This window comes from Dunckerocampus dactyliophorus, chromosome 6 (genome assembly GCF_027744805.1).
Source record: "Dunckerocampus dactyliophorus isolate RoL2022-P2 chromosome 6, RoL_Ddac_1.1, whole genome shotgun sequence".
In the NCBI taxonomy this organism is placed as follows: Eukaryota; Metazoa; Chordata; class Actinopteri; order Syngnathiformes; family Syngnathidae; genus Dunckerocampus; species Dunckerocampus dactyliophorus.
The window spans coordinates 32,499,895-32,639,013 of record NC_072824.1 but is presented as its reverse complement, the minus strand read 5'-3'; the positions used below and the strand labels follow the sequence as shown (position 1 = coordinate 32,639,013).

General features: G+C 42.9%; 10 protein-coding genes and 1 non-coding gene across 34 annotated transcripts in view; 5 read left to right on the top strand and 6 right to left on the bottom strand.

Annotated features, from left to right (window-relative positions):
* The window catches only part of maml3 (mastermind-like transcriptional coactivator 3), a 142,656-nt gene extending 138,647 nt beyond the window's left edge, over positions 1-4,009 (top strand). The window contains exon 6 of the mRNA XM_054778272.1: positions 1-4,009. This exon is cut by the window's left edge and continues 3,962 nt beyond it. The gene's annotated coding sequence lies outside the window, so the exon portion shown is untranslated.
* An 11,504-nt stretch (positions 4,010-15,513) lies between these two features.
* LOC129182320 (short coiled-coil protein A) lies at positions 15,514-22,320 on the top strand. Of its 3 annotated transcripts, none has more exons than XM_054778281.1 (5): positions 15,514-15,722; positions 18,039-18,110; positions 18,179-18,259; positions 18,340-18,483; positions 21,608-22,320. In XM_054778281.1, exons 1-4 carry the CDS (start codon positions 15,584-15,586, stop codon positions 18,480-18,482), a joined length of 435 nt encoding a protein of 144 aa, XP_054634256.1. In that variant the 5' UTR covers positions 15,514-15,583; the 3' UTR covers position 18,483; positions 21,608-22,320. The 3 variants fall into 3 exon arrangements, with proteins under 3 accessions (XP_054634256.1, XP_054634258.1, XP_054634257.1); XM_054778283.1 differs by lacking the exon at positions 15,514-15,722 and adding an exon at positions 16,717-16,884; XM_054778282.1 differs by lacking the exon at positions 15,514-15,722 and adding an exon at positions 17,422-17,579.
* Positions 22,321-22,384: 64 nt separating this feature from the next.
* On the bottom strand, positions 22,385-32,483 carry clgn (calmegin). Of its 3 annotated transcripts, none has more exons than XM_054778273.1 (15): positions 32,258-32,483; positions 31,052-31,291; positions 30,889-30,962; positions 29,303-29,361; positions 28,999-29,140; positions 28,227-28,308; positions 27,918-28,110; positions 26,610-26,799; positions 26,400-26,513; positions 26,148-26,304; positions 24,860-25,075; positions 24,675-24,791; positions 24,426-24,600; positions 24,195-24,346; positions 22,385-23,849 (listed from the first exon to the last, which is right to left on the bottom strand). In XM_054778273.1, exons 2-15 carry the CDS (start codon positions 31,286-31,288, stop codon positions 23,784-23,786), a joined length of 1,974 nt encoding a protein of 657 aa, XP_054634248.1. In that variant the 5' UTR covers positions 31,289-31,291; positions 32,258-32,483; the 3' UTR covers positions 22,385-23,783. The 3 variants fall into 3 exon arrangements, with proteins under 3 accessions (XP_054634248.1, XP_054634250.1, XP_054634249.1); XM_054778275.1 differs by having other exon boundaries at positions 24,195-24,340; XM_054778274.1 differs by having other exon boundaries at positions 31,052-31,288.
* Positions 32,484-33,437: 954 nt separating this feature from the next.
* Positions 33,438-47,985, top strand: exosc9 (exosome component 9). Of its 4 annotated transcripts, none has more exons than XM_054778278.1 (12): positions 33,438-33,587; positions 36,284-36,386; positions 36,919-37,038; positions 37,212-37,314; positions 37,396-37,533; positions 40,367-40,449; positions 40,721-40,853; positions 41,727-41,815; positions 41,902-42,048; positions 44,989-45,161; positions 45,225-45,398; positions 46,678-47,985. In XM_054778278.1, exons 2-11 carry the CDS (start codon positions 36,349-36,351, stop codon positions 45,392-45,394), a joined length of 1,194 nt encoding a protein of 397 aa, XP_054634253.1. In that variant the 5' UTR covers positions 33,438-33,587; positions 36,284-36,348; the 3' UTR covers positions 45,395-45,398; positions 46,678-47,985. The 4 variants fall into 4 exon arrangements, with proteins under 4 accessions (XP_054634253.1, XP_054634251.1, XP_054634252.1 ...); XM_054778276.1 differs by having other exon boundaries at positions 33,439-33,587; positions 36,284-36,378; positions 46,678-47,984; XM_054778277.1 differs by having other exon boundaries at positions 33,439-33,587; positions 36,284-36,378; positions 45,225-45,318; positions 46,678-47,982.
* A 123-nt stretch (positions 47,986-48,108) lies between these two features.
* trnaq-cug (transfer RNA glutamine (anticodon CUG)) lies at positions 48,109-48,180 on the bottom strand. The gene has a single exon. It is a non-coding gene; the product is annotated as a tRNA-Gln (tRNA).
* A 2,432-nt stretch (positions 48,181-50,612) lies between these two features.
* On the top strand, positions 50,613-63,289 carry LOC129182725 (high affinity choline transporter 1-like). Its single transcript, XM_054779173.1, has 8 exons — positions 50,613-50,796; positions 51,416-51,529; positions 52,985-53,140; positions 56,845-56,993; positions 58,522-58,665; positions 62,011-62,164; positions 62,262-62,479; positions 62,614-63,289. The coding sequence occupies exons 1-8, from the start codon at positions 50,613-50,615 to the stop codon at positions 63,136-63,138; spliced, it is 1,644 nt and encodes a 547-aa protein (XP_054635148.1). The 3' UTR covers positions 63,139-63,289.
* Positions 63,290-66,402: 3,113 nt separating this feature from the next.
* On the bottom strand, positions 66,403-85,560 carry LOC129182260 (oxysterol-binding protein 1-like). Of its 8 annotated transcripts, XM_054778124.1 has the most exons (21): positions 85,462-85,560; positions 84,854-85,036; positions 84,436-84,632; positions 84,199-84,358; positions 83,278-83,389; positions 83,005-83,203; positions 82,823-82,937; positions 81,450-81,513; positions 81,203-81,364; positions 80,889-81,134; positions 78,851-78,971; positions 78,662-78,765; positions 78,477-78,572; positions 77,203-77,387; positions 76,905-77,134; positions 76,770-76,808; positions 76,618-76,665; positions 74,260-74,292; positions 74,138-74,176; positions 71,647-71,818; positions 66,407-71,557 (listed from the first exon to the last, which is right to left on the bottom strand). In XM_054778124.1, the coding sequence occupies exons 2-20, from the start codon at positions 84,997-84,999 to the stop codon at positions 71,676-71,678; spliced, it is 2,439 nt and encodes an 812-aa protein (XP_054634099.1). In that variant the 5' UTR covers positions 85,000-85,036; positions 85,462-85,560; the 3' UTR covers positions 66,407-71,557; positions 71,647-71,675. The 8 variants fall into 8 exon arrangements, with proteins under 8 accessions (XP_054634105.1, XP_054634100.1, XP_054634099.1 ...); XM_054778125.1 differs by lacking the exon at positions 85,462-85,560 and adding an exon at positions 85,292-85,449 and having other exon boundaries at positions 66,406-71,818; XM_054778123.1 differs by having other exon boundaries at positions 66,407-71,818.
* Positions 85,561-86,295: 735 nt separating this feature from the next.
* sart1 (spliceosome associated factor 1, recruiter of U4/U6.U5 tri-snRNP) lies at positions 86,296-89,053 on the bottom strand. The gene has a single exon (XM_054778131.1). It carries the CDS (start codon positions 88,737-88,739, stop codon positions 86,436-86,438), a length of 2,304 nt encoding a protein of 767 aa, XP_054634106.1. The 5' UTR covers positions 88,740-89,053; the 3' UTR covers positions 86,296-86,435.
* A 214-nt stretch (positions 89,054-89,267) lies between these two features.
* Positions 89,268-111,189, top strand: pcm1 (pericentriolar material 1). 5 transcript variants are annotated; one of them, XM_054778121.1, is made up of 40 exons: positions 89,268-89,423; positions 90,251-90,361; positions 91,121-91,357; positions 91,430-91,747; positions 93,605-93,775; positions 94,951-95,070; positions 95,542-95,731; positions 95,813-95,922; positions 95,986-96,259; positions 96,341-96,479; positions 97,125-97,328; positions 97,466-97,632; positions 97,722-97,924; positions 98,006-98,154; positions 98,241-98,370; positions 99,765-99,929; positions 100,008-100,180; positions 100,789-100,956; positions 101,026-101,302; positions 101,383-101,528; positions 101,591-101,664; positions 102,397-102,571; positions 102,652-102,929; positions 103,143-103,298; positions 103,437-103,493; positions 103,662-103,834; positions 105,052-105,180; positions 105,710-105,815; positions 106,834-106,968; positions 107,077-107,171; positions 108,656-108,790; positions 108,856-109,059; positions 109,157-109,207; positions 109,270-109,393; positions 109,500-109,654; positions 109,732-109,774; positions 109,850-110,073; positions 110,463-110,558; positions 110,630-110,753; positions 110,848-111,189. In XM_054778121.1, the coding sequence occupies exons 2-40, from the start codon at positions 90,266-90,268 to the stop codon at positions 110,895-110,897; spliced, it is 6,021 nt and encodes a 2,006-aa protein (XP_054634096.1). In that variant the 5' UTR covers positions 89,268-89,423; positions 90,251-90,265; the 3' UTR covers positions 110,898-111,189. The 5 variants fall into 5 exon arrangements, with proteins under 5 accessions (XP_054634096.1, XP_054634095.1, XP_054634094.1 ...); XM_054778120.1 differs by having other exon boundaries at positions 100,005-100,180; XM_054778119.1 differs by having other exon boundaries at positions 100,005-100,180; positions 107,074-107,171.
* On the bottom strand, positions 108,031-118,483 carry asah1b (N-acylsphingosine amidohydrolase (acid ceramidase) 1b). 2 transcript variants are annotated; one of them, XM_054778133.1, is made up of 14 exons: positions 118,253-118,471; positions 118,097-118,143; positions 116,841-116,931; positions 116,679-116,765; positions 116,518-116,596; positions 116,344-116,418; positions 116,224-116,269; positions 114,493-114,637; positions 114,351-114,405; positions 114,194-114,275; positions 113,976-114,107; positions 112,867-112,990; positions 112,723-112,779; positions 108,033-112,642 (listed from the first exon to the last, which is right to left on the bottom strand). In XM_054778133.1, the coding sequence occupies exons 1-14, from the start codon at positions 118,319-118,321 to the stop codon at positions 112,553-112,555; spliced, it is 1,179 nt and encodes a 392-aa protein (XP_054634108.1). In that variant the 5' UTR covers positions 118,322-118,471; the 3' UTR covers positions 108,033-112,552. The 2 variants fall into 2 exon arrangements, with proteins under 2 accessions (XP_054634107.1, XP_054634108.1); XM_054778132.1 differs by having other exon boundaries at positions 108,031-112,642; positions 116,344-116,596; positions 118,253-118,483.
* Positions 118,484-120,199: 1,716 nt separating this feature from the next.
* frg1 (FSHD region gene 1) lies at positions 120,200-132,636 on the bottom strand. 5 transcript variants are annotated; one of them, XM_054779888.1, is made up of 9 exons: positions 131,843-132,636; positions 129,924-129,991; positions 128,975-129,097; positions 123,617-123,674; positions 123,431-123,545; positions 122,713-122,817; positions 122,462-122,553; positions 120,782-120,892; positions 120,200-120,332 (listed from the first exon to the last, which is right to left on the bottom strand). In XM_054779888.1, exons 1-9 carry the CDS (start codon positions 131,938-131,940, stop codon positions 120,296-120,298), a joined length of 807 nt encoding a protein of 268 aa, XP_054635863.1. In that variant the 5' UTR covers positions 131,941-132,636; the 3' UTR covers positions 120,200-120,295. The 5 variants fall into 5 exon arrangements, with proteins under 5 accessions (XP_054635863.1, XP_054635864.1, XP_054635867.1 ...); XM_054779889.1 differs by lacking the exon at positions 131,843-132,636 and adding an exon at positions 130,402-130,540; XM_054779892.1 differs by lacking the exon at positions 131,843-132,636 and adding an exon at positions 124,239-124,359 and having other exon boundaries at positions 124,438-129,097; positions 129,924-129,958.
* Positions 132,637-139,119: the final 6,483 nt, after the last annotated feature.

Sequence of the window (139,119 nt, the reverse complement as noted above, 5' to 3'; positions counted from 1 at the left end):
TCTAAATGAAATCATGATTAAATGAACAAAAACATCTCCTTCCTTTTATCCCTGTGGTTGTCTTGTGGTTGCGCACGTTAAGGGCTGTTGCAAGTGTCAGGAACGAGACCACTACGCTGCTTAGTTATCACTGTCCCTTTCATAGGAGCAGGTCCTTGCACGTGTTGAAAGATGCCATATTCGTATTTCAGGATGGTCGCGACTTCTTAGGCCAAGCGTGCGGCCAATGTTGGTCTGCGTGTCTCCGCTTTCTGATCATTTTTGCGATGTCTAATTTCACTTTACTTTTCACTTATCTTTCCTTTGACGAGCTGTCGTCAGAAGAGCCTGCCTCAAGCGCCTGGGGGACATTACGGAGGTTGAAGTTAAAAAGTTCCATAAAAAGTCATAAATAAAAATAACTCGTCCTCTCTTCTTTTTCGCACCGTAACAACAATTGAATCTTCAAGGATACCATCGTTATCCTTCAGGACGGCCATGACAGTCGAGCGGGTTAGACCAAGCATGCGGCTGATGTCGGTCGGCGTTTCTCTCCTTTGAGAAAAGGAAAACAAGTCCACCAAAAAGAACAAAAGCAACGCGTGGCTGCAGGTTATTCCACCTGCATGTTCTTTCGCCGCGTGCACGGAACTAGTTCTCTTTTTTAATCATTCGTAACCACAGAACGTCGTAAAGTGAGGCAGGGGTATGTTTATTTTTTATTTGAGTTGGGGGTTTTTTTCATGCCGATTTATCTGCCAGCTGTTTTTTGTTCTTAATGTTTTATTTTAAAGTCATTAACTTTTTACACAAAAGCTAAGCAGTTTCACGTGTGCTTTTCTAGATACAAAACAACTTTCAAACCGAGTTACGTGCCGGGACGTGATTATGGTGTATCTTTTCACCCCCAATATGTAGAGCAGGGGTGTCCAAAGTGCGGCCCTGGGGCCATTTGCAGCCCGCGGCTGTGATTTTATCGGCCCGCAGCACAGTCTAAAAATGTAACGTAACAACAGCAGCAAAAATGGGAAAAACAATCAAAAGTCAAAATATGAAGAGAAGAGTTGTAATCTAGCAAGGACAAAAAGCCACACTTTCACAAGAATAAAGTCATCGTATGAGCAAAAATGGCATTTTTTTTTTTAAACGTCAAAAACAATGACTAAAGTTGTCATTTTTGAAACTTTGGCTGGGTGCAAATTTATAACATAAGAATAAAGTCAGAATATCAGGAGAAGAAAAATATACAAGAAGAAAGTTGAAATATTTGGAAAATTATCCCAAAAACATTTTACCAGAATGAAGTCAAAATATTAAGAGAAAAAAATAGAAAAAATATTTGCAATTTTATGAGAATAAACTTGTAAAATGAGGAAAAATATCATTTCAGCAGCAATGTTGAAGTAAGAAAAGCTAAAATGAAATATTTGGAAAATTTAAAAAAACAGCTGTAAGTTTATGGGAATAAAGTCAAAATATTAAGAAAAATAGTCATCATCAAATGAAGAACAACAGTTGCAATTTGACAAGAATAAACCCGCATTATTATGGAAAAAAACATCATTTTTAGTCGCATTTCACCTTTATTCCAAAGGTGAAATGCAGTGTATTCTTGAGCTGCTTAGCATATGTGTGTGGTCCATGTGTGCTTTACTAAATATCCAAGTGGCCCTTTGGACACCCCTGCTGTGGCGTGTAGATGCTGTGTGCATCAAGTAATTGGGCTGTTTTGTAGTTGAAAATGAACTATTATTAGTCAAAACGTATGCACATGAAAGAAAATTGTATGAAATGAAGCATTGTCATGCATAAACATTGCTAATTGAAGTAAAATGCAAATATAAGGCATTGCGAGGGCGCACTGAGAGGCGGTGTGATGATGTGTAGTATTCATGCTGGTCACTAGGTGTCAGTAATGTTCCTGTACTGTTGGGTGTCAGCAGGCTTTTATTTGCAGTTTCAATGATCTCACAACGGGCACAGTAATCCCTACACGGGCTGCTGTTGCGGCCGTAACCCGCGCCAAGCTAAAACTCGACCCTGAAGTCACTTCCTGTCCGTCCCCACTCAGCACCCCAAGAACACGTTTACAGAACAACGCATGAGCACGAGTCTTATTATGTCTGATTTTCTTCAATCATGTCTACCATGTTGAGTAATACGAGCGTAAAGGCGACTGTAGGGGTGTTATTTCATGTCTAAAGGGCTCTAATCACGGCAAAGACCGTATCTGGTAGGTCGTGAACACGTTTTCTATGCCATAACTACGAAAATGTTCCATTTGTAAATCGGGAATCCTACTTTGCTGGAATTCGCTTACCACGGTCGGGTCTGGGACCAGTGAACCGTGGTAACCGAGGGATTACACACACGCACCAACAAGCAGCAGAGCTGGCTGGCTGGTGAGTCTGCGTGGCACAAACGGCATCACGTCCATCACACCGACTGACGGCTAAATGACGACTGGGCACTGAATGTATCTAAGCACCACAAGTGACTTCTTCTTTTCGGAATACCCTCCTCAAGCCCACTCTTGTTCGTTGCGGTGTTTTACCTCCTGCAAGTACTGCTGGTTGTGTCTCGTGTCCGTTGGAAAAACAAACATTAGCCTTATTTGGATTTTGTTGTTGTCTGTTTGAAAACCCGTGTGTTGCGGCACGGCCTTCCCACATGCGCTTGTTACGTGGCGGCGTTGAGAGACGGCGCCCTCGCTGCGGCCGGCTGCGTCACACATTATCAGAAGTACTGTGAAGAAGGACGAGTCGTCCCCGCTCTCCAGCAGCACTGCTAAGTCTTCACTCGGCCTCAGTCGACTTGAAAGAGACAAGTCAAGTCAGTGTCAACGTCCAAAAGGTTTCATACTTTGAAAGTCGCCTCCTGTCACGGTATCGTTTTGTTTGTTCTCACCTTCTTCCCCGTAAAGTTGCTCAGTCTTTCGCCACTGCTTGCTGGTATGTATCAAACTTCTAACAGTACGAGGTTGAGCTTTATCGTTTTCATGCTTGAGGAGTTGAAGTTAGGGCTGCGCGATACTGCAAATTTTGATCCAATACCAAGTAAACCCAGGACCGGTATCGGACCGATATCGATGCTGAAGATCATTGAATGATTTTGTGATTTTGCCTTTAATTTGCTCATCAGCATTATAATCACAATAAAAGGTAGTATCAGTCCAATACGGATACTGATAGCACCTTTGGTATCTGTACTACTGATATTCGGCTGGCGCCGCCCGCCCCTAGTTGAAGTCCTCCATGTCTCCCTGTGTTTGTAGCACTTTTATCAGGGCAGGACGGTGAAGACAAACCCACAGTTTGAGACCGACTCCCTGGTTTACGTGTCCAAAAACTTAGCAGAGTACTCCAGGCAGGTTCCGTCGAGTAGTCACCAATGAAACGCGTCAGGCCAGTCAAAGCGGAAAAACAACCTTGTAGGTTTGTCGTGTTGGGGGTTAGTCTCGTCTTCTTCAACGTTTGTCATCTCCCCGGGAAGACAAACGCTGTCTTCCTCCAGATATCATCACCGTGTACCGGGACCAAGTCTGTAGACGACATTTGAACAAGAAGTATATTGTTGTTAATGTTCATCGTTTTATGTTATTTGTTTTGGTTTTTTACTGGTGCTGACATATGTGATTATAAGAACAAAATATATAAAAGATAATGGCTATTTGTAAATATGTTTTTACAGGTTTAAATACATCAGATGATACAGTCTCTACTCTGTAAAAAAAGAAAAATAAATACTGTTTGTTGGGAAAATAGAGAAGTATTTTTATTTAGGATTGTTTTGGTTTGACTTTGAACCCATCTGAGCGATGCCATTGCACTTCAGACAATGTCTTACTACTAATTAGTATCGTAACGCTCCTGTTTTCTTTGTGTTTTTCTAGTTTGGAGAGTTGACTGTTCTTATTTCTTTTGATCCTGTACAGAACTCTGAAACACTAACAAAAGAGAATTACAAGAAAAAGTTTTTTGTTCTGATTTTTCAAACATAAACAATAAAGAGAATGTTCTCGCTGATCATATCCAATCATGTTTGCCGTTTGTGTACTGCCGGGATGGGGGATTAAACACCCGGGGTGTCGCAAGAGCTCTCGGGACTAAAACGTGTCAAGGTGTCGGGACGATAATAAATAAATGTAATAATCACACAAGAAATGAAAATGAACTGGATCATTTTGCCGGTCTCGATATATCGCCATGCGCATGCGTGTCTGTTTTCCTCGTCTCCCGCCTCCAAACAGGCAGGAAGAGGGTTCACTCTGTGCATTGCTCTCAGCACCTTGGCACATTTGTACCATAGGACAAAGGCATGCACGGAGCGAGCCCTTTTTGTCAGTCATACAGTCTCTTGGTCTCTGTGGGTGGAGGCGGGGCCGCTAGCATACACACAGAGTGCAGAAGAGTGCCTGTGAATATTGTCATTGATCCGGGTCATTGTATTCTCAGGGCAGTCGATCGATCGCAACCGGCCTGCTCAGGTTGTCTCAGCAGACGTTTAGCCTCTCATCCGAGCTAGCTCAAAGACTAGGTGGGACACACACCAGACTAGATAGGACAGCCCTAGTCTTGAGTGCAGAAGAGTGTAACATAGAAGAAATTCAATTACCAGATTGCAAAATATTGTCATTTTTTAAATTGTATTTTTCTTAGAAGTAACATTAAAATCTAGACCCGATCTTGCGTATCGTCTCACCTCGTCTCGTGACACCCCTGTCACATGCTCACCAGGAGGTGATCAGACTCTTACAACAAAGTATCAGAACTTTTCCTGGAGAAGAATGGGCTGCATTAACTTCATGCAGATAAAAGATACACACGTTATTGTTCCGTATGCACCGTGTGCACAATATGAGGCGAGTCAGCATTTTAACCATATTCTCATTTGTATGCATATTTCCAACCCCGAGCTGAATAAACGTGTGCAGAGGGAGGGTGTGGCCTTAGGACAGGGGTGTCCAAAGTGCGGCCCGGGGGCCATTTACAGCCGGCGACTGCTTTTTTATTGGCCCTCGGCACATTCTAAAAATACGATTAAACAATAACATTTTAAAAAAACAACAGCAAAAATGGAAAAATTTTCCAAGAATAAAGACAAAATATTAAGGGAATAAAGTCACTATATTAACATAAAACACATAGGAAATATTACAGGAAAAAAGTTGTAATATAAGAAACAAACCAAACAAAGAATTAAGTTGGAATTTTAGGAAAATGAGGTTGGGTGAATGTGATAATGTTATGATCATAAAGTCAAAATAGTATGAAAATAAGTCATACGAGTATGAGAAAAGAAGAACGTTATAATATTAATATAATATTAAATATCCCGAAGTCAGCTGGGATAGGCTCCATGCTGTCACGTTCCAGACCTGTCATCTACCTGGGGGGTCCAGAAGTAGTGTAAGAAGGGCTGGAACCCCACCACCACTGAACAAGTCACACAAGTTGAAAGGCTACGACTCGGCCAAGAAACGTGAGACGACAGAAGTTTATGGACGGCTGAGAGGAGAGTGACTGCATGGCAGCGGTGGGAAGATGCCAGCAAGGTAGGGTGGGCGCTGGCAAGGGCTGCCATTATTAAAAGATGAACTTTTCAGGTTGAAGATGGCCCCAAACTCAACTCCCAAACCTACTGCCACTTTATTCAGGCGGTGGTTCAGGTAGAAGTGTGCACCTTTTATGTTATTTATGCAGGACGCATCTCCATGCTCCATCTCATGCGTCCATCACTCCACCGCATGGCTCGCTAGTCAAGGTCTAAAAAAATAGTGACACCTGACCTAAGCCCTGCTGAGTACTCGTGGGCCCTTAAACGTAAGATTTACCTCTGAACAGCGTCTGGGAGGCTTTGGTTGCTGCTGCACAGCAAGTTGATGGTGAAATGAATGAAACTGACAGACTTTCTGTGTTATTGAGAAGAAGGGTGCCTCTCTTGGTCACGGATTTCTTTTTGGAAATGTCCGAAATATTTATTTGGAAAGTTTGTGTTGTTTGTTTATCATTCTGACTTTCAAAAAATGAAAATAAAGTAGTGAGATGGGAATATTTTGGGGGGTTTTGAGTCGCCTAATAATTCCGCACAGATATTCTCAACAAAAGCCAAAACCTCACTTTCACTTCCTTAATTGCGCGTTTAAGAGGCGGGGCCTGGGAAATGGCGTGTACGACGCCAGCTGGCTCCTGTAGAGTTGCTGAGTGTTAGCATTGTTAGCAGTGTGGAGAGTGCCAGTGACTGGCCTGAGTTGTGGCTGACAGCAGCTCCTGTGTGAATGTTCACTTCCCCACTGTAGTAGTACTCTAGTACTGTAGTAGTACTCTACTACTGTAGTAGTACTCTACTACAGTGGCCCCCTGGTGTCAGGAACGTGACATGAATGAGACAATAATCACCAAGTATGCTGTCAATGCTAACGTTGAGTCTATTTAAAGTCTTGTTTATGTCTAAGACGTCTTATTTTTTTATTTCATGTATAGAGGGCTCTGATAATGCTACAAAGCATATTTAGAAGGCCTTAAACGGGTTTCCTATACGGTAACTATGAAAATATTCCATTTCTAAATAAGGAAAATTCACGTATCACGGTCGGGTCTGGAACCAATTAACTGTGATAAACGAGGAAGGGCCGTATCGACAAAACCTAACAAATCCGATTAGGCTAAGAAAATCCTCATCTGAAGGCAGCCCCGCTTTACACCCCACGTTTCATAAGGCCTGGTTTTTCTATGATACGGTTTCTGACAAAAATGTTTGCCAAAAGTTTGCCCGTTTTTGTCAACCATCTGTTATCGCACAGTATTGCGACTAGTCCGTTTATCTTGTTCAGTATCATTCTATCATTCCGCGGAATCGAGTGCCCAAACAAAGCACCCTATGTGTTGCTGGCTCGCTGCCTGTGCATTTTTTGTTGAGTGCAACTGCTAAATAACCCGCCATGGGGCCAAAGAACGTTGCGAGTGCCAGCAATCTGATAGAGACAGTGAGAGACACCATTCAATCCAAGAAAGAAGGAAGATGGCGCCCGTGCGGGGCATCTTGCCAGGATGTACGGGAGGCGCCAGCGATCATTTCTAACCGGTGAAGGTGAAATCGAGGAAGCTAATGTTGTGAACGAGGCAAAGGCGTTAGCAAAACATAGATCACAGTCATCCGAAGGCAATCGTTTGTGGAGGCAGTTCCTCCTCCATGCTTTGTCTCCATGGCCGCCTTCTTTCTCCGGCACTCGCTGGCGTATCCGCCGTGCTCCTGCCTTCCTGTCTGACGTCGATGAATTGAGACGTACGGTGATGACAGCGATGGCGTCAATAGCGACGCCATCGAGGAGGGTCGGATGAAGAAGGAGGATGAAGACTAATCTTTCTCTTGGCAGGTTCCATGTTTGTATGCTGCAGCCATTGAACACAATAATGTGTGTGCCTTGAAAGATCAGTCAAAATCGTCCAAAAATGGTCGTAACTGAGGGGGTTGCCTTTGGAAAAATGGCCGGCATTGAACGAGTTCCTGTTGTTAATTACATTTCCAATTTGTCAAGTCAAAATATGAAGAGAAAAAAATGGTTTTCTAATGAGAAAGCAGGCTGCAATTTTACGAGACTAAACTTGTAAAACTTGTAAAATATAACAATGATGAAAGAAAGGAAAAAAAGACATCATTTTTTTTAAAAGATCCAAAATCTTTTGGGAATAAAGTTCTAATGACGACAGGAACATTTACAAGAGGAAAGCTGAAATGAAATAGTTGGAAAATCAATTTTAAAAATCATCAGAAATGGAAAAAAACAGCTTTCATTTTATGGGAATGAAGTCAAAATATTAAGCAAAAAAATCATCATTGAATGAAGAGCAAAAGTGGCAATTTTCCACGAATAAACTTTTATTTTATTTTAATAAACTACTGTATTATTGTGGGATGGAGGCCATTTTAGCAGCATTTCACCTGCATTGCACTTTTTCTTGAGCTCCATCTCGCTTCTTAGCTTCTTATCTCTTCGTGTTGCTTTAGAAAATATCAGCATGGCCCCCCCACCCCTTCATTTCTCACGATGTGGCCCTCGCTGGGAAAAGTTTGGACACCCCTGGTCTACATAAACGGGAGCAAACGACAGCGGTTAGGGTTAGCATTAGGGTTAGGGTTAGCATTAGGGTTAGCGTTAGGGTTAGAGTTAGCCTTAGGGTTAGGGTTAGCATTAGGGTTAGCGTTAGGGTTAGCATTAGGGTTAGGGTTAGCATTAGGGTTAGGGTTAGCATTAGGGTTAGCATTAGGGTTAGGGTTAGCATTAGGGTTAGTGTTAGGGTTAGCCTTAGGGTTAGGGTTAGCATTAGGGTTAGCATTATGGTTAGGGTTAGCATTAGGGTTAGGGTTAGGGTTAGCATTAGGGTTAGGATTAGCATTACGATTAGGGTTAGCATTACGGTTAGGGTTAGCATTAGGGTTAGGGTTAGCATTATGGTTAGGGTTAGCATTACGGTTAGGGTTAGCATTAGGGTTAGGGTTAGCGTTAGGGTTAGGGTTAGGGGTAGGCTCCACTGTAAACTAAACATCCGCAAGGGGTGAGAAAAACTACGATGCAGATGTGAACGAAAGGCACCCCTTTGGCTCTCGTGTTTTATGTCAACTTCAGTTGGCCCTTTTTCGTTAGCTGGTCAACTCCACCGCTCTATAAGCCGGCTGAACATCTCTTTCAGTGGTCGTCCAACCAAGTGTCTGTGAAGGTAATTAGGTTCCGCCTGCAGTGACAAATGACCGCACAACAAAACCTCCGGAGGACCTCGCTTCTCCACACGCAGATTCATTCATCAGGCTGAGGTTTTTCATCCAAGTCATTTTCGGAAGTGTGGATGGTAAAAGACGTCGTGAACAGAGACGACAACGGCAACCGACGTCACGTCCTGTAGGCAAGGCTTTCTAGAAACAGGCCATCAGATCAGAGATCAGCCCCCCCCCCGTGGGCGTTACCGTGGTGACTGCTAACCAGAGGGACAAATGATGCGTTCAGAGCTCGCACCCTAATACGGTGAGGAAGAGCACCTGTGTGGCGCGGCACACGCAGATGCTGGGGGTGTCACACTGCAGAGATGCTGCGTGTGGAGGTGATGAATGTGGCAGCAGGAGCCGTGGAGGAGGTGGTGGTGGAGGAGGTGGAGGAGGCCAGCAGATAAGAGCAGAACAAGACCCAAGCTGTCTGCCACGCGTGAATAAAACAACACAAAGACTCTCTCGCCCTGCTAGACCCGACACGCTGCATCCTTGCTGTCATCACGTGACCCCCCTCTTCATGGATCTACTTCATCCAAATCTATGATGCTGGAAAATGAAAGGATGCAGGGGCCACTTTGATATTTTCATATTACTGCATCTCAGCATTCTGATATCAGTGGAAAAGCGCATCATTAGTATCAACTGCCTTGATACTGCCTTCTTTTCCCTCATAAATGTTCTTCTTGCAATATGACTTTTCCCTCAATTGAATTGTCCAAAAATGACAACTTTATTTTGTTTTATTTGTTTCATGTTTAATATTGAGACTTGAAAAAATGTCCTATTTTTTCTGCAGCATTTCAACTCTATGCTACTAAAATGATGTTATGATATGTTATGATATGTTGCAGGTGTACTCCAGTCCAGGGGTCGCAACCGTTAGCATCCAAATTTTGCCATTTTGCCTCATCTTGCAATAAAAAAAAAGTCCAGAGCTGCAAAACGTGACTAAAATGTTCATCTTTTTGAGATGTTCCCTTTTACAACAAACAGAAGCAAACCGTGCGCGTTGTTGGAGATGAAATTCTCTGCCCCACAGTAAGACCACAAGGACCGCTTTAGTCAATGAATTCCACCCCCCCGACGTGTTTGCTAATCTCCAATTATGAGAAGGAACGAAGACTCACAGTCCGGTTGAAGACGTACAAAATGTATTGAAAACAGAATCGTTTCACGTTCTTCACACATCCAGGCTAACCGTCTCTCCTCATGTCCTCCTGCGGCTTCCTGACCAGAAGGGGAGAGTCGGCCTTGATCGCCAGTCCCCTCTGCCTTTTTCGAATTGTTCCTCGGACCATCGGCGCCGGGGTTTCCCAAGATAGCTTATCCTTTGCATTCTCTGACGAGGTGTGTGTGACCACAGCAGGCGAAAGCTGGGTTTTTCTTCTCCCAGACGGACGTCGTATATTTTGGCGACACTCTGTGACCGTACCCGGCTGCTGAGGCCGGCTGCTGCCAGCTGGTTCTGCATGTTAGTCTTTGTGTTGCGTCTCCCCTCGCACCTCCTTAAAGCAATGGTCATCCATCCAGCAAACAGTTTACTAAAGCAGCAAACTCATTTCCAACAATGTGAACCTTAGTGTGTATTTTGTTTGTTTTTCATCGTATTGCGACTCTAGTGTGCGTCCCATCTCGTCCTTGAGTGTGAACCGATGAAGCGTGTGCGGATGAGAGACCTAAAATATCATCTTAATTCTTTAATACTTGATGCTACTAAAATGAGGTTATTTTTCTGAATAATATTACGTTATTCTCGTAAAATTACGACAGTTTGTCATTCTTAATGTTTCGATGTTATTGTTGTAAATGAATACTGGTTTGCTGCTGATGACCAATACTCTCTCCTCCTTTACAAGGGAGGGACGGGCTACATCACGTGTCAAACTGGTGCCCTGGGGGGCCGAGACGCTGCAGGTTTTCTCTCCCACCAGTTTCTCCAGCAGGTGATTTCATTGATGAGCTCCTTCCCTCAAACTGAAGGTGTTGATCATTAAAATCACCTGCTTTAGTGCCTGGCTGGAAAGAAAACCTGCAGCGTCTCAGCCCTCCATGGCACCAGTTTGACACCCCTGGGTTACACTAACCAAGGCGTCACGGTAAACAATAAACATTTGATGTGCAATGTTCCCTCGCTTCATCACAGTTCACCTTTCACGGACTTCCTGTTTGTGTGCAATGTTAGTGCTTTTACAGGCCAAGCCTGGCTCTTTAAGACCAATTGCATTGTGGGAAGTTGAGTGGTAACGTAGTTCTGCGTCTCTCTCTCTCTTCCCTCTCTTCTGTCCGCACCGCCCATCGTCTTTTGCGTCCTGATTGGCTGTAGACCATTGTCAATCACTCCCCCGCATGCTGTTTCCTGTCTTTCGCTAGCAAGCAAGCTGCTGGCTAACTGCCAATAAACAACAGAAGAAGAAAATCAGAAATGAGTCTTTGGTTCAAGGAGGGGGAAAAGACGACGACAGGAGGTTTTAACAAGGATACAAAAACGCAAGACTTGGGAGGGGTTGTGCATTTCATGAAAGGACATTTTATTTACAAAAGTACACCCTCTGCTGGTCACATAAGTGTAAAAATCAGTAAATATTTTAATGTATAAAAAATGTTTTTACAATATAAAAAATGGAATATTTCAAACATATTTTTACAATAATTTAATAAGCATTTACCGTTACATTTACAATAAATAATAAAATAATATTTTAAAGTAAAAACAAAATATTACTAACAAAAACAACATTTTTTTTTTTAATCAAAAAGACAATCTTTCTTGCTAAACGTATTTGTTGTCAATATTGACAGAAAACCTCATATTTTTTTGTTGTCAAATCCAATTTAAAAAGACTATTTTTTAAATGAGTTTATTAACTGCGATGTGGCCCACGGTGACAACCAGTTTGACGCCCCTGCTCTAAGACAACCCCAACGGTCCAGTTGCACTGACCTGCACTGACCTGGATGACAATATCCACCCGCCACTTAATAGCTCATTTAAAATGTAAATATTGGGCTTTTCCCTGTCAGGTTGACTTTGTAATTGAAGAACACCAACCCTGACACCTGCAGTACGACAACAGCAGGGACGTGATGACCTGAAACACTCAGTTCAAGCGTCTCAAGACCGTCTTTGTGACGCCTATTCAATTAAAGCTAAACGATACCGTCACTGTTTTATTTCGTATCCATTGTGGTGAGTTTTAAAGGTTTTTTTAAGCACTTTCACTTGTGCTTCACTAACAGCCTTTGTTTTGCTGCTCTGGTCTGCAGTATTCGCTTACGTCACTAGAGGGCAGTAGCACCCGGTTTATCTTACTAGACTATCCTGTCAATATGGCTTTAACACAGTTGGCGCATTTTTGTACTTACCCGGATGTTGCATTCAGCTAAGCGTGTGATTAGGGGTGGGCGGATCTATCCGAATGTCGATACAAAGGACAGTGTGATTATTAGGTTGATATTTTTCAGTTCTCTTCTGTTTATTTTCACGAATAAAAGGGGTGTGGAGGTAAAATTAGAATGTTTTGTAGTTCTGTTTTTGTTCTTGTTTTCCATAAATTTGACTTGGCAACTATGTTTACAATGTATGTAAAGGAATACAAGTGTATGATCTTGCTGATATTGTTACATTGTCTTATATTGTTGTATTTCTATAAAGTATTGTTCAAGTGTCCACAGGTAAGTTCATTATTAATGAATATGAATCAACAAAAATATATATATGTTGTTTACCTCCAATGTTTGTCCTGTCTTTAGCCTGATTAAAAACAAATCATTCAATGATCTTGAACATTTCCAAGTGTATCAGCAAGAGTGGCCTGATGTTTCCTTGGTGTTGGATCAGTGCCTTGTGAATTTGCAGTATCGCCCACTGCAGTAGCAGAGACAGCTCCTGATCGCCCTCAGTCGTCGCCATTTTGGCTGCGTAGCCGAAGAGAAGCGACTGAAGGCTTCATTATGCTACAGAGTCACACCCCGCCGCCTCGCTCCAAGAAAACCTAACTTGGCGTCAACGGCAACATTCCGCAGAGCTGTGATTGGTCAGGTTTTTTTTCGTACAGTTATCCCTCACCGCTTTGTGCTTCAAATTCACCATTGTTTTTTCCAAAATATACGAATAAATCATGCTGTTTCATGGTTGAGTACAACCTATTGTCATATAAATATGCACATTTAAATTATTAGATGTATTTTTGGCCCAAATTAAGCATTTCCAAGCATAAAAAATGGCTAAATAAAGTAAAATAGAAACATAAGGCATTCAGAAGACGCATTCAAAGGCACCATGTAGTATTCTACACTGGTCACTAGGTGTCAGTAATGTTCCTGTAATGTAGGTGTGATGATATGTAGTATTCTACACTGGTCACTAGGTGGCAGTAATGTTCCTGTAATGTAGGTGTGATGATATGTAGTATTCTACACTGGTCACTAGATGTCAGTAATGTTACTGTAATGTAGGTGTGATGATATGTAGTATTCTACACTGGTCACTAGGTGTCAGTAATGTTGGTGTGATGATATGTAGTATTCTACACTGGTCACTAGGTGTCAGTAATGTTCATGTAATGTAGGTGTGATGATATGTAGTATTCTACACTGGTCACTAGGTGTCAGTAATGTTCCTGTAATGTAGGTGTGATGATATGTAGTATTCTACACTGGTCACTAGGTGTCAGTAATGTTCCTGTAATGTAGGTGTGATGATATGTAGTATTCTACACTGGTCACTAGGTGGCAGTAATGTTCCTGTAATGTAGGTGTGATGATATGTAGTATTCTACACTGGTCACTAGGTGTCAGTAATGTTACTGTAATGTAGGTGTGATGATATGTAGTATTCTACACTGGTCACTAGGTGGCAGTAATGTTCCTGTAATGTAGGTGTGATGATATGTAGTATTCTACACTGGTCACTAGGTGTCAGTAATGTTCCTGTAATGTAGGTGTGATGATATGTAGTATTCTACACTGGTCACTAGGTGTCAGTAATGTTATATTGATGAGACATGACATTACAGTATATTACATTCCCTTCACACTGCATGTCGTCAGTCATGGAATGTCTATCATCATACGAGTGGCAAAAAGTTCTCCTATTCCATGTGGAAGTGGTACGTTTTTGGCTTCTTACTTTGTCCTTTAAATTTTGAACAAATACATTGTACTAGTTATCTCACATAGTTAGCTATATGCTATGAACGGCGGCCGTCTCATGTCCCTGCAGGGATCTCGTAGCCTGTGCATTAGTGCTGTGGTGTAAACGAAGAATAGGTGTGTAAAAGTGACTATAGGGATGTTATTTCATGTCTACAGGGCTCTAATAATGGTTACAAAAATGCATTTAGAAAGTCATAAACATGTTTTCTATGCTCTAACCATGAAAATATTCCGTTTATTATTATTGAATCGTACTTGGCGGAAATTCAATTTTTCGCGGTTGGCCCTGGACCCTATTAACCATGATAAACGAAGGACGACTGTATAGCCTTCCTGTTTCTCCCTCCTGCGAATGTCTTCTTCTCTGGTTTTGGAGCAACACGTACAATAAAAGCGTATCGATGAGTTCCAGCGCCAACAACAATCTGCTACGACTACACAGGATGCTAAATATGTAGCAGGGGTGTCACAACACCTCGCCAGATTTAAACATGACAGAAGAAAAAAATGTCTCATGGGCACTACGCCGAGGCCAGGGGTGTCCAAAGTGCGGCCTGGGGGCAGCACAGTCTAAAAATGTAACTTAACAAGGAAACAACAACAAAAGAAAACAACAAGAACAGTGGCAAAAATGGGAAAAACAAAAGTCAAAATATGAAGAGAAGAGTTGTAATCTAGCAAGGACAAAAAGCCACACTTTCACAAGAATAAAGTCATCGTATGAGCAAAAATGGCATTTTTAGTAGCATGACGTTGAAATATTAAAGAAAAAAGTTTTTTTTTTAAATGTCAAAAACAATGACTAAAGTTGTCATTTTTTAAACTTAGGTTGGGTGCAAATTTATAACATAAGAATAAAGTCAAAATATCAGGAGGTGAAAAATATACAAGAAGAAAGTTGAAATATTTGGAAAATTAAACCAAAAAAACCCACAGCATAAATTTTACCAGAATAAAGTCAAAATATGAAGAGAAAAAAGTAGAGTAAACATTTGCAATTTTATGAGAAGAAACTTGTAAAATGAGGAAAAATATCATTTCAGTAGCAATGTTGAAGTAAGGAAAGCTGAAATGAAATATTTGGAAAATTTAAAAACAACAGCAGAAATGGAAAAAACAGCTGTAATTTTATGGGAATAAAGTCAAAATATTAAGAAAAAAGTAATCATCAAATGAAGAACAAAAGTTGCAATTTTACAAGAATAAACCCGCATTATTATGGAAAAAAACATCATTTTTAGTCGCATTTCACCTTTATTCCAAAGGTGAAATGCAGTTTTTCTTGAGCTACGTGTACAGTAGCTTCTTAGCATATCAAAATATCAAAGTGGCCCTTGCGTCCTTTCATTTTTCACTATGTGGCCCTCGCTGGAAAAAGTCAGGACACCCCTGGCTGAACTCAAGTGGTTGCAATTCACAATTAAAAAGGAGAGATAAATATTGCGATCGTCATTTCCAAAAATAACAAAAAACAGTAATGGATTTTGGACCGTGCTACAGTCAAGAGTGGCGCTAAAACTTCTCCCAGGCACTCCTGCTGGCATGGTGATTCATTTCCACGGCGACGCTGTAACCGGAGTCACCATTCAGGTCGGGCAGGTAGCCGTGACGTTGTAAAGCGTGCGCGGAGGCAGGGTCAGCTTTCACAAGGACCAAAGACAATCAGGTTAAAGAAAAACACTCTCAGATGTTGTTTGCTTTTCTGGGGACAAAAATAAGAAAGGACGTCAACCTGAAGGAGGAAAAGGAAAGCGAGGCCATGCAGGCTGACATCGGGGGCGAGGAAGATGAGACGTTCACTGACATCTCGCTGGCAGACGACACAGGTAAAGCTCCACATAACATGGCTGCTAGATCCCAATGTTCCAACCTTCTACGAAATCATTTCTGTGACATCCATGAGGAATGTTAGCACTTAACTGTGACACACAACAAGGCAGTAAATGTGGCTTGTAAAGGCAGAATGGAGGTTGGACTTTGTAAGGCAAAGACAACACAGCATTGCTTAGCTTCTGGAATGAAGCACCAAAGTTACTTGGACAACTTTCTTCAGGTTTGGTTCTGGAATCGTTCTGAAGCAGTTTACATGGAGACCAAGCAGCCACTACAAAATAAAACACTCGCAGTGCCGTGTAGACAGAAATGCTTCACTGGGGTGGCAACAAGTTCATACCTGAATTGTCTAGATGGCCGGCGGGGTGGCCAGAGAGTGACCAAGAGTTGGTCACTAGTGATGTGTCACTTGCCAACAAATCAGCTCTAAGAGTCGGCTCTTTGAAATGAACGACAGGAGCCTGTTTCTCGTAGGTGGGAGCCAATTACTTTTTTACTCGTCTTTTTTTCTGTTAAAGGTGAATGTCATTGGTCAAGACGTGCGGCGGTGTCCACACGGGGCTAAACACACGCTGTGGTGCTCTTGAGCCGATTCATTTGTGAGAAATTTGCATGAAGAGATTTGACCCATTTTGACTTAAATTGTCCATTGAGATGGGTCTTTCTTTTTGTATTTTATAACATTAAAATATATATTTTGTAGCTGCTCATTGAGGTTTAAATAAATCCATTTCAACAATAAACATTTGACATCATGTATTTTTTACATTGGTAATTCATTTTAGACAATACACATCATTTGGTAATAATTTAATTTAAGACAACAAAAATCGGAGGAGCCACTTGGGAGCCGAAGGAGTCGGCTCTTTTTAGTCTGTCGAGCCAAAAGAACCGGCTCTCTAAAAAAAGGCGAAATTTCCATCACTGCTAGCCACCCCATAACTCCGCCACCTCACATAAGAGTATTTATGTCAACAACTGCAGCAAAAGCTTTGTGGATTGATATTGGCGCCCCCTTTTGTTCGGCATAGGGACTGACACTCTTGAGGTCAATTACAGGAATCCTCATCACATTCTTCTGTCGTCATCGGCACTCAGCCACTGTGTGTTTACAACAGCACTCCGTTTTTCGGAGAGTACGCAGTCTTGATTCGGGTGAGTGTGAACTTGATGCGATCACTTTTTATGCGCCGCCATTTGTGCCCCGTCCCGTTAGCTCGTGACGCTACAGCTGCTAAGTGCGTAAGCTAGCTTGTCAAGTTAGCAGCATCCCTGGTGTCGCAAAGCATTCGAGATGGCTAATTGTCAACAGTGCATTTACAAGACAGACAGTGCTGAGAATGGCAACGGCAGGACTTTGTTGATTTTGTTGAGAAGCTTACGCTCGTTTAACAGAATTAGTTGGCGTCGCGTTGGCATAGTTCGCCCCAAAGCTAGTTAGCTAGCAATGCTAATGTAAGGCGTCTATTATCGGACACGCCCCATGCGTGGCTTGTTTGACACTGCTATATTTTGTACCGTTACAACATGTTCTTATTAGGTGTGTGGACCACGTTTGTTTGGCTTTGTTAACACACACACACACACACCGGCCTCCCTGACCAATTAGGAGTGTGCGACTAGCAATGGGCGAATCGAGTATCGACGATGTGAGATTGCTATTTTTCCGGTTATTTTCTGTTTTTCACAACTAGCTTTACTTATCTTGACTTGGTTCCGGATTGATACCAAACTGTGCGGCATTGTAAGTAGTCGGGGCGACAACCGTACCTGTCCACATTTCCATTTGAAAGGAAGGCACAAAATAAGGGGCGTGGAAAAGCCCAACATGCAACTAATTTGCCATGATGGTAAATTCAGTGTTTTTCACATAGAATGGTTCAGTGTTGCTGTGTGCTAACTTACCTGTTATGTGCTGTGCTGTTTATTTCATGGTTTGTACCGCAAGTAAGACTGTTGATCCTGTCCGTTTGCAGCGTTTCCACTTAATTCTAACCACAAGCCACAAGTTTCATGTGTTTGAGATAGCGCCAAATCTAAAAAATATTTTTTTAAAAAGGGTACCAACAAAACTTTCTGTGGTTTTCCAAATGTAATGAATGTACGGAGAAATCCTGGTTAACCTACCAACAATGGTGTGTTTTACACGCTAAATATGTTCACGCTCAGTCAGTTCCCTGCGTATTTGTGGATTTGATATTACCATGTAACAGTATACTTGTTTGAGCCACATCTTTTAAAATGGGATGTGAACAAGTGTACCTGACGTGGTCGTCTTGGGTTAACGTGCGTGTAACGTTCCTCCACAGTGGACAGCAGACCTGCAGCCCTGTATACTAAGCCGGAGAACGAGCTCTTCATCATGAACTGTGATATAGACGGTAAGTGTGCTCAGGAGTTAACGTCGTGTGCATGATGACGTGGAGGTCATTGTACGCGTCTCTTCAAGGGGATATGGAAAACCAGGTGGAGATGGAGGAGAAGACTCGGCTTATAAATCAGGTGTTGGAACTTCAGCATACTCTGGAAGGTAATCCATGCTAACTCACAACTAAGGCTGTACTACAGTACTGTACTTTACGTATTGGTAACCCCCACTGTTTGCCGCAGACCTGTCAGCGCGGGTGGATGCAGTGAAGGAGGAGAACTTGAAGTTAAAGTCTGAGAACCAGGTTCTCGGGCAGTATATTGAGAACCTCATGTCCGCGTCCAGTGTCTTTCAGACCACCGACACCAAGAGCAAACGGAAGTGAGGTGAGCTCAGGAGAAATGCTGGACGTGGGTCCAAATTAGGACGTGTTGCCATCTGTTCTTGCTCTGAAACATCTAATTAGAATTTCTTAGTGTGAAATCATGTTTGCCATTAGAAACCTTAGTTCTTGTAGTAGATTGTATAAACATTCATATTGTGCACAAATTTAACTACACCGAGGCCACATTTCCACAACAGGCACCCAAATCCCACGCAGTGCTCATCTTCTAGTGTTCTCAAACGTTATACGGTGGTGGTGACGTGTTTGCCCCCTTCCTGATTTCTTATTTTTTTGCACCAACACAACTGAACAGAAAATGCAGTTTTTAGATCAAACTTTATTAAGGGAGAAAAAAAATCCAAACCTACATGTCCTGTGTGAAAAAGTGATTGTCCCTCCTGTTAAAACATAACTGAGATGAATTGAGATCTATCAGTGTGGAAAAGGTTATAAAGCCATTTCTAAAGCTTTGGGACTCCAGCCAACCACAGTGAGAGCCATTATCCACAAATGGCCAAAATATGGAACAGCGGTGAACCTTCCCAGGAGTGGCCGGCCAACCAAAATGACTCCAAGAGCGCAGCAACGACTCATCCAAGAGGTCACAAAAGACTCCACAACATCATCCAAAGAAATGCAGGCCTCAGTTAAGGTCAGTGTTCATGACTCCATAAGAAAGACACTGGAGAAAAAACGGCCTGCATGGCAGAGTTCCAAGACCAAAACCACTGCTGAACTAAAAGAACATAAATTTTGCCAGAAAACATCTTGATGATCCCGAAGACATTTGTGAAAATACTCTGTGGTCTGACGAGACAAAAGCTGAACTTTTTGGAAGGTGTGTGTCCCATTACATCTGATGTAAAAGTAACGCCACATTTCAGAAAAAGAACATCATAGCAACAGTACAATATGGTGGTGGTAGTGTGATGGTCTGGGGCTGTTTTGCTGCTTCAGGACCTGGAAGACTTGCTGTGATAAATGGAAGCATGAATTCTGCTGTCTACCAAAAAACCCTGAAGGAGAATGTCCGTCCATCTGTTGGTGACCTCAAGTTGAAAGCAACTTGGGTTCTGCAGCAGGACAATGATCCAAAACACACCAGCAAGTCCACCTCTGAATGGATGAGGTCCAAGTCCTGACCTGAATCCTATTGAGATGCTGTGGCATGACCTTCAAAAGGAAAAGCCTCCAATGTGGCTGAATGACAACAATTCTGCTAAATTCCTCCCCAGCGCTGGAAGAGACTCATTGCAAGTTATCACAAACACTTGATTGCAGTTGTTGCTGCTAAGGGGGGCCCAACCACTTATTAGCTTTTCCACACAGGGCCATGTAGCTTTGCATTTTTTCCCCTCCCTTAATAATAAAACGCTTCATTTAAAAACTGCATTTTGTATTCAGTTGTGTTGTCTTTGACTAATATTTACATTTGTGTGATGACATTTAAGTGTGACAATCGTGCAAAAAAAAAAAATCAGGAAGGGAACAAACACTTTTTCACACCCCTTTATTTTAAGGTTCAAATATGAATGTTTATCACGTCTGATCTGACATTAGAACACACGTTTATAACAAACATGCTTATACTTGAGATGGGTCGTACATTTGCAATAAAAGTGACTGGATTTGGATTACATTCAGCTCCTGCACCCTCCCCTTCTCTCTCCAACATGCCTCACACACGTATTCAGCATGCATAAAATCAAATGTACCTGTATCAGCACTCACCCCTAGTGAATGATAACATAAGGAGATCCATGAACACATGAAATTGGTGTATAAGTTATATAAATATATAAGTTTCACTTTTGCATCTCCCAGCAACTAAGATACGTTCAAGAACCGCTGAACAGACTGCGAAATCTCAACACTTGATTAGTGAAACATAAAAGACCTAAATGTGTAAAAAGTGTTTTTTTGTAGCGGTGGTACATGCATGCTGTACATTTGACCTGCGTTATCATGTCTTTGTAAGTCATCACTGACTTAGGCTGAATGACATGCATTTTCCTTAATACAAACAAATATTTCGGGCCAAAACTGCTCATTTGCGAGGCCGTGAGCATGCAGGGACCCACTCTACTTTGTTTAATAGACATATTTCAAACATGCTAAAACCACGCAACAAATATTCTTCTCCCTGAAGGAAGTCATTAAAATGCCCGCTGTGTGACTTTTCCCAATATCCGATCCAATGAATTGGGTCAGTATCATACTGATACTTAGGATGCAAACGGACGTGTAGTATTCTTCAAAATACAGGCGTAAAAGTCCCGATGAAATGCGTGTAGATTCTGTTATGAACATTAAAACACAACATACTAGGTGAAAAGTAAAAGTGCCCTGTTGCAAAATCCAAAGTTTGTGTCTCATTGCAAATGACACAGAAGGGATCTGTGCTGGATTGGCCCAAAAATCAACTTGTACTTCTCCGAATATGCCTATCCAAGCCGCCTGTATTCGCACATTTGGAGCAGGCGCTTGTGGGCCGACTGATGTCAGACGCTCACTGAATGTCATGGCAACACTCAAACACGACCAGTTGGTCCAAGAATCCTGTGAATCGCCACATTTTTCACGATCCAGCATTTGCATCGACACAAATGTGCAGATGCATCCATCTTCTACGCCGCGTGTCCTCACTAGGGTCGAGGGGGTATGCCGGAGCCCATCCCAGCTGACTTTGGGCGAGAGGCAGGGTACACCCTGGCCTGGTGTCCAGTCAACGGCAGGGCACATAGACAAACAAGCATTCACTCACATTCATACCTGTCAACCGTTAACCTAACATGCATGTTTTTGGAATGTGGGAGAAAACCCACCCACGCACGCACGGGGAGAACATGCAGACTCCACACAAAGATGAGAGAACCACACAGAGATTTGAACCCAGATCTTCCCCATCTCCCGACTGTGTGGCCCACTAGGCCACCGCGCGGCGCCAAATTAGCAGATTTTCTCGTTAAAACAATATTTTATTTGTGGGAACACTCGCCCATTCCTCCTTTTTTTTCCCAGGCCTTTTTGTTTGGTTGGTAATAATTTAGCAAAAAAACTAGATGCCTGCATGCAAACCATAGCGAAGCCGACTTGTTTTTCACCAATTTCTTTTTCTGTTGAAGGACTTCCTGTCTCAGTCTCCAACCAGTGGGCCGCTGAAGCAAACAAGAATCTGGAATGAATACTATTGGATCTATAACAAATACCATTGTGACCATTAAGCTTCTTTTCAATACATGTTTTTTTATTTATTTTATGTATTGTCCCAAGTGGAAGTCACCACGTCCACGCGTTGCATGTTCGTTCTTGGTTTTTTTCCACTGCCCGGCACAACATTGTGGAAAATGTATTAGAGTGGCATGTGCACCTTATTGCAGCATTTGTTAGTCCAGCTTATCAGTCATAAAATAAAACAGTTGAGTTTTTAACAACAGTGAATACTAAAAAAATAAAATAGGTTAGCGTAGCTCTATCATTGGTTTGTAAATGAGGACGGGTTGGACAGGAAGTAAAGATGCTTTCTACTGTAGGGCCGCCAAAACAAAAGCATCAAAGTGGTTTAGAGTGCTATTGATCTGCTGTGGCAGGCCAGGACAAAGCTGCAAACGACTGAAGCATCAAGTAAAGGGCGTGTCCATTAACAAGGAACAACACTGCAAAATTGTACTTACTGCCAAAATCTTTATTTTTTTTGGCAAAGTTTTACCTCGTGTGTTAACAATGGGTGAAAAGGGAAAGATCGCTCTAAGTTATTTATTTTGATATTTTCAAGTTGTATTCTATGAGTAGATACCCAGCACTGTTCCTTTTGTTTTTAATAAAAGCTTAAGCTCAACGGCCACTCTCGATTCTTGTGTCAACAGTAAGACGATGACAAACGTGAGAAGACCTTTTAGAGCTTTCATATTCAATAGTTTTATTTTCAAAAGCAATGCAAATGAGCAAATAAACATAAATGGGGATGATATATGCCAGAAGAACCTAAACCATAAAAGCTTTGAGACAATAGAAAGAAAACTGAAACGATCGTCTGGGCAACAGCAAGACCGCAACCTTGTGGGGTTTTCATTTTGCAGTAAATGTCCTAAAACACATCCTGTCCTGTTCAAACAGCTGGGGCTATGATCACACACACACACACACACACACACACTCCAAAGCGCCATACACATGATGACTGCCCTCCAGCTCCATCGCCACGTGTCTACAGCATGTCTGCTGGGTCGTCTGCAAGCACAGTTCAACATGTTGTCGTGGTCGCTTTTAGGAATGTACCAAAGAGAAGAAGAGATTTTGGGTTTATCAGTGGGGATTTTTGTAAAAACTAGAACGAGTACAAGCTCTACAGTGTGTCCTTCAAATACACCATTAAAATCATATACCATTTTCAACAATAGTTGATAAGTGTCAGTTGTAATCTCCAAATCTGTGGTTTCCAAACATGTGCCACATGAAAATGATAAAAAATTTAATTTAATTACCGAAAATTATTTATTTACTACAAATACTAATGTATCATCAATCTACACCAGTGAGGTATGACAGGCACAACAATTCAATGTTCTTCCACTAGATGGCAGTAATACCTGTAATGAACCTGTCGCCATTCATATAACAGAGTATGTCGTGGCTTGCCATTTCTAATAAAAAAAACATGTGCCTTCGCTCAATAAAGGTTGAGAACCACTGGTCTAAATTATTACACGTAAAAACACTATAAAATGTAAATAAAGGACCTTTGCAAACTAAGAATTTAGCAAATGTGCACAGGTTGCTTAGACAATGTGGTGTCTGCTCCACCTAGCCTCTTAGAAACAGTAAAAACTCGCCAAGGAAGTTAACGTAAGTCACGACATGTCTTTAGACGTGTTCTTGAAAGCAAAAGCTGACAGTCCGGATGCCGTACACTGCCTTCGCTCCAGGGCACACAGATGGAGCCGGGATTTGATGACGAAAAGGAGCATAGATGACGTACAATTGTTGGAAAGGATGAAGAGAAGACGGCATGAGCGGTGGAAACAAAACAAAACAAAACAAAACAAAAAGCATAAAATCCTTGGGTGGTGCATCTGAAAGGCAAACGAGCAGAAAGCAGCGGAGACTGCAGGGCGGTGCCGTCGCAGAAGGATGAGGGAGACGTGGCAGGGCAGCCGGGGTGACTGCAGGCTTACCGGGCGATTAGAGGAAATGCAAGTTTTCTTCTGCTCGGCTCACTCGGAGAGCAGAAACGGCAGCGGAGACGGCCCTTCCAACTCATCCCTGTCAGCGACGATGGAGACGGCGGGTTCGGACGTGGCCTCAGTCTTTCCGTACTCTCCTCTTTCTCACCGCCAGTTTGTTCTCCATGGTGTCACCTCCTTCAACCTGAACAAAAACACCATTGTGAGCAATGGCGATCCATACTAACTTCACAACAAAATGCAACACTTCATTCAGTGCACTTAACTAAGTACACTGTGCACACTGTACTTGCGCACCGTTTACTACTATCCACCGGCTGCTCCTCAGTTAGTCCCTCCCCTTCCGCTACGTAGACAAGATGCGGACTATCGAGTGTGGTGTGCAGCACTGTGCACTCACCATTTGGACCTTTTTGAGTGCACCATCCGGGTACTGACAGTGCACTGCATTTTGCCGCACTTCTTGGTGTGAACGTTCCAGAGAGCATTAGAGGCCAACAAGACATCTCAGCTCAACAAGTAAACTTACCTGCTCTTCTAATGTTCCCTCAGAAGCTTTCTTTTCCTCCTCCTCTTCTTCCTCCCCGTCTTCCTCATCGCCATCAACCTTCTCATCGCCCACATCTGGATGGTCCCCTTTTAAAAGGGTCGCGTCGACGTCCTCGTCGGCTTCTTCTGTAGCTATTAAATCAGACTGTTTACGCCACTGGGAGGAGCAACACTAGCAGAATAGCAGAGGTGTGGGTTTCTTCTAGCTCACCTGCAGCTGCTTCATCTTCTGCAGGTTCGGCATCTTTGTCATCCTTGTCTGTTGCTGCAGCCTCTTCCTCCTCTTCCTCCACCACCTCCACTTCTTCCTCCTCCTCCTCCTCCTCTTCTTCTTCAACATCAGCCTGCGGCACATCCACTTTCTTGTACACGTAGTCATCTGGTTTCTGTAACATGGACAGGAAGGATGGTTTGGATGGTGAGGCTGCGCAGAGATAGAAAGAAAAATGGTTGAAGGTACCTTTGGCCAGCAGAAGAGCACGACAAGTCCTGCAGGCAGACCGACTGTCAGGATGTAGACCACCCAAAGCCACGGCCGCTCCTCTGCTGCCATCATCAGCTGAGCAAAAATCCCAGGCTGATAGGAAGACAAGCGGAACCACGTTAACGACTCGAGCGTCGAATGAGCCGAGCTTCAAAGCGTACCTCGTTCGCACTGGCCACAAGTTTCTTCAGGCCCCAGCTGTCAGAGGCCCAGCGGTCGGCCACCTCCTTGTGAGAGGTGATAATGAAATTGTCGAAGTAGATATCTGAAGTCATGGACCACAACTCTAAGCCCACGGCTTTGAATGGCGTCATTCTGAACGGCTGCAGGTCCTCAAAGTATTCAGGGTTGTCAATTTTACGAGGCTTCCAGACCCCCTGTGGAGAAAAGACAACTTGGCATGGAAGATCAGCAACACACGAGTGGTCACAACAGGTCAAGTATTCACTGAGGGAGCGGAGATGCAGACATGCCCGTGTAGTACTGTGTGGTAGAGTCCACAGACTGGCCCGCATGAGGTTGGCCTAAGCTGACAACACAGGAGGTCAACTAAATGCACGACTCTTGATTGTTTGCATTTGAATAGAAAAAATCAACATTTCTCTCACTAAGCAGTTTTCTCCGCGAGGATGACGACGGACAAGGTGGCTGTGCATACTGGTCGTGCCGCCCGTGTGCTGCACTTTCGTGAGACTCCTCGCATACGGCAAAGTCCTCATCCAGCCCAAGTCCCAGCCACGCTATAAAAGCCAAAGTGAGTCCACACTTGTGATTAGAACATTTATCTTCACTGCACTAGTCCATCACAGCGCACCGTTTGGGTTCTCTTTCCTTTTCTTCTTCTTCTGTGACTTCTGCCCAATTTTCTGCGACTGACAAGTAAAAAATGGCGACTCACTGAGGAGGAACGCTGGACGAGGTTTTTAGCGGCTATATTTGAATCTAAATTATTTTAAAACAACACAGAGCGCGAGCGTATCAAAAATCCATTGTAGGGTTAAATATCACGATCGTTCGATATATCGATATTTTGTCACGCTCCTACTGGAGATACTCTCCATTATTTAGTAACGCTTCACCTTCCACGTGAAATACAGTATGTACACCACGGGTGTCCCAAGTGCGGCTATTTGTGGCCCGTGCCTTTATTTTTATGCACCTGTGATACATTGTAGAAATAAAAAAAGCATAAATGGAAAAGAAAAAAATGCTTAATGTAATGAAAAAAAGCTGAAATGTCACTATATTTTTTTTAAAGCACAAATTAGACAATGATGTCATCTAGCGCCCCCACAATTTTTCATAGCAATGACCCCTTTGGGTGTGTACGGCTACTTTTAGTAATAAGAAAACTGTGGAACAGGACGTGATGAGTTGGTCCACATACATGTGTTGACTCAAAAAGGGTTCCAATGTGCTCTGCCGAGTCCAGCAGAAGCTTATGGTTACCTGATAGTTGGGGTTGTCCACCAGTGGGGCTTTCCACTTGCCCTTGTACTGAGGGTTATTGATCATGGGGCGCTTCCATGGCCCGCAGCCGGGCGCGCTCTCACAGGCTGGGTTGGGTATCTGTGCAGCCTCCCATTCTCCATCCATCTCAACATCCCTGCACACACAGAAGAGCAGTCAGGCCAGATGGTTCATCTGTATACATGTCAGGACTGGTTGTGTTTGTTGGAAATGCGGTCATGGTTTATTTACCAGTCTTCTGGTATCTCAGAATCCGGGTCAGAGATAAATTCGGGTTCCTCGTCCAGCCAGCCCTCTGGCTTCGCTGCGTCTGGGTCTTCAATCTTTGCAGGCGCGTCCTCATCCCTGACACAAAGCTTTCCATTACAAATCTGCAGTAAGCTGCCAACATTTCAATGGAAGTTGTTCCTGTCTGCGAGTATGGAGGTGGCATGCAATCACCAGTCATCAGGCTTGACAGCCTCAGGATCAGGGATCTTAGCCCTCTCGTCCCAGTCCTCCGGCTTGGAGTCATTGGGATCATCAATCTCCTTGGGTGGGTTGACTGGCGGGACCACGTCGTGCAGCAGGGTGCCACGATTCACGCTGGATTGGTCGATGAACATCTCATAGCTGTTGTCTGGTTTGAGGACTACCAGCAGTGGGAACACACGTGTGAGGCATTATTCACACACGTGCTTGCGGGCTATACACGCCTTTTTGGGGGTGGGTTGATCCATGTACTGACTGCATCAGTCGTATCAGTATTGAATTAGAAAACGGATAGATGGAACAGATTAAATGGATTTACATTATTTCTTATTGGGAAAATTGATTCACTTTTGTCATTTTTCTCAAATTATTTGTATTTCTTCTGCAGATTATGCAAATTCGACAATTACGTCTCACTCACACCCCGTAACCCACCAGCGCCACAAATACGTTCACGTCCTGTACGTCCTGTTGCTTTGTAAGACAGGGGTGTCCAAAGTTCAGCCCCAGGGGCCACTTACAGCCCTTGGCGGTTGTTTTATTGGCTCGCAGCAAATTTAAAAAATGTAATTAAAAAAAGAAAGCTAAAAAGCAACAGCAGGAATGGTAAAATCAGCAGTAATTAAACAAGTATAAAGTCAAAATATAAAGACAAAAAAATGTCATTTGACAAGAATAACATGGTAATATTATGAAGAAAATAACATCATTTAATTAAGTTGAATTTGTAATTTTATGAGAATAAAGTCAAAATATTACCATACAAAAAGTTGCATTCTAGCGAGAAAAAAGTTGCAATTTTACAAAAAAAAACTCGTAATATTATGAGGAAAAATATCATTTTAGTAGCGCGGAGTTCAAGTATTAAAGAAAAAATGTTTGGTTTTTTTTTAAGCCAGAATAGAATGAAAACAAAATAAAGTTTAAATTTTTGGAAAACTTGGTTGAGGAAAAATGCACAATATTATGGGAATTAATCCAAAGTCATTATATTACGAGGAGATATTTTTCAAAGATAATTTAAGAACAAAGTGAAAATATTTGGAAAATTAAACAAAAAACTCGGGGGGGCAGAGCAAAGAGTGAAGTTCATACTAATACTCATTTTTACCTATAAAAATCTAACTTGTTAGCACATCTATATGTGTTGGTATACTAACTATCACGTGTCCCTGGCACCCTTTACTTTTTCAGTGGAAAAGGTTTGGACACCCCTGGTGTAAGGGGCGTTTTTACACAATGGCACCACATTTGCAAAGGAGGACACTGCCACCATACCCAAAGTGTAGAGGTGAGTCTTCTTATCCGTGTAGAACTTCTTGAGGTCCACATCAGCCCGCTTGGCGTGCTTTTCTTCCGTATCTTTATTTAAGGGATTCCGATGATGGAAGATAAAGTGCAGCTTGTAGGCCTCGCCACACTTGTCAGGTCCAAACATGATGGTGTAGGGTGTGCGATCATTGAATTGCTCCTAAAAGGCCGCAAGTATCATCCTTTAAGATCTATCAACCTGTCCTAATGTGACACTTTGTAGCACTTGGCTCATAGATACAAATCTGACAGTCGTGTAATGTGTTATGTACACACCAGATTGACATCCCCAGTGTCCGAAAGCAGTTTAATGTACGCGCCACCACAGTCAATTCCATCCTGGAAATTAACTTCATATCTACAAAAAAAAAACAAAAAAAAAACAAATGTATTATTTTCCATGCATTTTGCTGTGTAGGAATAATGGAATGTGTTCATAAACACAATGCCATTCCATTGTTTCCCCACAGGAATAACAACATTTTTCCGATGCCCACTGCAGGACACACTGGTCGTTGAGAAGAGCAACACGTGCTTTCATGTAAGTCTCCAAAAGTGTCCAATAAGACCAGAAAAACAAGTCATTAAATTTGTCGCCTTTAAAAGAATCTCTACAGTATAGGGGTTTGAATATTCTATAAATATAGTGTCGCGTGTTTGGGGCACATTACCCAGCATGCCTTGCAGTGTGTGGCTCAGGGTGTAATTGTGCGTGTACGTTCATGTGTGGACATTTATTTTACGTGTAGTGCAGTAGATAAGGTTGCATGGTATGTTCCACGTGTTAGCTTTCTGTTGTTATTGTTGTTGTGCAGTGTCGCTGCAAATGAAGAGCACTTCCTTATGCAAGTCCAAATTTGCCACTGACAAGTTCCTACACAACTCAAGCTCGCAAAATAGCAAAAAAAAAAAACCAAAACAAAAAAAATGGCCAAGTTGGCAACCCCAAGCCCTCCTGCTACATGTTCTTACTCTCTGGCAAGATGGGAGTTATGATCCATGCCACCACCTACATTGTTAACAGCAGTATGCAGGAGTGTGTACTCACTGTACAACCAGCGGTTCATCCTCAAAGATGAAGGGCTTGTCAAGCATGGCGGCAATGGCATGGTGCCTCGCCCGGGACTTGAGCACGAGGCCTTGGTCTCCTGGAACCTTGTTCTCCTTCAGCTGCTCCACTGTCCACCTTCCTGCATGAACCACACAGAGGAAGAGTCATCTTTTCAGGGCGTAACGACTGCATATGCTTAAAGCATTTTTTTTTTTAAATGACTGATAACTAAGATCCACAGATTCCTGGTATAGCTCAAATGTACACACGCATCTTTGTCGACAAGAGGAACCAAACAAACCATCATATTTGGCGATGTCATCATCTGCATCTCCCTTCACTGTTTTTGAGAGCAGCCATCTATAGAAAGAAAACACCACAAATAACTCACACTTTGCCCGTTTCATTGCTTTAATTAGGTAGACTTGAACCCACAGGTTTACATACACTGTGTAAAAAGACGCATTATCCATTTTTTCTAACTATCTGAAATAAAATCACACTGAACTTTTCCTTTAGGTTCGTTAGGATTACCGAAATTATTTCTATTCCCAAATTCTGCAATTATGAGCTATAATAGTTTTTTTTTACTCCAAATTACATTTAGCGATCCCCTTAGCAACCCACCATTGCCACAAATACATTGCAGTCCTGCTGGAAACACTGCAACGTACCTACTGTCTAGTTACACAGCATTATAACATACGCAGTGACTTCCTGTTCAGTGCAAAGTAAGCTTCAAAATAAAATCTTGACAGTAATAAACCTACCAGAGCAACTAACAAACTGCACAGAGTGATCTATTTATTTATTTTTTTAGATTGGTAGCCACTGGAAGAAAGATGTGCACGAAAATTGTAACATTGCCATCGGTGTAAAAAAATAAAAATATAAAAATCTGTTAAAAAAAATGTATTAGCTCCCATTCTCTTTGTTCCTTGTTCCTGGCCAAAGTTGCAAGCAATAGCTAACTTCAGTTTCAGTTATGACGACATAAACGGGCTCCACTGCACTGAATTTAAAAGGACTTTTTTGGGGGCGGATTTCGCCCATCATCCACAATCCTGATGCAAGACACGAACACGGCTTTCTCTTTTCTGTGTTCTAAAGATATAAAAACAGCTAAAATCACAAAGCAGAGAATGAATGTAATGGGAAACCCTTATTCTGCCTATAAAGCCTTCTGAAAAAAAGGCGCCAACAACGCTCCGTTCACATAAAATGTGACGTGAATATTAACCAAGCTACAGCGACATTTTTATTATTACTCACAACATTGTTACGGCAATTGAACTACGTGACTGGCGCACTGACACCTTGCCACACACCGGCTAGCTAGTAGCCGGCTAGCAACTAGCTTCACCACACACTCGCCTGCAGCGAGTCAGCGCCGCGCTCTCAATGCCTGAGGCCACTCCCAAAATTTTGGATCTGCCGCTGCTGTTTGTTTTTGAGTTCGGAAAAGTTAACAATACTGTAGGTGTCGGCGTTGGTTTCTATGTTGCTATGTGAAATCAATGCGCCCAGGAAAGACGTTCTGGTAATGCTTAGAAGTACCAAAACACAGAAAAGTACTGTAAGTACTCCATAGTATCATGACTTTACCTGTTGCTACATGGTCAGAGCACGGCTGTAAAACCATAAAACCTTGTTTGAGGTTTTTGGAGGTGTTTTATTAGCGGTCTTTGCAGGCGGCATAGGTGTGTCCCATTACATGGAGAAATGAGCTGTCTCTTTTTATCTCTTTTTATATCTTTAGAACGCCCAGAAAATAGAAAGACATATGTTGATGTCTCACGTAAGGATTGTGGATGATGGGCAAAATTCCCCCCCAAAAAAAGTGCAGTTTTCCTTGAAGTTTCTTACTTTTCAGCATCACAAAACTACCTGTCGAGTGAGCCATCATCAAAGGTCTCTACAAAGTGAACATCTCCAGTGGGCACAGGTGTCCTGTATGTTACCTAGGAAGCCAACAAAAAGACAAGTTCAAAGCAAATTCCCTTCCCAAGTAGAGTCAATTCCACTCCCACTCAGGGAATTCTTTACTCACTTCGAAAGAGACCTTGTCGCTGGCTGGGCTTTTCTGCTCTATTTCATCAAAATCTGTTGCCGCCTTCTCCTCTTCCTCCTCCTCCTCCTCCTCCTCAGTGATGAGCGCCTCCATTTCCTCTTCGTCTAAGCCAATTTCTTCATCCACGTCAACCTTGGACTGCTCGTGGGCCATTACTACTGCCATAGCCAGGGCAGAGAGGAGCAGCATCCGCCACATCCAGCGCCTGTCCAGCATCTTCTTCAATGGGTGAGAGTGGTGGCGTGTGAGAAGGGAGAACTATGTTTTACTCTAAACTATGTTTAGAGATGTGTGAGTGTGTGGGTGCAAATAATATAGATAGAACAAGCGCGTATGGAAGAATGCTCGCTCAGACAAAAGGCAGTATGGCATCGCATGAGCTTATCAAACAACCTGTGATTTCCTTGATGAAGGACGGGCTTTGATCATGATGAATCCACCGGATAACACAGCACAATCATCATAGTGACCTTCCTTTCCCTCTACCACCTATATGCTGTTTAATTATAACATTCAAAGATCTTGATGTCATTTGTCATTTTGCATTATTTTTAAACACTTAGTGGTCATGATACTTGAAATGGTCATCCGGAACTGCTATACAGTTCTGAAACCTTCAAATAGTCTATTAAAATTTGTAAATATTAAGAAAATGAACATTTGGCAAGCATTTAGTGTAAATGCTCGACTCTCATTATTTCCCTGGTATTTTGTAGCACGTGTTTGTATGACGCTTTCCAGTTTTCAACAGCAGTGCAATGGATGTACATCAGTGACCAGCAACAATCATTAACCCTGCAGTAAGCTGCGGGCACATCTCCTAACAACCGATGGGTAACCCATTGCAGGGCGAACAAAGGTCATGGGACAGGTCAGAGCTGAGCAAAAGGGGTCATGGGACAGATCTTTGGAACCAACATGGCTGCGACATAAACGGACTCTTGCTGCAGCACCTGCTCTTCTCGCTAATGCTAGCTGCTGGGCAAGCGCGCTACGAACGGCGCTTTGCTTATAGACACGAGTTGGGTACCAAGGGAACCATCACTGGCATTCAAACGGAGCAGCACAAATTGTGAAGCGCCACCAATGGCTTTTAAACAACATACAATAATAGAAGAGAAGGGCTAGCTTGCTATTAGCAGCCATGTCGAAGGAGAGATGGAGAATGAATGAGCGCGCACAAACCTTGAGTCGAGTTGGCGCAAACGAAAATCTACAGGCACCGAACTGCTTCTCCGCAAAGGCAAAAACAGACAGGCTCCCTTGTTTTTGTGCGTCTGTGTGTCCAAATGTATATATAAAAAAAGGTAACAGTGATTGTACACTTTGTACGAACACCACAGTCAACAGCTCTCAGATGACAGCTCGGCCCCAATATGACGTTCAAAGGGTTCCAACAGGACAACACCGCTTTAAAGATGCGCATGCGCATTAAGCGTAGATGGTCAGTGGGGATGGGCGATACTGCACATTTTGATATCACCCCAGCACCAAGTAAATACAGGCCCTTTATTGACGATACGGACAATTTTTAAAACCTTTTTATTCATTGAAAGTTTTTTTTAAGAAAACACGAAAAATATCCTAGGCAAAATTTATGTACTGGATTTTTTTAATCAACAAACGCATTTGTGAATTTTAACAATGAATATAACAAGACAATGTAACCATAACAAAATAATACAATTATTCTGTTATGACCTTTTATTAAATACAGTTGTTTGCGCAAAATAGTGCAGAAACAATTTAAAAAAGAAAAAAACTAATCGTGGCTCTTTGACTTTAGCCCTACTACTGCATGTCCAATGACTTTAGTTTATAAAAAGTACAAAAATATCAACAATGTAACAATAGGACATAAAACATACACAGATATTTGTGAAAGTAAACATCGAAGACAACCGAAAAATATCAATTTAATCACGCGAGTATCGCTTCGATACACGTACAGTTCTGAGCTTGGTATGGATACAATCGCTATGTATATCGACCCGCCCACCTGTAACGGTCAGCGCGGATGGTGCCTTCGAGTACTAACGAAATGTCAGAAGATTTCATGGTCAGCACACATTCGCTCTTTACTCATTAACTTGAGTGACATGCAAGTGATTAACGTGTATGTTTTTCAGTCGTAGGTTATACAGCTCGTGATTTTAGAGCGCCTTATTCGTTTCAGGTGTTGTGGCAGAATTTTAAAAAGAAAATACGTGACAAACCAACATATATGCTTATAAACGGGAATTTTAGGACACCAAAGCACACACATTCCGTAATTATTTGTTATTTTTATTTTTTACGCACATTCCGTAAAGAAAAGGGGACTGCGTTTGGTGTGACGTATGATGCGTTTCCGGGTTAGAGTTCACAAAAATAATAATGGCGGTCGCATGCTTGTCTTAGACATGTTGTAGGAGTTGGAACACACAAAATACGCTGAAAAGCCTGCAGAATGAAGGAGACACCTTTGTCAAATTGCGAGCGGGATTTCTTGCTTAAAGCAATCGAAGAGAAAAAGGTAAACTGTAAGAAAACGTTTGGTTAAAATTATTTCGATAAACGATAAAAAAAACAATACGGATTAATTACCTAGTACTTTTATTGTTCATCGAGGAAAAGGCTTCTTGAGACGTCATCTGTACTTCTGTGTAGAAGGTGTCGGACGTTTCGCTCCTCATCCGAAGAGCTTCGTCAGCAAACTAATAAGTGCTGGTAGCTTAGGCCTTAAATACAGTAAGAGTGGGCGGAATAGGTGTGCCAACACCCTCCTCCTATTGGTTCGTTACACTAAGCCTGGGCGGAGCAGTGGTATAATCCTATCCTGTTATTCACACCTACGATAAAAGGGAAGTGTCGCTCCCTGAATTGGGTATGAACGACTCTGATACTGGCTTGTTAGCATCTATTGTTCTGGCTCGGCCCTGCCTTCACCTCATTTGCAAGACTAAGAGCTGTGGGTTTTGGTCTCAGTAACCTGCTGAACACAGGGTCCAAATTAAACCTCAAACCACCATTCCGATTCAATGATGGGTTCTGTTGTTTGACAAAAATAGCTTCCTTTACTCCTCTTTCAAACCATCTGTTTTCTTTGGCCAAAATCTTTACCTCGCTGTCCTGAAAAGAGTGATTGGTAGCTTTCAGGTGTAGATGTACTGCTGATTGAGGACCACTAGCATTGTCCCTGCGATGTTGATAAAGCCTTTTTTGGAGCATTTGCTTAGTTTCCCCAATGTAGTGCTCTTTGCATTCCTCATCTTTACAGTGGATGGAATAGACCACATTGCTCTGTTTCTGGTTTGGAGCCTTGTCTTTAGGATGCACTAATTTTTGTCTCAGGGTATTTACTGGTTTGAAATAGGTAGGAATTTTGTGTTGCCATAAGATCCTCTGGAGTTTTTCGGAGACCCCCGCTACATAAGGGACTACCACTCCTCTCCTTTTTGCTTCTGTGGGCTTTTGGGTTTCTTTCCCTACTCTCTTCTTTTGACATTTGTTAAAAGCCCACCGTGGGTACCCACAGGTTGAGAGCGCTCTCTGGACATGTTGTGTCTCCTTTTTCCTTCCCTCAGCACTAGTTGGTATTTGTTCCGCTCTATGTTGGAGGGTCCTAATAACCCCTAGTTTATGTTGTAGTGGATGGTTTGATTCAAAAAGCAGGTATTGGTCAGTGTGTGTGGCCTTTCTAAATACCTCTGTAAGTAGCTGTCTGTCCTTTCCTATAATTACCTTGCAGTCTAAGAAGGCTAGTTGGTTTTCTTTAGTGTCCTCGCGAGTAAATTTGATATTGGTGTCCACCGCACATCAATGCGGTGGACACCAAATTTGATATTGGTGTCCACCGCACATCAATGCGGTGGACACCAAATTTGATATTGGTGTCCACCGCACATCAATGCGGTGGACACCAATATCAAATTTACTCGCGAGGACACTAAAGAAAACCAACTAGCCTTCTTAGACTGCAAGGTAATTATAGGAAAGGACAGACAGCTACTTACAGAGGTATTTAGAAAGGCCACACACACTGACCAATACCTGCTTTTTGAATCAAACCATCCACTACAACATAAACTAGGGGTTATTAGGACCCTCCAACATAGAGCGGAACAAATACCAACTAGTGCTGAGGGAAGGAAAAAGGAGACACAACATGTCCAGAGAGCGCCCTCAACCTGTGGGTACCCACGGTGGGCTTTTAACAAATGTCAAAAGAAGAGAGTAGGGAAAGAAACCCAAAAGCCCACAGAAGCAAAAAGGAGAGGAGTGGTAGTCCCTTATGTAGCGGGGGTCTCCGAAAAACTCCAGAGGATCTTATGGCAACACAAAATTCCTACCTATTTCAAACCAGTAAATACCCTGAGACAAAAAATTAGTGCATCCTAAAGACAAGGCTCCAAACCAGAAACAGAGCAATGTGGTCTATTCCATCCACTGTAAAGATGAGGAATGCAAAGAGCACTACATTGGGGAAACTAAGCAAATGCTCCAAAAAAAGGCTTTATCAACATCGCAGGGACAATGCTAGTGGTCCTCAATCAGCAGTACATCTACACCTGAAAGCTACCAATCACTCTTTTCAGGACAGCGAGGTAAAGATTTTGGCCAAAGAAAACAGATGGTTTGAAAGAGGAGTAAAGGAAGCTATTTTTGTCAAACAACAGAACCCATCATTGAATCGGAATGGTGGTTTGAGGTTTAATTTGGACCCTGTGTTCAGCAGGTTACTGAGACCAAAACCCACAGCTCTTAGTCTTGCAAATGAGGTGAAGGCAGGGCCGAGCCAGAACAATAGATGCTAACAAGCCAGTATCAGAGTCGTTCATACCCAATTCAGGGAGCGACACTTCCCTTTTATCGTAGGTGTGAATAACAGGATAGGATTATACCACTGCTCCGCCCAGGCTTAGTGTAACGAACCAATAGGAGGAGGGTGTTGGCACACCTATTCCGCCCACTCTTACTGTATTTAAGGCCTAAGCTACCAGCACTTATTAGTTTGCTGACGAAGCTCTTCGGATGAGGAGCGAAACGTCCGACACCTTCTACACAGAAGTACAGATGACGTCTCAAGAAGCCTTTTCCTCGATGGACAACTCCTGTACGACTGAGAGCCTACACAGACATACTTTTATTGTTGTTACCTATTTAATGACGTCTACATGAAGTTATGCACATGGCTTCAACGGCCTGTTTTCCTACATGCTCCTGCTGCAGCGCCTGGATGGACGGCAGACATATGACTACAGAAAATTAAAGATCGTGTTTGGGACTGACTTTGGATGCTGCTTCGTGGAACTGGGGAAAACCAGGTGAGCTCGTAAGTGAACACGAACAGTGGAACTGATTATATTGCAGCCCTTCAAATGCCAGTCTGGAAGTGTTCGAAAACAAATCAAAATGTTTTGTTTTCATGGAGGAGAGCCCTCCTATTTTAGCATTTTGTCATTCATTCACCCAATTTGGAATGTTACTATTTTATATCCCTTTTCTACGACCCACGTGCAGCAACGTCCAAACGCTACAGGGGTCCCAGACCTGAGGGACAACCGTCTGTAAAGACACGAAATATTTCTCTTTATGTCAAAGGTCGTAAAAATTGGTTTCCCTATAATACTCTAAAATATTATGGTGTGTCAAATAAACAATAATAATAATAAGTAAATCAGATTTTGCACTTTGCTTTGTTGGTGTAAGCCAGGGGTGTTCAAAGTGCAGCCTGGGGGCCATTTTCAGTATTTTTCATTATTACTGTGTGCAAAATCCAGTACATGCTGCTCATTCGGTGTTCTTTCATTCTAAGCCTCAATATTTCATTTTGGAAATGGTTGTCAATGTGGTTCATGATTCAGGGTCATGGCCCAGGTGTCCTGTGAGCTGGTGGCCCCCAAGGAGAACCGACCAAATGAGGGAATCATGTTCTTCAATATTGAGCTGTCACCCATGGCTTCACCAGCATTTGAACAGGGCAGGTGAGTGTTTCCCCCACCATCATTATTTTTGTATTATTATTGTTTGTTATTTTCTATATTAGCGTCAGATGGAGCACCGAAGGATACCCTTTCCTATAGAGCAGTTAATAATATCAATGATATTAAAGTCATATAAGAATATTCATATTAATACTGGTTTTCTTTCTCCGAAGGCAATCGGAGTTGTTAGTGAAGCTAAACCGACAGCTGGAGCGATGCTTAAGGAACTCCAAGTGCATTGATATAGAATCCTTGTGTGTGGTATCCGGAGAAAAGGTACACACCAGCACGTCCGGTAACGTGGGCAATGTGGTCTTTTCCGCTGTGACAGTCGCGGTGCTACATTTGTGTGATCAGGTGTGGCAAATCCGGGTGGACGTTCACATGCTGAATCACGATGGGAACCTGATGGACGCTGCCAGCATCGCCGCCATCGCTGCTCTGTGCCACTTCAAACGCCCTGACGTTGGCATCCAGGGGAATGAAGTCACTGTGGTGAGTGAGCAGAAACACTAGAGCGCTGCTTCTTTCTGCTTTGCTGATGAGACAATGAAATGAAAGAAGAATAAAAAGAGAACGGCTACTTATGGTACTTTTATCCCTGTGGCTGTCTTGCACACTGGGAGGGATGTTGCAAAAGAGGGAGAGACGGGCTTATTGGGAGGAGGGCGTCTCAATAATGAGACCACTACGTTGCTTAGTTATCACTGTCCATTTTATAGTTCTCAAATGGTCTCATCCTGGGACACACATTTTCCACTGTTCATCAGATTGTACCCACGTTTACGGATGTCATTTTTGTTACATTTTTCTTTCCATTTATTTAAGTCAAACCAAGCAAATGTGTTTTTTGAATTACAGTATTGTATGCATTTATATCTATTTATTATCATTTCAATGTATTATACAGCGTGGCAAAAAAGTATTTAGTCAGCCACTAATTGCGCACGTTCTCCCACTTAAAAGATGAGCGAGGTCTCCAATTTTCATCACAGGCGTACCTCAACTACGAGACAAAACGACGGAAAACAAAGTCCAGAAAGTCGCTGTCTGATTTTTAAAGAATTTATTTGCAAATGATGGTGGAAAATAAATATTTGGTCACCTACAAACAAGCAAGAGGCTCCTCTGTCCTCCACTCTTGTAATGGAAAAATTGAAGCCTGATGATCTCACCCCGTGGGGTCAAAATGATCACGAGAACGGTGAGGAAAAATCCCAGAACCATACGGGTGGACCTAGTGAACGACCTGCAGGGAGCTGGGACCAAAGTAAAAAGGCTACCATCAGTAAGACTTTTCAGTCTTTCAGCGTGATGATGATCCCAAACACACCGCCCGGGCCACCGAGGAGTGGCTTCATAAGAACCAGTTCAAGGTCGTGGAGCGGCCGAGCCAGTCTCCAGATCACAACCCCATAGAAAATTTTTGGAGCTAGTTGAAAGTCGGTGTTGCCCAGCGACAGCCCCAAAACATCGCTGCTCTAGAGGAGATCTGCGTGGAGGAATGGGCCACAATACCAGCAACAGTGTGTGAAGACCAGACTTTAAAAAGTAATTGGTTGTATACAGTCGTCCCTGGCAATATTGTGGTTGATCAGAAATGAATGGATAAAGTAATAAATGATGGCTGCTTAGTGGTAGACTATGGTCTATTCTTAGTCAGAACATATTGAAACAGCAGTGATATGTAGCATTGTGGTTGCTAGGCGGCAGTAATGACACTAAACATTGAGACATTACATTACCTTAACACTGCATGAAGGCAGCCATGGCATGTCCCACATGATCAGCCCATTCCGCATGGAAGTAGTAAGTTTTTGACTTCTTAAGTTTAGAAGAAATAAATTTGAGGCTGAGTGGTTAGCTTGCTAGTTCGCGGCCCTCTCGAGCCCCTGTGGCATAAAAGTGCGCAGTGTGTTGTAAACAAAGAATAATAGGAGTGTAAAGGTGACTATAGGGGTGTTATTTCATGTCTACAGGGCTCTAATAATGTTAAAAAATGTATTTAGAACGTCATAAACAGGTTTTCTATGCTGTACCAAAATTCATTCATTGCAGTCGGGTCTGGAACCAGTTAACCACTCTAAACGAGGGACGGCTGTGTTACATATTTTAATGTCATTTTTGACTTTCTGTCTGCGACCCACCCAGAATGGATCCGACCCATCAGTCGAGCATCACTGGCTTACAGCAACCAAGCATGCGACCAACGTTTATTGACATTTCTCCACTTTCTGGGCATGTCTAATTTCACTTGACTTTCCTTTTCCTTGAAGCTGATATGTTAGCAAAAGAGGCGCTTAATATGGCTGTAACGGAAATGAAGATACCCTATACAGACTTAAAACCAAAGACGAATGAATACATAAAAATAAAGTGGCAAACGTCATGGGATTTAAATCCCGGTAACAAACTCTACCAACATCAGCCTATAATCGAACCACGTACTACAATATTACAATATTACAATATTAGCTAAGCGACGGGAAGACGCTGTGCTAACTCGTATTCAAATTGGTCATTCTCGCTTATCACACTCCTATTTACTTGCAGCATAAAACCCTCCCCGTTGTACATCATGTAATACTTGTAGTACACTCTCAGTTAAACATTTCCTTCTTGAATGCATTGAGTTTGCTCACATCCGTGTCCATTTTTATAATGTTCCTGATCTGAAAACCTTGTTCAGCCAAGTTCCGCGATCATGCATCATAGAGTTTCTCAGAAATAAATCTTTTTATTAGGTTTTAGATGATGGAAACAGGCCCTTTGGCAGGCCATTTTATTCAATATCTAGTCTTACAGAGGAGACTTTAAGCCGCCGTCCCGTATAAAGAAAAGCCACACCATTTGAACATTAAAGAACCTACTTCCCTGTTCGAAAAGAGTAGGGAATTTTTCCCGGTAAAGTAGATCACAGTTTCTACAAGCTTACAAGCTCTACTCCCTAATTAAATTGATAGATTACACTCCCGAGAAACAGGTTTTGTCATTAATAACTTCACATATTAAGGTCCAGACACTTAAATGACACTTTGTGTTGATAGTGTCGTTAAACTTTAATCAATCAATCAGTTGATCCTTTTCCTTGATGCACTGCCATCAGAAGAGCCTGCCTTGCGCCTGTGAGAGACAGTGAAGGGCAAAAAGTTAAAAAAACAAAACAAAAGGGACATACGGCTACGGATGTTTGCGCCGCGCACACGTAGGTGACTAGTTCTCTTTTCGCAGTAGCAATAATTTATGTGAATTCATGGGAGTGCGTCATAACACACAAGACACGAGGACCGCCTGTACCCTGCAACTCATTATGTCTCCGCCCCCCCAGTACAGTGCAGAAGAAAGAGATCCCATTCCTCTCAGCATCTACCACATGCCCATCAGCGTCAGCTTCTCCTTCTTCCAACAAGGGTAAGGCCACAGCTTCCCCCCCAGTCGTATGTTTGAATGAATAACAATCATGTCTGCTCAAGGAGCGAGAATGTTAGGATTTTGTTATTTTGGTACTCTGCAACCTTCTCACGGTTGGTGATGCCACTGCAATGTTGGGTTTAGAAATGAATTCCTTGAAAGTCTTCATATCGTCACATCTCCACCCCTGTAGTTCAGTCTTGTCTGCTGTGCTGTGCCAGCATACAGAAATATGATTGTGTACTTACTGCACTTCCTGTTCTCGCCGCAGGACTTATCTGCTCATAGATCCGTGCGAACGGGAGGAGCGTGTGATGGACGGCTTGCTGATGATTGCCATGAACAAACACAGAGAAATCTGCTCCATTCAGTCCAGTGGAGGCATCATGTTGCTCAAGGAGCAGGTTCGTAGACGTCAATTATTGGCCGTTTGCCGTCCGAAATGTTATTTGTCCAATGGTTCCCCCACGATGGCTCCTTATTTTATTTTCCGTAGAGCACCAGATCTCAACGCAAGTCATTAAAGCATACCTAACCTTGTATACTGTATGTCCTTGTCAAGATGGGCACGGTTCAGAACCTTTAAGATCAGATATGGCTTTATTAGTCCCAAAAGGGGAAATTCCAGGTTTCCAGCAGCAAAAGCACACACGAGCACAGGAAGTTACTTACAGCTGTGTACGTGTTGATCAAGCCACAGGTTGATTGCACGGTTATTGGACAGGATTTGTGGAGCGTTTTATGTTCTGTAGTCTGGCAGCTGCAGGAAGGAAAGACCTGCATGCCCCTCCCTCACACACAGTGGCCGTATCATCCTGTCACTCATGGAGCTCCTTAGTGTGTGTTGGAGGAGGCGGGAGTCTTGATGGTCAGTTTATTCTAACAGAGAGATAACATGTAAAGAAATCTGCAGGAAAAAAACATTAAATAAAGGTTACAAATTTAAGGGAGGGAAATAACGATTTGATCCCTTGCTAACCATTCAGCATTGTGACCCCCATAGTGAGGTTACGTGTCCATGAAGTCACAAACAAGTCTTGTCCCTTTAAGAAAGTACTCCTAATATCGTTCAGGTGCATTACGTAACTGTCAGTGTTAAGCGCTAATGATTTTTATTCACGTACCTTCTCCTCACGTACCCGGTTGGGAAGCTAGACCTTTAGCCTTTTATGGAACCAAACTAAAACAGCCGTGTGTAAAACTAGGGAAAGCACCTCGTGATGGAAGTTGTGATGTGAAAAATGGAGGTGTGTTTTTCCTTTTCCATGGTGTTGAAGGTAATGAGGTGCAGTAAAATAGCCAGCGTCAAAGTGTCGGAAATCACAGAGCTCATCAGCAAGGCCCTGGAGAATGACAAAGCAGCCCGGTGAGTTCACCGTCACGTGTGATTCAAGGGTGACGGTCCGGCGGTTGTTCACAGATGGCTAACAACTCCGTCTGGATACTTTCCAGGAAAGCAGGCGGCAGGTGTGGTTTTGCCGAGTCGATGCCTCAAGAGCGCATCACCGCACTGAAAAAGGATGAGACTGCGGTGGGAATGACAGACGTGTCCCAAAGAGCCGACGACATCATCCAGAAAGCAGCGGCAACTCCTCAGACGTATCCTACACAAGCAGATCAATCTATTTTTAACAAACAACAAACTCATTAACTTAACGTATAAATACAAGAATATAAGACAATGCAACAATATCACCTAAATAATACAACAATTGTGGTCTCTGAATAACGGCTCTCTGCATGCTCACCGTCACTCTTTGTGCCTCCTACGTGCCTATGACTCGTCGTACTCTGCCTCGGATTGGCTCTGACCTGGAGACAGTAGGCGTTTAAAGTGACCAATCAGAAAGGAGGGGGCATTGCGGGGCTCTCTATTCAATGCCTCCCCCCTGAGTGCCAAAACTGATTGACACGTTTAAGTTGACCCAATTTATGTCTCACAACTCAACAAGTCCTGGGGCCCGTCGTGCAAAACTGGGATAAGCGATTTTAGCCGGGATATTTTGGTTCTCCTGGTTCAATTTATCCGTGATCCGGGTGCACAAAAATGGGACAACATGATGCGCGCTCAGACAGTGTCACTGGCTACATTGTATGGAGCCCCGGAGGGGACATGGAGAAAAAAATATGATGGGTAAAAAAAAAAGAACAAACTTTTGCATTTTACTCCTCAGTAAGACAAGAATCTATTGGCTGTCCTGGAAGGCCATATATGGCGTCATTGGCTACAAATATATTTACAAAGCAACAACTTTGTGAAAATAGACTTTTACATCATTTAGGGGAATTTTTATTAGGTTGTTAATAAATTCACTTCTGGAACGTGTAGGACCACAAAACTCACCTCACACATCAACGGCCTTCTCCTGTTCACACTACAGCAAAGACTTTGGGAAAATGTGCTTTGAAATCATTTTGGGGAAATGTTATAGTTTAATAAATGCAATTGTGTAACATGTCCGTTCATGGCTTCACTTGGCCATTGATTAGTGAGGTGAATTTTGTGGTCTTACTCTTCACAGAAGTGAAGTGAACGGACATGTGACACAATTGAATTTATTAACGATAATTCTTATGAAAATTCCCAAAAATGATTTAAAAGCACATTTTCCAAACTAATTGCTGTAGTAATACCAGGAAGGAGTCACTGATGTGTGAGGTGAGTTTTGTGGTCCTACATGTTGCAGAAGTCAATTTATTAACAACCTAATAAAAATTGCCCTAAATGATGTAAAAGTCCATTTTCACAAACTTGTTGCTTCTTATATATTTTTGTAGTTCTTAACATAATCAAGGTGTTTTTATTTACTTTGTTAATCTATCATACTTATGTTTTTTTCCTACATCTCTTACAACATTATTTGCAAAAAACATGCTAACTAGCCAACGACGTCACCTATGGCCTTCCTGGACAGCCAATAGATTCTTGTCTTACTGAGGAGTAGGCAACATTGATGCTAACCGCCATAATACAGATGAAGAAGAAGACATTTGTAGACGGTCCCTGTGCTCCGGTCTCGCTGCCGGCTTCTCCTAGAGATCAGTAGAAGTCAGACCGCACAGAACACGGCTGGTTTTGATCAAAACTGGGTTGTAGCTGTTTGTCTGTGTTGCACGGTTGGAAAGAGGTATGGTTTGCTGTGCTAGAACCATTCACTTGGGAGTCATTGATCCTGGAAGTTTGAATATGTGAATATGTTTCCATCTTTACCACAGTCTCTTTTGCGTTCCCTCGCAAAACTGAACGCAAAAGTTCGTTGTTTTTTTTTAACCCATCATATTTTTTTTCTCCATGTCCCTCCGGGGCTTCGTAACATTGCAAAAACATACATACTGTACAGGGAACTTCGGTGTCAAGCTAATGGCTCACAGTGGTGCACTGTACACTACTGTACACTAAACGTGAGTACCATCTAGTGGTTCAAATGTGAATTACACGGTCTAAAAAATGTTGTCGATGAAATAGATTATCAACAATAATTTGTAGCACAATTATGGACCAGCAAAATTTGTTATCGTGACAGGCCTAATTTTATATGAACTATTTGAGATGATGTTTCAATCATTAGATCATTTGCAGTCTCCCACATGCTATACTGTATATAAAATACACATCCCATTTAAATACAAATGCACATCTACAAGATAAGAGTTATACAGTCTGATGGAGTTACATTTGCACAATGTCACTCACGTCTCACCCTCCATAATCAGAGTACGACTATGTTTTTGGAGACGTTAATTACCCAAAGGTCTTAGAGTACATACACTGTTGTTGAAGCTCTGAGCGAGTAAGGATGATGTGATAACAAAGCAACGGGTTCATCCATGTTGCCAGTTGATGATGAATGCGTGTCTGTTTATCTTGGCTCGGTCAGTTAAGCCTAGACGCTCCTGTTTTGGATTGGTTCAACTCAGCGGGGTCATTTATCCTGGTTGTCTGAATGCTACTTTTGTGCAACGGGCCCCTGGTCCACAGTGATGCTGTTACTAAAAAGTGCACGCATAAGTCGACGTCGACAAAAAATGTGAGAGCCAAAGCGGTCGTTTCTATGACAAACAGGGCCCTTCATCGTTATCGCTCGCATGTTTTCACAAAAGCAAAGTTGTGGTTCTGTCAAGGATGGGAGGGGCAACAGGAAAGAAAGTTCCACTGATCTTCAAACCGTTGACATCGAACCAAAGTTGTTTCTTTGGCGGTAGAATGACCCATTCTCCTTTTGTCTTTGGCCAAATTCACAGGTAAATGTGCATTTACTGTTTTGGATTATGTCCACAACCGCTTATGTCAACATGAGCCAAACAATCGGAGGGATGTCGACTTAAACAGGTTCTGCTGGTAAAATAGACAAAAGCAAAAACTACTCTTTGGTTCCTTTGTCCCCAAAGTCCTCCTGAATGTGTTCCCTGCATTTGTAAACAACATCACAATGTACCAAAGTACTACCCCTGGGATGGACCCCATCGATATTTGGATCGATCACCAACGCCTATCGGTAGTTTTTAACCCGTGGAGGAAGCTTAACTAAGCCATGCTAGAAATCAACCGCTGGTGGTGCCCGTCCCAGGTGTGGGTCAGGTAGGGCAGGGGTTGCAGAACAGCTGGGGAATAGAGGAAGACGAACAGGATGCGGAAGAAGAAATCAGCAGCGATGAACAGGACGATAGTAAAGAAACAAAGATGGAAGTGGAGCAAAACAAACGAGAGCAAGGTAGAAAAGGTTATTGAATCAACACTTTTGTGTCTGAACTGAACGGAGTATTTGTGTTTTCAGGAGATGTGGTTGAAATATCAGACAGTGAGGAGGAGGAAGTCGTCATACTTGATCCAGAGACAGCAGACCCAAAGGATAAGGAAGAGACTTTCCAGTATGACCCCTCTCAGATCTTATTGGGACAGTACAAACCTGAAAGTGTAACACCAACGCTGCTTGCTTTCTGTTAAGAAGGCGAGTTAGGAGACCATAGCACATTTCATGACCCGCTAGGTTTAAGACCAGTGGAAAAATTGCAAGAATTTACATTTGGCGCTGTTGGATCTCAAGGAGGTTCTCAGGAGAGCTTAAAAATGCAAAAAGACAAAATGGGGGTGAGACAAAAAAAAAAGTAAAGTAAGCCATTTATTGCAAACAAGCATTAAACTGGAATAGGCTGTTTCTTAGCGGATCAAAAGTTTAAGGTCATAGCTCAAAAAACCCTAACCCCCCCTAAAATAGAAATAAAATGTTCAAGAAAGGAGTCAGGAATGAGTAGCTCTGCCATTCTTGTTAATCATCTGAACAAATTGGTTTGGACATGCTTGATGCCAGGAATGTTGCTCCAGGTGGTGAAGGGGGCTTCATGGAGGGCATCCATTGGCTGGAACTGATGTCCATTTTTGGAAACTTCTCTTGCCATCCATGCCCGAATGTTCCCAAATGGCTGTAGATCAGGGGAACACGCAGGATGGTCCAAAAGAGTGAGGTTATTGGACTGCACTCCGCACCAGAAACAACCTTCATTTGGGCCGAGGATGGTCCCGTGTCATGACAGACAGACAGCCGGATCCTCCGGCTCAGGGCCAGTGACATTTTTTTGGGTCTGCCACTTATGATAACTTTTTTTGTTCCAAAAACCTCAGGATCTTTGAAGAAGTTTCAAATGACTGTCAGCAATGGCGCGCTGCGAGAGGCCTCGCTTATGCAGCTGAGCAATCTGACACTGTTCAAAGAGAGAAAGCTTTTTTGCCTTTGCCATCGAGACATCTTGACAGTGTGGATGCTGGACAGAAAATGACATTGAATCCACATTTTTGCCAAGACTGTGGCCTTTAAAGGCTGTGTTCTTAAACTTTTGATCAGCTGATGAACAATACATTATTATTATTATTATTATTATTATTATTATTAATTTATGAGGAGAACCAATTGAGAAGATGGTTCAGGGACTGAAGTGGTAGTGAACACACCACCTGAGTGTGTCTGCTTCCAGCATCTTAATAATACCAATACACCTCATAAGAACTGATCCGGGACCCATTTGGCATTACCACCTTAAACTGTTTTAAAGAACAGAAATAAAATGTACATTTTGTGTATTCCTGCTGTCAGAATAGCAAAGGCGGTGCTAACATGTGCATGATTACTAGAATGGAAAGCATGATGGAAAATGCTCTGATGAGAGAGAAAGTATTTGAAACATGAGAAGAATATGACCAAAGTGACAGTTGTTCTTTTTCCTCACTTAAAGGAGTACAAGTTCCCACCAGAAGGGGCCAGCAGCATCAAAGAAAGTGCGCCAAAAAATGAAGAGACGCGTTTAAACCCAAAGAAGCCGACCTCTTGGTGACTCCAGCCCTGGTTCGAATGATTCCCACCAACTTGACTCCAACTTGGCTTTATTTACTTCCTGTGTATCTTCTCTTTAGATTGCTTTTAAGCAACACTGAAATGTCCCCACTGTAATTACATTACAAATGCAAAGCAAATCTGAAAGTCACATTTTCTTATCTTGAAGGCAGAAATGCATGTGGAACTGACGAGTTGAAGTAGGTGGGGGTGCTGTTCCAAACCTCAAAGTGAGAACTCGATGCAACGAGGCGGTCTGTTGATTATTTGGTGTTTGTAGGATGCAAGTACTGTACAGGCACTACTTCAACGTCATTGGTGGAAATGTCCCACAGCAAAGTGTTTGTCCTCATCCGTTGTGAGTAACTTGAATTTCTTCAAGCGCCTCTCAACGGCACTACAAAGCTAAATGCAAGTTATTTGACGTACTGTATTTGAAGATTTTCCAAAAAACACAATGACGTTCCCTGGTAACTAAGTATTTTTTTTTTAAATAATTTGCCCACACTGCCTGGGAAAAAAAAAAAAGTTCAATTTTAAGTTTCTGTTCTGATGCTTCTGAATTACAGGATAGTTTCCAGAGTTGCGTGGGATAACCCTAGTGGCATAGCGGCATAGAAAATGGATGGATGGAAAGATGCAATACAGGAAATGTGACAATTAGGTGTTTTAGGAAGGTTTGGGCTACAGTTATTCACATTTTTTTAAGTATTTGAATATGTATTGTTTTATTTGGCGTTTTGCTTGGCTTACCTGTTGCAATAATACCATTCAGCAGGGTTGCCAGATAGTAAATGACAAGTTATTGCGCCAGAATATTACAATTATTGTATTTTGAGGAAATGATTGTACATAAACAATTTGACGTTGCCAGGACCATCTGATACAGTAAAACATTACCACATACTGTGTACAAGTATATCTTAAATTGCAGTTTTACCTTAAAGGGATATATCTGATTTTTTTTTTTAAATGAAGTTATATGACATCCTCATCAGCGGTGTAGTGCATCACCAGTGACTTACCCCTCACTTCGTCCCTTGAGCAGAGTTCTAGTCTGATTTGGGTGATGAGGAACATAGTTCCGGTTAATTGGTGGGGCCACTTACGTAAAGCCATTTGCTTATCTTTATGATGAATGAAACATGAACTATGATGGAGACAACAGATGACTGAATAAAAAGTATCACCTTGTGTTTATAAAGGAGTTTGAAGGCTCAGACCAAACAAAAACACTACTCTCAAGCACATAGTATCGAATATGATTACGGAACAATTAAATTGGCACGTAAGAGTCAATGAGTACGTGACGGATACATTGTGTAAAAACGACAGGTTCCACCGAGATTTGAACTCGGATCGCTGGATTCAGAGTCCAGAGTGCTAACCATTACACCATGGAACCCTTGCGATTGTTGGTGCCTATAATAATATATATAAAGTAGTGCCTCTGCTCTTTCTCTACTCTTTTCTCACACTCGAACCAATCATGAAGAACGCCACTGCCTCCTGCAGCCCACACACCGAACAGCAGCTAAAAAACATTTTTTATAGTGTCTCTTCACGCTAATATCCATCAATCAATCCATCTTCTGGGTCGCCGGGGTATGCTGGAGCCTATCCCAGTTGACTTCGGGCGAGAGGCGGGGTACACCCTTCTATTCCCTGAGTTGTAAAACATCATCATAATATCAACACTTCTTGTATCAATGTGGTTGGCATCGATTTTGGTCATTATCGATACCAATAATTTTTGTATCGCTCGAATCATATTTGTATCGATCCACCCAACTTTCCCATCACTCGTGTGTGGTTGACCACGAACAGAAAACGCACAAATTAGACAAAATAATGACTCGAACAGTGACAAAATGATTGGAATCATATCAGAAAAGCCATTTGTAGCACAGACAATTAGTATTATTATAATTATTATATTGTTATTATTGTGCGTTTCACAACGCCGTCACTGACTGCACGTCACGGAATGATCACGAGCATCTGTTTACAGTCCACACCTACGCACATTTTTTGTACGTTTTTGACATAAAACACATGCGTCATACAAATACGACGGCACAAGCTCACATAATGGTCCCCGTACGTCACATAGAACCGCGTCATTTAGCTTCACAAATGGGGTCGGACTAATAGGCAACAATTTCAACCAGTTAATTCTATTAACGGCTGAACTCAAACGTGAGTATGGCGGGGAAAAAATCATTTCTCAATTAACTGCTGCAATAAGTGTAAGGTCTAAAGCTAATTGAGTGAGGTAGGGTGAAAAAAAATATATATATAGTGTGGCAGTGTGGTTATATATATATATATATATATATATATATATACAGTATATATATATATATATACTGCAAAAAAAAAATTAAAGGAACACTTGGAAAACACATCAGATCTAAACTGGGGGAAAAATGATGTTGAATATGTTTCCTGATAATAAGTGGGTGATGTATTAGTAACAAAATGATGCCACATCATTTGATAGAAATGAAAATGATCACCCTATAGAGGGGGGAAATCAAAGACACCCCAAAAATGAAAGTGAAAAAATGATGCAGCAGACTGGTCCATTTAGCTAAAATGTCATTGTAGCAACTCAAAATGATTCTCAGTAGTTTGTGTGGCCCCCACGTGCTTGTACGCATGCCTGACAACGTGGGGGCATGCTCCTAATGAGACTACGGATGGTGTCCTGGGGGATCTCCTCCCACATCTGGACCAGGGCATCACTGCGGTACCTGGACGCATGGAGGAGATTCCAGGAGACAGGTAGTTACTCCAGGAGAGCTGGACAGGGCCGTAGAAGGTCCACAGCCCGGTGCTTTATTTATTTATTTATTTATTTTTTTTTACAAAATAACATCAACAACATCATGAAAGAATCATCACTGAAAAAAAAACGAAACAAATGAAAAATATGGCTTGACAGCAACAAGTTATCGCAAAATTCAGGTAAGACAAAAATAATAATTGGAAATTATAGAATGAACACACAGTTAAAAATACATGTAAATTTGCACGAGAGCACCAAACATGCGACACTGAAAAGTGGAAAAAAGTTTTATTCTCTGAGGAGAAAAAAGTAACTCTGACGGTCCTGATGGCTTCCAACGTTACTGGCATGACAAGGAGATCCCACCTGAGATGTTCTCCACACGGCACAGTGGAGGGCTGCCATCATGATCTGGGGTGGAACAACGGAGCTTCAGATTGTGCAGGGGTGTCAAACGGCTGATGGCTATGTGGATATTGCAGGGAGCATCCCCAAAGGCCCTCATCTGTGGAGTAATGACTACCCCATTTCTCGCCGTTGCCTCTCTTTCCACTCTCCAAGGAGACCTACGGAATTACTCTTCCACCTCACTCATTGCCAACTCTTTGTTCATTTGTTTTTACCCTCAGCTTTCTTCCACATCATGAATATTTTCACACACGGTCTGAGAATTGAAGCGCAACCTCAACAATTTCCCCGCTGACAGGAAAGTGCCAGGACTGTTGTCACAAAAGACATACAGTATTTCAAATCCAAACTAGAAACGACAAGTTTTCCTCTTGGAAGTAATCCCTTTGGAGTGCTAACACTCTTTCCCAGCCTTCTCTGCCACGCCTTCATGCACTGGTCCTGCGGCAAGAACTCGCAGTGGACGAGGCCCCTCAAATCCAAGAATGGCATCGACACACACAGTACAGTCGTGGAACCTTTCTGACACGCTCCATATCTTACGACATGTCGTACTTTCTAGTTGTTTTCTCCTGCAGTGTGTTCCTGCTTTGTGTATTTATACGCCTTTTCCGTTCGACACAGACAAAGAAATAACAATGGCAGTGAACGTGCCGGGGCTGTTGGCGTTGGTGGCGTTCTACGTGATAGTCCTGGGAACGGGCATTTGTGCATCCATGCGCTCCAGGCAAGAGGAGAAAAAGTGGAGAGGAGATGGAATAGAGATCACTTTACTAGCTGGACGTAAGATCAACTTGCTCGTGGGCGTCTTCACCCTGACAGGTAAAAAGTTGCTTATGACAACACGAAGAAATCAAAGTAATAAGTCGATCAATATAGAAAATCTTAGTATTCATTTGATACTAAGTAAATACGGGGCCCATTTTGTCTATACCAATACTGATACGGGGAAGGATTTGTGATACTGGCATCTTGCATGTATCTCTGACATTTGTGTCAACGTAGACAATTCAAACCACAAGAAATCAGATGGGAGAAAGGTCTGGAGCAGCATACTGATTTCCCACTCCACTCGTCTGGTAGGCAATACTGAAAATGTTGGTATTTTTACAGATACCACCAGTTTTTACTTGACATTTGTCAAGATCCTGCAATGATTTTGTGACTTTATCTTCTAATTTGATCATGGTTATGAGATGATTAAAAGATTTTTGGCAAACCAAAACAATTTAACAATGTATAACATTAGCAAGATCTAAAGATAAATATCAACAATGTACCAATATGACCAACGAAGAGAGATAACGAGAAAAATACCGATCTCGTCACCCAAATGCTGATACTGACACTACCCTGCGTACCTACACCACAGATATTTGGATTGATCCGCCCATCGCTCACAATAACTGACTTGTATTAAGAAAAAACGTGTTTTTTGCAGCCACATGGGTAGGAGGAGGCTTTATCCTCGGGATCGCTGAAGCAGCGTACAACCCGACAATGGGAGCAGTGTGGGCTCTCATGCCTGTGCCGTATGTCCTTACATTTTTCCTGGGTAAGTACTACTACAATTCTGAAGTAATCAACTCAAACCTAAATGATGTGATTGGGTTAGTAAACAAAAAAAATTTGCAAACATGTAAAAAATATATCAAAATAAATATCAACATTCCAGAACCAATAAATGTACCTTGCCATCTACCGGTAATATAGAAAGTAAAAAAAACAAACAAGCGAGTGAACGCAAGCCACGCAAAAATTTTGGTTGTTAACCAAAAAGGTGCTAACCGGGGCGGACGTTAACCGAGGTACTGCTGTATTGGGTAATATGAATGTAAAGGTGACAACATGGGTGTTCTTTCATGTCGAGAGCTCTAATAATGTTAAAATCCATATTTGCAAGAGCCTAAACTGACTTTCAATGCCATAACTATTCAAATATTCCATTGACAATTCACTTATCACAGGCATCGTCTGCAAATCGGGTTTGGAGTCCACTGGACTCCAAACTCGATTTGCAGACGATGTGGTCCTGATGGTGTCATCGGACTGTGACCTACAGTGTTTACTGGGGAGGTTTGCATCTGAGTGAAGCTTCTGGGATGAGACTCAGCACCTCCAAATCCGAGGCCGTGGTTCTCAGTCGGACAAGGGTGCTTTGCACCCTATGGGTTGGGAGTGAAGTCTTGCCCCAGCTGGAGGAGTTCAGGTATCTCGGGGTCTCGTTCACAAATGAGGGAAGGTTGGAGCGTGAGCCCGACAGGTGGCTCGGCGCAGCGTCTGCAGTAATGCGGTTGCTGTACGGACTGTTGTCATGGAGAGAGAGCTGAGCCGGAAGGCAAAGCTCTCAATGTTCCCACCCTCCCCTATGGCCATGAGCTTTGGGTCGACCAAACGAACGAGATCACGGATGCAAGCGGCTGAAATGAGTTTCCCCCGTAGGGTGACTGTACTCACCCTAACAGATAGGAGATAGGAGCTCGGTCATACCGGGAGGGGCTCAGAGTAGAGCTCCGGATGCCTCCCTGGTGAGGTGTTCCGAGCATACCCAGCCGGGAGAAGGCCCCGGGGAAGACCCAGGACTTGCTGGAGGAATTATGTCTCACAGCTGGCCTCGGAACGCCTCAGTGTTCTCCTGGTGGGACTGGAAGAGGTGGCTGGGGACCGGGAAGTCTGGACCATACTGAGACTGCTCCCCCCGCGACACGGACCAGCATAAACGGGAGAAAATGGATGGATGGATTGTTAGGAACCAATTAACCGCCATAAATGAGGGATTACTGTAACGTCCAATTATTTTAGCAAGAACGTCAACGATAACTCTTAATAAAAACAATTCCATTGCGTACATTTCCGATACTGAAGCGTTGTTGACCACTGACACGACACTGGCATCTCTTCTTGTCCTTTGTGCTTTCCTTTGAGGGTCAGTGTTCGGGTAAGCATGCTTACCTTTTTTACTGGTCTAATGCCTTTTTTTGTTCCACCAACACTCAGCCTTTTCCCCCAGGTGGCGTTTTCTTTGCAAAGCCCATGAGGGAGAACAAGTATCTGACAATGATGGACCCTTTCCAAAAGAAGTATGGCAACGTCCTGGCAACTGCTCTGATCATTCCGGCACTGGTCGCTGATGTGCTGTGGGTGGCACGCACGCTCGTCAGCCTGGGTGAGTTCCTTCCCATCGTGGAACTGTTGAGAACAGGCCCACAAGCCTTGTAGTTCATAATCTGTTAGTGGTGAGTCCCTGTCCATTTTGTCCTTTAAGTGCATTTCTAAGTGTGTGAGCCATAATATTGCATCGCAAGTGAACAATAGGAATGTCCCGGATGAAAAATATGACCGGCCAATTGCTATCCTTTGCATGGAGGGAATCTGCAGGGGTGTTTTTACTGCCAGGTCAGCCCTTAGCCAGCACTGTCAAATGGTAACCACTACAGGTGTCACGAGACGATACAAGAGATTGGGTCTACGAGAACAAGATGAGACATTTTTCAGAAAAGTACAATGAAAAAAATATGACAATCTACTAATTTAATTACTATGTTATACCCTTTTGCACTCTGTGTGTATGCTAACAGCCTCCACCCACCGAGACAAAGAGACTGTATGACTGACAAAAGGGCTCACTCCGTTCATGCCGTTGCTCTATGGAACAAATGCGCCAAGGGTGCTGAAACCAATGCAAAGTGAATCCTCTTAGACGCGCACATAAATGGCAATATATTGAGGCGGGCAAAATGATCAGGTTTCTTTTCATTCATTGTGTGAATTAATCGTCCCAGGCCGAGTGACCACGAGACATCTTGTCACCCTTTAATCTGGTGAGATCTTGTGACACCCCGAGTAACCACAAAACTCTGGTCCGAACTTGCAGAGTACAGCATTAGCATCTTGGTGCCACAGAGCTGATCCCGGTGGATATTATTGCAACATCGCTGCATCGCTTAAAAGACACTACAGGAGGTCCTCGGTCTACATACACGTTTTGTTTCTATGATGCCTAAAGTTGAGTTTTAGTGGAAGTCGGAACTTATACCTAAATTCTAGCTATATGAACACCTAAATCACTAACACCGTACACAGAACACATAAGGACGTAGTCAAATCCTGTAATAAAAACATGAAATACAACAATGAAATGAAACGGTTTTAACAAGTGAGTTGTTGTAGTTGTGGTGGTGAACTCATGCATAACAAAGTGGAACCTCGGTGTTATGTCCCAAAGGTGTCTGGGGTAGGGTGGGTCGAACAAAAGTCTTAATAAAAATACCGGGCAGGCAAATTAGCACACTGATAGGTCAAAGAAAATGAAGTATTTAATTCCAGGGCTAACAAAAAACAATCTCCACAAAAATGGGGACGGGACAAAAAAACAATCCTCAAAACAACTAGTGAAGCAAAAATACAAAAACTCACCCGAAAGTGTGAGGGGATACACCTCTCTAGGAAACTGAACACGCCACATGAGGCAAAAATCACACAATTATCAAGCAAAATGGCTGAGCTCACTTTTTTTTGTTTTAATCAGTCTTTGACATTTTGTAGAACCTGTAGAACCCCCACCAAAGTGATCTGACCATTTTTTGTGGAGTTATATTTCGCAATGTTAAAGAATCCTTTAAAAAATTCCTGGCTCTAGTTATCCAGATCACCCCCAAAATTGAATCAGTTCATTTCTGACAGTTCCTGAAATTTTCATCCAAATCCATTCAGAACTTATCATGTTATTTTGAAAACAAATAAATAAATGCTGGCAAAACCTAACCTCGGCACTGCGCTTGGCGGGGGTAATTACTAGCAAAACGTGGCAGGTAGGAACAGCGCATGCACGACGCTGGTGAAGGTTGACAGCAATGTGGCTAAAGAACTGGCTAGACAGCATGGCTTAAGGAGGGCTTGATTGGGCTTCCATGTTTTTGCATGTGTGCTTTAACGCTGTCTTCTTTTCCAGTGCTAGCAGCCTGTTGATTGTGAAAGGTCACCGATTGTTCCCATCAGGTTGTTCACATGATCACACTTTCCTATTCTTGTTCTGACTGGTTCAATGACACATGCCCTTACATGACATCATGTGTAATACAGTGCCCTCCAGAAGTATTGGAGCAGTGAGGCCAATTTCTTTTGTTTTGTTGCGGACGAAAACATTTGGGTTTGACATCAAAAGATGAAAACGAGACAGAGTGCAACATTTTCAGCTTTTTTTCCAATTACTTACATCTGGATCAGATGCACAACTTAGTTTGAACACACCCATTTTTCAAAGTATTGGAACGTGTGACTGACTTGTGGGCAGGTGCGACCTATTATTTATTCAATCAATAAATAGCACTTTTTCACATTGGGTAGGATAGGTTTTGCCTGTGTATACTACATTAAGAGGTGAAAACAACATGAAAACATGAAAACAATCAATGGTGAATCTGAGAGAAGATGGAAAATCAACCAGAGGCATTGCAAACATTGGTCACAGCTACTACAACCGCTGGGAATGTCCTGAAGAAAGAAACAACTGGTGTACTAAGTAGCAGATGTTGAACAAGTAGACCAAGGAAGACATCAGGAGATGACGACATTGCGAGAGCTGTCAAGACAGACCCTGAAACAACTGTTAGCGACATCAGCTACAACCAAATCACCAAGCACTCAAACGCCTTCACCACGATACGGTGGTGATTCACGGAGGAGTCATAGGAGACTTGATGAACAAAAGTACAATGGCCACACCAGAAGATGCAAACCACTCATTAGCCAGAAGAGCAGGAAGGCCAGGCTGGAAGGCCCGCTTGGTCTCCGAAGTCACTTCTGGTCAGATTTTAAATCCAAACTCTCCCTTTAAAGTAAACATACACCAGTTTCGTTCATTTTGGACAATTGCCTGATCCTTACACATGAAAGCGATCTTATCCACTGATCTTATCTACGGCCGCAAAGTCAGCCACTGTCTCCTATTGCTCTGCCACTAGCTAGCAACAGGACCAAGTTGCCACAGAACACAGGAAGTCATGTCTGATTTACAAACTGTATATAATCATATAGTATTGTAAACACTATGACACCATAGCGACAAGCATTCAACAGGTGATAAAACTTACTTTCACAGCGATATGTTGATGGTGGGGGGCGGGGTGGGGCGGAGCGCCGATGAACGAACGCAATAAAAAAGGCTCCAAAGAGACCTTCACTCTCTGTAAGAAGCCCATTTCAAACAATAATCGAAGCATAAGCAACTCCAAGGTCATTTACAGTAACACTTTGTGTTTGAAGCCAACCAGTCTTCATCTCCATGTCACCGAACATCTCAGCGTCAGACATAAAGTCCCATCGCCGGTGGTTCTAACAAATACGACTTAATTCCATGTTCTGCAAGTTCTCTATTCCATCTCCAGATGTTTTCTTCCTCCCCGAAAACGAATGACAAATGGCTCAGACCTGCTGTCGTCCCTGTAAACACCTTCTATCTCGTCCATTCTCTCATGTTTGTTTACTTGTGGAGTTCGACTGCGCTGGCGTCACTTGAGAAACGCCCCTCGTTTCAGAAGACAGTCCCAAAATGGCAAATGAGCACCAGAAAAATGTCATTTTTACTGATTTAACGTTTGCTTTGAAAAAAACGAACGACAAAGAACATCGTTACAGATACATAAAGAACATATTTAAGCAAAGTTGAAAAATCGTGTCAGTGACCCTTTAATTAACCGGGCAATGTAATGACAAAAGCTCCTTCAAGGTGGATGCGTGTGTGTGTGTGTGTGTGTGTGTGTGTGTGTGTGTGTGTGTGTGTAATAATGACATAAACATGTGATAATAAAATATCTCCAGCAGTAAACCACTTGTTGTCCCATCAGTCACCGCTATGCTGTGTTGTTCCAGGTGGAACTATAAGTGTGACTGTGGACCTTTCTTATGTCTACTCCATCATCATCTCCTCAGTGGTGTCCATTATCTACACGCTCCTGGGGGGGTTCTACTCTGTGGCTTACACGGATGTCATTCAGCTCACCCTCATCTTTGTCAGTCTGGTAGGTAGCATCTACACACCCAGAAACCCAATCAGAGAACCTTTACAGTTTCTTGTCTCGACATTCCGATGAATACCCCCCAGGGAAAAACATTAGATTGTAGTGAGTGACCATGTGGGGAAGAAAGCAAATTAGGGATGGCTCAACACCACCTTTTCCCAGTACTGCAATCCTCCATCCCAGTGTCCGTGGCAAGACACTTCACCCACTTTGCCACCAGAGCAGCCATGTTTCTGTCCGTCTACCCCGGGGCAGCTTCTCTGTTGGTCTAATCCCCACCAGCAGCACTCATCCACATTACAATATTCTAGTATTTGCTCCTTGGCATTGTATTCCTTCATTCCCAACATTTACTAGAGCGTCTCTTGGCTGCATTGCTTCCAGTAGTGGATGTTGGATGATTTTTTTTGTCCAATCAGATTTCTGCTTCTGTGAGTTGCCATATCAATGTCATTTTGTTAGTTAGTTCTAGTCCAGGTCGCTTAAACACTGTTAGCAATGTGGCTGTTTCTTGAACAACTGGATTTCAGATTCACCGCGTTGGCACACAACAACAGTAGCATTTTTCCGTCCTCCGGTTGATCGAAGCAAAATGATGGGTTCAGTCTGTAAATAATGAGCATCTCTGGTGGGGAGGATGTACTTTTTTTGGTCACATTAGCAGATAAATAGCGATTCTGAACTGTTGTAGATGATGATCAGTGTAGCGTAGCAGTCGGGCACTTGCTTTATGTGGCAGAGCGCCACGTTGACAGGCAGCCGCCACTGGTGGTTGCCGGTGGGAGTTACTCCAATACACGGAAAGCCTCTCTCTTTCTCTCTCTCTCTCTCTCTAATCCCACGCCTTCGTATATTCCGATCAGACGGATTATATATATTTTTTCGGATGTCCAAACGAGTACTGTAAAGTTCTGCGGAGCACGGCGAGATCGGATCCAAAGATGCAGAGAGGACGAGGTAAGTGCAAATAAGTCCTTACAGGGATAGTTTGACATGAAGTTGTATGACGCAACCGTGACTCACCCCCCCACTTGGTCTGCTAAGTCCAGTTCTGGTCGGATTTTGGTGATGGAGAACATAGTTTCAGGTGGTTGCTGGGGTATCACAAGTAAGGAGTTTGGCTTCTCAAAACGATGTGTTCCAAAGAGTATAATACGTTTACATCCCAAAAATGCAGACCCGAAAAAAAAACAGACCACACAAATGGCTCAGCTTTGGATTTGTCTGCGCACTGTCGCTTCTCCATTCTCGTACATGTGAAATATATTACTATCGCATCATTAGTGAAATGTATTGCTCTTTTGAATGCACATTGTCTCGAGAAGCCAAACTCCTGACTTGTGAAACCCCAGCGACTACCCGGAAATACGTTCTCCGTCACCGAACTGGAATTAGAAGACCAAGTGGGGGGTGAGTCTCTGTTAAGGGAAACTTCAGCTCCAACTGTGGATTTAGATTGGTGGTGTTCCGTGAACGGAACAGCGAGCGTCCTCCTCCGCTTAGTAAGTTTTGCTGTGTTTGTGTACAGTGGGTGTGTGTCCCTTTCATGCTGACCAACCCCCACTCTGTTGACATCTCCTTGACGGCCTACACCAAAAAATTCCAGGACCCGTGGATCGGCAAGGTGGAGCTTAATGAAGCTGGAAAGTGGTTTGACGACTTCATGTTGCTGGTGAGTCCAAAGCGGAGGGTTGGGGTGCGAAATACGGCAAATTCCGGTATCAAATACCAAATACATACACGGCCAGAATCACAGCGGGTTACCTGATTATTGATGATTTTCCTTGTTTTGAATACATATTATCGTTTTAGTCTGAATTTGACATGACTATTTCGTGTACTACGCATGTGCTCATTGATTCCGGAAGACGGGAACAAAACAAACTTGCTGCCACGAATTGGAGGAAAACAGTTTTTACAAGTTTTGATCAAATCTACTGAACGTGTCAACCTTGTTCACATTCACAGCCAAACGCTCTTGAATGCAGCTGTCGGTGTCAGAATGCGCTTCTCATCAGCAAGATGTGAGTGTTAAAGCGCTAAACTGCATATATCAAATGTTGCTTCATGTTCTTATCAATTACAGTGAAAGCGTTGAGATGATTTCAACCCCCCAGGAGGATTTTAAGGACTTTGGCTAGCTCAGGAAAAGGGCTAAATCTCTTTAAGATGGATGATTGGAATGTGGATACACGGTGACGATGCAATTCACAAATGATATATTTTAAAAACAGAACAATTCGATGCAGTGTACGAACGATATGATTCGATTTGAGTCTACGGTACGTTGATCTTACGTTATGAAATAAAGAAGCCAATTCTATAAAAGTGGCATTCGTACAGTATTTGTAATACAGTATTTGTGCAAAAGAGCACATCGTATCCCCGGGCATGCCGTAAAGCAGGGGCGTCAAACTGGCTGTAACGGTGGGCCACACGGCAGTTCTGGTTATTCTCACTGGGCCACGTTTTATCATTCTATTGATTACATTATTGATTCTATTGATACAAATGATTACATTCATTTTTCATTAATAACTAATTTCAAAAATTGTCATTATAAATTGGATTTGACAACAAAAAAATACAAGGTTTTCTGTCAATATTGACAACCAATACATTTAGCAAGAAAGATTGTCTTTTTGATTTAAAAAAATACATTTTTATGTTTTTGTTAGTAATATTTTGTTTTTACTTTAATATATTATTTTATTTATTGTAAATGTAACGGTAAGTGTTTATTAAATTATTGTAAAAATATGTTTGAAATATTACATTTTTTTATACTATTGTAAAAATATTTTTTAATATATTAAAATGTTCACTTATTTAAATATATTTATATTAAGTAAAAAAATATATATTACAGCATACATATAAAAATACAATAATATAAATATAATTTTACAATAGTATAAAAGTAAAACAATGAAAAGTAAAGCTTTAAAAGTAAAGACAAAATTAATATTCATAACAAAATTACAATATATATATATGCACATATTTTATAAATAACATTAAAGTAAGTGTCCTTTGGACATGCATTATCTCAAGGCTTTCGCCGGCCACATCAAATGATATGTTGGGCCAAATCCGGCCCGCAGGCCTTGAGTTTGACACCTGTGCTGTAAAGGAAAACAAATAGTAAATAACTACATCAAATTTGATGTAAATGAGTTTCAATTTTGGAAATATGTGCCATTATTTTATTCAAAAAATAATAAAGAACAAGAATTTCATTGCATAGCAGAACTTCCTGTTTTACTGTGCATATGACAATAAAACTCTTGAATCTTGAATCAGAAAATAATATACAGTTACAAATCCCCCAGTTTTGCATATGTTTGTTGTGAGCGGCGACCTGCCCCACTTTGTTCGGCGGTCCTTGAATGCACCATTTCACTTTCTCCCACGCTGCAAAGATACCAGATGGACTACTATACTGTATTTTCCCCCTTTTTCTTTCACCTCATATTTGGTCCCAAACGCTGATCGTTTGTGGGAATGAATGAATGAAAGGTGAGATCTGATGACGTTATTGAGTGCTAATGTGAATATTTGTTTGTTGGATTTGGGCACAACCTCAAGTTTAGCCAACATGCTAGATGTATACTGTAATCTTCTCTCTGAAAAACAAACCCCGTGCTCGTACTGGTGGGTGATGGCTCTGTATTCATTGAGTGCTTTTAATTTGACGTTGTTCCTGTCATAGTTTTACATAATACCTAATACTATTTACGTCCATTCTCATCTGCAGTCAGGCTAAGCTATGGCAAAGACGCGGCAAACCTTTCACCAGCGGCCCAGGCTTTTGCGTTGTTTAAGGGACTGTCAGCCATGATGTAAAACGATAGTTCCCGAAAGTGTATTGACAAGAAAAAACAGATGAGTAGAAAATGGGATCGCAACGTGTATCGTGGACACTAGACTTGAATCTGTCATGTGAATTGTTATTTTCAGAATATTGATGAAAAAAAACGGGAGAAATAACCCAGAAATACAAGTGAGTGTCAATGCGGAGGTCAACTCATTTGCATATAGTCTTCCTCAATTCAATTTTAGCTACATTGACCGCTGTTTACATTAACGAGGTGTAACGTCTTGTATGGTCAATGTGCATAGCTTCAAATCACTGTAGTCTATGTGTTATGCCCCTCAATGTGGTACCCCTTTCAGGAAAATCACCCAATACCATCGCTCATGAACTTTTTACACTTGTCATTCGGTGCATCAAAGAAAAGGAAAGCCATCACCCTCGTCATTCGGTGCGCCAGAGAAAAGGAAAGCCATCACCCTCGTCATTCAGTACGCCAGAGAAAAGGAAAGCCATCACCCTCGTCATTCAGTGCGCTAAAGAAAAGGAAAGCCATCACACTAGAAGTGAAAATGAACCTCAAATAGTGCTCGCTCTTTGGGTCCAAACCGCTCATCTGTCGCAAGCATCATTAAGGACAAAGATGATTGAATGCTAATGAATGCTATAGGGGTCATGGATTCCGTGCGTGTTATCCTCCCAGACTAGCCTGGGAGGTTGAAAGGCCTCCTAAGACAACCACGGGGATACAAGTAAAGAGTTCTCTTTTTAGCTTTCATTTCATTCTTGTATTTCACCTTTTTATGACCATTTTATTCATCCTTCATGTGTTCGGTGTACAGTGTGAGTGACTTCATTTGGGAATGGTTTTAAGTATAAGATCCAACCTACACTAAAACTGCACTAGCATCACTGTCTAAGAATGGAACTAGTTTGTAACCCGAGGACCTCAATCTCATGCCAGGATTGATCCGATACTGATTTTACCGTTGCTATTGATGCTGTAGATATTTGCCTGTCCACATGGACAGTGAAAATACCTCATGAGACACAACTTGGGCCAGGTTTTATGTCCCTTACCTCGCAGGAGCTTCAAATGAAACGGACCTATGGTTATTTACTTCTGAAGAAGGAGCGTGATCACGTTGGCAAAGCAAGTCATTGACTATTCTTGTGCATCCTAATTTCAACTGTTTCTTCGAGGCTTTGGGTGGTTTGGCCTACCAAGCGTTCTACCAAAGGATCCTGGCCGCCTCTTCTCACACCCAGGCTCAAGTGACCTGCGCTGTGTCCGCTGCCTTCTGCCTGGTGTTGGGTATCCCTTCTGTATTGATCGGAGCCATCGCTGCGTCTACTGGTACACATGAACTGTTTTAACTTCAGTTCTGCAAGCCTTTTTTATTTGTAACCTTTCCTTATTTGTGATGACTCGTCTTTTATACAAAATTCCATAGACTGGAACTCAACGACCTATGGACTGCCAACTCCATATCAGCGTGGCAATGCGGGTTCCATCCTCCCCATTGCCTTGCAGCACCTCACACCCACCTTTGTGTCCATCATTGGCACTGGAGCTGTAGCTGGTGCTGTCATGTCCTCCCTGGACTCGGCCCTGCTGTCGTCTGCCTCATTGTTCTCCTCCAACATCTACAAGAACATCATCAGAAAGCAGGTGAGCATGTCAGTGATGTTAATAAACTCCCAAGAACGTTCCATGGTACTGTTCTGGCTTCCAGTCCTTGTGTTGTCTTTGTTGACCATAAGCCTGGATGATTCATATTTCAACATGTCTCTCTCTCGTCTCAGGCATCAGACTTTGAGGTGCAGTTGGTGATTCGTATCTCAGTGGTCGTTGTGGGTCTGGTCGGTACTGGCCTCTGTTTCCTCGACAGCAGTGTCCTGGTCTTCTGGCTCGTGGGTGTGGACATGTCCTTCACCATCATGTTCCCTCAGCTAGTTTGCGTCCTCTTCTTCAAGGTGTCCAATGGCTATGGGGCCACTATGGGCTTCATAGTGGGGATGCTCATGAGAGCCTTGAGCGGAGAGCCCCTCATTGGACTGAAGCCTGTCATCCACTATCCTGGCCTGCGGAGGAACCGTGAGAACACGCTCACCCAGTACTTCCCCTTCCGCACCACCATCATGCTCACGTCGCTGCTGTCCATTCTGCTGTTCTCCTGGTTGGCGGCTATCATTTTCGACAAAGGCGTGTTGTCTGAGAAGTGGGACGTATACAAGATCAACTCCAAGCAGACAACCCCTGAAGAGGAGAGGGCAAGCCGGGAACAAAATGCCCTCCTGTCCATGCGGCTAATGGAAACCAGATGCTGAGTGGCCTCCCGTGGAACAAAAAGATGGCTCGTGAAAAGGAGACAACAGGAGATCATCAGCAGAGCCTTGACACGAGAATAGAATTTGTACAGAATCAGTGGATTTGTGTCACATACTGTAGATCGGCATCAACATGTCCTCAACATGTCCTCTGAACACCTGGGCATCAGTTAACTTAACAAAGAAAACAAAACGTGACAAAGAAATCTGTCAAAATCATCAACTTAGTGTATGACAGTGAACGCTCCATGAACACGTGTTGCGTATTTTCTGTAATCTCATTGCTTTATTGTCAACTATTGATTTCATTGGGTTTTCACCAAACCACTTCTAAATCAAATGTATTGTGTGACTGATTAAAAACACATTCAGTAATTATGATGAGCCTTGATACAGTATAATATCACACATCTCTCAAATGGATGAACTGTGGCCAGCCATTAAAATTCCTTTCTGTTTGGAAAATAATGTACTGATAGTTTTAGGAAATGAAATGAGTTGACTCAATGAATGGTGTAGGTGCCATATAGTCTTTGCCATGTATGAATGGTGTAGGCGCTATATAGTATAGTATATAATGTATTTGGATGTTTTTATGAATATTTGCATATATTGGGTAATTTACTGCTAGGGTGTATGTTTTTGCTTACCTTAATAGTGACGCAGCTAGAGTTCCAAATGGGTGCCTGGCTGCCCCACCGGTGCCGAAGGAGGAACATTTGACGTGTTGAGCACAACAGTGTCGAGTGTTTTCTGCCCGTCCTACGTGTACTAGTGAAGCATATGTACTTCAGGAACAGACTCCTAATTAGAAAAAAAACATGTTTTTTTTTCCAGGAAACTTGTAATCCACTCAAAGGAAGATTGAAAAGGTTTATTGGGACAAAAAGTGGTCAGCGAGGCAAGACGTTGAAGATAAACGTGCCTAAACTGTCAACTTCATCTGCCAGTATGGAAGAGTATGATGAGCTAAATCAGTCTACAAATCTACATGACGTCATTAGCTCATTTGCATGTTATTTGCATGTATGATGTAAGATGCCGGAGGAAGATAGTAGGTGGGTGAATGCACCACAATCTGTACCTGTTCACCCATCTAAATTATCTTATGTGTGCTCGGAGTGACCGGGGCATAAACCGGAACCGCAAGTGGGCATGGCTTAAACGGAAATGGGTGGGGATTACGTTGGTACATTATTCTAAAAGTATAAAATTGACAAGGCTTGATCAGAAGTGGCTGTATTTATTATTCAGCTATATGTGTACTGTCTATCTGTAGAACTCATTCTTTTTAATGATCTGCGCGAAGTTGGTGATTCATGCAAACCGTGACTGCAACCGGGAAATAATCTCAGCCTTGTTCACCGTCGTTTTCTTAGAAGAACCACGTCCAGTACTACAAGTGAAGTTTCTGGTCACACTTTACAATAAGGTACACAAAAATACAGCAATTACTGAGTAACTAATGACTAAGGCACATACATTTAGAGGAACTAATGAATAACTAATGAGTAGTGGTTAGGGTTAGGTAGGTTCGTTCCTCATTAATTACTCTCATTTTGTGTACTTTATTGTAAAGTGTTACCAAGTTTTCCAACTGAGTTAATATCACTAGCCAAACTAGAAGCAAAACAGAGGCAGTGACCGACACAACACGAGCCGTTTACGGCTTTGTCTTGTCAAATGCACGGCGTACGTTACGAATCCAGTTTACCAAGGAACTTTAGATACGAACCGAAATAGAGGCGAGCTGAGCAAAACCCGTCCGGAGCGGAGGCAGTGACCGTTTTCAACTCTGTCTTGCCAATTGCACGGTGTACGTTACGAAGCAAGTTTACCAACTAACTTTAAACGTCATACAAACCGAAATAGAGACGAGCTGAGGGAAACTACTTGGAGCAATGTGAGGTGGAGTCAAGCCACTGTTTATGTGTGAAACAGTGAGGCGCCAGTTGCAGCCTGCAGCAGGTCTGTTTCAGGAGGGGCACTCGAGCGTGAAGAGTGAATACATAAGTTGGTACCCAATGATGATTTTCCTTCAGCACGAGTACGGATCACGATGAGCTGTACTCGCTTCATGCTTGTACTCGGCAAAAACGCATTATCTGTAACGTAACCCGTCTAAAATGAGTATCTGGCTCAGCCCTGGAAAAAAGCATAACCTTGTAGGAGAGACATTTCCATCAGTGACCGCAGCAACTAACCGGAACTATGTTCCTCCTCACCGAAATCCGACCAGAACTCCGCTAACGGGACAAAGTGGTGGGTTAAGTCATCACTGATGCACTACACTTCCGATGGGGATGTCATCCAACTTCATGTCAAGAAATCTGAACTATCCCTTTAAAGAGGCACATTTTTGGCAATGTGAACCACATAAAAAATCAGATTTGAACAAAAAAAATTGGAATTGGGCCTCCTACCCTGCAGTGTGAATGTAGCCTTTGTCTCGGTGGGTGGAGGCGGGGCCACTAGCATACACACAAGACAGCAGAAGTGTGTAGTCTCGTGAGGAGCAATCCAAGGCAATATAGTAGAAATGTAATTAGTAGATTGCAATATATTATATTTTTCATTGTACTTTTACTTTAAAAGTAATGTTAAAATCTCGTCTCGTGAACCGAGTGTCTCGATCAGCCACCGATTAGTATCGACCAATTTCCGTGAGGAACGTAGAGATGTCAAACGCTACTCGATTGAGTCTGCGCTATCAGACAACGAAACGTAACGAAATAATTAAGCCACAATTGCAGTCCAGTATGTAGATACACTTTGGATTTTGTAAAGGAGATGCTCTAAATAAGTCGCTCGCTGTTTGTAGGATATGTGAAGGTCAACTGAAATACCACGGCAACATGACAAACCTCTCCACCCACCAAGGTGCCACAGGATTTCACACAACACTGACCGTCCAGGCACCACCTGCGGTGTTCCCGCGGCAGCAGCAGCGCAAGGTAACGTCAGCTCTGCAGAAGCCTCGGGTCTCGCCAGCATGTTTAGGCAGATACTAGGCCAAAACTGGAATTGTTGTTTACTTGTTTATATCCAAAATTAATTTACACCTGATTCCCTTACAAAGACAACAGAAATCCAGGAAACTTCACCTGCACTGTCCAGTATACACGTATTTATTTCACACGCACACTAGTTGAATTTTTGGCTAAAAAGTTACTGAATTGTTTCGGATCGTATCGTTCTAAATGAACCAATATAGTTCTTGAACCATAACGGCAACTGCAAATACATGCCATGAAAACTTTCTGGTGGCGGTCGGCATTCAAAGAACAAACACTTGAGGGAGTACGGTGAGTATTCAAGGCTCACGGTGTGCTCATCAGTCAACGCACATACAGTATGTGCATGACGGTCAGAAGGCTAAGCAAATAAGCCGAAAAACTATTGAATTGATCGGACAAGATTAGCAGCCTTTCTCAGCGGTGGAAGACACCAAGTTTGCTGATTGCTCTCTCACTTGGAGCCCACCTACGTGCCACCTGCAAGTCCCGCTAGAGCTGCGCCAATGTACTCTCACATCAAAGTCTCCTTCAAGAAGTCGTCTCACCCTCTGGAAATTTCACCAGTGAAAAATGTTCTCATGAAAAAGTAAGTGAAATATGATTTTGTCTAAATTAAAGTGATTTTATTGTTCCTTTTTCACATCATATAGCCAATAGCAGGGGTGCAGCCAGCAATTCTGGGCCATAACGTTAAAAAAAAAAAAAAAAAAATCACCCTTAAAAAAAGGGTTATTTTATTTTAAAAAATATATATATATATTTATTATTAAAATTTTATTTAAAACATTTTTTAATGATTAATTACTTATTTTTTGGGCCCCCTGGCTGTTAGGGGAATTGTCCTAACTTTTCCCCTTACACGACACCCCTGGCCAATAGCACTCATCATAAATAAATAGAATAAAAAAAAAATTAATCCATGTTATCGGTGTGCGTATTGGCTGATTTCACTCATGGATGATCGGTATCGGAATCGGCAGCATAAAACCTTGATCGGAGCATCCCTAGTTGTAACAGCCAACTTATCACACGTAAGCCCCCAAAACAACAACACAAAAAAAAGACAAACCCAAAGAAACAAGACGCACAAAATGTATCACCGTCACGTTCAAGTCTCACTTGTATGTCAGCTGTACTAGTTTTAGTTAGTATTACTACGTCCTGCATCTCTGTGGAAAAATATTTGCAACATCAAGGTTGGGAATCCATTTTTTTTAAGTACACTTAAAATATTAAGAGAAAAAAAAGTCAACTCTACGAATGAACTATCCCAACCTTCATTCCGTTTACCGACCCGTATCGCCGGGTAAGGAATCCCACCGCACTTCCTCCACCAAACTTTGGATTGAAACTAGCATTAGCAATCACCTAAAGCCTCTCATTCCGTTTTAAGGAGGGGGTGGGGGTAGTGCAAAAGGTGTAACATTCCAGCACAGGATCCTTCCTTTTTTTTTGTTGAAAAACTGAAAACAGGGATACAGCTCCGTTATAAAACTGTTGTTTCATGTCGGGGAATAAAATATCTTCACAAATGTTTGGATTTAATAACTTTTCAAGGCAAACTCTGTACTCGGTACAAGCAGGAATCTGGTATTTGATGTACAAATGATTGTTAAACCTTCTATTTTTACTATCTGCTATTGACTCTGAAAACTGTAAAATGTAAAATGTACAAACGGACACAGTTCAAGCCAAAATGATTCATGTCTAAAAAATCCCCCATCAATATTGAATGCGTTGACTTGGTTATCTGTTGGCTGGGCATGACAGCAAAAACATGGCAAAAGACAATTTGTGTTCGACAAATGATGAAAATTATTTGTGGCTTTCATTTTTTTTTTTACAAGATGAAAATGATTCATATCCCTTATCATATTGGACAGTTTTGAGGAAAGACGATCTAATCGATCCTGGCAACTCCTGGCGTGAGCTATAGTAGAGCAGGGGTTTTCAAAGTCGGATTTTCCGTATTTGAATATTTTCTGCCCACGCCCAGACATGTTTATTCTCAACATAGGAACTCCAAATCATTTCATCTGGCCTTTAATCACAACTGGTAGCAGGTTTGACAAAATAAGTCTTTATTTTTCTCAAGCTGTTGCACTTCCCCCCGAAGTCTTCTGGCGCCTCGCACTTAGAAAGCGGATCCAAAGCATTTGGCTATATGAGGGGGTGTCCCTTACCTTTTTCCAGCATTGGCCACATATGTGAAAAATGAAAGGACCCATTTTTTATTTTTAGCATCAACATTTGCTATTTTTTTCCCTGCATTTTCCAAATATTAAAACTTTTTTCAAGTACATTTTCTTCTCGTAATATTATCCTATAAAATCATTCCAGTAATGACTTTTTTTCTCCAACCTAATTTTCCAAAAAGGACAATTTTATTTTGTTTTGTGTCTCCTAACTTTGCCACTTTAAATAGATTCATTTACTTTCATTTTCTTCTTCAATATTTCAACTCTAAAATGACATTCTTCTTCCACATAAAATTAGTCTATTTTCATACAATGCAACTCCCCCCCCCATTAGAAAACAACTTTATTATCCTAAAATTACTGTTTTCTTCATTTCTGCATTTTTTCCCCAACTATTTCAACTTTCTTCTTAATGAATTTTCTTGTAATTATGATTTTATTAACATTGAAGTTTGACTTCCCAAATTATAACGTTTTCCCCAACGTAATTTTCCAAAAATGACAACTTTTTTTTGTTTTGTTTGTTTCGCATAACATTGCAACATTACTCCTTCCGGAGCCACCACCTTATCATGGTGAAGGAGTTTGCGTGTCCCAGTGATCCGAGGAGCTGTCGGGGGCTTTTACACCCCTGGTAGGGTCACCCGTGCCAAACAGGTTTTAGGGGACGGACCAGACAAAGAGTGGCTCAACAGACCCCAATGAAGAGACAACTTCGGACTAAGATTGAGCTCGCGTTTGAGCTCGCCAAGAGCACGGTGGCCTTTGAGCCTGCAGGGATGTCCAATAATGAACTCCCTTGTTTGCTCCTCCCAGCCCCCCATCCAGACAGCTACCAGGCGCTGTGGTTTGAGAAGATTGACGACGTCTAGTTAGGAGACACCCTGCACGTCTACAAGGGGGGCTACTGGGAGACCAAGGACACCGGTGTGTGGGACATGTGCCCGGACATCTTCTGACGGACACAACCCCCCCCCGGAGCCAGGCCTGGAGGTGGGGCACAATGGGGAGCGTCTGATGGCCCGGCCTGCACCCATGGGGTCCGGCCGGGCACAGCCCGAAGAGGCAACATGGGTCCCCTCTCCCATGAACTCACCACTCAAAGGGGTCAGATGCAGAGTGAGCTGGGTGGCAGCCTAAGGCAGGGGCCTTGGTGGTCCCATCCTCGGTTGCAGAAGCTAGCTCTTGGCACGTGGAGTGTCACCTCTCTGGTGGGGTAGGAGCCTGAGCTGGTGGGTGAGGTGGAGATGTTCCGGCTAGATATACTGCAGTGAAACTCACCTCAACGCACAGCAAAGGCTCTGGAACCAGTCCTCTTGAGGGGTTGGTCTTTATTCCACTCTGGCGTTGCCAGCAGTGAGAGGCGACGGGCAGGGGTGGCAATTCTTGTTGCCCCCCAGCTCAGGGCCTGTAGGTTGGAGTTTAACCCGGTGAACGAGAGAGTAATTTTGCTTCGCCTTCGGGTGGGGGGGCGGCTCCTGACTGTTGTTTGTTCTTATGCGCCAAACAGTAGTTCAGAATACCTTGGGGGATTCCCTTGTTCTGTTGGGGGACTTCAACGCTCACGTTGGCGGTGAAAGTGAGACCTGGACAGGTGTGATTGGGAGGAACGGCCCCCCTGATCTGAATCTGAGCGCGGTTTTGTTATTGGACTTCTGTGCTCGTCACAGATTGTCCATAACAAACACCATGTTCCAGCATAAGGGTGTTCATACGTGCACCTGGCACCAGGACACCCTGGGCCGCAGTTCGATGATCGACTTTGTGGTCGTGTCGTCTGACTTGCGGCCACATGTTTAGGACACTTTGGTGAAGAGAGGGGCGGAGCTGTCAACCCATCACCACCTGGTGGGGAGTTGGCTCCGATGGTGGGGAAGGATGCCGGCTGGACCTGGCAGGCCTAAACGTATTGTGAGGGTCTGCTGGGAATGTCAGAAGGAGACGGGAGAGCTTTGACCATGTTCTGAGGGAAGCGGCAGACATAGAGTCTGAGTGGGCCATGCTCCATGCCTCCCTTGTCGAGGCAGCTGATTGGAGCTGTGGCCGTAAGTTGGTCTGGGCCAGTTGCGGCGGTAATCCCAGAACCCGTTGGTGGACACCAGACACCATGGGACTCGGGAGGCAGCTGACTGGTACCAGCAGGCCAAGCGGTCTTGTGTCTCTGCCGGTCGCTGAGGCAAATACTCAGACATGTGAGGAGTTCGGAGAAGCCACGGAAAACGACTTCCGGACGGCTTCTAAGATATTCTGGACCACCAGCCGCCGTCTCAGGTGGGGGAAGCAGTGCATGGTCAACACTGTGTATGGTGGGGATGTTGTGCTGCTGCCCTGGACTCCAGATGTTGTGGACCGGTGGAAGGAATACTTCGAAGACCGCCTCAATCCCACCGACAACTCTTCCATTGAGGAAGCAGTGCCGGGGGACTCTCCTATCTCGAGGGCTGGGCCCCGGGGGTGGATGAGATCCGCCGACAGGTTTGTTCTCGTTAGAATCCAACTTTTTTCTCATAATATTTTGACTTTTTTATTAAAATGACAGCTGTCTTCTTAATTACTGCAGATTTTTTCCCCAATTATTTCAACTTTCTTGTTACTGAATTTTCTTCTTGTAATTATGACTTTACTCCTATAATATTTTGACCTTATTCCCATAATATTATAACTCTTTCTCCAACTTAATTTTCCAAAAATGAATGCTTTATTTTGTTGTGTTTGTCATATTCCGACTTTCTTCAATATTTAAACTTGATATTCTTATAAAATTATGACTTTTTCTCGTTAGATTACAACTTTTTTCTCTTATCCTTTTACTTTATTCTTGTAAAAATGATTGCTGATTTTTCCATTTTTAATGTTTTTTTAAAAAAGTTTTCTTTATAAATGATATTTTTCCAGCCGCAATTGGCCCCGGGCCGCACTTTGGACACAACTACATATGCCTGTGATGATAAATAAAAGATATTAATGACTATGAATTCTTTTGTCACATTTTAGTGTCATTTCCAGCTGAAATACAGCACATAAAAAGCCATGAATCATTTGGAGCTTTTCGTGTTCATGCATGTTTTGGATGATTGGTGCTAAAGCGAACGCAGCGTTCATTCAACTTTGGCTTGTGTGCTTGGTGTTCCCACAAAGTACGTGGGGTTTACTGTGGCGGTGTGGAGCCCGGAAAACACACAATCGCATCCTGAGAGGGAAAATCTGCTGAAAAACAACAAACACAAAAAGATGGCGCTCAGTTCAGTTCAATGATGAGCGCGTGACTCGTCGTTAAGGTGGAAGCTTCGCACCGTCTTCACGCCTGCTGAGGTTGTGTCCGTCAGAAGATGTCCGGGCACATGTCCCACACACCGGTGTCCTTGGTCTCCCAGTAGCCCCCTTTGTAGACGTGCAGGGTGTCTCCTGACTTGGCGTCGTCAATCTTCTCAAACCACAGCGCCTGGTAGCTGTCTGGATGGGGGGCTGGGAGGAGCAAACAAGGGAGTTCATTATTGGACATCCCTGCAGGGTCAAAGGCCACCGTGCTCTGGGCGAGCTCAAACGCTTGCCTGGTTTTGCACAGATCCTCCAAAATGGCTGCATTTATTCACCAGTACCTTTCACACAGAACCTAAAGAAATGTGTGTGCTTCCACACGACAACGCAGCATCTCACTATTAATTTGTTACAATAATAATTACCCCTTTCACGCAAATAGTCTGCAAAACTGCTATGTCTGAGCCACGGCATGGCATTAATCGCTCAGTGCCTTTTACACAGAACCCAGCCAAGTGGCGTAATACTGCCACGACAGTGTGTGCTTTCACACAGCGGCACGGGATCCCACTAGAAATACTACTACTAATAATGAGGGAAAGGCTTCTTGAGACGTCATCTGTACTTCTGTGAAGAAGGTGTCGGACGTTTCGCTCCTCATCCGAAGAGCTTCATCAGCGAACTAACAAGTGCTGGTAACCTAGGCCTTAAATACAGTAAGAGTGGACGGAATTGGTGTGCCAACACCCTCCTCCAATTGGTTCCCTACACTTGTTAGTTCGCTGACGAAGCTCTTCGGATGAGGAGCGAAACGTCCGACACATTCGTCACAGAAGTACAGATGACGTCTCAAGAAGCCTTTCCCTCGTTGGACAACTCCTGTACAACTGAGAGCCTACACAGACATACTACTAATAATAATGATAATAGCATATAGCTTATTTCACCATCAGAGACGGCATTTATTCCCCCTTGCATTTTATTCAGAACCCTTTCACACAGAGGGAGTGTCCGGGCTCCAAAAACACAGTGCGCCTCAAGGCGGAAAACGGCCGTGTCAATGTTATCCCTCTGTTTTGTGACGGCTTATACAGGCAGTGTGAAGAAAGGGGTTCCCTTGGACGGTAGAGCCAACAGGTGATATGCTCTTATACAGTGGTGTGAAAAAGTGTTTGCCCCCTTCCTGATTTCTTATTTTTGTGCATGTTTGCAACACTTAAATGTTTCAGATCATCAAACAAATTTAAATATTAGTCAATGACAACACAACTGAACACAACAGGCAGTTTTTAAATGAAACCCTTTATTAATAAGGGAGAAAAAAATACCCAAACCTACATGACCCTGTGTGAAAAAGTGATTGCCCCCTAAAGCTAATAAGTGGTTGGGCCCCCTTAGCAGCAACAACTGCAATCAAGTGTTTGCCATAACTTGCAATGAGTCTCTTCCAGCGCTGGGGAGCAATTTTGCAGAATTGTCATTCAGTCAAATTGGAGGCTTTTCCAGCATGAAGCGCATTTCTAAGGTCATGCCACAGCATCTCAATAGGATTTAGGTCAGGACTTGGACTTCATCTATTCAGAGGTGGACTTGCTGGTGTGTTTTGGATCATTGTCCTGCTGCAGAACCCAAGTTGCTTTCAGCTTGAGGTCACCAACAGATGTCCGGACATTCTTCTTCAGGATTTTTTGGTCGACAGCAGAATTCATGGTTCCATTTATCACAGCAAGTCTTTCAGGTCCTGAAGCAGCAAAACAGCCCCAGACTATCACACTACCACCACCATATTTTACTGTTGCTATGATGTTCTTTTTCTGAAATACTGTGTTACTTTTACACCAGATGTAATGGGACACACACCTTCCAAAAAGTTCAACTCTGTCTCGTCAGACCACAGAGTATTTTTCCAAAGGTCTTGGGAATGAATCATCAAGATGTTTTTTGGCAAAATTTAAATGAGCCAGCAGTGGTTTTCGTCTTGGAACGATTTTTGCCCAGTGTCTTTCTTATGATGGAGTCATGAACACTGACCTTAACTGAGGCAAGTGAGGCCTGCAGTTCTTTGGATGTTGTTATGGGGTCTTTTGTGACCTCTTGGATGAGTCTTCGCTGCGGTCTTGGGGTCATTTTAGTTGGCCGGCCACTCCTGGGAAGGTTCACCACTGGTCCAAGTTTTCGTCACTTGTGGATAATGGCTCTCACTGTGGTTTGCTGAAGTTCCAAAGCTTTAGAAATGGCTTTATAACCTTTTCCACACTGATAGATCTCAATTCATGTCAGTTAAGATATGTTTTAACATTTTGAATTTGGATTTTTTTTTTTCTCCCTTAATAATACAAAGTTTCATTGTTGTCATTGACTAATATTTACATTTGTTCAATGTTCTGAAACATTGAGTGTGTCAAACATGGAAAAAAAAAATTACTCAGGAAGGGAGCAAACAGTTTTCACACCTCTGTATGTACTACTGTGTCAACCAACCAATCTATCTAGCTATAGATCTATACATCTATATATGTTACTTGCTTTTGGGGGGGACTCCACAAGAAGCTTCACTGCCTTCCACTGAGAAACAAAGAAACATGTTCAGCAGATGTTTTTGGTTTTATATACTACACACTACTAGCTGTTGAGTCAAGGATACTTGCTTTGACAGGATGCGGGTGCTTCTCCGTGAGAGGCTGAAATAATGAAGGGAAATGAAAAATGGCAGTTGAGGGACATTAAATAAAAAAGTTGAGCAGGCGGGTGATTGCACACGTAAGAGAAAGAGGACATTATATAGACTCACATGCTAGCATTGGGAGAGTTCCATGTTGTTTCTTGTTTTACTTCCTGTTGTACAGTATGCACTGTGGTCTCATCAATGTAACATTGCTGCCACCTAGTGACCAGTGTACAACACTACATACCACAATGTGTCTGTCTTTCAATGTATTTTTTTATGTCTTATACTGTAGTTGCATTTTAGTTCATTTAGTCGTTTTAATGAAAATGCTTCATTTAGGCCATAAATACATAAATTGCTTATTTTTTCCTCTGCCAAGCACAGCACGGAGCTTATATTTTCAAAAAATGGTCAGCGCACTTGGGGGGAAAAAAAATACAGGGCAAGTTTCCAACAGGGTCTAGAAAATTTCAAAGACTGATGACAATATGGAGGAAACTATGGTGCTTGGCGGAGGTCTGCGCTGTCTGAGTGCTTCTCTGGTTTGACTTATAATAGGCCGTAGTCAACCACGAAACAGCATGATTTATTAGCTAATATATTTTGAAAATATTGTCTTTAAAAAAAATCCTCATGACTGAAAGCTCTTGTCTGTGTGGTAATGACTGGCTTTTCAACAGACCAATGCTGCACTTCACAATGGACTCATTCCAGATGAGCCCATCACTCTTTTGGACCATCCTGCGTGTTCCCCTGATATAAATCCAATGAAGAACATTTGGGGATGGATGGCAAGAGAAGTTTATCAAAATGGACATCAGTTCCAGACAGTGGATGCCCTCCATGAAGCCATCTTCACCCCCTGGAGCAACATTCCCTCTAGCCTCCTGGAAACACTAACACAAAGCATGACGCCTTTTTTCATCATTTTATTTCTATTTTAGGGGGGTTTCTGTTTTTTTTTTAGCTATTGTCTTAAAATTTTGATCAGCTGATGAACAGCATATTTCACTGTAATGCTTGTTTGCAATAAATGGCTTACTCAAAAAATGTTTTGTCACACTCATTTCTTGTTTTTGCATTTTGAAGCTCTACTCAAACCTCATTAAGATCCAACAGTGCACAATGTGCATTCTTACCGTTTTTCACTTGCTCTTTTTGATCCGTGTGTTGTGTTATTACTAACACATTTTAGAAAGAACGTGAAGGGGCAAAGCCAGTGGCGAGGAATGACTGTATGCAGGAAATGACTGTAAATGTGCTATTCAATGACCCGCCGCGTCTTCTATAGTCGGTGGGTGCGTGGTCTATTCATATTTTCCATGGTAACATCAATATGAAGTGGTCTGCGGAGGTGGGGCAGTGTACTGCAGCTGTGAATCCAGCAGAGGGCGTTGTCTGACACGGCAATTCACTCAACATGTTCCAACAGGAAGATGCTGTGATGAGACGATATGTTGTGCAACTGCACGTTTTATACAATACTGTATGTACGTGTGAGAGGCATACTACAGGGTTTCTACTGTAGTGTCAAAAACAGACGTGTTTGCTAGTCATGAGGGAAATGGCAGGGATTTACCGTCATCGCCAGGTCAAAAGACCGCTTGTGGCTGTAGGCAACCTCCTGATGTAGTTTTTGTAAACTCAGCAAAAGGGCAGTGGCTGCATTATTTAGCTCTGCATGTGCTTTAAAATGTCGCTACTCAACTACTACTACTACTACTCGGTGTGGAAGTTGTGTGTTACACTCGCTGTGCTGTTGTTTACAATCAACTTATCCCTCTGAATGCCAACTCGGCAGTTTGCTCCTTATAGCCATTACAACATTGGTTCTGTTGCCGCTGTGTTGTGCAACATACTTGTTCATACGTGACCATGTGGTCTAATAGATCTGAATTTTCCTTCCCACTTTCTCATACACCCCAAAGCATTATTAAAGCTACGAAAACAAATGCAACATGTGCAACGGACGGCTAGAATTAGAGCATTCACGGTCATTTTCTCCACATCGTTGACTGTAAATGCGTTTCTCCATCTCAACAATATTCAAGAAATGTCAGAACTTAACCCAAACTGAAGAAAAAGCATTTTTCTTGCCCCAAAGACAGAAACCGCTCTCACTGAAATGTCTAAAGCAGGGGTGTCCAAATGTTTCTCCAGCGAGGGCTACATCGTGAATATTATATATATATTTTATTTTTTTACATTGTGCCACGGGCCAATAAAAAAAATAGCCGCGGGTCACAAATGGCCCCCGGGCCTCACTTTGGACACCCCTGGCCTAAAGGCTAGACGGCACATCTAACAAAGTGTGTTACGTGATATGTATGATACTTGCTTTCATCAGAAACCTCACTGTCTTCCGTTTCGGCCTCGTCTGCATCAGCTAGAAGGTGAAATGTGAGGACGTGAGGACAGAGTGAGCAAAGAAAGAGCACGTAGAAGACAACGACGCACACAAGGAGGCATGGAGAGGAGGTGATTACTTGCTTTTTAAAGGTGAGTCGCTGGTAGGTTCCTGGGTGGAAGCTTTGTGTTGAGACAAGAGACGAGCAGATAGAATACACAAGGAGAAGACTGAAGACCAATAGTGTGTCCAAAACAATGGCGCCTTGTCTTTCTTACCATCCTCTGGTGCGTGGGCCGCCTTGACCACCTCCCTTTCCCTCTCCCGGCGGGCCGTCCGCTGCTTCTCCTCCAGCCTCTGTTTCTCGGCGTTGGCCTCATCCCAGTGCCCGTCCTCCATCAGCCGCTGGTCAGGCCGCCGTCGGCTGTCGGTGGGCGCCACCCCCTCTTCGGGCTCGTTGAGCGTCAGGGCCAGTGAGGAGAAGAAGTACATGGTCTCTGCTCCCTCACTGCGGTGAGACACCAGTTGATTATACGCCAACGTGTTTCGCTTAAGCTTTGTGAAAAGCAAACGTACGGCAACGGGTTTTTCCTCCAGATTTCTTTGGCTTTGAGAGTCTGGTAGACGGTTCTCTGTTTGCCCTCGGCGCCGTTCTCGCTCTTGCTGCTCTGCATGATCCTGGAGAACTCCATCTTCTCATCCCAGGTGCCCGACAGCACGTAATGCGCCTTTCCGTCCTTGTCTGTCACCACGCCCGTCACCTACGAGACAAAACACGGCGTTTACTTACACAAGCCAGAACCTCATCGGGCAATTGTTAGTCACGGAGGATGGATACAAGCTGGTATTTTAAAAGCTGTTTAGGAGTGATCCACATGCGCGATTTGCTCTGGTTTAAAGACAACATGTAATAAGATCCTAAATGAGCACATTTGACACATTCCCCCTGTTATAAATCAATTGGATTTTAATGGATCACCTTACCCACCATTTAAAAAAACATATATAAAAGGTTGAGTTGCTAACAAAAATTAACAAATTGACAAAGCCACAGAGACAAAAATATAACTTTGACGGTAAAGGCAAAATCTTAATATGAATATCAAACAAAATTAACTATAATAAAAGATATTAAAATAAATAATAAACCTATATACTGTAAGTAAAAAAATGCATATTTTTCAAATAAATAACATACGTAATATAAAAATTTTAAAAATAAAATTATAACAACATATATTTTAAAATAAATTAACCTTATAAACCTATGCATGTTTTTAAATATATTTTTTTTTAAACAAAAGTAAATTTTAAAAGGCTATGGAGCTCCATTTTTTGACAAATGTGCAAAAGGTAAACTCTCAGAAGATAAATAATGAAAATATTAATATAATAAAACTACTTTTGAAAACTGTAAGTTTAATAAACAAAAGAAATATTTGTATATTTTATACATCAATGTAGGCTTTTAAAAAATAGAAAAAAATATATATTTATGTTTTATTGTATATATTAAAAAAAATTATATTATATTTTATTTCTTTTAACATTTTTTAGGTTTCATTTTGTCCCTTACATAGTCAAGTAATTACTTTGAAGAACTGGGATCATTTTTTTTATGGTGTCATTGTGTGGACTGTGACTGAAACCCAAGGAAAATGAAGGAAAATCTAAGTATTGTTAAAAAAAAGAACACACACACACACACACACACAAAAACATAAAATCTTGGCAGAGGTAATGAACAGAAAGGAGTGCAGGTAATACAAATTTAATTCAACACAGATCCCAAAAGCAACTGTACTAATGATAGAATAAACTTCACTGGATAGAATCGTGTGGTGAATGACCTTTCTTGGCACGTCTCTAGAGAAGTAACTGTAGGGAGCAAACTTCAGGTGGCAGTGATCCCCCGTCTTGTGGTTGACCACATCGATCTCCCCTGACTGGAGAGAGAAAAGGAGTATTCTATGAAACCCTGCACAAAGAGCTACGGACTGTGTTTTATTCGAAGGAGCATCGGCTTGTACGATACCTGATCGATCCATAACTTGCCCACAATAATATTGTGTATTGTTGTGGTGACTTTCTTCCAAGAGTAATGGTTGTTGCTCTTGGCAAACATGCAGTGGATTGAACCTAAGCAGAGATGCAATGAATATATACAAAATACATACACTGTGTATACATACACACACACACACACACACACACACATACTCACCCAGAGGCATGACGGACAAATATTTTCCTCGAAACTTGCTGGCCAAGGTGATTTCTTGTCTGAGAGTCCAGCCTTTTTCAGAGAAGGCGTGGTGGGCTGCGGCGGGCGGGTGGTGGCTGACCTGAGAGGTGCAAGTCACTTTTCTGGAAATTTTGCTTGACTTTTCAGTGAAAAATACGTCGTTCCTCACTACATGGTGGTTGGAACACTGCTCCCCTCACTCTCTTGTGGGTTTTCAAAAATGAATCAATAAACGATCGCCGTTTCGTGGTTGAGTACAGCCTATTATTAGTTTAAAAAAAAAACACATATTTAAGCAAATTGTATTTATTCTTGCATGTTCAAGCATAAAAATGGCTAAATGAACTAACTGAATTAATAAAAATACAAATACAAGGCAGTTTAAATACAATTGCGAATGTAGTATTCTGCATTGGCCACTAGGTGTCAGTAAATGTTCAGTGAGACAGGCACTAGACTCCTCACCAAGGTTGCCTAGGGAACACATTTACTGTGACATTGCTGGAGCAGGAGTTTTATTTACATCTTAATCTTATTTTGTCTACTATATTAGGTAATACCTGTGCCATTTAAAGCCGCCATTACAATACACTGATGTATGAAGTACGCTGGAAGTACGTCTAGAATAAAACAAGGAACTGCTAACAGGTGAGTGTGTTACCTTATTTATGTCTAATATGTCTTATTTTCTCTGATTATATCTACTATATTGGGCAAGACAAACGTAAATGTAACTATAGCGATGTTATTTCATGTCTAGAGGGCTCTAATAACGTTCAAAACCCTATTTAGATGATCGTAAACAGGTTTTCTATGCCATAACTATGAAAATATTTCATTTATTAGTATTGAATCCTACTTCGCGGAATTTCAGCTATCGCGTCGGGTCTGGAACCAATTAACAGGCATAAACGAGGGGCGACAGCGCATGGATCTTCGTGGCAGAAGTCAGGCACGCAAGAGGTGCTTGGTATCTACGAGGGGGCTGAAAATGAAGGTTTCAGGATTCAGTACACAGGTGACATCCCCTATTTTGCAGAAGTGACTTTTTAAAAGTCATCCCAAATTCTCAAATACACGTAAAGTGAGGAAATAACACACATTTTGTTGCATAAAATACATCTGACTTTCATAGATGTAAGTCTATTCATTTCCAAGATAATGAATTTTAAAGGCAGCTCCTACGCTCTGTCGTCCCAGTAAGGCAGCCGGTCAGCATACTGTTTTCTGCACATCGCATGTAAACATTACGATTGTTTTTGAAACTTTTTGGAGAAAATGCCAGGAATCTGTGTCACACGAGAGTGCAGGACTGGCACAGCTGACAGTGTTCATCTTTTTAATTGGCCGTGATATCAAAGTGGTCGCTGTTATGCTCGGCGCATTTCAACAAAGGAGGACGTTTACAGCATTTCCAGAGAGCTGTGGGATACAAGATACAAGGGAGCTGTGTCCACTACCTAGCATTACATATCCCGCTGTGACTTCTACGTTTAAAGAGGAAAACCTGAGAGCAGCTTCAGACACCAAGTCCGCCACTGAGCCTTCTCTAAAAAAGGAAGATAATAAAAGTAAAAGGCCAGGCTTTGCTACACATTTTAAAATGATGCCTGGAGCTCTGCCAACTATACATCAGGCATGGCAGCTGTAAGTTTGATCATATTGTTTTTCTTCAGCAAATAGGTGAACCTAGCATGATGTTGCTGTTAAAATGTAATGTTAGCACTTTAGCATCACATAGCCATGCTAGTTTGTGTCCTCCTGTGCTACTCCTGAATGTTACTACGTTGTATGTGATATATGGCATCTGTTACACTGGACGAGTGCAAAGACACAATAGCACCTCTTGGAGACACGCACTCAGTCGGAGACTAGCACAGCTCATGAGGATTTAATAGGGCATGTTCCCAGTAGGGCTTACTAAAAACACCTTTTTACAGTGTAAATTCCAGCATCAAGACTAACTCACTTCCAGTACACTACTGTGGCACCAGTTCTAGGTTAGTTTGGGCTGTACCTGCTCACAGAGGGAACGATAGCCACACTCCCTCAGGCGATCCAGCTCAAAGGTTTCTCCCAGCAGAGGGTTGAAGGGTTTTCCAGTGCGGTGGACGGTAGTGGAGTAGGAGGAAACAGTGAAGGCCGCCACATAGCACATCTGCTCCAGAGCGCTCTGGCACTTTGCCGCCTTGTCCAGCAACTCGTAGTACTCCAGGTCCTCAGACAGACGTTGCAACATGGAGAGAGGCTCGTTGAAGTTCACCTGGAGAGGACAGCGAGTGGTGCTTAGGAAGCTTCTGTGCTTACATGAACAGTGCAAAGGTGTCTTACAGGCATTGGTATCTTTGACAGCTCCTTTCCAATGCAGTTCTTCATGATGCTCCACAAGTTAAGGTAATAGTTGGGCTTGTCGGGGATGCGAGTCCGCCTTTGTCTGACAGGCTCCATGGACTGCGGGGACTCTGGGCTGGAGGCCATCGACAACTCGTCAAACTGGAGACGGAGAAGGAGTCACTACACCAGGAAGGAACAAATGCAAACGCTATACTTGCTTTGAATAGAAATCAAATGAACACACGTTTACTGACTGGTCGTCCATTCCGGTCTCATTGCTGAATCCGCTTATATTGCTGCCAGATCTCCTGTAAAATAGGAACGCCTCGGGGTCAATGAGGCTGGCTAGTGATGTTTCAAAGACGGCCCCATTAAATGTTGCTGACACCGTAAGTATTTATGATTTTAACAACATCAAATGGAGTAAATCTCAAATGTAATGTAAACAACATGCACGCTATAAATGCAGTGGCAAAAACTGTAATGTTAAACCAGATTTCATCCAGACCTGATCCACATTGTGTATTTAGCAGCAACAGAAATGAAACTTAAAAAATAAATAACAGAAATTCTGGTGTATAAGCCGCTACTTTTTTCTTAAACTTGGAACCCTGCGGTTTATACAGCGGTGCGGCCAATTTATGGCTGAATTCTAACCTTGTGACATCACCTTTGCTTCAGAACTACTACCAACTGCTTATATGCTGTGCCGCTCGCGAGTCAGTGAGGAAACGGTGGCCACTCACAAGCTATTAGTGCACTCACAGCAAGCTTGTCAACTCATTGGAAGTCAGTACATATAACGGTCTGATTCACGGTGTCATCTTTCAAAGAACACTTTACTGACAACACTGAATTCGGCACAAATATATAAACATGCCCCAATATAACTTTAAAAATAAAATAAAATTTTTAAAAAACATTTGAAAGTTTTCCCATATTCAACATATTCACTGGGGCCGGCAATGACATCCTCTTCCCTCTTTTTGCTTTGGCCTCTGGATCCTCCTGCTCCCTCTAGTGGAGAGATGTAGCATTGCAGTCATTTTCTAAGCATTCTAAGCTCTCCTCCAATGAAATGGGTTTTCTCACATTAAATGCATGATGGGAACACTTTAAAATGTTGGGTTTTTTTCATATAAAACATATAAAAATTGATACATGTTTCTATATTAAAATTATTCAGTATTAATATTAAAAATACCTGCAGTGCACCAGTAACTTCTCCTTTCTCCCTGGCATTTTAGAGGCGACGTACTCCGTGTCGAGAGCCATCTGCCAGGGCTTTGAAGATAGAACTTACCACTCTAAATAGCCTTTTCTTTCGCTGTTTCTGCTCAATATTTGTTCCCGCTTGTGGCTCCACATCCACCGCTGTGTTTCCTCAAACTACGGTGTGGGCCGAGGGTCAAAACAGGATGTGCGTACGTTAATCACGCGTGAAAAAAAATAGTGCCGTTAATGGAATGTTCCATTAACACGTAGTTTGACAGCCCTAATTTATTTATTTTGTAATGATTCCATCTGGCCCTCAGTGTCTGCTGAGAAAAATGTAAATGTAATTGAGGATGCCTGCCCTAGAGTGAAAAAGGGTTTAGGAGGTGCTGTGCTTGTGACCTGTGATATTTTGGGTCGGCAGGGACTGTGATGAACTCCGCTGGGTCCTCCATGGCGTCAAAGAACACAATGTTGTCATCCTCGTCACTGGAGTCTCCTTTTCCTGAAAGCGCACCTTGGAGCATAGATGGCGTTTAGTGAGGTGAATGAAAGGCCTTGGAGGAGGTCAAGGAAAAGCGCACCTTTGCTACCTGAGGTGGGGTTGCTGTACGACGACGGGAGCACTGTTGCTCCCCGAAATGCTCTCTCCAAGTGGTTGTGCTGCTTAGCCAGCTGTTCCAGAGTCTCCTCCAGCCTGACCCGCTGGTCCCTCTCCAGCTGTAAGGCCTTCTGCCAGCGCTTGCTGTGGTTCTGAGCCAGGGACAAGAAGTCTCGGCATGCCTTGGGAGAGCGGAAGGCCGACAGGTCAGCTCGTCGCATCCCTTTTGTGGTGTCGACAGGAGGCGGCGACTTACGTTGATCATTGCATTGGACGTGATTCGGAATAGCGTCGCCCGCTCGGTCACTTGTCTAATCTTCTCGCCCATGTCCGCTCCGGGCTGGATCCCCTCCAGTTCTGACAAAGACCTGTTTGTGGAATCATTCCAACAAAGTACATAGACCTAAGTGCTAAATTACTCACATTTGGAGTTGAAGTGACTCTTATTGGCAAGCATTTTACAGAAAGGAAACATTGATATACAGTACAGGGTGAAAAATTGATATCACTCTCACAAACGGCAGGCAAGTTCCACACAGCAGACATGTTTGTTTTGGGTTTGGCATGCTTGCGTAGTGTGAAGGAAAGCAGGCAGGGGACGATCCCTACAGGCTGTAGGCTGCAATAGTACCAGCCGGAGGTGATGCTAGCTGGAGGTGATCAGCGATGAAAGTCACTAATCAGCATATACCGATCATGATCATGTGCTTTTTCATGGAAATCAGCCGATACTAACCGTGGCCAAACGGTCGGAGCATCCCTACTCTGTACAGTAGTAAACTCTGCTTCTTACCACATCTCATACGCACATACCACAACTGGCTTGGTCGCGCATTTGTTAGGCAACTGTTCGTCAATAGAGTGAGAGATTAGATGTACAATGAGATGTCAATTATCTCTAAAATCAGTGCACGCTTACATGAAGCCTGGGAAACAGAATGTTTTGGGTTTTTTTTATCCGCCCACGCGTGCAAGAGTGTCTACCAACACCTGTAAGTCAATAACTTTGTGACTGTTGTTAAATAAGGTTTAGACCATGTCACACTCATTTCTTACGATACAAACCAATAAAGCTCCGTTTTACCAGACAATTATGCAAATTAGATAATGTGTTCTAGTGTCAGTCCCAGCTGAAAGATACACATTCAACACATAAAAAATGCACTTTAATGCTTACCTTTGTAGGGCAGATCCATGCTTGACAATGAGATCGTTGCAGGTATTGAGGTCCTCCACCTTGCTGCTGAGTGTGCGCAGTGTAGATTGGATTTCTAAGGTACGCCCGCTGCCGTGTCCTGATGTAGGGGGCGCTGAGGGACTGTCTTCACATGAGTCATCTGCAGGGGAGGCCAGAGTGGTTAATTAATGCATGACCTTGTTGTATCTGATACATTTGCAAGCAGCGTTTGCTCACCGGATTCGTTCCCTGTGTGGAAGGCCAGCTCCAGGGCGGTGATCCAGCGCTGGCGCTCCACCTCCGAGTTGGCCTTCAGGTGGTAGGTCTGTGCGCCCCCATTGGAAATGACGAAATTGCACGAGTCCTCCACAACAATGTTGGCCGTGGCCAGGTTGATGGTGCCGCGGCACGTGTGGCCCATCTCTGCCTGGGTCCTGTGGGCGACACAATTGTTGATTTTTATGTCATTGGTGTATACTATCATGGTTGCTGAAACATAAAATTACTGATGTCGCCTTGGCTTATACTGTGCATCACTAATACACACAAAGCAACTGAAGCGCCTCTGAACATCTCTTGGCTGAAGCGAGATGGCCACAATACCATTGAATGCCCTTTATTTACATGATTATAACATAGTAGCTGAGTGGTCTACCTGTAATATGAGAGGAGTCCATTACTAAGAACAAACCAGCGTCTCTGGTAGCCTTTGATATAGTTGGTCCATTTGAACAGCCAGCCCTTGTACGTGTCCCCTGGGGTGGGAGTAGGGGGTTTGGAGGGCTTGGGCTCTGATGACATCACTGCAGCCTGCTGTTTCACCTGGTGACCTTAGAGCCTGGGGGGGTATTGAGAATAATGCATTGTATGTACTTACAGTCAGTATCATTAAGACACATGACGACACTGGGCTATGAGCATTCCACACACGGAAGCAAAGTGACTGTTCCATACACTTCATCATTCAATACATGACTGAAGAAATGCATTTTAAGATACGGACGGAGAAACTGGCAACGATCGTTCAAAAAAAGTAACGTGTCAATATTTTACGCTTTCGGATTAAACGACAAGTGAAATATAAAAGTCTTACACAGTTGCGTCAGGTGGTGACAGGAGCGAAACGTCCGTTTAGCTAACGTACTCGCAGCAGTTTCCGGCAGGAAAATATTTTTTAGTTTTGTTAAAGAGAGTTGGTGTTGTCGCGATGGATTAAAAAATATATTTGTTGCGTTTTGTCGAGCAAAGAATTCATTGAGTTACCTCAAGGAAGAGGACGCCAAATGAAATGAAGGCATCAAATCTCCTTAAAACTCTCTGGCCGCCACTAAGCTTTGCTAGCTAAACAGGAAGTGGTCATCCGAGCGGACACGTCGGAGGTGACAACCGTTTCGATTAAGCAAGGAGACATAGTTATCACGTTACAAACTTAATTATATTTTGTGACATTTGTACAAACTCGACATCTTTCAACATCATTTCTTGTGGAAAGAGCGTTTTCCCCTTTACTTCAATTTTATAACAGCTTTGTATTTACTTTTCCTTCCAACATTGCCACGACTTTAATGGTCCGATGATCCCCGTCGACAATCTAATTTTGGTTCCGCCGACGTGAGGCCACTTCGTGCGGTTCATGATGGAAAAAAAAGAGGATTCACAAAAAAGGTTCAACTACATGTCAAACTGCCTGTTAACATATGATTATAGGTTGTAATATAGGTTGCACTATAATATCCAAACAAAATACAACAACTAAATTTGATCAGAGTAAGGTAAATTCAATTCTGTCCAACATACCAGATTAGAGTATGATAAATTCTAATATAATTTCCAAAATACCAGAACTATTTTTAAATTGTCAAACGATTAAATTTAAAATTCAATCTACATATAGAAAACAGCAGCTATAATCTTTTAACATTGGTGATTTGTTTGTACTTTGGAATTAGTCAAAAAAAGGTAAAACTACTGTATTTACTATTACAATAACTTGGTAGATGATAATGTATTTCATGCCATGTAGTAAAAGATATTAAAGGCCTCAGAAATTCGACAATGCTACCACCAGTGATGGCTGCGTGTAAGAATATAATCCATATTAAGATTGTAAACCAAAATGAAGAAAATCAAATCGTTGCATACGTTTATTGAATCATTTGTTTCTATGACAACAAAGCATTTGTCGTGATTTGCAGCAATCACCCGACTTCAAAACACGTGTGCTAAACTGACGGACTCTACTTAGTAATGGTGTTTGCGTTCATGCTCTTGCCGCTGCCGCTGAGTACAATGTACGGCGTTTTCTGAGACTTCTGCTTCTCCTGAAGCAGAGCCACCGTCCCCAATGGCGTGTCGCTGCTGCTCATTTTCTTCAGCAGAGCCTCCTCCTCCAGCTTTTTCATTCTCCTCTCCGTCTTCATCTTCCCCGAGCCTTTCCCGTGGAACCTGTGCGACAGCTGCCTGAAGGCTTCTTTGGGCGTCAGCTTGCGGCCGGACTCGTCCACGTACTCGATCTTGACGTCGGGCTTGTAGCCGTCTTTGTCCTTGAAGTCCTGCGTGAAGCCTCTGTATTCCTCGCGCCGGCTGTACTTGTCGTCGAAGCCCATCTTGTCCTCGATGCAGTAGTTGTCGTTTGGCAGGGCGCCCTTGGTGGCTTTGACACGCGCCACCTTCTGCACCTCTGTTTCCAGCAGTCCTTTGTTCTTACACAGGTGCAAGGCAGCAGCCAGGCCAGAGTTGACGATGGGCTCTTCGTCCAAAATGGTGGCAGAGCCCGTGGCGAAGTCGGGATGTTTCTGTTCCTCGTCCAAGTTGACGGTACTCCACCCGATGTTGTCGTCCATGTCAGAGTTGGAGTCCCCGGCACCTTCTTTCTCCTCCTCTTGCTCAAAGTCCATAATGTCCTCTTGGTCCTCTCTGTTTCCCGACAAGCCGTATGTGGGAATATCGCCCAGAGTTCTGCAAAACTCTGAGGTGGCGTTAAAAACAATGTTGCTCCTCCTCTCTGAGTCGTTGTCGGGGTTGTCCTTAGCGAGCTGCTTGATCTGCTCGGCAATCTTCTCCCCGGAGTCTTTGAGGAGCTGCTTCTGCTTGAGTTTCCTCTGCTTCTCCAGTTGCTTCTGAAGCTCCAGCTCGGCCTCGTCCTCCTCCATGACGCTCGGCTCGGGCGGGGTGAAGTCGTCGTCGTCACTCATCTCCATTTCTGCCGTCCTGACGTCATCGGACGCCTGCGCTACCTCGTGCGGCCACCTGCCGTCCTTCATTTCGCCGCCAGTTTCGTCGTCGTCTTTGCGGCCTCGGCCTCGCGTCCTGGAGCCAAAGTCGGTATTGCGGGTGTCGTCAAGGAGCAAAAAGTCCGCCACGTTGGTCTTGTCCTTCTTTCGGATCTTCTTCACGCGCCGTTTGGTCTTCTTGAAGCCCACCATTTCCTGCGGGCTGTAGTACTCCGATGCAATTGTGAGTGACGGCATCTCCAAGGACTGGGCCTGACTTCTGAGCACCTCTCTCATCACTTGCAGCTCCCGCTCGCGTGTGCCATCGGCAAAGCCCCCCGCGTTCAACCGGAAGCTCTTTTTCTTTTCGCCATCGATCTCCTCGTCGTACTTTGACAGCACAGTGCGCGACTTGAAGGTCACCATGTCTTCCACACTCTCCTCCTCTTCGTAAGGCTTGTAGTCTGGCTTCTTCTTCTTCAACTCCACATTCTTTTCTGCCTTCTCCCTGTCCACCAGACCCACATTTTCCAGCACGTCCTCCTCCTCCTCCAGGACACCTTTGTCCTGCAGTGTGAGGATAACAGTTTGGCCCTCGCCGAAGGAGTCCACCTTGTGCTGTACTTTAAGGCCCTTTAGATCATGGGCCGTGTAGGTGCTGTTCCTAGTTTGTCCAAACTCCTTTTCCACCAAGCTGCTCACGCCAAACTCCTGATCCATCTCCTCCAGGAGTTTGGCTCTCTTCTCCGCCATCTCTTTCTCTTTCGCCGCCTTTCGGTTTTTCTCCACCCAGGCAGTCGTGTCGTCCAGCCAGTCATCCTCGGCCAAGGTCTTGACTTTGCCCAGTTTTTGGTTAAGGAGGCGCTTCTCCTTCATGGCCGCCAGCTTTTCCTTGATGTCCTTCTGCTTCTGGATGAGCGCGGGGTTGATAGTCTCAGCCACCAGCGGCTCCTCCTTTGTTCCCAGCTCCTTCTTATCGTCATTCAGCTCTAGAGGCTTCAGGCCCAGCTTGGCTCGGAGCTTGTTGGTCTCCTCAATGCTGAGGGATGCGTCTCCGCTTGCAGACTGTGCTTGCGTCTCGGTATTCCCCCCCTCATACCCTGGGTCCACTTTCTCCCTCTTCGGGCGTGGCTCTCCGGTGCTCCTCTCTCCTTTGCTGCGGCTCTCACGGCCACTTCTGTCCCTGGACGAAGACCGTTTTCGCCTGTCTTTACTGTCCCGATCTCGGTCCGTATCGCGCTCCTTGCGGCGGTGTTTCTTGTGCTCACGACGGCGCTCCTCTGCCTCCTTGTCGCGGCTCTTTTCCTTGTGTTTCTTGGACGAACCCATGATTATTCTTCTCTGTTGGTTAACTAAATACAAGCGCTTAAACTCTCTCGGATGTGGACGAGTGAGGAAAACACGGCTAGCTCCGCTGTGCTAAAGCACTAGCATGCATGGTGAGCCCAATCAAAACTTTACTCACAAGGCGTGCAGACTCAAAAAGAAGAGTCCGTGTCGTCAAAAAGCGAAACTGTGCAACAACAGATGAGTTGCTGTGTCATTTATATCCGATTTCAAACTGTTTTGTGTTGCCACGATCCGAACGAAGTGCAGACGACACAATGGCGGCGCTGCTTGTCTCCAGCAAGCACTTCCGGTGGTCTCAAATTGATGTGTTGCCACCTCCTGGTCGGCATGAGGACTGTCGTGGAGCGAAGCTTGTCCAATTTGGGACCAACAGATAATTACTATTTCTCAAATTATTTATATATACATATACTTTTAAATAATAAATTAACGTTGTCATCGATAGCTTGTACTCATTTCACTTTGCATTATTCGCTTATGGGATACGAATGTGGCTTGATTTAATGCCCCTGCAGGTTGGCGGTGGTTATACAGGCGCCCACTAAAGGTTGAGTGTGGTGGAAGGAAGCTTGCTGGATTTTGGGACTAACAAATGATTATTTCTCACATGGATTCAGCGAGACGTCCCTGAATTTTTTCAACAGGAATCCAACAGGAGCTACGGTGAGTATTCTATTAATTTCACTTTCGAGTGAATTATACGCGATTTAATTGGTATGAATATTTGAAAGCGCGTGTGACTCGCTGGGTAGCACACGTTTCATGGGTTTATTCGGTCATACCTTTTAATCATTTGCCGAAGTATGCGGTTGCTTCATCTCACTTGTATACCTGATACGAGGAGGCTAATGACAGGAGGCTAGGTAGCGTTAGCTAGGTGCCCCCCCCCCCCAAAGGTGCTCATTTACTGTTGAGTAACTTGCTAAATGAATATAGCATTAACAACATGGCGGCACTGGCGAGGTTGCCATGGCGATTCCCATATAAACTGGCGCTAACGAAGCTAAACGAAAAAGTAGAAAAAAAGTTTTGACATCACAGCGAGCTGGCTGGCTGACTAGCTTGCTAGCATGCTACGCTAACCGGTGCGGTGGCGCTCGAAACCCTTCCAGCATTAGCTAGCTAACATACAAATAGCTAGTGGAGGCTTTGAAGCTCGACTTTCGTAGCCACTCTGATGTTTGATGTTTACGCATTACGCGTGTAAGGTGTTTTCGTGGTAACCGTTTGTGACGCCGCTCGACGAGTGTTGCGTGTTTAAGCGCCGCCTTGCGAAGTAGTCGTGTCCGTGCTCACTTGACAGAAGGGAGTTAATGTGTTTTGAATGCAAACTAACTGAAAACAATGTAGCTAAACTGTGTAGTTAGCCGGAGTTTCAACAGGCAGCAGCAGGAACCGCACTGGTAAAACAACAGTCTTGACAATGTAGTCAAACGTGTTCAGTAATGCTTGTGTATGTGTTGGCCGGCATGTTTTGTTTTTCTTAGCAGACTTAAGCCGGTAACATGGCAACAGGGGGCACTGCTTTGGACGACAGTGCGGACGAGCTGCACAGCTGGACTGCAACCAACGCCAGTCTGGAGGACAGACTCAACAACATGGTAACACACTGATATGGCCCCTTTTACACAGAGGTCTGGCAAAATTGCTACATCAAGAGCCGTGACAAAAGCTACCTGCGTTTATTTGCTGTGCTTTTTACACACAATTTAGCCAACTGACTTCACGGCTTCTTCCCTTCCATATTCTGCCTTCAAAGGTCGGGAAAGGTGGCGTTGTGTTAAGGGGGTTCTAGAAAAGCGAGACAGGTTATGGATTTTGATGCTAACTTGAATCGGCGTACTTGTACGTGAAACCAGACTTTGCAGTTGGGGCGTCTGATTGCGGGAATTGTCGCCGCATCAAGGCGGACGCGCTTGACATGGCGCGAGATTCTGTGTAAAATGCACGGGTGGAATAAATGTTAAGTAGCAATTTTGCAGTGTGAAAGTCACTCTAGCGTTCAAACACAGGCAGTAAGGCCCGTGTTGACTTCACAGGCGGGCTGAGCGGCACCATTTATTCTTGCAGCCAGCATTCCAGCTTCTCAAAGATTGTGTAGCAATGTGTGCAGACGCTGACATCCCATTGAGAAAAGTCAGCCAGGCTGCACCCGTTTCTCAATTACTCTGCGAAATTGGCCATCGCATCAATAAATGTAAGGATTTTTGCATTTGATTAATGGACATTTTATGCACTAACCCGAAAAGCGCACACTCTACGCTAGTAAAATAAGTTAAAAAGGTAAAAAATTGAATTATAAACAATTAAAATGGAATTTGGGGGACAAAAATGAATGAGTAATTGATTTGTTTGCTCAGGCTTGGGGTGCTACACAGCAGCAGCAGAAGGCCAACCGATCCTCGGAGAAGAACAAAAAGAAGCTGCCCGCCGCCGTGGTGGAGAGCCGCCTGACCAACGACATCTCGCCTGACTCCACCCCTTGGAGCGGGCGCCGGAGACCCCTCCAAATCAAATATGCCACCCAGTGGTCTGTGCCAGACCAGACGGAACTGGACAAGATCCATCAGCGGATCAATTTCTCTGACTTGGATGAGGTGGAGAGCACAGCTTCACTGCTAGCTCCGTGACACGCTCTAAGCGGAAATTGGCTTCTTTCTTCCTTTCAGAGCATCGGGAGCGACTCCCAGGGCCGTGTCACCGCCGCCAACAACCAGCGGCAACTGGCAGCTGAGAACAAGAAGCCCTACAACTTCCTGCCGCTGCACGTCAACACTAACAAGAGCAAGGAGCTGCTCCCGCCTGCCGCCTCTGCCGCCCCGCCCACTCCGGCCGTCTCCAAGGAAAGCAAGAAAGCGAGCCCGACACAGAGGGATGCGGCGAACCCCAACGCCACGGCAGCGAGGCTCATGTGTGGCGGCGCCGAAAGGGGTCCAGCTGCACACGCCGACTACGAGGGAGGAGGAACCGACATTGAAATTGGCCTGGTAAAGCCTTTCTCACACTGTTTGAATGAGCTGCTGCTGTGAAGTTGGCAAGTACTTTGTGGAGTGGAGCAGTCAAAGGGAGGGAGCAGGTTTCATTATGTCGTACGTCCGAGGGCATCGTCCCTGTTGCCTTTCGTTTGCGGCCAAGGGAAGACAAAAAAGCCCTTCACCTTTTACTTTGCTTTAACAAAAATGGACGAATTCCAGGGTTTTCGCTACACGTCATGATCTTGCCGCAGTCTTGTAACAAAATCAAAGCCGCCACACTTCTAAAATTAGTATTTTTAAAAAACTTGAAAACAATTTTAAAGTAATACATCGTATGACTGTATATGTATGCTATATAGATGATTATTTACACACACATTCACCACAATTAGTTTGAGAAGAAGTTAAAATATCATAAAAATGTTGAATCGCGCTTTATTTTGATAAGCGTGCACCGGAATCACCTGTCTGTCCTGTTGGAAGTTGCACATGTGTCCAGATAAAAGTGACACGTCATGTGTTGACGTTGGCTTTGTTTCTCACTGTCGGGGTGATTAAAAATAGCCTGTAAAATATGTAGTCATGTGACGAGAGCTTGTCGCGGGCTCACGTTGTCAGTCTTATTCTGCTCTCTGGCATTTTTGTTTACACATTTTGCCTGGCTCTCGCTGTCGCTAGCTAGTTCGTCTTTGTCCCACAGGTGAGCGACACACGTTCATGTGAGACTTGACAAGTGCTCTCAGCAACTTTACCGTGAAATGAGCAGTTTTGCGATGTTCTCGGTTCATGTTCTGCTGGTAAGTCATAAAAATTATTTGTCATGATTAAAAAAATAAATAAATGCAGGCGCAGACCACCACCACTGCTTCAAAAAAAATCCGAGGGGAAAACCTGGATACGGAGCGCGTGCGACAGTGGTTTTGCCGGCAGCCCAGACTTTCGTGTTGTTTAAGAGATGCACTGGTAAGCGGTTGCTAGTCCTGCGGTGCCTCACGCGTGTCTCTAAAGCCATTCATTCATCTGAGGATTTCTGGCAGATTCTTCCCGTCCGGGAGGCTGCTGCTGATGCAACCGCATCTCGCGCTTGTCAAACCGGATTTCCGGTCGCATCAGTTTATCCTTCACAACCCGAGTCAGAACGCAGTCAGGATGCATTCACGGACTTGAGGCCAGTATTTAAAAAATGCACATTTCCCCTACTTTAGTGTTAAAATAACAACAAAAACACAACAAGGAGGCCAAAGAGCCGCACGTTGCCGACCCTTAGTGTAGGCTAAAATAGTTTGCAACTTACACCCATTTGTCTGCTATCTGTGATTTTGATTTGGGCTCATGTCAAAGTACAACTTTTGGTTTTTGCCAAGTATCTCTGTTACTCAAGTTTATCACTGTTGGCAAAATCAATCCAACACTCTACTTGGGACAACACATGAAGATGAGATCTGACTGCATTGAATGCTTCCTTCTCACCTTCTCCACGTGATATTGGAGGCTCCACTACCATAAAACGATAGATAGGCAGTAAGGGAGCATCCATCATGTTCTGGCCCGAGCACCAACCTTTTAAAAAGCCTGACCAGCCAATTTGGCCCATACTGATTTTAAAAAACAAAACAAAACAAAAAAAACTACAGTGTGGAAGATGACTTGATTCTAGAACCCACTCCAAAGTAGGCTGAATGTGGCCCGTATTTAGGCCAGTTTATAAATACTCTTCTCTCAGTAGATTTGCGCACAGTCCCCGTTTCTGTCCTCGCTCTAGCCCAGTCTGCTCAGTGGTCGCTAACGGTAGTCCCACGCTTGTGATGCTCTTTTAAACCACCCATTCTTAACCCACCTTACCCCCGTTTCTCGTGGACGACCACGCAGTTGGTGAGCAAGCTGGTGCAGGTTCGCGAGTACATCAGCAAGGCCAGCTCCATGCGCGATGACCTGGTGGAGAAGAACGATGTGCCCGCCAACGTGGAGCGCCTCTCTCATCTCATCGAGCACCTCAAGGAGCAGGAGAAATCCTACTTGCGATTCCTTAAGAAAATGCTGGTGAGTCTTTTATCTTTGTCTGCTGGTGGTCACTGAATCATTACGGCAGGTCCCCGCACATTCGCGACCCCGCAAATTTTTGGTAAAAAAATGACTTGTTCTCCAAAAATAGTTTTTTTTTTTTTCTGCAGAAAACACATTTTGTTCAACACGCAGCCGTATGCAAAAGTTCGGGCACCCCTGATCATTTCCTCCATTTTTCAAGCCGATTCAAACCATTCAAGCATCAAATCGTTCAGCTCGTTTGGAATAAAAAAAATTCCAAAAAATTTTAAACTTCCACTATTTGCACATTTCTCAACCGAGTCTTAAAATTTCTGGTACACTGCGCTGTCATGACACGTGTTAGCATGCTAGCAATTTGTGTGTTGGCATTGCTAGCATGCTAACATTAGCATAGTAGCATTTTTTTGGCCATTTTCATAGGTAGACACTTATACACTTAGCATTAACATGCTAGGTGTTAGCATGTTAACATTAACTTGCAGTAGGAGCATTTTTATTAATAACATTGGCAGACACTGAGCGCTATGATACTAAGGTTAGCATGCTAATGTTAACATTGTTAACATGCTAACATTATCATAGCATTTTCTGCCACTTTTATGAGTAATAATAAGCGCTATGATGCTAAGCTTAGCATGCTAATGTTAACATTGTTAACATGCTAACATTATCATAGCATTTTCTGCCACTTTTATGAGTAATAATATACGCAGACATTTAGTGCTACCATACTAGGTGTGGCATGCTAATGTTAACATGCTAATGTTAGTATACTAGCCTTTTTAGCTGTTTTTACATGTACAACTTTACAGAAACACAATGTGAAATTTCAGGACATTTCCGCATCATTTCAGAACGGCTACGACACTCGCGCCTTTCCTGCCGCCGACAGTCAAAAATAGACATTTTTATGGACATATCAATTACGCCCAGATTTTTGCCACGGGAACAACCCCAGTGAAAGGTGGGGGTCTACTGAAATACAAGATTGTAAACCTGGCTAGCACATGTATTACTGATGCCTGACAGTGCACTGTGTCTATAACATGTCGACCATTGGTCACGCATCATCTCATCATCTGCTGATTAAAATTAGCACAGGCACCGTCGTCCGTGGTACTTTTAAGGACGCCTTGCGTCATTGGTTGTCCTCTGTGCTGATGCGACAGGCTCGGGAGAATGAGGACGACGACGTTGGGACCCAGGACTCTGCAGTGGGCTCTGGTTCTTTGGTAGAGAGCACTTCCCTGAACGCCGACGTGAGGTCTTCAGATGTTTCAAATGCAGTGGTATGGTTGGCTATACAATACAGTAGTATTTTTTTTTCTTATACAAACGTGCCTTGGTTAATGTTCCGGAAGGTTCGACTCTAACCAAAGCAAATTTTCCCACAGAAAATAATTTAAATCCAATTCTTTCCAGACACCCAAAAATCTGAACACAAAATACATGTTGATGATGCAAAAACATTTACAAATGGACAACTGAACATTGAACATCACCTTTACCTAGATTTGTAAAGAGGGAGGGGAAGGAGAGGAGATTGTTTGTAGGGCAGTCCCTTTTTTTTTTTTTTTTTTAACTCTTGCCGCAATCATTCTATGAAAATGTATGCAGAGTGACGTTTAAGATTGTTATTTTGAACGCTAAACAGGCGGGTGAATGCAAGCCAAGGCAAAATTTGAGCAAAAATGTTGGATGTTAACCAAAAAAGGTGCTAACCGGGGCAGACGTACCGTTGTGTGTGATATTTATTGTAGGGCAGTTGGCCTGAAGCAACTATGCGAGACCAGAAGGAAGAGCTGGAGAACTTCCGCAAGCAGCACGAGCTGCTGAAGAAGATGCTGGAGCAGCAGGAGCAGCTGAGGGCCCTGCAGGGCCGCCAGGAGGCGCTGCTGGCCATGCAGCACAGTGCAGAGCACGCACTCGCAGTGATTGAGGACGCAGCAGGTGCACATTTGTCCCACCCTGTTTGTGTGCAGTGGCTACCGGTTGACACATACTGGCCGGTGTTTGTGTGCAACTCCACAGTTGTCACGGAAGCCACCGGCAGCGTGTCGGGCCTGAGCATCACTTCAGAGCTCAACGACGAGTTGAACGATTTGATCCAGCGTTACAACAACCAACTGCGGGACTCACAGGTATGCCACAATGTGTGTCTTTTTTTTTTTTTTGTATACAATCTTGTTGTTTTTGCGCAATAGACTAATTCAGTCCCAGACAACCGTCGCCAGGCAGAGAGCCTCTCCCTCTCCAGAGAAGTGAGCTGGTCCAGGACTCCCCAGCCTTTCGGCCCACCTCAACACAGGCCGGTCCTGCACTCGGCCTCTGGTCCGCACACTGGCCTCGACGTGGGGCCGACGGCTGCCAGCGTGAAACTCACCCACCTCCAAGAGCTCCAGGACAAGAAGGAAACGATGGACAAGATCCTGCACGAGCTGCACTCCCTCAGAGACCAGACTCTCAACAACAACCACTGTAAGGATGTTTCTGATGACGTTATTCCACTGACCCGACTTGTAGCAGCGCTGCTTAAACGGCACGCGGTTGCATTTCCAGGCGGTGGCTTCTCAGCGCAGCGCAGTTTGAGTACTGGAGGATCTTCAGACTGCCCATCGAACGGAGCTGCAGCCGCTGCTTCCTTTCACCCGTCGCTCACGCAACACGATGACAGTTCCAACCCTGTGGACAAACTCAGGTGAACACACGAAAACCCACACTGACCTCTAACTCTAACCAGCTGAAGAGGGATAGAGGAAAAAGTGTTTGCTCCCTTCCTGATTTCTTATTTTTTTGCATGTTGGTCACACTTAAATGTTTCAGATCATCACTTTTTGCAGGGCCGTGGATCTTTGGATTTTTTTTCTCCCCTAATAATAAAAAGTTTAATTTAAAAACTGCATTTTGTTTTCATTTGTGTTGTCCTTGATTAAATTTGTTTGATGATCTAGAACATTTAAGTGTGACAAACATGCAAAAATAAGAAATCAGGAACGGGGCAAACACTTTCTTCACACCACTGTATCTGCATGTTAACAATGCTAACATGCTAATGTTAGCATGCAACACCCAGGATGGTAGAGCTAAGTGTCTGCGTATGTTAATATGTATGAAAATTTCAAAAAAATGCTGCTGTGCTTTTAGCATTAACATGATGGCAGCACTAATGTTAGTATACTAAACCTAGCAGTGCCAATGAAAATGGCTAAAAATGCTACTATGCTAATGTTAGCGTTGCTCTTAATGTCATACATTTTCTTTCATGAAAATGGCGAAAATGCTACTATGCAAATTTTAGCATTGCTCTTAATGTCGTACATTTTTTGATTCTGTGCACTAACAGGAAGCTGAAGGAGGTCCACAAACGTTTAAATGAGCTTCGGGAATTGGTGCAGTACTTTCAGCAGACCTCTGACATGATGGTGGATGCGGTCAATGAAAACGTGAAGGAGGACGATGAGGAAGAGGAGGAGACTGAGGACGGCTCCATGCTTGAGGCTATGTTTGACTCTGAACAAGAGAACCGCCAGCCGCTGACCAACATCAGGTTAGGCTTTACTTTTACAACACTTACCAGTGGTGTGGAAAACCAGGGACGTTTTCTCAACGTCACTGCGCTCGGGTTTCACCCAGAGAGTGGTGTCTGATTGCAGATGTAACCATCTCGTCTGTTCACGTGCTTAGAAACCCACAGCGCGGTGGGAACTGGAGCGACTTGAACTGCCACGGCAACCGCCGCGGCGTCTCAGGTAGCGCCACCAACACCCGCAGCAGCAGACTTAACACAGAGTGTGAGATCAACAACCAGTCAGCGGCCAACCTCCGCAGCTTTAACGGCCCTTCAACCATTGGTATGTCTCATAATCCCACATCACACTAGCAATGTACCTTCTGAACCACAATGTTTGTGTAACTTGTTGTGCTTTTCACTCTGCCAAAGAGTGTCAGTACAACAGGGACACCCCCTACAACTGGGTGAAGGATGAGGACGGTCTTAATAATGACGTGGGTCCAGACGAAGAGGCGTCAGGGTCTCGCTCGAGCAGCAGCCTCGCCAACGGCGCCGCTTTCTCTCAAGAGGTTCACCAGCACAAAGCCAAGCAGAAGCTCCGTCATCTGCAGGAGCTCGTAGCCATGGTTCAGGTGGGGACTTGATGAGTTGGTCGACAGAAGTGGAACCAACTTGAATGGGTTCCGCCTTGTTGTTTTTCTCCTCGTGTACAGAGTGATGACACAGACACCACAACAGCCAATGAGGAGGAAGTTCAACACCAGCAGCAGAATAACGTGAGAGTCTTTCCGGAGGGGCCGACGGAAGCTGCACCCACACAGGATCCCAGGGCATCGGACGGCGCTCTTTACTGCAAGGCCAGGTATAGCTTACCTTTCTAGCCAGGTTCCGCCAGATGAGCTGTAGAGACGTATATTCCTACTGAGCCGTCTTCATGTGACCCAACAGGGAGAAGATATACAAAGAGAAGCTTCGTCAGCAGAAGCAGGCGCTCAAACAGGTTCATGAGGAGAGTCGGATGCTTCGTGAAATCCAGGTCAAGATCCAGGATCTGCAGTTGACTTGCCCTGACCTGCAGGTATCCTCAACTAGAGCCCGACCCATAAGGGATTTTTGGGGCTGAAAAAAGCAGATATCCGATATAGATTAAGACCTGAGGAGACTGAATAGCATGACAACAGGGCGCCAGAAGCCAGTTGAGACTGAACTAGCATGGCTACGAATGATAACACAGTAACATGGAGAATCAGCACCTCCAAGTCCATGGTTCACTCGGAAGAGGGTCGATTGCCGTCTCTTGGTCGCGGATGAGCGCCTGCCCCAAGCGGATGAGTTCAAGTACCTCGGGGTCTTGTTCACGAGTGAGGGAAGGATGAAGGCAAGACAGGCAAATTGGTGCGGCGTCTGCAGTTGTGTGGACTCAGCATTGGTCATCCGAAAGGTCTACATTCCCACCCTCACCTATGGTCATGAGCTTTGGGTAGAGACTGAAAGGACAAGATGGCAGTACAAGCGACCCAAATGAGTTTTGTCTGTAGGGTGAAAGGTGAGAAGCACTGTCATCCAGGAGAAACTCTTGAGTGGAAGCGCTGCTCCTCTGCATTTAAAGGAGCCAGATAAGGTGGCTCGGGCATTTGGTCAGGATGCCTCTCGGACATCTCCCTGGGGAGGAGTACAGGGCACTTCCGACCGGTATGGCCTCCGGGAAGACCCAGGACATGTGGGAGAGACTGTCTCTCCACTGGCCTGGGAACTCCTGAGCTCCACGTCCGTAACTCCGTGCAATGCACATCTGAAAGCTTTAAAAAAAAAATACATGATAAAAACCCTCTACAATGCAACCCAGCCCCTGACCAACGGAGCCAAGAAGGCAGAGCTTGGACACCCTCTCCTTCCTGGCAAAGCACACATGGGTGTCCAAAGTGTGGCGCAGAGGCCATCTGTGGAACGTGGCTCATGGCAGAAATAAACAAAAACCCAGCAAAAATGGGAACATAGAGTAAAAGGCATAATGGGAGCTAAAAAAAACCCCTGTATTACGTAACAGTGGTTTATTTGGTCTCAAAAAACGTTATCTTTTGAGCGTCAATTTGTGGGACAATAAGTATTTCAAAACCTGTGTTGTTTTTTGACTCTGTTAAATAAAAAAAGTCACATTTTTTCATTGAACCTTTCTTAAAATTCACGTTAAAATCTCGTCATAGTCTCGTGGGCCCAATCTCATCGTGCATCGTTTGGTGAGTTAGGCGTCTCTTGACACCCCTGGCGATACAAGAAATGAGAGCATTGATCAACACAGGATGGACATGAACACAGTAGTTCATACAGTATCTCTTACATATTCACCAGTGTTGATTCATCTGTGATACGTCATAATTGGCCCGATTCAACATTACAGCATGTCTACCAATACACTGTAGCCCACTGGAGTTTCTGCTGAGGTGGTTCCAAATGTTGTTTGACCTGTTTCAGTCCTCACTGTCCAGCCAAGTGAGCGAGCAAGGTTTGCCGTGGAAGATTCCGGCTGCAGCTTCGACCCCGGCCGTCGGGCAGCCATCCTCCTCGTCTGCGGCCAGTCCGGCCGTGCTCAAGGCCAGCGCGCCGGAAGCCGCCGCTACTGCAGTAGCCAACAACAAGGTTAGGGAGACGCAAACATACACTTTTTTTTTTTTTTTTTTTTTGACAATCCAAAACTGCACTTGCATTTTCCAGCAGCTCTGGTCGGAGATGCGTCGCCACCAGATGCTACGAGAAGAGCTGCGGCAGCGGCGGAAGCACCTGGAGACCCTGATGGCCGAAAATCAGAGACGCAGCGGCCTCGCCGACTCCCCCTGCAGGACAGATGACAAAGCGAGTTCCTCCGAGCCCGTTGGCAGCCGGGATGAAAGGTGTTATGCAGTTATTGAAGCAGCAATGTTCATTATTAGTCTCCCCCTTTCCTCGCATTCCTGAGGGCCTTTTAAACATGCATGAAAACTCACCAAAGTTTGCAATCGCATCAGGCCCCTAAAATTGACTCAGAAGCGCCCCCATACATGTTTTAAAAATTAGCCTCTGCCACCAGTTTCACGGATTGTCTCGAAATTTGATGGGGACGTCTGTCATGACAGCACACACTGAAAAGTCAAGAATCCATGGTTGAAAACAAACAGCAAATTGGCCATTTTGGATGAAAACCAGGGGTTGTGCTTTCATGAGGCTCCACTGAGTCAGACCTGTGTAATAATTGGTCCGTATGATGAAAATGACTCCCCAAAGAAATCTATTCGTCCTTTCCTTATTAATGGTAGTGCCGCCTAGTCGCTGTACAACCATCGATTTGCGTACACCCTAATGAGTGTGGAGATGCAAGGGCCCGTTTATCACCTCATGCAGCTTTACAATTTTTGTTTACAGACATTGTTTTCTAGTTTTGGAGTTATTAAAATTTTTGTTAGTAGCTGTTATATCTAGCTGCTAAAACAGTCTCTTACAAACTAATTGTTGGTGCCATTAGGACAATGGCCAGCTGGGGGTCCACTCCCTGCAACATGGACGTGGATGAGGATGATGACTATCACTCTGAGCACACGGTGGAGGAAGACAACAGCTCTTTGGATGACAGCCACATGTTTTCCCCGGGCAGGATTCAGACCACCTACACCAAGAGGAAGAATCACGAATGGTAAGTTATTACGACCATTATTTGTCTTTCTTTCATGATAATTGGCTCCTAATGTCTTTGTGTCCTCAGTAACCCAAAGCCCCCACCAGCCTTTTCCTGTGAGGCCACTGGCCCGCATCCGTCCCCTCATGTCAAGGCGAAGACCAAACAGCAGCATCCACCGCCCAGAAGTTGCAATCAGTCTGCGAGCCAGCCTGCAGGTACAAGGCGTCAGGAGAACCTGTGCTGGGCTGCTGATCTCTCCGTCGCTGAGGGCTCCACCCATTGGCAGGAGCAGATCAGCCAGCTGCAGCGACAACTGGACTTCAGCACCAACATGTGTCAAACGCTTATGCAGGACCAGCAGGTGGATTTTCAGATTAAATGCATGCGCAGACCAGAGCTGAATCAGAGCTAAACATGGGTCCTTCTGCCTCATTTTACTAGATGCTGTCTTACATGTTGCAAGGCCTGATGAGGGGTCCGTACAGCATGGTGTCCAGCAACCTGTCGTCACCGCAGGTCCACCTGGTTATGCACCAGCTTAACCAGTGTTACACACAACTGGCTTGGCAGCAAAACAATGTACAAAGGTAAAAAAAAAAATGTAACGTCAACCCACTGCATGTTTTTTTTAATAAACGTTCTCTTTTAGACTGAAACAAGTGCTGAATGAGCTCCTGCAGCAGCAGCAGTTGGGAACACAACATGCATCCTCTTCAGCCCCAGGTTAGAAGACAAAGGGGGGTTGTTTCTTTCACTTTATTATGCATAAACACCAACTCAATAACCTATACAGTAAGCTAGGAGGGAGAACAATAGAATACTTTTTAAAATAGAATCATTTAATGTCATTATTAGTTATTGTAATGTTGGTTTTGTGTTTTTTTTTCCCCAACAAAACGAGGTCAAAGTGATGTTAAATGTTTAGTTGTCTGTTCGTTAGTCATTTGTAATTATTTTTGCATCATTTTCTGCATTGAAACTATATTTGTCATCTACAACATGCGTTTTGTGTTAACATTTTTGGGTGCATGGAGTGGATTACAGTAATTGGATTTGCATTTTTTTCTATGGGAACATTTTCTTTGGTTAATTTTGGTTTGGTTCTGACCTTCTGGAACAGATTAACGACGTTAACGAAGGCACCACTGTAGTGTCATTAATAGTAGCCATGCCATTGTTCACAGGCTGATTGGCTTCTGGCTGCCCTGTTTAGATCTCCCCCTATTCACAACTCTACTAAAAACATCAATAAGTTAGGAAAGCCCGTTTGAAAAGTCACGTTTGAACATTTCTGTCATACCAGTGTAAAAAAAAAAAAAAAGCTACTTGGGAAGGTGAGTTGCTTCTCATAAAGACCCAAGTGATTCTGGGGAACAGCAGCCTTGATAGTTTAAGCAGAGGGTTATTCACTAAAAAATCGCCAAAGGTAATATTTTTTCCTCTGTCACACTGCAGGATTTCACCCCTTTCCTCTCTTCCCCATGGGCGAGTTCTCTCAGAGCGCAGCAAGTCATGCCAGCCCGGACCAGCACAAGCAGCATTTAGACCCCAGCACCTCCATGAAGACAGAGTACATGAGTTTCCCTCCTCCACTGCAGCGCTCGCCTCTAAACATGGCGACAGACGGACGGTATGCCTCGTCATTATGTGCTTTAAAAAAATAACATACTGTATATATACCTATATGATGTACATATGTGGCCCCGTCAGACCTGCAGCGTGGCCTAACCACACCGTCCTGCGTCATCCACCTCAAACGCCTCCATTGGTCTCGCCCCGCCGCTGCAACCAGTCTCCGGTGGAGTGCGGCCTGGCCTCGGAGGGAAGCATCAGCAGCTTGCCTGATCGAATGGATCCCACCACCATCACAAAGACCTTCAAAGCTGGACGCAAGGCCTCCGCCCAAGCCAACTTGGCCTCACGAAGCAAGACGCCTCTTTCTAAGAGTCGGCGCAGGAGGGGCAAAGGAATCAGCAAAAACAACGAAGGTATCCAGCCAGTAATTACAGTATCTACTTTTCAGTGAAGGGACCTTGGAATTGTCTTGACTTTTCCCCCTTATACGGCACCCCCTTGGCCAAAGGGACTCAGCATAAGTAATAAAGTATAATGAATCCATGTGATCGGTATTGGAACTGGCAGCATAAAACCCTGATGAGAGCATCTCTAATTGTAACACATTTTGCATTTTTTAAAATCAGGTAAAGAGAGTGACAGCCTCAGCAGCACCGCCGACTTTGACCAGGAGAGGGCAGTCTCGTCCCGCCACAAAGATCAGCATCTGTTGGACAAACTCACGCAGGAGAAGCTGGACAGCAAGGCTAAGCTTGGGAACAAACCAAATGACCTCTCTTCTGGTATGACGACAAGCCGTCTTAGCTGTCCATCACCCCTTTGAACCTTTTTGCTCTTTGTGGTTCATCACAATTCTAACATTTTGATTTGCACATTTGCCATTTAATTTTGAGTTAATTGTTCATTTATCCTACTGACAGCTTATGCTTGGAGAACACCCTTCCTCTCTAACAGAATTGCATGCACAGAAGCAGCAGGTAAATTCACCATGCACCTCCATGCTTTGTGTCTGTTTTTTTGTTTTTGTCCTCACATCCCCAAAACATCCCGCCCATGCACACATCCCACGTCTTACCTGCTTTATTGTCAACGCACTGGCTTTAACGTGGACACAGTACCAGGATATCATGTCTCCAAACTTGCAGATGCAAGCAGCGACTTCTCCCTCTTTGAGGCTCTGAGGGAGACCATCTACTCCGAGGTGGCAACCCTGATATCCCAGAATGAGTCCCGGCCTCACTTTCTCATCGAGCTCTTCCACGAGCTGCAGCTGCTCAATACAGACTATCTGAGGCAGAGGGCGCTCTATTCCCTGCAGGTTAGTACATTAATATGTTCATCTGTTAGCCTTGTACTGTGTCGTTGGGCGAATTGGTGTGGCCGACTAACTGTGCATTTTGGATTTTTTTATCGAGTGCGACAGCCAAATAACCCACCAAGGGTCCAAAGAAAGTTGCAAGTGCCAGTAATTTGATGCAGAAGATGACACTATTGAATTCAATCTCGCCAGGATGTACAGGAAGTCTGCATTGGGAAGAAGTTGCATCCATTCCTCATTTATTATGTGGCTTTGTGTTCTGCATGTGAAAATGGTTTTATTCTTTATAAAATATACTTTTGTTCATCATCTCCTGGATTAAAAAAACAAAACAAAAACTAGGGATGCTCTGATTGATCGGCCACCAGACAATTTCTGTAAAAAAAACGTATATGCCGGTAAATGCATTTCAAAGAAAAAAATAAAAGGAGTGTACAATTGAAATTTTGCCAGTCATAAATAAAACACAATGCTTGACAGCTCTAATGGTGATGAAAGTTGGACACCCCTGCAACCTGGACACTAGTTTATTTCCCATGTGTTTGTATTACTCCAAAACGTGCATCAAATTGAACTGTCGAAGAGTACAAAAATCCTTTCACTCACACACACATAAAAAACTCCAGCCAAATGTTTATTTTTTTTAATAATTACCCAATTGTCAGGGACCTTTTGGAATTGTCCAACGGCAGCCCTGGCCCATAGCACTCATCATAAATGAATAGAAAAATGTGCAGTTAATCCATGCGATCAGTATCGGCGGCATAAAACCCTGAACAGAGCATCCCTAACGAAAACAGAGGCTCCACTGCACCACGAGTGCTGTAACTACAGATGTAACACTTTGTTGACCACACGGGCACTTACGAACAAGCGTATTGCAGAACACGGCAGCAACAGAACCAAGGTAGCTGTTGTGTCAGCATTAGTAGCGCTAATAAGTTGAACAAGTGTAACACATGACATTCACCAAGGAGCAGCGGTGGGTAAAGCTGCTGACCACTCGAGGTGATTACAAAAAATACAGCCACAGCTGTTTATTAGTTTTTTGATACAGAATTGTTTTCTTTACTTTTATACACCACAAGATGTTAAATTTGGGGGGTAATTAGTTTCAGGTTTATGGGACAATTAAGGATGCGTGTGTTGCTTCATAGAATTAGTCTCTCAGGCAGGACGCCATTGAAGGCTGCACGTGTCGTCTTGTGTCCCTGCAGGACTTGGTGACCAGGCACCTGGCTGAGAAGAGCGCATCCCAGGAGATGCTGCCCCTGGGTGCAGCGTCTTGGGCTGGAGGCTCTCAGTCTGAGCTCACGCCCAGTGAAAGCCCCACGACCAGCGATGCCGTAAGACACCGCATTCCCAGCATGCCTCTTTTATTTATTCTGTCAAATTCTTTGCACGAAACCCCTAGCTTGACACCCCCCCCCCCCCCCCCCCCCCCTTTCCCCTCCAGTCTCTGTCCCATCTTCTACATCTTAATTCATCTTTGGTGAGTTTCTTCCTAAACTCGGCCTGCTTTCATCCTTGTGTCTCTTCTCTTCATCCTCCTCTTTGGTTTTTCCCTCCCCTCATCTTCATTGATTTCATCTTGTAAGCAATGGTTGTCCGTGTGTGTGTGCGTGTCCACGCAGGAACGCACTTGTATTCTTTGTTCTATGTTGAGCTAATTGGAAGCCAGGCCGTTTGTGTCTGAATAATTCCTCTGTTGTGGAATCGACAGATGAAACGTCTGAGCTGGCGTTTGAAGTGTGGCCTCGGCTTCTTTCCTCCGGTGGAGCCTTCATTTGCGCCTAATCAGACTGTGCTCCGCTTTCAGGAACGTTGAATAACTGCTGCCCCGTCCCCCAAACTCCCCAAAATGTGTGTTTTTAGGAAGCAGTGGAGAAGAACGTGAAGAAGGGAGACGACACAGAGTCTGTGGGTAATGACAGCACCATGTCTTCTAGCAACCTGGATCCCTTTGCCAAGGACCACCTCAGTATGTTGAAACAGTAGAAATGATGGTGTATACATCACAGCATACCATAGCAGCCCCCAGATGCCATGCCGTTACGCCCATCGGTAGCTGTGAGCAGCCCGTTTATGGCGACAGCCTGTCTTAACGTGGACCAACTCGTCAAGTCCTGGTCCACAGTCTTCCTCCATGTTGACACAAATAGTTGTGTTTATAGTATTGTCACCTCCATCATTAAGAAGAGTGGGACTGATAACTGGAAAGGAAATTGGGCATAGGACCAAAGATCTTTTGCTCTTTGGCGGAAGACTTCTTAGACGTTTTTTCCTGCAATTAACAAAATGCATTCATTTACGTTTTTGCACAAATAGAAGAAAGCCATGTCAGCAAACTGCCTTTATAGGGTCCTATGAAGCCATTTTTTGTTTTTTTTCCCCAAATTCTGTTTTTTTTCCTAAATTCAATTTTTAATTTTTAAAAAATGCATTTTTTTTATCACCATAGATTTGTGGGGGTTTTTTGTGCCAGTGAATAAAATGACTGCTAAATGTATGCAATCCATCATTGGACAACTTTGCCCAGTATTTCAGAAACGGATGTAGCTTCACTAACTTTTCATTGCTGCTTCTTCTACAACTGATCATATCTGTGCTGGTGGAAGAAGACGTAGTGGCAGACGCCATTGCAATCGCTTTTTTTAATGTAAGCTGTTTTATGACACCCTTACTTTATATCACTATTAGACAGGATGTGCGCCGCTCTTATTTTGAAGTCCGGGAAGTGTGGTGCGTGTGTTGGAAAATGATATTTGACCGCTGCTAAGTGAAATGGCTCGCCGAGTGCCTGTGCAGCCGTGGCTGTCGTCCTTATTTCACACGCAGTCGGCACTCAAAGACAACACGCAGCCATGAAAAACAGTGAAGATTTATTAATGAGTGAGGGAGTTCGAACTATGATGTAGTGAGGGACGACTGATAAGTGAATAAAACTACATTGAAACATTAATTTTCCCGCTATAACTGTCACCTATGATTCTTTACAGGCAGCACCGTCATCCACTTGGACAAAGCCTTGGCCAGGATGCGCAAGTACGAGCACACGAAGCTGAAAGGGGACACGAGCACCGCCGGCGACTCTGACCTCTCCAATGTTGAGGCCACTGAAGCTACGGTAGACGGTACGCACAACTCGCCATGACACGATTGCTGCCCTCGGCTTGCAAAACATGACGCGCAAGAGCATTTGCTTTGTTTCTGACGACGCTCACGTCTGTGTAAACCAGCAGGAGCGTCTGGTGACGTGCGCTGCCCTCAGATCGACACCCAGCAGCTCAATCAGCAAATCAAGGCCATCATGGCGGAGGTCATTCCCTTCCTCAAGGTAGATGGAGCACACAGGCAGTCATTTATCGTTTGTTGTTGCTTCTCCGCAGGGGATGTGTGGTAGAATTGGAAGCAGGACTGCAGTTTATTTAGCTCTGCTTCTGCATTTGATTGGTGTTGCTGCTTAGTGATGAAAACTGTTCAAATGTGGTGGCACTCAGTTTTGTCCCTCATGTCAGATACAGACCGTAAACCCTGAAGGAAAAGTGCTCCACACTCCTCGAGACACGAACACACGTCTTTCTCTTTTCTGTGCAGTGTAAAGATCGAAAAACAAGTAAAAAGAGGCAGCTAAGAATGCACGTGATGAGACGCACTCAAAGCCTTCTGATAAAACCTCCAAACAGTGCAAACAATTCCCCATTTACATCATGTGACCTGCATATTAAAGCAAGCTACAGCCACATTGTTATTGTGATGAACGTGGTTACTGCCGTTAGCCGGCTAGCGACTAGCTTCACCACTCAGCGCTACGTTGACTTTCTTTTGGATCAGAGTCAAATTCAGGCTGGTACTGACGATATCAGCCTGATACTGATATCATATTTGCTTATTGCAAATCCACCTGTCTCTGGTAAATTAGAAAAAGTAGTCTATTTCATGTCATAGCATAAAGAACACACAACATTTAATAAGTATTAATAATGTAATCATTTTTTTAAAAAGCTGAAGTCTTCTGAAGTAGCTGGGTGGTTTGCAAGACAGCCAAGCTAATATATAACAATCATATCAAATATGTGAAAATGATAGATTAAACAATAAAAAAATAACAAAAACATTCAAATAAATGATTAATTATGAAGAACTACTGTAAGAATGAAAACTTTATTCACAATTTACACATGGCTCTGTTTATGGTTGTGTCGACATGTTTCAGACACGCATGACTGAATGACAGCAATGACTGAAAAGCAGGGCTGTCAAATGATGAAAGGTTTACAACTTAATCATGATTAATCACCATGTGCAACTATGTGCGAAATATTTTTTTTACTGTATTTTATGAACAAAAACAAATAAGGGGATGTCTGCATTAACAGCTCCAAGTGAACAGAACTAAATCACGCTAAAAGATGGAACACATGTCTGGAAATCTATTTGCTTAGCACTGGTCTCTTTAATAGCAGCACATTTGAATCACACCAAAGACGCCACTTAATTTAAAAATGTTGTTTGGAGCGCCCCTGAATGCACCTCACCGCTGTCTATGATGATAAGACATGCGTCTATGTAGCGTTTATAGCAGGCTTTCTAGGCGTACAAGGTGTGTTCCATTACCTGTATGAAGTAGTTGCCTCTTTTCCTCCAAACATCCAGTAGACTACTTGATGTTAGTAATGCTAACACGTAGCATTGGCTTGCACGCCAGAGGCCGGAAGGTCAAATGAGCATTTTTAATGGTTAAAATAATATTTTTTAATGATACCATCGTGTGAAATGCAATTTGGGAGCAGGTTTAAATGAATATGTGTCCTGATGCAGGACAACATGGACAAGGTGTGTTCCCCGCAGCTGCTGACGTCTTTGCGCCGCAAGGTTCTGGCGCTCACCCAGCAAAACGACGAGAGCAAGGAGTTTGTGCGCTTCTTCCACCGACAGCTAGGGGGCATCCTGCAGGTAGGACCGGACGCACGTCTTCCGATGGCTCCCACAGCTGACCTCTCCTCTCCTGCCGCCTCCAGGATTCTCTCGGCGTGTTTGTGGGCCACACCCTCAAGGACTGCGGCGAGGACCTCCTGGTGGAGATCTCGGACATCCTCTTCAACGAGCTGGCCTTCTTCAGGCTCATGCAGGACTTGGACAATGGCATCGGTGTCTCTTCGGAAGCCAAGCAGAAAAAGAGGCGGAAGGCTGAGGCGCCTCCTGAGGCCAATCACACTTTAAAGGTTGGTGAGAAGTTGAGAAGCTTTCAAAAGCGTGAGCCGTTGTGTCCGTACTTCCGCCTGCAACTCTACAAATATGCTTTTTCTACTCCTACGTTAGGAGAGCGTTACGGTCCAGCTCGACACGTCATCTTCTCCCGAAGAAGACAAGGTCTGTGCATCTTCCTCCCCGCTACACCAGCGTCACATGACACTACTCTGTCTGTCTGGCAGGACAAAGACGACAGAGAGCAGGATTCTTCTCAGCGGGGGATGTGCCTGGCCAGTCACCTGACATGCCAGGACGGTGAAGAAGATGAGGAAGAGGCTGGAGCTTGTGGGCTGCCGCTGTCCATCAGTAAGGAAAGGAGGGTTTCTCCTTGCCAGTCCAAAATAAATGCAGTATTACAACCCTGGTGGTCCACGCCATACGTCTCACCATCACCGCGCTTTCTTTCCTGGAGGTCTTTCCAAAGCCGAGACTCAGGCCCTGACCAACTATGGCAGCGGCGAGGACGAGAATGAGGAGGAGGAGGAGCTGGAGGAGTTTGAAGCGGGGCCCGTGGACGTCCAGACGTCAATGCAGGCCACTGCAGAAAGCCAGATGGAGGACCATGAGGTCAGTGTGAGCACCCCACCCCCCAGACTGACCACACCCTGTGCATACGTCTGATGTTGATCTGCGTCCGTGTGCAGGAGGACATCCAGGAGATGAAAAGTGAGCTGAGCTCAGCAAACGGTGAGATGCTTCTTGCTGCAGGCTTTCATTCCTCACTCTCATTTACTCACCCGCCTTCACTCCCTCACACCGCAGGGACCACCGAGGTGCCCGTCATCGACCTGGCTGACCATGAGCCCACACTGATGACGAGTCACGGCAGGCGGGAGGAGGAGGACAAGGTGGAGGAAGAAGACGAGCACACAGTCCCCACTGCTCCTGAAGAGACCAGCAGAATCTCAGAAGTTCAGAGCTTCCCGAAAGACTCAATCAACACCAGCAGTCCCGACACCGACTCACCCGTCATGATCAACGTGGACGTAAGATAGATGCACTTATTGGCTGTCTTCAGCCCACATGTCAGTCGTTACCTTGGCTGTTAGTGCAGTCATAGGCCAGTCTACATGTCAGTCGTTACCTTGGCTGTTAGTGCAGTCATAGGCCAGTCTACATGTCAGTTGTTACACTGGCTGTTGGTGCAGTCATAGGCCAGTCTACATGTCAGTCGTTACACTGGCTGTTAGTGCAGTCATAGGCCAGTCTACATGTTGATCATGACAGCAGCACTCCATGGAGTCTAAAGTGGTCAGTCAGCATGTATTTTTCCAGTCGGTCAGCATTTCTGCAGTCATTGGGCGGTCTGCGTGATGAAGATGATTGTCACGTGTGGTGTGTGTAAGCGTTGAGCGCGGCGTTGATGACGTTGCAGGAGGCGGGTTCGGGCAACAGCAGCCAGAGGACATCGGACGAAGACGACTTTGTCCAAGTGGACGACCTTCCCCTGCAGCTCAGCGTCATGTGTGAGGTAACGTCCAATCCCAGCAGCTCCCTTCACGGTGGGCTTGATTGATTGATTGATTGATGGGTTGTGGGCAGGAGGAGCTGCAGAAGAGGATCGTGGAGGAGCAGCAGAATAACGACTTGCGAGTGGAAATCCTCGGCGACAACACAGAACTTTTTGCGGGTCTCTTGGGAAACGACGAGGCTTTGAAGGAACCAGGTTTGTCTCGACAGCGTTGGCGTTTACACCTGGTAGTACTGCTAGTACTGATACTACTGCTTGGGTTTACGTACGTTTGGCTGGTCTTTTGCAGGAAACGCTGCTGCCCAGGAAGAGGAAATAAAAGCACATCAGATCTTCTGAGGCTGCCGATGTTGTCCTGTCAATAACTTGATTTGAAAAGCAAATAGTGAAGTCCTCCGCAAATACTAGTTCATTTTATCCCACTAAGGTTTGTTTGTTTGTTTGGGATGGGTTCGCCTTCATGCACCTGCTGTGAGTTAACAAGTTTTAAAAAGCTGTGACTTCAATGCTTTGTTGACATTTTTCTACATTTTAGTCTTTATTGGCTGCAAGCTTTGTTTTCCCTCCATCTTGTTACAATGCAGAACGTTTTCATTAAAATGTTGGGACTTTTGTGTTTTCATGTCCTTCATTGATATTCATGATGCTGCAGCCTCTCCCAAAATATAAGGTACACCGCAGGCCAGAATACTCAATTTTACGCAGCTGAAAAATGAGGCCAAAACATTAGGCACACCTAGGGCTGAAAAATTGGGGGGTACACAGTACACTAGAGGTACACCCAAACCATTAGGTACACTATATGTACACCCAAATCATTAGGTACACTAGATGTACACCCAAATCATTAGGTACACCCAAATCATTAGGTACACTAGATGTACACCCAAATCATTAGGTACACTAGATGTACACCCAAACCATTAGGTACACTAGATGTACACCCAAATCATTAGGTACACTAGATGTACACCCAAATCATTAGGTACACCCAAATCATTAGGTACACTAGATGTACACCCAAATCATTAGGTACACTAGATGTACACCCAAACCATTAGGTACACTAGATGTACACCCAAATCATTAGGTACACTAGATGTACACCCAAATCATTAGGTACACCCAAATCATTAGGTACACTAGATGTACACCCAAATCATTAGGTACACTAGATGTACACCCAAACCATTAGGTACACTAGATGTACACCCAAATCATTAGGTACACTAGATGTACACCCAAACCATTAGGTACATGTGTGGCAACTGAAAAATGTACAGTTGAGGCAAAAATATTAGGTTGACCCGAAGTGTCAACACAAATCCAATATTAGTGGCACCCAGAATATTAGGTACACCTAAGGCTGAAAAATTGGGTGTGCCCTCTGGCCAAAATAAAAATGGGAGCACCTAAGGATTCAATATTAGGGCCACCTAAAATGGGGGTCTCAAACTCAATTTCACTGGGGGCCAGTGGAGGTAGAGTTTGGGTGCGGCTGGGTTGGGAGTAGGGCTGGGAATCTCAGGGTACCTCAAGATACGATACAAGTCCCAATACATCCATGTGATAACACCACTGTTACTTCAGTGTTGTTTACTTGCCCCTGGAAGTATGGAAGACTGAGCTTGCCCGGATGTTGCGGGCTGCAGTTACACTACGATGTCCAGTTGCGGGCCGCAAGTTACGATTTGGTGGGCCGCAAATGGCTGCGGGCCGTGATTTTGAGACCCCTCCCCTAAAAAAGGACGTTGCATCTGAAGGTGAATGTTTTGGTGAAAAACAATAGAAAAGATTTGTACCGGAATTGTTTTTAATGAAACATGAAGTGGGAGTTGGATTTTAAGGAAATGGTTGGCAGCCTGCGCCTGGAACCAATGTGACGTGCACTCACGTGCACTTCCCTTTGTCCGCTTTCAGAACATTTCGCATCACGTCCACATGAACGACGTTTAGAACTGATGTGAAAGACAACACAAGGCAGCAGTGATGGGTCACCAGGGCATGCAGGGGCTGGGACAGTCTCTGATGTAGGACTCCAGCGTGCCTGCAGACACCTGCATCAGTGTTGTGTACGTGGTCAACTGGAGACAAGAGACGGGGGTGGGAGCATTTAGAGACAAAGACTGCACCGAGACAAAGACCAAAGACAAAGAAAGCTGACCTTGTTGAGCACCGGCTTCGTGGACAGCACGTCATAAAGCGTCTTGATGGAGACGTTCTGTCAAACAGTAACGCATCATAAAGTCCGACATTAAAACAAACACAAAAACCATCACATGACCCCCGCGAGACAAGATGTCCTTACGGCCTGCGAGGTGGCGTTCATGCACTTCATGGCCGGGGTCCTGCGGTCATCCAGGAACAACGGATCCTTCCAGTGGTCGTAGTTTGTCTCCAGCACGTACCAGCGGCCCAACTTCAAGTCAATCCTACAAGAAAAAGCAAAGCGACGCATGACGCGTTTCACAGTCGTCACGTGACGACTAAGTCACAAGCGAGCAATTTCACAACAAGCAGGCGACAAGCATCTTCTCCTTTTGGTCACGTAATGTCTGAGTCTGCCAACAGCAGTGGGGGGTTAGCAGTGTGTTAACATGCACCAAATTGTTCTGTTATGGCTTTATCCCAAAATGGGAGAAATTCATTTTTCGCCTCAAAATTCTGCACCCCATGACGACAACATGAAAAAAGCAAATGTATTAAAAAAAACTTTTGGAAAAAACTGAAAATCCCATTTGCAAAAGTATTCACAGCACCCAAAAAGACATTTTTGCAACTCATTTAACACAAAGAAAGTTTTGGGGAAAAAAATGGAATATTATGAGGAAAAAATCTAATACCATAATAATATTATTGTAGAAAGCATAAAGTAATTATTAAAAACATATTTTTATGATAAAAAAAGGATGAGGAAAAAGTGTACATTTGACAAAAAGTTAAATATTTAGAAACATTTAATATTATGAGAAAACGTGTGATAATATTATTGCAAAAATATAACAATTAAAAAAAATACAATTTTATGATAAAAAAAAGGATGAGAAACGTCAAAAAGTTCAATATTTACATAAATATTGAAAAAAAAAGTAATACTATGATAAAAAATATAATACCACAATAACGTCATTATTGTACAAGCATAAAGTCGTTATTCCAAAAATGCGACAAAGAATGAGAAACAGTTCAATATTTAGAAAAACAACATTATTGCAAAAGCATGAGTCATTCTTTAAAAAGCTATTTTATGATAAAAAAGGACGAGAAAAAGTGTTGATGTGACAAAAAGTGAAATAAATATGACAACATCATGATTGCGCAAGCATCAAGTTGTTCTTCACAAAAAATGATTTTCCTGATAAAAAATGAGAAAAGTGTTGGTTTGAGTGAAATATTAGCAGAAAAAAGCCGTGTTACTCGAGGACGTCCAGGCTGAGGAGGCGGGATCTGGTGATGATGCAGCCTTGGCCCGTGCTGTTGCCCCCCAGGATGAAGTAGGCCGGAGCCAGCAGTTTGGTCTGAGCCAGGCGACCTTTGGCCTCCTCGTAGCTGACCCACGCAAAGAAAGGAAAGGGTCAAGCGTGGCGTCACGGTGCCGCCGCCGGTCAAAGTGCGTCACGGCGGTGCGGACGTACCTGGTTGCGTTTTCCAGCACGGAGCGAGTGAGGAAGCTCATCCAGATCCCGTCTCGCTTCCCGAGGATCCACTCCAGGATTCCTGCAGGCGGACATACGCTAGCATCAAGCCGCACGTGGCGAGCTCCGCCCCTTCAGAGACGCTCCCGCCACTCACCGATGTATCCTCCGTCCAGGCTGAAGCGTTCGTTCATGGTCAGCGTGAAGGCGGTCTGGCAGGCAGCGGGTTATCATGAGGATGAGGATGAGGATGAGGATGATGAGGATGATGATTGATTATTCCAGCGTGTCAGACTCACAGGTTTGATGCCCGTCAGCATGCCAACGTAGCCCGCAAAGCTGGTGGACTTGAAGACCGTCTGCTTGTTTCTCTTGAAGTCCACGTTGACCACCAGCGGCTTCAGCAACTCGCTCACCACCCACGACTTGTTTCGCTCGTCCCACCTGCCACACCAGCGCCTCCCTTTCACTTCACCCGCACATTGTCTTAACTACAACATTGGTTGTCTGTTTGCTTGGTTTGAAACATACGCAATTTTCCCAATTTCACAAGAATAAAATCTGGGGTTTTCTAAGAAGAATACTTTTTTTTCTTTAAAGAAAAAAAAAAGTATTTTCATGTAAAAATAAATCATCAGAATGAATCATGTGCCAAAAAAATACTATTACAAGAATAACATCATTTTTCGGAGGGAAAATAAAGGTTCTTTTTTTTTTTTTTAAGTCTCTCCTCGACCCCCCCCAAAGACAAAATCCAAAATTTGATGGGATTAAAAAAAAAAAAAATACCAGTCATAAAGTCGTTTTCACAAGGAAATAGTGCAACTTTCACAAGAACGTTAAAAAAAGTCACTTTCTAATTTTACAAGAATAAAAATCTAACTTTTTTCAAAAAAGTAAAAAATTAAACAGACCTGAGAACACATTTTTTTTCCATTATGTAGAAATCTTCCAAAAAATAGTAGTAAAAAATAACCATAAATCTAAAAAGTGAATTTCATGTTATTTTCTAATTTCACAAAAATTTAAATCAAAATTGCTTCAAAAAATAAAAAATAAATAAAACAGCCCTACTTTTAGATGAATGCATTTTTTAAAAGAAAAAGTAATAACATTATGTAGAAAAAAATAAAACTAAAAAAAAAAAAAATCAAAAAAGAGTCAAGTGACAAGAACACAATTTTAAAAGAATAACATCGTTTTTGGGAGGAAATGGTTATATTAGAAAATAAATAAATAAAATAAATAAATAAAAAAATGGCTAAACATGCTAATGTTAGCATGTTAACGCCTAGCATGATAATGCTAAGTCTTTATATAAGTGTCTACCTGTGAAAATGACTAAAAATGCTACTATGCTAATGTTAACATGCTAGCAACGCTAACATAAGCATGCTAACACCTAGCATGGTAATGCTAAGTCTTTATATAAGTGTCTACCTATGAAAATGGCTAAAAATGCTACTATGCTAATATTAACATGCTAGCAATGCTTACATGCTAATACCTAGCATGATAGAGCTAAGTGTTTATATGTGGGTCTACCCATGAAAATAGGTAAAACTGCTCGTGTGCTACCAGTAGTATGCTACCATGATAGCGCAATGTGCCGTGAAGGCTGAATGTCCCGAAGGAGCGGAGGAGCACTTGGACGTTGGAAGGGTTTGAATCGGTGGATAAATGGGGCAGTGGTAGCAGGTGATAAGAATTAGCTGTAGCGAAAAGGGTGAATTTGGGGAAAATGTTGAATTTTGGATCACCTCCAACATTTCATCAGTTCTTCCTTATCCCATTTCCGACACTTCCTGAAAATGTCATCCAAATCCATCCAGAACTTTTCACCTTATTTTGAACACAGGCAAACAAACAGACCGAGGCCGCCACTTTCATCCAATACCAATAAACCCATCACATATTTGATCAAGTCAAAAGAAACGTAAAAAAGGGTAATCATTGACTATTTAAAAGTAACAATACCGCAATAAAAATGAGCGAGAAGGTAGTATTTTTTGGAGAAAAGCGTCTCTCACCCCATGAATAATCCAAAATCCAGATTGCGAGCGTGCAGCAGGTTTCCTGAGAAAGCGACGGGAAAAAGAAGCGCTCCGTTAACTGGTTGACGTTCAACATGAATTCCCTGCTGCCGTCACCTTTGGCGTCCTCTGCGATGACCGACGTGCAGACGGTAAACACCTCGTAGAAGATGTTAAACAGGACCACCTCACCTACGTCGCCACCGGGTGACAAACAAGCATGTTCATCCACCTCCCAGCGGCAGATTACTATCTCTGTCCCGCTCAGCGGAAACGCCCATCTCAGCTTACCCAGAGGAATCCCCGAGGCTGCCGCTATTCCTCTAATTTCATCGGCAAACGGGTACGGAAGCGTGTCGACTATAAGAGGCTGCGCACAAACAAACACAGCTTGGTTACTGCTGCCACATTTGAAAGCAACACGCCAGAAGATGCCAGTGAGTGCGGCTGACCAGCGCGGCGTCCACCAGCTCGACCAGCTTCCCGTCAGGCACGAACGCATCCGCCAAGTCTTTGATGGCCTGGATCATGCTGGCCAGCTTGGACAGTCATCACAACATCAGAGACGGCTCACCGGGCCAAAAACATACCGTCATTATTGGTCGTTATTGTACCTCCCTCTTTTTCTCAGTGATCACAGCGGTCCATCTGTCCCTGGGGGGCAAGTCCAGGTCCACCGAATACCAGCTGACGGCTCCTTTAAACCTGAATTCAAGGATTCAACTCATTATTTCCCCACGTGGAGTCCTCCATCACCTGGGCTTGTTCAGCATCAAGCGCTTCATTGGGGAAATGTACGAGAAAGATTTGTACATTTCCGAGAACAATGTCGTAGTTCAAAGAGGAAAAAAAGGTGTACATTTAGGAGACTAAAGTCGTACATTTGCGAGGAAATAAGTCCTCGATTTGTGAGAAGAAAGACGTACATTTATGAGGTCAAAAGTTGTGAATTTACGAGAATAAGGTCGTAAATTCACGGGAAAAAAGTTGTACATTTACGAGAAAAAAAGTTTTACATTTATGAAATTAAAGTCGTAATTTATGAGAAAAAAGTAGTAAATTTATGAGAATAAAGACGGAAATTTACGGGAAAAATTTGTAAATTTAGGAGAATAAAGTTGTAATTTAAAGAAAAAAAGTGTACATTTATGAGAATAAAGTCGTACATTTACAAGAAAAAAGTCGTAATATTACGAGAAAAAAGTCATCAGTTTACAATAATAAAGTCAGAAATTTACAAGTCTTTTATCGTAAAATTATGACCTAGGAAAAATCTTGCACATTTCCGAAAAATTGTCTTTTTTTTCTCCTAAATGTAATCTTCAATGTTGTCTAAATTTACGACTTTATTCTGGAAATCTCAAATTCTTTTTTGCAATGTGGCCTTAAAGCTCCGTCGTAAAAGACGAGTGGCCGCGTGTTGTGTTCAGGTGAAATTTGAAAGTCGGATTTCCATTAGATTGATTTGATGAGTTTGCGTGATCCTATTGCGTAACTGTACCTAATGTTGTGGCTAGTGTTTGTATTCACAAGCATACAACTAACGTTGAAAATGTTGTTTTCCTCAAATGTCTATCGCTACCTCTGAATTTAACAAAACATTCTTATCATTATCCAAGATATTACAAGTCAGCCTGAAAAACGCATTCTTGGTGTTTCTTTAATGTTATTTCGTAATTTGCCTTTACATAATACATCAAACCATTCTTTACATGTTCCGATTAGTTCAAATGAACAGCTTCAAACTTTGCGTGCAACGGGCAGCAATTGAACGCACCACAGCTCCAACGTTACAAAACACAAACTACGACAACACTCGCTGACTTCATTTGCTGTCAAGGTTATTATTTAGCACATGGTTGTGACCTACGTGGGTCCACTTGGTGGGTACATTCCCATCCGGCAGTCTTCTGTGAACTGTTAAGAATCAAATAGTCCAACATTTAGTGTAATGCGTAAGTCACATCACAGTTTTTCGCACGACTCTTCAATAAAAACAACGCACAGTGGCACAAATGTTACTTACCGGGGGTATAAACTGCGCCGCTGTGACCGTAAATAAAGCAGCCACAAAAAGAAAAATAAAGCGCGCCATTTTGTAGCCTTGACACCAGCCGAACACAAAATGTATTAAATTTACTTGCAAGGGTTACTTGTTTTCTTGTGACACACCGCTGACTGACACTCAATTTATGGGGGGAACCCGGAAGTGGATCAATAAATTAAACTTCACTGACGCGCAATGAAAAGAAATAATCAGCTGCAGTTTGTTGGTGCAAATTGCACAAAAATCACGCATACACAAACTTTTTCGTAAGTGAAGGTATCAATCTAACAGAAATGACATCGATTAGAATGACAACACCCCTACACACGCACTAAAGAAGCAGTTCGTTCCCACCCGGAAGTGCATTTACCTTTAAGGGCAAAGTGACAAAAGCCTGTTCTGTTCCAACATGTCACACAATGCCTTTGGACTTTAAAACACAAACAACACTACCGGACCTGAGGACATTGTTCTTGCATTGACAGCAGCCACTGAACGTATATCGCGTTTTTTCCACAAATGATGGATTATTAGTGAAAGTATATGTAAATACATGTGATATGTAATATTCTGGTCGCTAGGCGTCAGTAATGACACAAAACATTGATGAGACATTAGTCATGAAGTCAGCCATGGCATGTCCGGCACGATAACATGAAAGTAAGTTCTCCTCCCATATAGTGTGGAAGTTGTAAGTTTTTGGCTTCTTAGGTTAAGAATAAATAAATCTTAGCCTAACTGGTTAGCTTGCTAACTCGCTAGCTAGGGCTGTCTCCAGTCCCTGCAGCATAGAGTTGAGCAATGTGTCGTGAACAATGAATAGTAGGAGTGTAAATGTGACGATATGTGTGTTTTTCCATGTCTACGGGGCTCTAACAATGTTTAAAACCGTATTCAGAAACTCATAAACAGGTTTTCTATGCTCTACGACAATTTTTCATTTATTAACACTGAATCCTATATCAGAAATGCATTTATCACAACCAATTAACCACTATTGGGACAACTGAAGATGTATTTTCTGGGATTTCCAAGCATACTTAAATGCTGCAAATTTTGCTTCCGCAGTAAGAGTTACGTTAGTGAGTGATAACAATATCCACTTACTGTTTTTCTTTGTCTATGTTTAGACCACACATACACACGGTAAAGGGGTTTTGTGATGTTCGGAGTGTCCGTGAATGCATCTCACGGTAGTCTAGTGACAAAGAGGAAGTCTTGACTAGAAACGTGTTTGTGAGTCGGTGGTTATATATAGCGTTGGAATTGCACTGCTGCTGATGTGTTCAGGTCAGAATAAAGTTATAAAACAGCGTCAGACTCTGCAGTCGTGACAGAGGTACTTGACATGTTGTGCTTGCGTTTATTACGCTAAAAAGTTTATTATGAAATACTGTTATTTTTGGCAGCCCTAACATATTTTGTTTATATATACACACACACACATATATATATGTGTATTTGTGTGTATACATCCTCTAAATCATAGCTCAGATTAAACATGCAGCTGTGTCCTACATAGTAAAAGGTTTTTGTCAGTTTTAGCATGACTTAATTAAAAAAAAAAAAAAATTATGTAAGTTTGAGTTTGAAGTCCAGGACCACAAGGCTGGCAAACAGCTTTTACCCACAGGTCATCAGGCTTCTCAACGAAGCACTCACACGCTGCATGCAACACACCGACACACTCATAGCACTTTATTATTTATTTATTTGTATTAATGTCTCTTCTGTTGTTGTTGCTTAATTTATTGGTATTTATGTTTCTTATGTTCTTATTCTTTCTTGTGTTTTCTTTCTTTTCTTGGGAGAATGAACAGAATAAGAATACTCATTGCAGAGTATAACCGCTGTTTTACTATGCATATGACAATAAAACTCTTGAATCTTGAATCTTAATGCAGAAAAATACAACAGCAGCCAAACTGATTTGACCATGACGAGTTTATTCCAACATAGCAAATCAGAAGACATAGTCCATTCTAAAAAAAACATTTACAAAAAAAAGACCCTGCAACTGTTTCACTTGCAGTACCGGTCTGCTTTCATTTTGCTCCTCCTGTAATGGAAAAAAAAAATACTTATGGCGTCATCGCTGACAAATACAAAACAATATATGGCCCCACTGGACCTCACATACGCACTTCCCCAACATGGAGTTACCCAGCATGCCTTGTTGGTTATCAATTAGTATAAAATAGCATTGTTTTGCATGTATATCAGTGCGTAAACATTTATTATGTGCAAATTAGTGTTATGCAGTGCCTGGACATGACTGCATAGCACAGGCTTTATCAGTTTGTCAAAAATCTACACTTTTATGGGCGTCTAAATGCTATTCGGGGGTGGCTTAGGAACACAATGAATGCTAAGTGGACCTCAACTTTCATGAGAAATAGCTCTCTATATAATAAAGTACAGTCATACACCACATCAACAAACTGAGCATTATTCTCCTAACAAAGTGGGATATATGAAAGATATTCAAGTCTAAAATATAGAAAGCACCTGTCGAGTAAAGCCTCGTGAAACTTCCCGTCCAGCCTGGCTTTCTTCAGCGAGCACGTCTCGTCCTCGTTCACCCTGAGGCGACGGTCCTGGAAACTCTGAAACTTCTTCCTGTCCCACGTCACAGTATAAACACAAACATGACTCATCAACACATGAACAGACACTTCTGTGTGGTGGGGCTTTGTTGCTAGGCAGAACTCCCAAGGCTGCAGCACACCGGCCCCATTGGCCAATGAAAAAAAGAATGAATCGGCAAATACTCCAAACGCAACGCTACAAGCGGAATGAGGCAAAGGTTTGTGTTAAATATAAAAAGCATACTGAAAGCACAGTGCCACCAGCTGGTAAGGTTGGACAGTGCTCCACAAATTTCAAGAAAATCCTTAGAATAAATTGGAATAAATAATTCATATTCATAGTCATTTACTAGTGTATTCTAATTTTTGAATTGAACTACTTTATTGAGGTCATCTATTTCAATGCTGTACGCCAGGGGTGTCCAAAGTGCAGCCCAGGGGGTCATTTGCGGCCCGCGGCTGTGATTTTATCGGCTCGCAGCACAGTCTAAAAATGGAATTTAACAAGGAAAAAAAAACAAAAAAAACATCAGCAGCAAAAATGGGAAAATCAATCAAAAGTCAAAATATTAAGAGAAGAGTTGGAATCTAGCAGGAAAAAAGCCATCATTTCATGAGAATAAAGTCATAGTATGAGGTTGAAATATTATATATATTATTATATAAGACAAAAACAATGACTAAAGTTGTAATTTTTGGAAGCTTAGGTTGGGAGAAAATGTATAACATGAGAATAAAGTCAAAATATTAGAAAGAAAGTTGAAATACTTGGAAAATTATACAGAAAAAATCCACAGCAGCAATGTGACCAGAGTAAAGTCAAAACATTAAGACAAAAAAAACCATTTGTAATGAGAAAAGAGTTGCAATTTTATGAGAATAAACTTGGGAAAATATTATTTTGGTAACTGTTAAAATAAAGAAAAATACATTATTGTTGAAATGGAAAAAAACAGCTGTCATTTTATGACAATAAAGTCAAAATATTAAGAACGAATGAAGAACAAAAGTCGCATTTTTACAAGAATAAACTCGTATTTCACGTCATTTTTAGCAGCATTTCCACTCTATTCCAAAGCCACGTGTGCTGTAGCTTCTTAGCATATCTCCATGTGCTGCTTTCCTAAATATCAAAGTGGCTCTTGCCTCCTTTCATTTTTCACTATGTGGCCCTCGCTGGAAAAAGTTTGGACACCCCTGCTGTACGCATTCTTAAGGTAACAACGTTGTAGTTACTTGGTTTTGTCCTTCCATCATGCTGCAACATGTGTTTCCCCCAACAAATACGCCTTTAAAGCACAGTCAAAAGGAAAAACAGCGTTGAATGTCAGGACTCGCAAACGAGGCGTGCATGAAACTCTCAAGATGCTCCATCATCCAGATTGACGGCGCAACGCTTTCAGAGGCGTGATGGCGCATCTGTTGTTTTTTCACGTCTCGTCTGAGGGAAGTAAATCAGGACAAACGCACAACTACTAGTTAAGTTGTCATGCATTTCATCCATGGTAACACAAGATGACCCCCATTAAGAAGCAGCTGACAAGCAATATGGAGATTTGAAGGTAGAAATAACGTCTACAGGAGTCTTGTCAGCACGTACACGTAATTGACCTCACAGGACTTCACGTTGCCTCGGTCCTCATCTGCGATGTCGTCTTTGTGCTTGACCTCTCGCTCCGCACACGACCTGATCTGCTCGTCATTCCACACACGGACAAAGGGAGGAGGGAAGATGTTCTGTGTTTAATATCATTGCCTGGTGCCCCCTTGGGGCTCGGTCACAAAGTCAAATGGCGTGCAATCAAAGGATTACATGCAATGATTTCTTTTTTCTTTTTTATCATACGCCACCTTCACCATCTCGCCATCGCCCGCCGTTTTGCTCTTGGCCTCGATGTCGCCGCTGGGGCTGTAGGAGATGAAGCAGCTGTTTGCGGCCAGGAGAGCCATCTTGCCCTGCAAACATGTTGAGGAACAGAACACCATGTTTGATTGTTCTAGCGTACGGCCACACGGCGACTGTGTCCTGCATTCTTACTTTAAAGGAAAGACACTTTTTTCAGAAGGCTTTATAGTCAGAATAAGTGCCTACTGTTACATGCATTCTTAGCTGCCTCTTTTTTAGATGTTTTTATACATTTACAAGGCAGAGAAAAGACTAAGACATGCATGTTCATGCCTCATATAAGGATTGTGGATGATGGGCAAAAATACAGGCTTCGCTACACATCTTAAAACAGTCAGTCAGACAGGGGAACTTTACTTTTGATCATGCTGTTTTTCTTCAGTGACTGAGCTAACCTAGCATGATGTTGCTGTTAAAGTGTGAGTGTAATGTTAGCACTTAGCTCACATAGCTTTGCTAGTGTTGCTAACGTTTGTGTCCTCCTGTCCCACTTCTTAACGTTATACGTTGTAACGTTATACACACACACACACACTAAACATTTAAAATGCCTAAATTCCAGCCTGTCATCAAGGCTAATACACTTCCACTAAACACACAGACAGGCCGGAGACTTCTTTCACAAGGTCATATGGGACCTTTAAACACAAACGACAGACTCACTTCTTGAAAGACGGGCTCCCACTGCTCTCTGGAGCCGATGGCGTCAGAGCGGCCCACCACCAAACTGTCGGAGTTGAGCCCCAGGTACTTCCCGTACCCGGACTTCAAGGCTATCCTGCAAAGACAGCGTTGTAGATCAGAGAGAAAAAGTCTGCAGCCATGTGTGTGTTCTTGTTGTGTAGTCACCTGCTGTCAGACAGCTTGACAGCAGTGAACTGTTCAGGAGGGTCGGGTCCTTCATCATCTGCGGGGGGGATAAAAAAAAAAGGTAATTACCTCCGTTTTGGAAGACTACACTTTGATCTCGCTGAGTTGGTTTGAAATCCAGCCTTCGCAACCAGTTTTCCTGAAGGTCATGTACACTTTTTTCTGTTCCAGTCCACTTGCATTGGCATCAAGTGGGGTAGGTGGAAAAAAGGCAACTTTAGAATTGCAATACTGCCACCTACAGTAGTGGAGTGGAATGATTCGGCCTGTCACGATAACAAATTTTGATGGTCAATAAATGTGCTACAAATTATAATCGATAAACAATAGACAACATTTTTGAGACCATTTTTTTCATTATTGTCATGAGGTGTAACTCACATTTGAACCACTAGATGGTACTGAAGTGTAGTGTACCAGTGTGTGAGCCACATTAGCGTGACACAGAAGTTGCCTGCATGTATGTAAAATGTATGCCATGTACAGTACCGTGTCACCAAATTGAATGTTTGCATTTCTTTTGCAATGTAGTGAGCGCGTGAGCGCACAATTTTGTGTGAGTGCGCAAAATTTTGCAGTGTTTTGTTTATTCTGTATTTACTTTGCCGACCAAACGCCTCGGTAAGCGTTGACCGTCGGGACGAAGGCTCCAGTAGTTTTTGTTTTCCCCAGTTGAGAAAACTGTCCGTGTCGTCGGTGTTCATGCGCTCACCTTGTTCATTCTGTTGAAAACCAAAATATTCCCACACTGGGGCTGTCGCGTTCGCCTCAGAAACCATGGCTTCTGTGCCTTCACTCACTAGTAGCCCCGCCTCCACAAAGAGGCTGAATGAGATGAGGCTTCACTCTCTCCGTTTGTTCCACTACAGAACCAGGAGATGCAGGGTGAAGCGTCTTGGTCATCAGCCTGTGTAGTAAAGAGTCAGACAGAGAGACGAGCGGATGGAACACGAACGCATGCGGGCACATGTCTATTTATCGATGACGTCATAATTAGCGAGCCGTTTTTTTTTTAGCGCTGGATCAATCCATTTTATCGATTATTGTGACAGGCCTATTAATGATATTACCACACCATCAAACCAGACGGACATATTTAGGATTGGTGAGCCTTGGTGGAGGTCTTAAAAAAAGTCTACAAGAGCGTGCCGAAAAGTGCAGCCATCGTAACACTATGATGTCTTGCATATGTGGAAGGCTTAAAATGTATGTGTGCATGGCTCAGATGAAGGGTACCCAAGTGTTACATTTTGGGTAAAATGTCAAACTGGTGGATAGACCTTGGTAATGTTATCAACACAAACTTCAAACATTGCAAAACACACACCCAACATACCAGAGCTGGAGACATCTTCCATTTCCCATAGCAACCCTGCCAAGTTCACTCTTTCTTCAATGTAAAGTACATAACTCGGTGTCCACTTTATGCTGTTATCTCTGCATAGATTTGACTTTTGTTAGAAAAGTAACTTATATTTGAGAGTATCTTAAAGTAAATAAAAACAAGTGACAAATCTAGATCTTCAGTTAAAGCTCTGAAAATATGGCAAAGAAAAATTGACCTTCAGTCCTTCCCATGCCGTTGTTGTTACTGTCATTACTGTCATTGTATCAGTAAAAAGACTACAAATCCCATCAGCCGTTCTTAACACTGTAATGACATCAACTTTGACCTATCAACTCCACAATACAAGCTAATCATTGCAGCACTGTGGCAACATGAGCCAGGATTCAGTGAAATGGACTGAGTGAGTGGTTCTTCAATTATCATGCTAAACACCTAAAATTACAAGGCCATCTTTGACCTCCCATGAGGGACACGCCGGCTTCCGGGTTAAATACGGAGCAATTTATCAACGAACACGCTAGAATTTATTTGGTTCGGATAAATGTCAACAACATATAATACGACGGATAAAAGTAAGTCAAATCCGACCAGTAATGATGAATCATTTTGCCCACTTCGCGTGTTTTTTTCGCCGCTTCGTGCACACGACACGAACGGCGACCTATGAGAGGTAAAAAAAAAAAACGGCAGGCGGACACGAAGGTTATGTACTTTTCACTAATGATTACACAAGTTATTTTTTTTACACTGAGAATATTTGAGTAAAACACATTAGAAACCAATTTCAGACATCATTATTTAATTCTAAGTAGAAATCACATGCTTTACATGGAACATTTCAATGTCCAAATATAGACACTTTTTTACAACACTGCCGTGCTAGCGCAAAATAAAAACATGAACAGGCTTCATTTATGGTTTGGTAAGCTTCCTCCCTCTATAAACGTCAGAGTGATAGGGATAGTACACATTGTTACAACAACAGTTTCAAATACTACTCAAGTCAAGTTGAAGACAGCAAAGGGTACCCTTGATCTGAGCCATGCACTTATTATATTCTAAAAAGGGGAACAAATCCTGCACTGTTATGAACATGTGCATAATTTCCACATACCTGCTTTTTGCCATTAATAATGCAAAGCCTCTTCTGGGCTCCTGAGGGTCTTTTAGTTCACCACCACCCCTCACGCATGAGGGATGGAAGGAGATGCTTTTTATTCATCTGTTGTACAATAGTACAATTTTTGCACACCAATATCGTTATCAGCAGAAAAAAATAATTCTGATATTATCCGACATCGGTCCAACATCAGCAAAAAAAAAAAAAAAAAAAAAAGTATGGGATTAAAACGTCTGCATCTAAAATCTGCAATATCAGCACTCTCCATTCCAGACTGCACTCCAGCCCTTCTATCCAGCATGGACACCCCCACATGGTCGCATCAAAAGGAGCAGGGCGGGCAGGTCGGCTGCGTGGCAGCACCCCTCGACAAAGTCGGAAAAGAAACGCTGTGGACAAGCGCAAAGGCCACCGTGCACAAGGGAAGTTCAACACATCCAACAACACCACGGAGGCGAACAAACAAAACAAGCGATGCCGTCTGAAGGTGACTTTTCCTCATTGCTGCTGTTCTATGCTAGAGTGATATCACTTGACGGATTCTTTTCCACACTCAAAGTATGCACGATGCATGTTTACGTCGGATTGGATTGATATCAGTATTGGCCAACATTCAGGGCTGCGATATCGGTACTGTGTTGTGAAAAAGTTGTGTCGGGACATCCCTAACTGATATGAAGCGATATCAAATTTGTAAGCCGATATCGGACAATGGTATCGGTCGGACACCCCGAGCCATATGGTGCCTAAAGGTGGTAGGTTTCTTTTTACACTCAAAAAATAAGATGCATGAGGCACTCGAGTGACCGGACTCGCATTCCTCCTTTCGCATGCAAGTTTGACTGCTTTTACGCCTCATTTCTAGACTCGCACGACAGTTGGGAAGTGACTTCAAACGTTGCCTGTGCACTGAATAAAAGCTTTTATGAGAAGATGAACAGAGCATCAACTCGGCTGCGAGTGAGCGTGAACGCCGCCGTCTGCGCTTGACGATGTGAAATATCTCATCTTCCTCCTTTTCCAAAAGGCCGGCTCGTGTCCTCTTTCATCTCGCAGAAAATGCGCTCACGTGCCCGTGCCGAGGATAGGGGGGAGCCACCCGGGGAATTGGGGGTGTTTCAATCTCCGCAGAGTGTTGGCCGTTTCTGATTAAACGTGGGCTGAATTAATTGTGGGCGTGGGGGAGCGCGCTGCGCTATTAACATGAGCAGCACTCCCTCGGATGTGCCCTGAGGCGCTGTGGAAACGGCGCATACGCTCCCTGTCCTTGCCCTCAACTCAACCCCCTTCAGCCGCCGTGTCTGACGTGTGCACACCGTCTCCCCACAAACGCCCCGGGTCTACGCGTAAATGCAACCCAAAACTACATTTTCATGAAATCTCCTTGAAGTTACAGTCAGAAAACTGCGGTAAAAGTGACTTTTAAAATGTAGATGAGGTGGAAAAACATGTTCACAAGGTGTACAGTGTTGCATTACAATCAGGCTTTGTCCTTTCTTGCGCAGCCCTCAGGGCGCTGAACCGCCCAATGACCTGCAGGAATGACATTATTCACAGTGTGGCACAAGCATCATCCCAAGACATGGGGGTTCTAGTTTATCATATAACCTCTATACTGCCTCTCTTCACAACCAGTAAACCAAAAGCATCCAAAACTTGGAACTTGGAACTGGAGTGGGGAAGTGTGGCACCTAAATTAGGCAAAAATGACACTTGATGCGAGCTTTTCACCTGCACAGACGATGAAAAGTTTGGTTGCACCTCACCTCAAAAGTTGTGTTTTCTGCAGAAAAAATGGCCAATTTTCATAGAAAAAAAAAAAGAAATGAAAGAAGATTATGATAAATAAAAAACTAAAATAAAATAAAAAAAAATAGTAGGATAATTGAGATGTGTTTTCTGTGGAAAAAACTGTCAATTTTTGGAGGAAAAAAAGGGACAAAATTAAACAAAATATTACTGTAATTGAGATGTTATAAATGGCCTGCTTTCAGAAGGAAAAAATGGAACTGAAAAAATATTAGGGCGAACGAAATGTGTTTTCTGTGGAAAAAAACAGCTGATTTTTGGATGTAAAAAAACTCTAAATGAAAAAAATGTTAGGGTGAATGAAATGTCTTTTCTGCGGGAAAAAAAGCCAATTTTTGGAGGAAGAAAATGAAAATGAAAAAGATTTAATTAAAAAAAATATTTGGGTAAATGGACAACATGTATAAGCGCTGGAAGGTGATATTGTCATTTAACGTGGTCGTGACACCAAAACACATCTAATCTACTTATATCTGCTGGGAAAAATAACATTGAAAGCCGTATTTCCTGTGTTAGATGCAGACTCAAATATTGAAATATTTACCATTATTGTAAATATTATTATTATTGCTATTGTAAATATTATATTATTATTGCTACTCTGTTCAACTTGCATGTCACAAAATTCCATACAACAAACAAGGCATTGTTTTTAGACAAAATTTGTGTTTTCCTTTTTTAAAGTAGCGCTTCAGGCGCTGGTTAAGCACCGGCCCAGTTTCAAAAGTACCAATTTGGCACCGGGATCGGACAATATGTTTCAAACAAATTTCAGTGGGTCGCCGGTCTTTGACTGATCCAAAAAAAGACGTAATGACCCAATGTCCGTGAATGCACCTCACTGTTTTGTCTATGCTACTCCCTCGCTATGCCGAAAAGCTTGAGGAGGGGCGGGAAGGACATCGAGCGGGAACTTAAAATGCTACTCTTACACCAACTGTTCCCTACAGCCAAGCTTCTTCCTGTTTCCATTTGTGCGACCAATGGGGGAAGAGATTAAGCTCAGGTGGTTCTGCTGCATAGAGTGTTGCCTCAACACGGGTGCAAGCGTTCTTCTGACCTTTGTGCGGCGCGCCCACAGTGAAGAGACCAGTGTCCAGAGCGTGGATGTACGAGTTGTTGTGCATCTCTATGGCGACCATGCCGTTGATCTCTCCAAAATGGCGGACGGCCCACCACCCGCCTGGTGAAATCAAATGATATGCATTAACATGCATGTCAATCATTTATGAGTATGAAGCATTAATAAGTAGGGATGCTCCGATCAATCAGCCACCCATCAGTATCGACCAAAAAGTATGTGATTGGCATATGGCGATCAATGCCTTTCAGTGCCGATCACCTGCGTGTCGTACTATTGGAGCCTGTCGAGATCCCTGTGTGCAGTGTAGTGTTCCCCCTCCCCCTTTCCTTCACACTGCGCAGGTATGCGGCGGCGGCAAAGCCAAACAAATATGTCTGCCGTGCGCAATTTATATGCCATTTGTGAGAGTGATGTAAAGTTTGCATCCTGCAACACAAGCCGTGAAAAATATATCTCTTTAAACAGCTTTAATTTAATATGGCATGTGAAGAACAAACACTTGATAAACCCCCCTTTTCATAGCTGTCTTAGGCAATGCCTGTAACATAAACTTGCATGTTTTTTCTCATAAATGCACAGCTTAATTTTTTTAAATTTACAACTTTATTCTCGAAATCTCTGATTATTTTAATATTCTGTCGTAACGGGCATCGCCTGCCTTGGGCAAAGGTAATATTACGGCTTTTTTCCTCATGAATTTACTACTTTATTCTCAAAATCGCTGCTTCCCCCCCCGCCCCCAATGTGTCCCTAATACGCCGCCATACAATAGGACTCATCATAAATACATTGAAAAGTTTGTAAGTTACTCCACGTGATCGGTATTGACGGCGATCGGCCCATCTCACTCATAAATGATGGGTATCGGAATCGGCAGCATAAAACCCTGATGGGAGCACCTCTATTAAGTATGAAATGCACATACCAACAACATCAAGTTTGGATTCTTCATCTTCTGCTTTTCTCTTCTTGTCTTTGTGCTTCTTCTTTTTCCTGTTCATAGTTAGCACAATGGAATATAGACGAGACTTTCACAAGATTTTCACATTTAAACATTGTATACAAGTGTACGGCCGTGTAGAGTATGCCGTAAACTAATATTGTTTGGAGAGGAAAGAAACGTTGGTGTTTGCCTTTTTGTTGTTGCAAAGGAACACGACTGCCTTTATTTTTGTTAAATGTAAAATTTCGTATCAAACTAAACATTTGTGTGCATTTAATGTATTTTCATGACAAGAAGGCGGTGCTCATGTACAGCACCGTCATAAACTGTGCGATAGACCTAGCATTAGCATTAGCATTAGCATTAGCATTAGCACAGCTCACAAAAGCACAGTTTCCAAACCGCGGCAGTAAAATTAACTAATCCCGATTTTGATCTCCTTCGTAAGGGACACACTCACCCTTTATTTACACCTTTTAGAACCAGTTTGGTTGATTTGACGCTGGAATATTCCGCCATCGAGTGAATAAAATGGCTATCACGTTAGCACTGCAACCTACCGGAAGCGGAAACGAAGTTTTGTCAAAGAGTACCCACTACGGCGGCCGCCGTGGCTCAATCAAGTTCGACGTTCGACTTTTTTTTTGCTCGCTAAATTGCACTCTCAAGCCATTTTACCATTATACGTACACTGTAATATTACACGGATTACTGCCATTTAAGGTTGGGATAATGTACAGGAGTTGCCTTTCGGGTGACATTTCAGGATGAATCTAAAATGCTCCACACTGCCTCAAATGTTGAATGCACATGTCCACCTGCTCAATGCTTGCTGCTCTCGAACACAGAGCTGGAATTCAGAATCACTGAATGAGCCAGCAAATGTCCTGGTCCCACCAGACACTCCTCCTCAGCGTTTCCTACAGGACTACAGTCCAAACTTTTTCCAGCGAGGGCCACATAGTGAAAAATGAAAGGACGTAACTCTGCCACTTTGATATTTTGTAAATGTAGATATGCTAAGAAGTTATGTATTTAAAGAATTTGCTCTTTTTCACATTTTTATTTTTTTTAATTATCAAAATATTTGAACAACTTCTTCTTCATCTTCCTAAATTTTATTTTTGTAATATTATGACTTTATGCCCACAATATAAAAAAAAATTCTGTCTTAATATTTGGACTTTATTCTCGTAAAACTACAGCTAATTTTCCAACTGTTTCAACTTTCTTCTTGAAATTCTCTTGTTGTAATTATGACTTTTTTCCATTCCAACATTGTGTCTTTTTTCTCATTACATTTTAAATTTTACCGCAAGCTAGTTTTTCAAAAATGAAGTTTTTTCCCTTTTTTTTTTCTTCTTTTTTCCCGTTTTTTATTTTTTTGGGACAAAATTCCAACTTTATTGATAGTTTTGTTTATTTCTCATAATATTATGACTATACATACAGGATATATTATGAAAAGCCCTTCTTTTTCTTTAATATTTCAACTTTATTCTACTAAAATACATGCATTTTTCCTCACGATGTTATTACATTATTCTTGTAAAATTAGGACTTTTCTCGCTAGATTACAACTTTTTTGTCTTAATATTTTGACTTGTAAAATTACTGCTGATTTCCCATGTTTTGCTGGTGATTTTATATTATATTTTATATTATATCTATTCTATGTTGACAATGTGCCGCCACAGGCCAAGAAAAAAACATCCCTGGGCTGCAAATGGCCCCTGGTCCACACTTTGGACACCCCTGAGCTATGCAGCTAACAGTCCCGTTAAAATGTGTTTGTCAGTGGACGCGCCTCATCTTAAAAAAAGGGAGTTGTGGCGGGCTAATTGTGAGTAGTGTTTGCTCCCTTCCTGATGTCTTCTTACGGTGGAGTCATCAACACTGACCTTAACGGAGGCGAGTGAGGCCCCTGCAGTTGTTTGGATGTTGTTGTGGGGTCTTTTGTGACCTCTTGGATGAGTCTTCGTTGCGATCTTGGGGTCATTTTGGTTGGCCGGCCACTCCTGGGAAGGTTCACCACTGTTCCGTGTTTGCGGATAATGGCTCTCACTGTGGTTGGCTGGAGTCCCAAAGCTTTAGAAATGGCTTTATAACCTTTTTGTCTGGAGAGAGTTGCGTCACTTCCACTGGAAGCCGTGAATCATCGCTCCGCGCAGGAAGTGAATCCCGGTGGTCGTCCCCGCCATGTGTCACTTGTCAAATCCTCGCTGCTCTTGACAGGATTTCAGCGTAATAACTTGTAGCAAAAAGTGGTTAAGCTCCTAAATCCATAAAAAGCGCGGAAAGAGGACACATGTCGAGTGGGGACGGTGCAGCGCACAAAAATAACATACTCGTACAAAATCACGAGAGGCTTTCTCCCGCAACGTGGCGGCTTTCACAGCCAATTTGTAAGCAGATAACGTTTCCAAATCAAATGTGGAAATGACGTCCCCAATCACGAGTGACAAAGAGGGGAGGGACAACGGCCTCGCAAGTGATGACGACGCCCCAAATCAATGACAGCGTGAGCAGTAATGCTTTGCCGTCACGCTAGCTTGCCTCGGCGTGGCTGCAAATTTCACATCACTTGAGTTTTAAAGCATCACATGCCTCTTAGGAAGGATGAGTTGCTTTTCCGGAACAATCCCCTGTCCTTTCTGTCACTGGCGTCCTTGTTGGGGCTCACTAGTGACACGCACTGACACGCCACAAATAAAAATGGGAGCTACCTGCTCCCCCTCGCTCCCATTCACGTTATAATGAGCAGTCTCAGCTGATGACCAGCAGATGACATCGTAGCCCTGCACGCAGCCAACAACTGCGAAACCACGCCGGTTAGCGAGCACAACGACAGTCCTCGAAAGTTCAATTTAACAAGAAAACTAAAAAATGTTTAAAACAACAATCAGCAGTCATTTTACAAGAATAAAGTCAAAATAGTCAGAAAAAATGTTGAGAACAATGACATAATATTCTGAGAAATTTGAGTAGCATATTACGGTGAATGAGACGCATTTCGTGCAAAAAACCCACCAATTTTTTGGGGAAAAAAATTGGCGTAAATGAAATGTGTTTTCTGTGTGAAAAATGACAATTTTGTTGTAGCAAAAAATGAAAGTGAAAAAGACATTACGGTAAATGAGAAAATATTAGGATGACTGCAATGTATTTTCTGTGGAGAAAACAGCTGATTTTTGGATTAAAAAATTAAAAAAGAAAAAAATCTCAGGGTCAATGATGTGTTTTCTGTCAAAAAAAACGGCCATTTAAAAAAATAAAATAAACGAAAATGAAAAAATGTAAATAAAAAAATTTAAGGTAAGTGAGATGTGTTTTATGGAAAAAGTGGCCTATTTTCATTGAAAAAAAAATATATGAAAAAAATATTAGGGTGAATGCAACATATCTTCTGTGGAAAAAACAGCTGATTTTTGTATTAAAAATTAAAAACTAAATAAATTAAATGAAAAACAAAGTAGGGTGAATGATGTGTTTTCTGCAATAAAAAAGAAAAAAATGCCTAATTTGGAGCTTAAAAAATGTAATGAAAAAAATGTAAATGAAATGTAAAAAAAACTGCATATTTTCAGAGAAAATAAATAAAAATGAAAAGAATAATAGGGTAAATGAAATGTGTGTTCTGCAGGAATAAGGCCTATTTTCAGGGGAAAAAAATACATGACAATACATTAGGGTGAATGATATGTGTTTTCTGTGGGAAAAAAGCTGATTTTTGGAATAAAAAATTAAATGAAAAATAGTAGTGTGACTGAAATGTGTTCACTGTGGAAAAAAAGCTGATTCTTGGATAAAAAAGTCAAAATGAAAAAAATATTAGGGTGAATGAGAAAAAAAAAGAAATGCTAAAAACCTTTTTTGGACGAAATATCTTTTCTCTGAGCTCCCTGGTGAGTGGGCCGGCATCAAAGACCTCCACAGGACGGGAGACGGCGGTTCATTTCCGGAACTGAAGCTCCATGAGGCTCAGCAACGCCACGGTCCAGGCCACCATGAACAAGCCTGGCCCTTTAAGAAGAATTGCATTGTGGGAAGCCGAGTGTCTATCTCTTCCCTCTCTCTTCTGTCTGCATCGCCCATTGTTTTCTGCGTCCTGATTGGTTGTAGACCATTGTCAATCAATCTCTTTTGTGCCGTGCCATGTCTCCTGTGTCACCGCTAGCCTTCTAGCTTGCTAGCTTGCTAGCTTGTAAATAAATCTCCGGTTCGTCTGCAGCAACATGTTTAACAAGGATACAAAAACGCTGCAGTACAGCGGAACGGCGCCCTTGAACTTTATTTTCCCTTATTTTCCGGAACGTTTGCCTTACTCTCAAATGCGAATGTTGACAGGCGTGCACCAACACACACACACGGCGTGAAGCATGCGTTTCCCAGAAGAAGCGTGCCGTAGCGTGTTTGCTCCGCTACCATGTTGTGCATTTACTTTCCTGAAGATGGATCGTGATAATCGTTCAGATGATTTCCTCGGCCATGCAGGACAGGTGCAGCACGGAAAGCCTATTAAAAGCAAAGCCTGCAGTCAGGGTGTGTAATGTCATGTGGCTTCTTTCATTTAACACACACAATGGATGACAACATTGAAGCCAAATGTGAGCTAATTCCCAGCAGCGTATAATGAGCTATGTAGGAGCTTAATTAGCGACACCCCCCCAAGGGGAATTTTTATTTTCCCGTCATTGCCTTCATGTCTCTGCTCTTCTTGGAGTTTCCCGCACGCCACGTTGTGCTTGAAAAGGAGGAAAGACGGGTATAGTCTTATTGTAAGGTGACGAGCGTGACGACAGTGTTTCAGGGGAAGGTCAGCCTTGAATGTCTTTTTCACGGCGGACTGGGCCGCGGCGTTGCTCAGCTTCACGGAGCTTTGCCTCCGGAAACAAACCGCCGTCTACCTTCCTGTGGAGGTCTCTCATGCCAATCCACCCACCCGGGGCTCAGACGAAAGACTAACGGATCAGATACAGTGGATGCCCGCACATTCGTGATTCAGCATTTTAATGACCTCCCTAAATTTGCAGATTTTTGGTCTAGAGTTTTTTTCATTTTTATTTTTTTCCTCCAAAAATAGGCCTTTTTTTCCCACAGAAAACACATCTCATGCACACCGATATTTTTTTGCATTTTAATTAATTTTAGGGTTTTTTTTTCGGCAGAAAAGATGTCATTCACCCTAATATTTTTATCATTTTGATTTTTAAAAATCCAAAATAAGTGTTTTTTCTGCCAAAAAACACATCTCATTTACTCAATTTTTTTTCAGTTTACACTTTTTCATTCAAATTTTTTTCTCCAAAATTCAGCAGTTTTTTCCCCACAGAAAAGGCATTTCATACACTGTAATACTTTTTTTAAATGTAGTAAAAAAACAACCCAAAATAGGTATTTTTCCTGCAGGAAACACAACTCATTTATATGACGGAGTATCAGGGCCACATTGAAAAACAAGTCGAGACTTTGAGAATAAAGTCGTACATTTATGAGAAAAAAAGTCGGAAATTTACGACTTTATTCTTGTAAATTTACTTTATTTTTTTAAGCAGAAAAGACATCTTATTTATGTGACCTTTGCCCAAGGCTAAAGGTCACATAAGTCCCACCTTTTCATAGCTGTCCCACGCAATGCCTGTTAAGACGGAGTACTAAAGGAATCTGAGACTTTGAGAATAAAGTCGTAAATTTACGGGAATAAAGTCTGAAATGCACGAGGAAACACTTGTAATATTACCAGAATAAAGTGGGAAATTTACAGGAAAAAACAACGTAACTTGTTACATGCTTGTAACTTGTAACTATGTTACAGGAATCGCCTGAGACAGCTATGGACTTTATTCTCGTAATATTACGACTTTATTCTTGTACATTTATGACTTTATTTGTCGTAATATTACAACTTTATTCTTGTAATATTACGCCTTTTTTCTCATAATATTAAGACTTTATTCTTGTAAATGTACGACTTTAATCTCGTACATTTACGACTTTATTCTCGTCAATTTCTGACTTTATTCTCGTAATATTACGATGTTATTCTTTTAAATGTATGACTTTATTCTCGTGAATTTACGACTTTATTCTCGTACATTTACAACTTTATTCTTGTGAATGTACGACTGTATTCTCGTAATATTAAGACTTTTTTCTAGTAAATGTACAACTTTATTCTCCTACATTTGAAATATGGCAATAACGTCCACATACAGCACACACGTGCATAGCGCGTGGATGCTGGGTGTGTCATTCCAGCGGGATTGGCTTCCAAAGACACGTTTCTTAAAAATCTTTAAAAAACGCAAAGTTCAAATATGCTAGTAAATGGTTACTGGAATGACAACAAGGCAAGAAGTGTGGATTATGAAGAGGCTTCAGAGGGAGGGGGGGGCATCCCTGAGAATGTTTTGAGCCAAAAATCTGCGCCTTTGCGCCGTGAATGCTGCACGGTGAGTGTGGGGATCCATCATAAAGTACTGGGCTTCCCACTGAGCAGTACTGCATGGCTCCCTGAAGGCTGACGGCTCAATCAGGCAGTGTTCCATGCTGCCACGAGGTGGCAGTGTTGACACATGCACATACAGTAGTGCGTCCACATTGGGAGCTCCCGCTGCTCATCAATGCATTTGAATTTTAACGACACAATAAATGAAGACTGCCCTTTTCTTTTTCTTTTTTTCAAGACATGAATGTATTCATGAGTCAGACGTGGCGAGGGGAACTTATACATTTGTCTCAATTGTACTTTAAACGCATTCTTAGATTCACAGAGAGAAATCGAGATTTGGTAGTAGCACACGAGCGTTGCATATGCATGCCACTTATTTGCCACGTTACTGCGGCGGCGGCATCGTGTCAAAAAGCCTCTCCAGGCGCCGGGGAGAGGCTGAATAATTCAAAAAAAAGGCTGCGTATTTTTAAACTCATTCTTACATCCATAATGCAGAGACACTCCAATCCTGTGACACTGACACGCTTGTTAATCTTTCAACGTGCGTGCACATCTCTGCGGGCTTTTAGCGGTGGGGGGAATCACGGCCGGCAAAAACATTAGCTGCACCGCAAAGTCACATTTGTAAGCACAAATCACTTCTTGTTTGTCACTTGTTTGATTTATAGCAGGGGTGTCCAAAGCTTTTGCTAACGGGAGGGCCACAAAAAGTGCATCTGAGCTTTATGATGCATTGATTCTTGGTTTTGGCTGTTCATTGCTTCATTCCAGACCCCGCTGTGATAAGTGGATTCTGCCAAGTCGGCTTCCTTCGTTATAAATGGAATTTGTTCTCTCTCTCTGAAAATAGGCCATTTGTTATGTCAAAAGCACATCACGTTTACCCCAATACTTGTTTCATTTACATTTTTTTCATTTTTGTTCCTCCAAAAGAAAACACATTTAATTCCCCCTAATATTTTCTTCATTAAAATGTTCCCCCCCTGAAAATAGGCAATTTTTTTACACAGAAAACACATCTCATTTACTGGAATATTTTTTTCTTTTCTTTTTTTTTTTTCCAAAAAAATCAAACACATTTCATTCACTCTAATATTTTTTCATGTAAATGATTTCCCCTGGAAAAAAGACATTTTTAAAACGCAGAAACGCATCCTATTTACCCTAATACTGTTTTATTTTCATTTTTTTTCTCCAAAAATCATCAGCTTTTTCCTGCAAAAAACACATTTCATTTACCCTAATATTTTTTATAAGAACTGTTTTCATTTTCTTTTTTTGTGTCTCTAAAAATCGTCAGTTTTTTTCCCCACAGGTGACATCTCAATCACCCTCATTTTTTTCATTCAGAGTTTTTAAAATCCAAATATTAGCTGTTTTTCCCACCGAAAACACATTTTAGTCACCCTAATATTTTTTTCATTAATTTTTTCCCCCCCTGAAAATAGACCATTTTTTACACAAAAACACATCTTATTTACTGTAGTATTTTTTTTATTTGGATTTTTTTCTTCAAAAAAAATTTGACATTTTTTTTCGGTAGAAATCACATTTCATTCACTCTCATATTTTTTAATTTTAATTTTTTCCCCTGAAAAAAAGCCATTTTTTAAAATGCAGAAACACATCTTATTTACCCGAATACTTTTTGTATTTTCATTTTTTTCTCAAATAATCGTCAGTATTTTCCTGCATTCACCCTAATATTTTCTTCTCATTTACTGTAATATTTTTTCATTTTAATTTTTTTCTCCCAAAAAAATTGGCTGTTTTTTTTTTCGGTAGAAAACACATTTCTACCGAAAATGTAGAAATATTTTTTTGTGTAAATGTTTTCCCCTGGAAATAAGCCATTTTTTTAAAACACAAACACTTATTTACCCGAATACTTTTTTTAATTTCATTTTTTTCTCCCAAAATCGTCAGCTTTTTTCCCACAGGAGACATCTCATTCACCCTAATATTTTTTCACCCCCCCACTGAAAATAGGCTATTTTTTTACACAGAAAGCACATCTCAATTACAATGAATATTTTGGCAGTGATGGTCTAGAAAAGCTGTTTACAATCTACTAAACATGTTTTTTTAAACATGATTTGATTGAAGTAACACCTCCAGAGTCACCTTTACACCCAATTACCCAGTATACTGTAGTAGACATTATAACGGAAAATAAGACATAGCCATAGAAAACCTGTTTATGACCTTCTAAATACACCTTTACACTTCCTGTCCACCCGCCACTCATTTTGCTCCCAAAGGAACATTTTAGCAGCAACACACACGAGCACAAGTCTTATTATGAGTGTAAAGGTGACTATAGGGGTGCTATTTCATGTCTAGAGGGCTCTAATCATGTTAAAAGAGTTGTTCTAGGCTCTAAGTCCGAAAATATTCCATTTCTAAAGAAAGAATCCTAATTCCCTGAAATTCACTTCACTCTGGAGCCAATTAACCGCGATAAACGAGGAATTACTTAAAATTAATTGGGTTGGCACCAGTCCAGCTCTCATTTAATAAGCTTATACTTATGTTCCCTGTTGTTTATTCTGGCAACGAGATTAGCTTGTGCGGTAAAACAACAGCAGAGAACTCACAAAGCTCATTTTCACTCATTTGGCAACATCCCTCTCATCACTAAATATTGCTGTCGAGACAACGCATGTTCTTGATGAGGACCACATTGCTTCATGCTAGCATGAACTGGACTTAAATGCAGCAATC

What these genes read in the sequence shown, in the direction of transcription:
- LOC129182320 (XM_054778281.1), top strand. Translation starts at nt 15,584, where the DNA reads ATGTTGTTTGCTTTTCTGGGGACAAAAATAAGAAAGGACGTCAACCTG. An exon ending in CATGAACTGTGATATAGACG is followed by an intron (nt 18,111 to 18,178) that starts GTAAGTGTGCTC and finishes CGTCTCTTCAAG; the next exon opens with GGGATATGGAAAACCAGGTG. An exon ending in ACTTCAGCATACTCTGGAAG is followed by an intron (nt 18,260 to 18,339) that starts GTAATCCATGCT and finishes TGTTTGCCGCAG; the next exon opens with ACCTGTCAGCGCGGGTGGAT.
- clgn (XM_054778273.1), bottom strand. Translation starts at nt 31,288, where the DNA reads ATGCTGGACAGGCGCTGGATGTGGCGGATGCTGCTCCTCTCTGCCCTG. An exon ending in ACACTGGGGATGTCAATCTG is followed by an intron (nt 28,111 to 28,226) that starts GTGTGTACATAA and finishes GCGGCCTTTTAG; the next exon opens with GAGCAATTCAATGATCGCAC. An exon ending in TTGTGGCCAGTGCGAACGAG is followed by an intron (nt 24,792 to 24,859) that starts GTACGCTTTGAA and finishes TCTTCCTATCAG; the next exon opens with CCTGGGATTTTTGCTCAGCT.
- exosc9 (XM_054778276.1), top strand. Translation starts at nt 33,522, where the DNA reads ATGAAGGAGACACCTTTGTCAAATTGCGAGCGGGATTTCTTGCTTAAA. An exon ending in CCAGCATTTGAACAGGGCAG is followed by an intron (nt 37,039 to 37,211) that starts GTGAGTGTTTCC and finishes CTTTCTCCGAAG; the next exon opens with GCAATCGGAGTTGTTAGTGA. An exon ending in TTCTCCTTCTTCCAACAAGG is followed by an intron (nt 40,450 to 40,720) that starts GTAAGGCCACAG and finishes TTCTCGCCGCAG; the next exon opens with GACTTATCTGCTCATAGATC.
- LOC129182725 (XM_054779173.1), top strand. Translation starts at nt 50,613, where the DNA reads ATGGCAGTGAACGTGCCGGGGCTGTTGGCGTTGGTGGCGTTCTACGTG. An exon ending in TGTCCTTACATTTTTCCTGG is followed by an intron (nt 51,530 to 52,984) that starts GTAAGTACTACT and finishes CTTTTCCCCCAG; the next exon opens with GTGGCGTTTTCTTTGCAAAG. An exon ending in ACGCACGCTCGTCAGCCTGG is followed by an intron (nt 53,141 to 56,844) that starts GTGAGTTCCTTC and finishes GTGTTGTTCCAG; the next exon opens with GTGGAACTATAAGTGTGACT.
- LOC129182260 (XM_054778123.1), bottom strand. Translation starts at nt 84,999, where the DNA reads ATGTCATCAGAGCCCAAGCCCTCCAAACCCCCTACTCCCACCCCAGGG. An exon ending in TGGACGACCAGTCAGTAAAC is followed by an intron (nt 81,365 to 81,449) that starts GTGTGTTCATTT and finishes CTCCGTCTCCAG; the next exon opens with TTTGACGAGTTGTCGATGGC. An exon ending in GCAAGTTATGGATCGATCAG is followed by an intron (nt 78,573 to 78,661) that starts GTATCGTACAAG and finishes TTCTCTCTCCAG; the next exon opens with TCAGGGGAGATCGATGTGGT.
- sart1 (XM_054778131.1), bottom strand. Translation starts at nt 88,739, where the DNA reads ATGGGTTCGTCCAAGAAACACAAGGAAAAGAGCCGCGACAAGGAGGCA.
- pcm1 (XM_054778117.1), top strand. Translation starts at nt 90,266, where the DNA reads ATGGCAACAGGGGGCACTGCTTTGGACGACAGTGCGGACGAGCTGCAC. An exon ending in GATTCCTTAAGAAAATGCTG is followed by an intron (nt 93,776 to 94,950) that starts GTGAGTCTTTTA and finishes CTGATGCGACAG; the next exon opens with GCTCGGGAGAATGAGGACGA. An exon ending in AGGCCAATCACACTTTAAAG is followed by an intron (nt 109,060 to 109,156) that starts GTTGGTGAGAAG and finishes CTCCTACGTTAG; the next exon opens with GAGAGCGTTACGGTCCAGCT.
- asah1b (XM_054778132.1), bottom strand. Translation starts at nt 118,321, where the DNA reads ATGGCGCGCTTTATTTTTCTTTTTGTGGCTGCTTTATTTACGGTCACA. An exon ending in TCACTGAGAAAAAGAGGGAG is followed by an intron (nt 116,766 to 116,840) that starts GTACAATAACGA and finishes TGACTGTCCAAG; the next exon opens with CTGGCCAGCATGATCCAGGC. An exon ending in TGCTGACGGGCATCAAACCT is followed by an intron (nt 114,406 to 114,492) that starts GTGAGTCTGACA and finishes GCTGCCTGCCAG; the next exon opens with ACCGCCTTCACGCTGACCAT.
- frg1 (XM_054779888.1), bottom strand. Translation starts at nt 131,940, where the DNA reads ATGACCCCAAGATCGCAACGAAGACTCATCCAAGAGGTCACAAAAGAC. An exon ending in ATCCAAACTTGATGTTGTTG is followed by an intron (nt 129,098 to 129,923) that starts GTATGTGCATTT and finishes TGATTTCACCAG; the next exon opens with GCGGGTGGTGGGCCGTCCGC. An exon ending in GGGAGCCCGTCTTTCAAGAA is followed by an intron (nt 122,818 to 123,430) that starts GTGAGTCTGTCG and finishes ACATGTTTGCAG; the next exon opens with GGCAAGATGGCTCTCCTGGC.